General features: G+C 34.0%; 10 protein-coding genes across 16 annotated transcripts; 8 read left to right on the top strand and 2 right to left on the bottom strand.

Annotated features, from left to right (window-relative positions):
* Positions 1 to 24089: 24089 nt before the first annotated feature.
* On the top strand, positions 24090 to 28371 carry LOC132032888 (zinc finger protein 4-like). Of its 3 annotated transcripts, XR_009408620.1 has the most exons (3): positions 24090 to 24300; positions 26847 to 27738; positions 27939 to 28371. XR_009408620.1 is itself a non-coding variant. In XM_059422672.1 (2 exons), the coding sequence occupies exon 2, from the start codon at positions 26939 to 26941 to the stop codon at positions 27668 to 27670; it is 732 nt and encodes a 243-aa protein (XP_059278655.1). In that variant the 5' UTR covers positions 24090 to 24300; positions 26797 to 26938; the 3' UTR covers positions 27671 to 27894. The 3 variants fall into 3 exon arrangements, 2 of the variants coding, with proteins under 2 accessions (XP_059278655.1, XP_059278653.1); XM_059422672.1 differs by lacking the exon at positions 27939 to 28371 and having other exon boundaries at positions 26797 to 27894; XM_059422670.1 differs by lacking the exon at positions 27939 to 28371 and having other exon boundaries at positions 24091 to 24300; positions 26847 to 27894.
* A 15430-nt stretch (positions 28372 to 43801) lies between these two features.
* On the top strand, positions 43802 to 46216 carry LOC132032887 (protein OBERON 3-like). Its single transcript, XM_059422669.1, has one exon. The coding sequence runs from the start codon at positions 43957 to 43959 to the stop codon at positions 45739 to 45741; it is 1785 nt and encodes a 594-aa protein (XP_059278652.1). The 5' UTR covers positions 43802 to 43956; the 3' UTR covers positions 45742 to 46216.
* Positions 46217 to 47183: 967 nt separating this feature from the next.
* Positions 47184 to 48980, top strand: LOC132032885 (zinc finger protein 4-like). 2 transcript variants are annotated; one of them, XM_059422664.1, is made up of 3 exons: positions 47184 to 48392; positions 48580 to 48896; positions 48928 to 48980. In XM_059422664.1, the coding sequence occupies exon 1, from the start codon at positions 47593 to 47595 to the stop codon at positions 48322 to 48324; it is 732 nt and encodes a 243-aa protein (XP_059278647.1). In that variant the 5' UTR covers positions 47184 to 47592; the 3' UTR covers positions 48325 to 48392; positions 48580 to 48896; positions 48928 to 48980. The 2 variants fall into 2 exon arrangements, with proteins under 2 accessions (XP_059278647.1, XP_059278646.1); XM_059422663.1 differs by having other exon boundaries at positions 48580 to 48980.
* A 2852-nt stretch (positions 48981 to 51832) lies between these two features.
* On the top strand, positions 51833 to 56861 carry LOC132032882 (protein OBERON 3-like). Its single transcript, XM_059422660.1, is given in 3 exon segments — positions 51833 to 52768; positions 52770 to 53715; positions 56098 to 56861. Coding segments are annotated over 3 exon segments (2325 nt in total). The 5' UTR covers positions 51833 to 51961; the 3' UTR covers positions 56670 to 56861.
* Positions 56862 to 58366: 1505 nt separating this feature from the next.
* On the bottom strand, positions 58367 to 62166 carry LOC132032880 (probable ascorbate-specific transmembrane electron transporter 1). The gene is made up of 4 exons (XM_059422659.1): positions 61787 to 62166; positions 61237 to 61285; positions 59842 to 60041; positions 58367 to 58996 (listed from the first exon to the last, which is right to left on the bottom strand). Exons 1-4 carry the CDS (start codon positions 61952 to 61954, stop codon positions 58748 to 58750), a joined length of 666 nt encoding a protein of 221 aa, XP_059278642.1. The 5' UTR covers positions 61955 to 62166; the 3' UTR covers positions 58367 to 58747.
* Positions 62167 to 70735: 8569 nt separating this feature from the next.
* LOC132035217 (probable transmembrane ascorbate ferrireductase 3) lies at positions 70736 to 73176 on the bottom strand. Of its 2 annotated transcripts, none has more exons than XM_059425500.1 (4): positions 72890 to 73176; positions 72707 to 72764; positions 71787 to 71986; positions 70736 to 71188 (listed from the first exon to the last, which is right to left on the bottom strand). In XM_059425500.1, the coding sequence occupies exons 1-4, from the start codon at positions 73049 to 73051 to the stop codon at positions 70925 to 70927; spliced, it is 684 nt and encodes a 227-aa protein (XP_059281483.1). In that variant the 5' UTR covers positions 73052 to 73176; the 3' UTR covers positions 70736 to 70924. The 2 variants fall into 2 exon arrangements, with proteins under 2 accessions (XP_059281483.1, XP_059281484.1); XM_059425501.1 differs by having other exon boundaries at positions 72716 to 72764; positions 72890 to 73175.
* A 3640-nt stretch (positions 73177 to 76816) lies between these two features.
* Positions 76817 to 78552, top strand: LOC132035216 (U-box domain-containing protein 21-like). Its single transcript, XM_059425499.1, has one exon. It carries the CDS (start codon positions 76890 to 76892, stop codon positions 78234 to 78236), a length of 1347 nt encoding a protein of 448 aa, XP_059281482.1. The 5' UTR covers positions 76817 to 76889; the 3' UTR covers positions 78237 to 78552.
* A 2003-nt stretch (positions 78553 to 80555) lies between these two features.
* Positions 80556 to 81883, top strand: LOC132034735 (putative clathrin assembly protein At2g25430). The gene has a single exon (XM_059425099.1). It carries the CDS (start codon positions 80630 to 80632, stop codon positions 81881 to 81883), a length of 1254 nt encoding a protein of 417 aa, XP_059281082.1. The 5' UTR covers positions 80556 to 80629.
* A 2337-nt stretch (positions 81884 to 84220) lies between these two features.
* LOC132032879 (zinc finger protein 3-like) lies at positions 84221 to 97704 on the top strand. Of its 3 annotated transcripts, none has more exons than XM_059422657.1 (3): positions 84221 to 84608; positions 88888 to 89067; positions 94690 to 97704. In XM_059422657.1, exon 3 carries the CDS (start codon positions 96397 to 96399, stop codon positions 97300 to 97302), a length of 906 nt encoding a protein of 301 aa, XP_059278640.1. In that variant the 5' UTR covers positions 84221 to 84608; positions 88888 to 89067; positions 94690 to 96396; the 3' UTR covers positions 97303 to 97704. The 3 variants fall into 3 exon arrangements, with proteins under 3 accessions (XP_059278640.1, XP_059278639.1, XP_059278641.1); XM_059422656.1 differs by having other exon boundaries at positions 88885 to 89067; XM_059422658.1 differs by lacking the exon at positions 84221 to 84608 and having other exon boundaries at positions 86459 to 89067; positions 94646 to 97704.
* A 13379-nt stretch (positions 97705 to 111083) lies between these two features.
* Positions 111084 to 116633, top strand: LOC132032878 (alpha,alpha-trehalose-phosphate synthase [UDP-forming] 6-like). Its single transcript, XM_059422655.1, has 4 exons — positions 111084 to 111243; positions 112001 to 114163; positions 114794 to 115067; positions 116178 to 116633. The coding sequence occupies exons 2-4, from the start codon at positions 112155 to 112157 to the stop codon at positions 116466 to 116468; spliced, it is 2574 nt and encodes an 857-aa protein (XP_059278638.1). The 5' UTR covers positions 111084 to 111243; positions 112001 to 112154; the 3' UTR covers positions 116469 to 116633.
* The last annotated feature ends 1171 nt before the right edge of the window (positions 116634 to 117804 follow it).

The following is a 117804-nucleotide window of genomic DNA, read 5'->3' as shown; positions in this document are numbered from 1 at the left end:
TGCCAGATTTTAAGTATAATCTCCTGTCAGTCCACAAATTTTGTGTCCAGTTTCAATATGATGTCCTATTCACAACTGCTGGATGTTTGTTGCAGACCTTTCAATGAAGAGTCCTCAAGCTTTTGGTGAAGTTAGAGAGGGACTCTATCTATCGGAGCCTAATAGTGCCAAATCTAGAAGTATTTTCAATTCCAATGATGTATTTTCAATTCCAAAAGGAAGAAATTCCATTTCACAATCGATTTAAGCCTCTAATCCAAGACATGTTAATGATGTTCCTAATGTAAAGCTTTGGCATGTAAGGTTGGGACACCTTCCATTTTCAAAATGAAACATTTAAGTTTTCTTCCTTGTGATTTCAATTTCGATTTTATTTGTGATGTCTGTCCTAGAGCTAAACAAACTAGACAACCTTTTCCTACTAGTAGCATAAAGTCCACACACATTTTTGATCTCATCCATATAGACACTTGGGGACCCTACAAGTGTAATACTTATAATGGATTCAGGTTCTTTCTCACCATAGTAGATGATTTCGAGAGGAACATGGACATTCTTACTAAGCACTAAGAGTAATGCTTTTCCTGTCTTAAAGAGCTTTCTATCTATGGTAGAGAGACAATTCAATGTGAGAGTTAAAATGATCAGGTCTGATAATGCCTTGGAGTTAGGGAGAGGCACACAAGAATCGGCCTTTTCTAGCCTCACAAGGGATTCGCATCAATCGGTCTTGTGTAGCTACCCCTCAACAAAATGGAATTGTTGAGAGGAAGCATAGACACCTCTTAGAGATTGCTAGAGGATTGATGCTCCAATCCAAATTGCCTATGTCCTACTGGGGAGAGTCTATTCTGACTGCTACACACATCATTAATCGACTGCCATTTAGTGTGCTCAAGGGGCAAACACTTTATGAAGTATTGTTTAGACAAAAGCCTACTTATGATCATTTGAGGAATTTTGGATGTTTGTGCTATGCTTCCACCCTAGGACAAGGAAGGAACAAGTTTGATGAAAGAGCTACTGCTTGTGTTTTATCGGGCTATCCTTTACGGCGAGAAAGGATATAAGTCGCGTCCCTTGATACAAAGAAAGTGTTTGTATCCGGAGATGTGAGATTTCATGAATCACACTTTCCTTTCAACTCATCCGATAACTCGCACACACCTATTTTCCTTAATTCCCCTTCTTCCTTAGATGATCATTCGATTGTCCATTTCGGATACAATCAACACCACCGCTTCATGATCTTTTTCAGCAAGTTACACCCTCAGAACCTCACCATACTACTTCTGATCATTGGAGAAGTTCTGATTCTACACTCTCTCATCTGCCACTAAGTTCCCCTCACCAAATGAATTCTACAGATCAGCCTATATTACCCCAACTTGACCCTGTTTATCCAAGTTCTCCTACACCAACAGCTTCTATTCCTACTTCTACTTCTGTCCCTATAACCAATCCACCAAGGTCTAGCAGGATATCTCATGAACCTGATTATCTAAAAGACTACATTTGCAATAGTGTGATATTCACTGATCTAGGGAAAACTTGTTTTGATCACTCTCCTAAGCCTAGGAGTTATGCTTTCTCTGCCTTATCTCTCAACAATCAGCACCTACTTCATTCCCTTTCTAACATCACTGAGCCTGGTTGCTACAACCAGGCTTCCCAACATCCAGGTTGGAGAGAAGCCATGAACTCAGAAATTAAGGCTTTGGAAAACAATCAAACCTGGGAAGTTGTGCTGTTACCTAAAGGGAAAAGAGCTTTACCTTGCAAATGGGTATACAAGATAAAGCATCTCTCGGATGGGAGTATTGAAAGACTAAAGGCAAGACTAGTGGTGAGGGGGGATATCCAAAGAGAAGGTATAGATTATGGAGAAACTTTTTCACCTGTTGTGAAAATGACCACTATCCGGTGCCTACTTACCATTGCAGCTAAGAAGCAGTGGTCTGTTTCACAACTAGATGTCAACAATGCGTTTCTGCATGGTGATCTCCAAGAAGAGGTTTTTATGAAGTTTCCCGCAGGACTGACACCTCCTAGTCCTAACCATGTCTGTCTTCTGAAAAAGTCCTTATACGGTTTAAAGCAAGCTTCACGGCAGTGGTATGCTCGGCTTGCAGGAGCATTAGCTTTCAAAGGTTATTCATCTTCCTTAAACGATTATTCTCTGTTTTTTAAGCAGAATGGGTCACTAATTTCCATCCTAGCGAGCTACGTGGACGATATTCTCCTCACAGGGGATGATTTGAGTGAGCTCGAGAATATCAAATGTTTTCTCAATACAGAGTTCAAAGTTAAGAACTTGGGAGAAATTCACTACTTTCTTGGCATGGAAATTTTACGAGAAGAGCATGGATTTATTGTCAATCAACGAAAATTTACCTCGGATGCCTTCGAGTTCGATGTTTCTCATTTGCCTACGGTTGGTTCTCCTTTGGATCCCTCCTCCAAACTTCGAGCGGATGATAGTCCTCGTTTGGATAACCCCACGCTTTATCGTCACTTGGTCGGCAAGTTGAATTATTTGACCAACACTCGCCCAGATCTGTCTTTTCTTCGTTTCTTGCTCTAAGTCAATACATGCGGCGACCATGTTTGTCACATTTCTCGGTTTTACGAGTTTTACGATACCTCGGCTTTCGGATCCGGTCAAGGCATATTACTATCTTCCAATCCATCTTTTTTTTTCTCGGCTTTTGCGATGCGGACTGGGCATCGTGTAAAGATTCACGTAAATCGGTTAGTGGATTTTTCGTTACCCTTGGCGGTGCTCCGATTTCTTGGAAATCGAAGAAACAAATCTCGATCTCTTTGTCCTTCCGCGTGCGGAATATCGATCCATGCGCCGTGTTTCTTCCGAACTTACTTGGTTGATTCGTCTCCGAGGATCTTTCTCGCTCCATTTCACTCCCGATTCCGCTCCACTCCGACAATCGTCGCCATCCATATAGCTCGTAATCCGGTCTTCCACGAGCGCACCAAACATGTTGAATTGGACCGTCACTTTGTGCGCCAACGGTTCCTCCGGTCTAATTACTCTTTCGTTTGTTCCCTCTAAAGATCGGGGCTTGCGGATCTCTTTCTAAGCCCTTTCTCGGGGTTTCTCACGAGCGATTTTGACCAAGTTGGGGGTCATGACTCTCCCCTCCAACTTGAGGGGGATGTTGGAGTACGGACCATGGAAACACAAAGAAAACGAGAGAGAGAAAAGAAAGAAAACGAGAGAGAGAAAGAAGAGAGAAACTGACTATGATGTACAAAGAAAACGAGAGAGAGAAAAGAAGAAAACGAGAGAGAGAAAAGAAGAAGACAGCTATGATGTACAAAGAAAACGAGAGAGAGAAAAGAAGAAACAGCTGTGACGTTAGGTGAATTAATGTCTGGCCAGGTGGATTAATCTCACCCATACAACACACACACATGATAGATCAATCTTCCACCCTTAGATTAGAATCATAGCGGATTTAAATATGGTCGTATGACCAACACGAGAAAGAATAAAATTTGTTATACAATGGACAAATTAGAATAGGACGGAGTGTAATTAGTTTTGTCCATTTCCTCTTCTTCTACTTTACATTACGTTTGTATAGTTTTGTGTATAAAGAGAGGTACATACTGATGAATAAAATTTACACAGAGAAAATTCCCAAATATAGTGTCTTCATCTTCAATTTTAACAACAAGATTTGTTAGTGAATTATTGTTGCTTTCTTTTTGTTTGCTACTTTTTGTAGTTTTTCAAGAACTCGCAACTTTAAGTAACAAGAGGATCTATAATATTGAGATCCCAAATGCATTGTAAATGATGCTGATGTTTATGTTAATTCTCGTTTTTATACTGCACACGTGAGGAGTTTGTATGCCCAATGTCAGAAAATGTTTTACTTTATACTTTTACTTCTTTTTATAAAAACTCAGCTGATTAAAATAAAAGGATTCCCTAGAAGTAGAAAGCCTGTACTGGGATATCCCAATGTTAGGGTATAATCCCAAATATAATGATTATTTTATGGGAATATAAAGGAAAAAGGTCCAAAGTACACCTAAACTTTGTGAAATGGTGGTCCAGATTTGTCTTTCATTAATAGTTGAGATCGAATATTTATACCATTATAAGATTGGTCCAAATATGCCTATATTTATTAATGGTGAAAGCTTTCTCGCACATGAGTTTTTTTACAAGGGAACGTAACTATGTTGTTCGGGTGTGGTTCAAATTTGCCCATCAAAATATGCGACATACAAAGAACCTAGCTAATTGATGTCAGTAGCAATCTTCCTAGCTAGACTAAGAGCATTCTAAATTGAAAGTTCTAACAGCATGATGACACATTATAATTTTGCATTAAACTTGAATAATATATATATACTACCAAATGAATATCATAGCAAAAAGAGATTTTTGAAACGAGCTAATTATAATGTATTGCATCACATAACCATTTTCTGTTGCAGAAATTTGAGATTAAGAAATCAGCTGATTGAGACGGCCAAAATTATATGGACACAAGACAGAAGAGAAAAAGGAAAGAAAGTTTAATAATAATCTCATGCATGCATGCATGCCATTTGCAATCTATAAAAGAGTTTTTCATCACCACCTGGAGTGGAGTTCAACAACCTCAATTAAAGTTGAATTGTATTATTACATATTTTCTTTCGACGTCCCACATATACACAAACTCATGCAACAATTATCTGCTTATCTCAAGTTCACAACATCACTCATCAAAGAATGGAGTCCGGAGCCAAAAGGGTATAAAAATACACGGTATAAACTAAAAGTGGTAAAAATTTATATACCAAAAGGGGTATAACGTGGATCGACCCACGTATACCCAACTTTTTTTTTTAATATGTCGTATTCCTTGAAACGAAAAAAAAAATTTTTTTTACTAAAACGTGGAGGGATCCACGTTTTACAAAATATATTTATAAAACGTGGATCCCTCCACGTTTTACGTTTCATTAATTTTTTCCGCACGGTTTTACAAATAGTTTGTAAGACGTTGCCTCTATTTAAATCATATTCGGCTATGTTTTTAATAAAAAAAACTTATTGATTTTTTTAATTTTTAAAGCATATAGTTAATTTTAGTGAATAACTCAAATAAATATTTTAACACATGCAATAATTAAATATGTGTATATATGCGAACAGAAATAAAAAAAAATAAAATATAAGTTAAATAAACGTCATACATTAACTTATTAATAAATGTTAAATTACATGATAACTATTAAACGGCACAAGACATGTTTTATTTTTTAAGATTTTGATTTAAACGTGTTATTTTTTAATCAAGACATAACTTTATTTTGAATATAAATCTAAGTCTAAAAAATATAAGGTGAAAAACTAGTTGTAAAGTGGTCAAACTTTAGATGGTCATAACTTTGCGCTCGGACATCCGTTTTACGCGTTTTTTTTTTAACTTGCGTATTTTTTCGAGATCTATGCGGACAAAATGCCACAAGGCGGTTTGGCCGAGCCGATTTTAAAAAAAAACACCTTTTATCCCATTCAATTTCAATTTTCCCCCAAATTGGCCTGAAATTTTCAGTTTTAGTTACTTATAAGATGATGATATGCAATAGATTTCAATGTAAAAATCCCGGGGTAATGTAGCCGTGAATGTCAATTTCACTTCTCGCGATTTTAATTTTTGAAAATAAAGCCGACTAATTTTCTCGACATATAAAGTTGACTAAAATAACCTTACAGTCAAACACTAAGTTTTTTCAAACAAATTTAATTATTGAAATTAACTATATGCTTTAAAAATTAAAAAAATCAATAATTTTTTTTTATTAAAAACACAGCCGAATATGATTTAAATAGAGGCAACGTCTTACAAACTATTTGTAAAACCGCACGGAAAAAATTAATGAAACGTAAAACGTGGAGGGATCCACGTTTTACAAATATATTTTGTAAAACGTGGATCCCTCCATGTTTTAGTAAATTTTTTTTTTTTCGGTTTCAAGGAATCTAACAGATTAAAAAAAAAAAAAAAGTTGGGGTATAACGTGCCCCTTTTGGTATATAAATTTTTGGCCGCCCCCTTTTAGTTTATACCGTGTATTTTTATACCCTTTTGGCTCCGGACTAGAGTCAAAGAATGTATAATAAAAATTTGATAACAGGTTACAAATTTTATGCTTATAATTTTGATGAGGGTGTTCGAATAAGTAAGTAACATGTTATGGCAAATTTCTTTCTCTCATTTATTTATTAATACATTTATCTTACTCTTGTATTATAAGTTTTCCTCCTCTACATTTTTTTCTAACGATTTCACTTACCAATTTCAACACAACTTTCCTAATTAAATTAGCTATTCTCGTTTGATTAATCCAACATCCATATAGAAAGTAAGCTTTTCCGTCTCATTATTAGTATATGAATTTTATGAAACAACCTCTTATTATATAATCATTTGGTTTTAGGTCACGAATTTTATTGAGTCGTCCCTGTCTACCTTTTGAAAATCGCCAGAATGTTCTCCTCGGGATCAAGGAAATTGACCTCAATATGCCCCTCACAGATGAGGAGTCAGAGCAGTTCAGAGTTGTGAAAGACCACTATGATGATGTTTTCTACCATGGCGTCGAAGGCTGCAAGAATGGAGTTTTCTTCCATTGATTGGAATATAAGTGCACTCAAGTTTTACAGACAAATTGGTGCTAGAGTTTCGGATGATTTTAGGGTTTTGAGTTGGATACTAAAGCTTTTAAAGCTTTCGAAGATTGACAGTACAAATGATACCTTCATGGAAATGAATTAGAAATTACTTTTGCCAGAAATGTTACGGCTTGTAATAGTAAATTAGGACAAACTCCAAACAAACTTATAACGTCTGCTCTAGCAGCTTGGTGGTATGTAATAATATATATTACTAGGATTCTCCAACAATACTATCGTGCACATTCAAAAATATTCGGTCATAGGTTATCCGAGCTTGGGGTGGGTAGGGTTTTTTTTTTTTTTTTTTTTTTTAAACTTTGTAATTTTTTATTTGTTTGAAATTATAATAAGTCTGTAAGTGGACACAAATTTGAGAAGAAGCAGGCTCAAATGAGTCTTTAATTTTATTGATAGATAAATTCGCAAATCTAAATTCAAAGTTTACAAGTTACATGATCATTTTTCTAGTTTCATAAACTAGAATTAGAAAGAGGAGAACTTCAAGGCTTCAGAGGTCTTCAATTGTTTTCGTCAATTCATTCAGATTCCAATTCATCCATATTTACGGTAAGAGGAATTGTGTCACGCCTCAAACTAGGGTCGGACATGACTGACCCCGCACCAAATTAAAGTTATTTGTTGAGCGAACTATAAACTATTTTGTATTGAGTGTGATAATAACTGAATTAACAAGGTCATGATATTATTTATCGAAAAAATTTGGTAGTTACTGCTCTTTTTTCATGCTTGTGTAATATTCTGCCATGGTTTATTCGCGGTTGTTATCTCTTTTGCATATTGTTTTGCACTATTTGTCTTAGGCCGAGGATTTATCGGAAACAACCTCTCTGCTTCCCAAGATAGAGCTAAAGGCTGCGTACACTTACTATCCTCAGACCCTACTTTGTGGGATTTCACAGGATGGATACATTATTGTTGTTACTAAGATAAGTCACAAGTCTCTTTAGAGTACTGATGAGTAAAATTAGAATATAAATTTGTTATGCTTTAATTAGAGTAAATTAACTCTTAATTAAAATTTATTAAAATACGGCGCCTTTTGGTGTACATTTTCTACCGTTAGAAAGATTCTCTTGGGCCGACAACAAAATCTCCAAGAAATGATTATTCATACTAAAGACAACTCAGTAGTTATAAGTTGTCACTTCAAATATATATCAATTGACTAACGATCAACATTTATTTTCTTTTTCCTTTCAACCCAAATAGTATAAGATTTATGTAACATAGAGTATGTTTGGATGGGCTTAAAAAAAAAACAGTTTTTTCAATTTATAAACTAAAAATAATAAGTTGGGGTAGCCCAACTTACCTCAACTTTTTTTTTTTTTTTTGGTTTATAAGCTATTTTCAGCGTATAAGATGTTTTTTTTAAACTAAGCTAAACGTTATTTTTTTGGGCTTATTTTAAGCACAAAATGGCTTATAAGCTGGCCAGCTAAACACTCAAAAAAGCTGAGCCAAACGGGCTCATAGTTTCAGAAATTGAATTCTACAATTGATGAATATATAGCCCATTTACTTTAACTAATTAAAAGTGGCTGATAAAAATTAAATGCTAAAAGATTATATTTAAGTAAAGTTGCTTTTATGAATAAGCAATTACGTATCTGAATATAAATATTGATAATAAACAGTTAGTGTATTTGATTAAAAAAGTGTTAAAAAAGAGTGAAATATCCTTATAGCTATTTACAAAAATACAAATTTACAAATAGTTTTACATAAAAGAAGTACGGATGAAAAAAAAAAAGAATAGAGAGATAATTAAAATTAAAATTTATGAGGAATATTTTAGATATTATAAAAAATACAAAGGACAAACTCATAAAAGACTTGGTCAAACCAAAAAATATTTATAAGGTGTAAAGTCATAAATTGAGAATGACCAACCTAAGCTTTGAATAATTTCAGCTTAGTTTGCTTATAAGCATCTTTTGTTTTATCAAACACATAAATAAATTAGAAAAATACTTATAAATTCAATGAGTATCAACTTCAAATTAAAGGATTAATTAAAAAAATCCACCGAAAAGTGCAATGAACGAGTCTTTTGCTTATGGTGGGGTTCCATTGCCTTTAATTTCACCTACTACAATATTTCTTCATGGTTTTCACAAAATAAAATCTTTTAGTCAATTCTGGGACCCATCAACTTATATATTCCCGACAAATATCAAGTGGCAAGACAATATTTAAATAAACTCATAAAATAATTTTGCCCAAAGAGGAATTGTTGAGTTGGCATAAGCCAGCTAGGATTTCATGAAAATGAAATTGAAAGATGCTTAAATCTCTCCATATATAGTTGTTGACAGTTAAGTTATTGTTGGAGTTATTATAGGGTTTGGAAAAGGGGAAAATTCCACAAATATATGCTTAGAGAAAACACCACGCTAGGTGGGAATATTTTGACATCTTCATTTAGAATCTTATACAAACATTTTGAATTTATGATTGAAATAATTTGCACCCTTTTTATAATTACACGGAAATACTTTCCATGCCAAGGAGATTCATCCGTTAATATATACCAAAATAAATTTGTTTTATTTATTTTCACAGTATAATTTTTCGATGAAAGAGATTAATTGAACCCTTTTCTTGAACCTAGTTTCGTACCTAAATCCCAAATGTGTGTGTGTGTCTAGACACTACAAGAAAGTATAGAAATGGCAACAAAAAATTCAATATTTGGCAACAACTTAGTTTTATTGTTGGAAAATGAATTTTTTGTTGCCAAAGAATTTAATTTTGTTGTCATAGTATTTATTATTATTGCAAAAAGTACTTTTGGCAAAAAAAAAAAAAAAAAAAAACGTTGTTGCACAATGTTGCAATAACTGTCGTTGGGAAAAGTCTATGCAACAAAAAAAAAATTGTTGCCAAAAGTACTTTTTGCAACAATAATCAATCTATGGCAGCAAAAACAATTTTGTTGCCAAATATATTTTTTCTTGTGGTGAGAGGGAGATATTTTTATGGTTTAATACAAAGAAAATCTAAATGCACTTCACATTAAATCCCTGAATCCCTTGTAGAAAAGCCTTTTATTACAGGGGAAAGGGTTACAAAGTAATTAAATTTTATTATTCTTGACATATTGTTGACCAAAAAAAGTTTCCTCCACTAAGCATTTTGGGCATCCCATATGCTTTCGTTGCTCCAATTCTGATTCCTTCTCTATATGTCATTTTCATTTATTTGAATAGGAAAACAAAAGGGCAAATTCACGATAACCTATCAATAGGCATTTAGCTTTTATATTTCCTCCCTTAATACGAGGAATCCTGAGTATGAAAAAAAAAATTGGTAGCTAGGGAGTGCTTCCCCCTTTAATTACTTGTCGAATCTGGATTTGTCATGTACGTCTGACATAAGGCAAGTCTCAAGCTTGAGGATCGAGTTGTGCGCAAGGCGAGGGACTAACATGTTTGTCGCTAACCCGGAGTATGCGCACGGACAAGAATCAGCATATGAAAGGCGACATAGGAGTAAGATAGCAACTAGCAAGTCAAGGCTGAGGCCATGCATGACATCAAACGGGTGGCACAATTGAAACTAAGCCTCTGAGGCAAGCTTCGTCATATGCACAAGATTGTGCCAAGAAATCTTGGATAAGAGAAGGCTGACTTGTAGTCATGTGGAACTATGGGCGTCGCATATGCTATTTGTGTATCCCTGCCGCTAGGGGAAATCGACTCATGTATACTAAGCATATAGAAAATTAGACCAAATACATAAGTCAATTTTTTTTTAATAGTAAATATACATTAAAATTCTGAACATCCTTAGGAAAATTCCTGACATTGTCCATTAATCGAGACCTTAGGCCCCAATAAGAGTACCAAATATCGGGTCAGAAACCAAAAAAAGAAATAATTTTTTCACACTATTGAATTATATAATGAACAAAAAAATGTTTCCCTTCTTTTTTCTTTCAAATCATCATTGTTTCCCTAGTATCATAGTATGTCCTAACACAAATAAAATGCAGGATAAAAGAATTGGAGGAATTGAAAACAGAAATCATTGCAACAAGGCAGAGTAGGTTTCTCTCTCTTTCTCTCCACATCTCAAGTTAAGACTAGAAATCATGGTTCTGATTTTTTTCTATTTTTTATTTTTGTTCTCATGTTTTTGTCATCATTACAGATATTTATTTAAATCTGCGTATATAAATTAAGAAAAGAAGAGGAAATGATCACTATACATATATAGTGGATGGCAGCTAAGGCATATACCATGTATAGTTCTAACCTTTCATAGCATCAAACTTTTTTATAGCAATCATTCATATCCTCAAATTTTCTTCTAAAAAACTCAAAACTTATAAGAAGGGGGAGAGAAGGATATGAAATTTCTCGTGGACCACACAATTATTGATACTGGGTCAATGTAAAACAATTTTGTATTACTAGCTTAGATTTTCTCTAATATATTGTGAATATAATATTTGTAGGTAATTTACATTTACAATTTTAAGATTCAGATGATGAAAGGATAAACAGTTTTGTTAAAAAGTATTCAAATTTAAATGTCTTGTCTTAATAAAAATATTACTCTTCTTTTCGTTGTTCCAAATTGAAAAAAGTAATAGAGATAATTGATTGCTTAAAATTAATTTGGTCTACAATCAATCTCGATTTGTGGAAAGTCTTTGATAGCTTCCTTATGAAAACATAACTTTTTATTTGTCGATAAACGTCATCTCTTTATCAACAATAGTTGGTCTTGCTTATCAAATTTTGGAGTGCAACTGTTATTTGGAAATGAGCAAAAGGAAAGAATCACCAAAAGTTGTGGTGATAAAGTAATTATCAAAGTTTGTGGTGGAGTACTAAATACCTCTCCATGCTTAATTAAAAGTTTCGGGTTCGAGCTTGAATATGATCAGCGTGTTACTCTCAAGATGACGCTTTCCTAAGCTGATTCGAATTAGTCGAGCTTCAAAAATGAATACCGGATGCAGATTGTGAAACCAGAAGAAGGAAAAAAAGTAACATCTAGGGGAAAAAATTCGTCCTTTCTGTGCACTATGTAAATTAAATGACAAACTCTTTTAGACTCCATTACTCTCTTCAAGATCAACAAGTTATGACTGATTTTCACTGGGAGGGTCCAAAGTTCAACGATCACTCATTTTCAAGGTCGTTGGGTGTAATTTCATGAGCTTTCCCAAGAGGAAATGCAAGATAAATGTGGCCCATGGTTGGTCCAATACTCAATCCGGGTCATTGGAGAAGAGAAATGACCCACATCCTCTAATGGGCTTAAGGAGTATTAGGCCCATTTATTTGAATTAGGCCTGTTAGCCCAGTAGGGTAGCCGGGCCTGTTAAATAATGTTGAATGTTTTCTTTCCCAAAATATAAAGGACAATCACGAGAACCAATAGAAGAATGAAAAAAAGTTCTATAAACATTAAACAAAAAAAGGATTTTAATTCCACATAATAAAAACAAAATTAAAAATTATCAAGCGTAAACCTCATTGCAGTTTTTTCTTTATTATTAACTTAATTATAATTATAATTATAATTTATTGATCATTGTCTGAAACCTACAAATCAGATTAATTCATATTCACGCCGTAAAAAGCTTACTATACAGGGGGAGGGGTAATGACTCCAAATTTCCAATAAAAGATGACCATTTGGTGTATCTTTGGCCCTAGAGAAATTGGCAAAAGTTGGAAAAAAGATCAATCTCATCCATTTTCAACCTTTTTCGAAAATTAATATAGTTCACTAGCATAAAATTAAATAATTAGAAGCAAGAAGTCACAAGTATAAGTGATTTGTAGTACATCTTAAATAAAAAAAATAAAAAAATATTAAGAACTTGTTACTTTGCAGTTGCCCTTCACAAGATTAAATTAATTGTTATTCACTGTCATATAAAAAGTTGGTTGAGACAAATTTTGGAAAACGAACAAAGACAAACGTTGGGGACTGGAAATTTCTTTTAGATATCAATCTGTTAAATTTATATAAATTAAAAAGTTTGTTTCCATCACACTTTTCTAACCACTTATATCTTTTAATAATCTATTCTGACATGTATCTATTTTTTTTTAAAGAATTATAGAAGGTCGAAAAAGGAAAAATTCAATTCCTCTACGTAGTGGATGCATCATGCATGGACAACTTATTATAATAATAATTTACCTCAAAAACAATACAAACATACTTAGTACAAAACAGCTGTTTTCAATTTATACTTAGGAAAGCTCGTATTAAATTAAAGGTTGGCGGCTCAAGACAAGTCAATATTCTTCCCAATGAGTGATTAGTTTAAATTAAATTAAAGGACTTTAGAACATCGGATAATGATATCTGAATAAATAAAGTGCAAATGGATTTGACAATTAATAAATAATAGTCATGTGAATTCTCCGAATCTTGATTTTGTCATACTAAATCTTGTGGAAATCCTTTTGTTACTACTTTCATCTTTCTAAAGAAAAAATAAATACAATAGTTGGGTAGTTTAACATAGTGGATGAGGATTTGTAATATTTTATTATTTTGGTTTTTGCTATTATTATAATCATCGTAATGTTCTATAATATAGAAGTATAGCTTATTTTATGCATTACCATCCATACCTAAAAATAAAACATGTTTACTGAAAATTATTATTTGGGGGAGAAAAATGTAATGGAATTGAGAAAATGATAAAAATTAGTCCCTTGAGATTAGGGGTATGTTCAAAGTAGTCCCTTAAATGTAGCATGAACAATTATGGTCCTTTAAGTTTATCTGAAGTAAACAATTTTTTATTTTTGTCAGATATTTAATAAATCATGTTTGTCAAATTTTAAAACATCAATTCCTAGAGATTACAACATAAAAAACTGTACTTACGAAGAAAAGAAAAACAGAAATTGCGCCTTTTGACAAATTTTATCAAATCTAACAGATAGATTGTTATACATTTAACAGATATTAAAAAATGCTCTCTTTTGACAAATTTAAAGAATTAAAACTGCTCACTGAAATATTTAAAAGATTATTTAAAACCAATCCATATATATAATGAGTTTTTTCTTCTTCTTATTTTCTCTAATGGGATACATGAGCACGTGCAAATATAGAAAAGCTCAAGAGGAAGTGTTTTTATGTCTTTCATTGGGTAACATACACCATATGAAGCTGTTGGCAATAAATAATTAATGCTTCTAACTGTAAATCATATTAGTTTGGAAATCTTTGAATAAGCTGCAGGGGAGTGTTCAGTATTTATTGTTACCTTTTATTCAACAACTTTCGATATTCTTAATCAAAAAGCATGAGGGGAAGAATAGTCATTTTCAACAGACTTTAGATGGCAAAGTGGTCATTTGGACATTATCTAGAATAAGGGTTTCATCGAAGGTTGCGAGGTGAAAACAAAATAGGAAAACACAATTGAAGAAGAAAAAACTTAGTCGTGAAAATTACTTTTCTTGAAGAGATATTGTGCTGTATACTTTTTAGGAGAAATACAAGCAATTTTTTTTCTTCAGAATCTAACAAAGCCCTAATATACTACAAGTTGGCTTTCTGTTAGAATTAAACGCTTATCATCATGCCTTCTTAGAGGAAGTACAAGCAATTTCCTTCAAAATTCAACAGAACCCTATAGACGACAAATTACTAACTTTTTGTTAGAAACAACGATTACCATCATGCCAAAAATGATAGCTAATAGCAAAAGCGTAACTTTACCAAATCCATCAAATAAGCGTCATGTTCGATCATGACTCTGATCTGGAGGTCCGGGCCATCACCATGGTCCAAAATCTAAGCCTCGTCATAGGCAGAATTTTGGCGTTACCCAATACTTTCTCTACTTCAAGAGAGCCTTATATTTATAAAAAAAAAAGTCTTTCTCGAACAGATATTCTTCTTTCTATACATAGGGTTAGGGATGGAGTTCTTAATTTTGAGAGTTATTTGACGAATTTGGCCTCCCCAGCTGGTCACTATTGACATAAAACGGTTTTTCCAACTATATTTTTAGAAAAGAAACTTGATTTTTGCTTTTGTTTTAGGGTTTGTAGACCTATTGTATTGGAACTATAAATGGCAGTAGTGGCTCTACTAGTGAACTAAGTACTACATTTCAATTGCCCAAATTTTCAATCGTTTGGTTATTAGGGTAGAATCTTAATTCCATATGTTGCTACTTCTAGCTTAGTGATAGGCACGTGGCTTTAGAATTTTATTCTTCGTTTCTTTTTCTCCGTCCTTATTAATTAATCAAGAGAGATTTTTTATTTTTATTTTTACCTTTGTCCATAAGTAAGTATTTTTCAAACTTATTAAAGTACTAGTAATCAAATTTAAAATTTCAAATCATAATTAATATGTAATAAACACTTAACATGTAATTTCTTAAAAAAGCGCAAAGACAATACTGGACCAATAGAAGAAAACATATAAAACATTTAATTGCACAAATATTAAACTTAATTAACTATTCATTACAAGCGATTAATGTTGCAGAGAGTACGGTGTTTTTCAGTTGTGAATAAACTTCTCGTATTAACAAATAAAGAAGGAAAGAAAAGAAAACAAAAAAACAGTCATTTTCTTTAATTAGAAACGTGGCTCGTTTATTCAGAGTACATAAACAGGAAACTTTCAAAGAGACTTTACCCAGAGGCCAATCTAAAATTTCTAGAATATGGGTTCACTATTAAAAAAAAAAAATGCATTAAGTGCGATTGATCCTTGAACCTCTAGTCTAGATAAATAACTTAACCTTTAACTAAGTACACTATTGAGTCTTTTGTAGCATCTGTTCCCAAAGGTAATACCAGATATATTTTAAGAAATATACATATAATATACCGAGTTTAATCGGATGATCATGTGTTCATGGGACCTTAATTTTTACCCCTAAATTCGCCCCTGGCTTTACCCTTTGTATTACAGGGATTGTGTGTCTATTGTCCCTCATTGATTAAGTAGGCGTTTCGTCATGAAAACCAAATATTTTTCACTTTATTTGGTATTTTGGAGTTAGAGTTGAAGATGGAGTTGTGTTAGGTTATAGTATTTGTAAAGAATACTTGGTTGTTTGAATATATTGAAAGTGAAAAAAGGTGAAACAAGTTTTTTGGTGTTTTTCAAATTTCATATACAACTTCAAATTGTATTTGCAATTTTCATGACCAAAAGTTGATTTTCAAATAAAGTGAAAACGTTTTTCCGAAAAAAGTGAAAAAATTTCATGGCCAAAAGGGCATTTGGTATCAATATTTAAGGCTGCCACTGGGAGGGATAGCATGGTAGAGGGTCAGAAATGGTGTCTTGAATCCAAAAAAGGATAGCAACTGCAATCAACTAAGCTCAAAAAGAAAGAAAAGAATGAGATGCATGCCAACTATGTGACCAACTAACTGGACTAAGTGTCAGCTTGGATCAAAGAAGTTGTGCTAATAACCGTTATCAATGAAGCCGTTGTTTCTCAAACAGGGACGATCGTTATGAGGCAATCATTCGTTAATAGTTGAAAAAAGAAATAATACTCTCTTCGTCCCATATTAAGTGTCACTTTAGTCAAAAATACGCATACTAAAAAATCAATAATGCAATGTGAAGTTTATCAAATTACCCCTATATAATAAAAATAAATTATTTTTCTCTTGATTAGAGCATGCACAGGTAGTGAATCTTTTGACATTGAGAATCCAAAAATACCAATGTTACTTTGACTTGTCTTTTTGTCTAAGGGTAAAATTGAAAAAAAAGATTAGCTAATTTATGTCTTGATTTCTTAAGATAATACTTATTATGAGATATTTTTTTTTTGACTAATGTGACACTTTTTAATTATAAAACGGAGGGAGTAATAAATTTATAGGTTAAAGAATTTTGCTATTAGCTAATAGACGAATCTTTTAGATTAGACTTTCCAATTTAGTCTATAACAACACAAACGATTAATTATGAATGAGTAAACTCTCTGTGATACTAACACGTGGGCTTATAGCCTATGCATACGAAACCTAAGAGGGTCTCCTGCCAAAAGGATTGGGTTCATTATTTTTCTTCTCTCCATTTTTTTTACGTATTCTCTACCTTTTATTAGAGATATAAAATGGATTAGAATTAATGACTAAAATTTAATTGACTAAAACAAGGCTCTAACCATAGTTTATATAATTAATAACTTATCCATAAATATATTAAAATATTTTCTCTCTCTTCCTATTTTAATATTCCATCTTTTTTTTTTCCATCATGACAACTCTTTAATAGTGATATTTTCCATAATATAGACAACTCTTTAAGAAATATACAATTACCAACTGAATAATGGGGTTTATATTATGTGAATTAGTAAGCATCATAACTGAAAAAATAAAAAATATCACCAATTGAATAATGGGTCTATTAGGGAAAAAAAAATTAAGTGGCAAAAAATAATCGGGTAAATCAGAAAAGATATTTTATTGGGTAGGAAAAGTAAAATAGGTAGAGAGAGAAAAATATTCTAATATTTTATGGATAAGTTATTAATTATGTAATCATGGTTAGGGCCTTGTTTTAGTCAATTAAATCTTGGTCATTACTTTTAATTTATGTTATGTGTCTTTAATCCAAGGTAGAACTTGGGGAAAATTGAAATTTGAAAGCATCAGAAAAATTTATTTACGTACATTTTTTTAACAGCACGGAAAAATAGAAGTAATCACGAAAGCTAGTACTACTTGAAACCTACATAAATGCCTGATACAAAAGTACACAAATTAAGAAAACCCAAAAAGAAAAAGGAAGGCAAAATAATATCCTGATCAGGGTTTGCAAATTAAAATATAAGAAATCATATTCTATAGGATTATTATCCTATATGGTGCATAGTATCATAGTACTAACTAAAAAAATTTAAAAAGGTAGCACTAACAACTAACAACGTAACCAGAATAAGGTATTAGGTTTCAGCTCATAGCCCTCAGTCCAAATTAGTTATCATACTTTCGCCTCTCTATAGTCGGAATGTGTAAACTTTGATCAATATTATAAAATGTATTTTTTATTATATTCAAATGAGAAAAATTGTAACTTATAATATTTTTTGTATAATTTTAAATATCTAAATTTTAATTCTAACATATTGAGTTGATCTAATTCAATTTAGTTTCGAAGATTAGTTTATTGACTTTCAAGAAGCGAAACATGACAACTAATTTGAACAAGCCCGAGTATACGATATGCATTACGGACAAAAGTAACAATGAAGCTTAACAAACAGAATATCATGATCATTAATAATTAAGCACCTTTAATAGCAATTTGAATTGTCTAGAAGGACTTGAACAATTATATATATTTTTCTCATTTGTTTTATCCACTCTAGTTTTATTCCACAACTTTAGGTTAATCTAATCCAAATATGACTTGACTATCTAATCCAAATATGACTTGACTTCTTCAACTTGCATTATGGAAGTGGTGGAGCCAATATCAAGGCAATCATGACAAAAAAAAAAAAAAAAAAAAAATTGAAAACCAAACAAAAAAGAAAAAAAATTTGGTGGGGGACAACTTGATAGTCCTCATTGGATGGAACGATCGCTATTAAATGACATACTTTTTTTTTTGTGTTTCGTTTAATAAAGGCTAGTCGATGAAAATAATTAAAGCTTCTAGCTATCTTTTCCATAGTACAGAAGCATAAGATGTTATGAGAAGTATTCTTTTTTGCTATATTATATGTCGATATCATTTGTTTTCAAATCATAGGAATAGGTAGCTAACTACTATTACAATAGCTCCTAGTTATTGTGGTATGACCACTTAAAACTTTATCACAAGAGATATATAAACTTTTAACAAAATTTTTGGTGGAGTGGTAATTAGTATCTCTTCATCCTCATTTAGACTCAGGTCCGAACCTTAGGCATGAAATTATCTTTGTTAGGAAGTGCTTTATACCTAATATGTGAATTTTTTCGACGCGAATTTGAATTTAGTCAATCTTCAATGCTGGTACTAGATGAGAACCCAAAACAAAAACAAAAAAACTTCTAAACCTAGGAATGGAAATGAGCACATTTTGTCGAAAGGAATCTGTGGTCCATGCCTCTTTGTCTGGATGCATTGTGACTTGTTGCCATCAAATGTGCTATGTAAATGAATGTAACTTCACATCTATAAATTGGACGTTGGATGGCCCCCACAAACCCACACCCATTAAAGAAGAAGAAAACGGACCGGGGGGGGGGGGGGCGGACCAGGAATTCTCGAGTACTAAACCCTAGTTCCCTTGAGTTTTCAATTTACGATCCTAATCCCTTTTCTTTTTCCTGTCTAAGATCGATCGTGTATGTCTTTATCTCATAACATAATGTTGTACAAATGATATTCAAACACCATGGGGGCGGGGGGAGGAAGTTGAACTCTAAGATGTGATTTATCGGTATTGAGTGAATATTATGAGAAATCGAAATTCAAATTCCAAATGAAAGTTTAAAATAATAAATGATTTGTCAAATTAGGCATTGGGCCTAACTCACACCCTAAAACCCAGCTCAAAGGGGGGAGGATTGCCCAAGCTTTATAAGGAGCCCAGGGCTCTCATCCCACACCGATGTGGTATATTGTCCGGTCTGGAGCGTGCACATTCATGGATCGGGGGCATTTTCACCCCATCGGTCCGGGACCGACCGATCAAATTGGTCCGAGGGCATTCTGCCCCTCTTTTTGCTGGAGGCCTACATCGGATCGCGCCTGGCTATGGTACCATGTCAAATTAGGCGTTCAACTTACACCCCAAAAGGTATTTCCAAAGGGAAGAGAGATTGTCCTGTGTTCTTATAAGGAGCGTAATCTCATCCCACACCGATGTGGTACATTTGTCCACATGATTTCTTCTTATATGTCAAAATCTTAATCTGTTTCTCTTAAAGAAAAACAATTCTATTACAAAAGTTCTCTTAAATTTGAGTTCACTAGTATATATGAGTTTAATTTCGAAAGGTTGATCTAATAATACGAGGTACTAACCACTAGCCCTAACCTTCCAAATACTAAATAAACAATTTAAAAGTTGGATAATTTGTTCAATTTTCTAAATAGCCATTCTCTCAATTATATAACAAGATTATTAGTGTCACAATCCAAGATTATTGCTCTATAGAGCCCATGATCCACACCTGATTAACCACTCATTGAACGAACAACATAAATGATACTTAAATATTTACAAAGTAAGTTGCAAGCTGATCGTTTTAATCAAAAGTCTGATGATACTGAATAGATAATCAATATGTCCCAACAAGAGAAATATACAATATCAGTTAAACGAAATATCAAACCAAACTAAAAATGGACCCAATCTAAGTAAGTCATGAGCCATCTAGTATACAAAGCTCGAGGTAGGAATAATGAAAAATTGATAAAGGTATTGAGTATCTATTCAGTATCATCAGACTTTTGATTTAAAACGACTAGCTTACAATTTACTTTATAGCTTAATTTGTAAATATTTGCCCAAAAAAGGTAAGCACGCCCTTTTGAGCTGAGTACACCATCACAATATTCAGTAAGTCTCATCAATTACCAACTAAATGGAGGGGTAAGGCTTATTGAGGAAATGAACATGAAATTAATAACAAGATCATAAACATTTCATAACTAAATATGAGAAACTCGAACTGATACTTAAAATAGATACTCATATGAACAATACTGGATCTGAAATATCACATATCTAGTTTATCTGAAAATATGTTTTTGAAACACTGTGAAAACTCATATATGAACAGAAAATTGACAACTAAAGACTTTACGTGGATGCTATTACCTCCGCAATTGAAGCATATCACACATGAGAAATGTCGCTCTCACCTTCCAAAAGGAAAGTTATGGCTCTGCAAGTATGAAGGGTTATAAGTTATAACCTCAACAACCATGACAAAAAAATTTGAGGAACGTCACCCTCAATCTTAACTAGCAGTGTAATCATATTTCTTAACTGAACCGTATACTAGCATTTAATCAAATGTATCATGACATTTAAGTCAGATAATCACAAGAAACAATTCAACACGTTTCACATAGGCCAAGGGGACCATCATTTGGTCATATAATAACCGCAAATTTATAACACATGTCGTACAAGATTACTTGAACCTGCGGAGGTCATGCATGCAAATACATAGGCCCCTACTCTTTTCTTTTGGACGAATGAGGTGGTTTAATTTGAAGGCGCTTACGGATCTACAGTCCCTCAAAGCGAAGGATTAGGCAGATAGTATGGGCCTTTTGACTTCCAGCTATGTGTTGGGCGGTACCACCGAAGCGAATGAAGTTAAGCTCTTCGAGCTTTGGGATGAGCTTACGCTTACTCTCAACCTCTTTGATTGGCCGGTAGGCAGAGTTGTTTGGTCCATGGAATAAGGTGAGATATTTCAAAATTGAGAGAATTGTTGTTTAGAAAATTGAACAAATTATCCAACTTTTATATTATTTACTTAGTATTTGGAAGTTTAGGGCTAGTGGTTAATACCTCGTATATTAGATGAACCTTTCATAATCAAACTCATACTAGTGAACTCAAATTTAAGAGAGAAACCGATCAAAATTTTGACATTAAGAAGAAATTATTTACGATTTTATTTTTGTTGGGATTTGAATTTCGACTTCTCATAATATTCACTCACTTTATTGACCAATAACCATATCTTTGAGTGCAATTTCCCCCCTAATTTCTCGGTATAATTAATCCCAGAATAAATTTATACATTTAACCAAACAAAGTAGAAATCTAATCCCAAACGTAATTCTGGGGTATCCCACCTTGTCCCATCAAATTTGATGTTATTTTATCCATCTGAGAGGTGGAATAAATCAGTCCAAAAATTATGATCCCGAAATAAATTAATCCGCGAACCAAACAAGATTACAGTAGCAACTGGAGTTTATAAACATTTCATAATTCATAGTTAGGTTTCAAATATGGAGAAGTAGATAGTTGCTTGTCCTCCAAGTACTAAACCAAAAAATTATCTTTTAGACATATTAGTCAAATACTTTGTATATGCATGATATAGTTGAAAAATCAATTTAATAAGTTAGCCTTAACTTACCTCAAAAATGCCAAGCTAAAATTCAATTTCTTGTGTTCTTCACAACTCACAATCTATGTAACAATCGTGTCTCATTAAATCAATACGAGCTCATCATACTCGATTTAATGCAACAGTTTAAGGACAGTTTGGCTATAGCCATCCGACAATTCGATTCTATAATTTTACGGGTTAAACCCATCAGTAATAACATCCCAACTTATAATAATCAATACCCAATAAATATATTGTCGTTTTCCCTATTCATCTCTCATGGTCTATAATTTATTTAATTGAGGAAACTCTCTCAAGGTCTATAATTTATTTAATTGAGGAAATTAGAGTTTATGTAAATCACTTTCCAAAGATCAATGCAGTCCACAAACACCATTAATACTCATAAGTCATAAGCATACAACATAAATAGAGTGTGTGGAATTACATTAATATGTTGAACTATTAAAAGTTCCTAATTATGTTTTGAAAAAAATCATTTAAACAAATACTTATTATTTAGAATATTCTTTAAATATTAGAAACATAATTTATGGCCAAAAGGGTGCGTGTCAGTTCAGTTCTCGATGTGGTCTACTTCTCTCTTCTATTTCCCTACTTCCACAATTTCTTGTTCTCTTACAAGTAATAAATAAATAAGGCTTAATATATCGGCAACCTCTTAAACTTGTCACCAAATTTTATTTAGACTTTTGAACTACGCCTTATTTTAATGGCATAATACATAACTAAGCCCTTAAATTTGGCTTCAGCTGGCAAGTATGAGGGTCTGTTTATGTTTTATGCCTATTTTAATTAAGTATTTGAACACATGATAAAGTGTTCGTATCAGACACTTTTGATTTAAATTTTGGCAAAACTTTTGTCTGTGTTCTCAAGTAACTGTTACTTAAAGAAGTTAACCACTTAAAATATATCACCTCCTTTAATTATACGCATTAGCCTCAATAAACCATAAAATCTCAGGCCAGTTCGAATTGAGATTGATGTGTATAGCTAAAAGGGATGATACATCTATAAAGTTAATTTAACTACCTAATAAACATTTGAAAACACGCTCAAAAAAATTTCTAAAATTTAGGAAGTGTCTAATGTAAACACTTCATCTTGTCTTCAGTTACTCAATTGAAATAAACTGTAGTTTGAGTGTTTCAATAAAATTTACCGATAACTTTAATGCCGTGGACGTATTAAGTCGATAAATAAACAGTGTAATAGAGTAGATGAGGACAGAAATGTTATGGGTTTCCATTCAACTGGCTGAAAGGCCAGTAGTTGAATGTTACTAAATGAAAAAGTGAACAGAATCTTATGCTCTAACTTATTGATTGATGTAAGGATTCAGTTTTCTTCTCTCTTTTTCTTGTGGGGACCTTTATTGTTGTACTACACTTAAAACTTATTTTATTATAAACTTTATTTCCCCGCACCCACGCACCTTCACCTCTTTCCTCTGTCTTATTGTTAATGCCTTTTTTGCAGCTATTATTATTTTTTTTAAAAAAAAAAAATTAGTGCAAAGTATAGTACTATGTCATGTTTTTATAGTAACCTAAGTTAATATAGGATACTAACAGTTTGTTTAGATTATTATTACATATTTCATACTTTATTGCATTATACTGTATCATTTGGTGAATATAATGTTTGGGATAGATTTTATTATTTTTTGCTGTTTTATAATGTCGCACACTAACAATTTGAAGAATAAGTTTAAAGAGATAACAAAAAAGTAGGGTACGAGGTAGAATTATTATAAAAGATATAGAGTGAGTTGTAAATTAAAATTATTAAATAATAAGTACGGGCACGATGAAAATAAAAATAAATTAACGATGCAACCACACCAAATCATAATATACTTTTAATGGTTATATACGATAGACTTGATAATATGATGTAGAAAATTTAAGTAATAATCAAAGTAAATATTATATCTTTTAAAATAACAATATATTCTAATACAATATATAACAACCATCCGAACAAGTTATGAGTTTACAATTAAATAGTTATAGATATTTAGTGTGTGTGTATATATATATATATATATATATATATATATATATAACATTTTAACAAAAGCTACAAAATTTCTGGTAAACTCAAACTATGTTTAACTTTAGATCCACGTCTGTTGTATTTCAACCCCCGCTCCCGGGCCACACCCCACCCCCACGCCCCACTCTTTCCTCTGTCATATTGTTAATGCCTTTTTTTCAGCTATGATTGTGAAAGAACAAAAAACTTTCACATAGTTATAGTACTAACTACTACTATGTGTTTTATCTGCTTTCCTTTCTGACTTTCTCTGACATCCCACCACCTTCCTTTTTTTCCTCTCTCTTTCTAAAATGATCTTATCTCCATCTTTTTTTCTGTTATCTCTTCTTATTCTTGTTCCTCACCATATTTAGTAAAAACTAAAAGAAGAACAAAGTCTTGTCATTTCACCTACTCTATAGCTCTCAAACCTGAAAATTTCATCAATTAAAAAGGGTATGTTTCTCCTATTTTTTTTCTTCAAGATTTCTGTTTTAATTTTCATATATGAACTAGTGATCCTTATTTGATATTTCCCTTTTCTTTTCTTGATTTTTATTCTCTTTTTTTGTTGATGATAAAATGATCTAAGAGTTCTTTCTAGCAGTGTCTACTAGTTTTGAGTTTTATATGAATTGGTATTATTTGTTTGTAAATTTTGGAACTTTGTGTTCTTAGTTTTCTTGATGTGTGGCTGTTTCTAGTTTGTATATGGTTCTTGATTATCTGATTTAATCATTTGGGAACTTATATATATTAGTATTAGTTTTTCAGACTTTTAGTAAGTTAATCAAGGTGTATGTGTACAATTCTGTTTTTAGAAATATTTATATAGTAAAAGGAGAAAAATGAACTACACTGAAGGATTGTCTTTTTTCTTCTTTAAGTTCCTTTTTGTGCAAAATTTTGAACTCTGATATAGTTAACTTGAGCTTATTATATGTATTTGATAAGATTAAGATCCCACCAAAGGAAAACAAACTTGGTTGGATTGAAGAAGTCAATTGAGAGAGTAAAGTTTGTGCATCTTAATATTTGGTAAATCCTAGTGTCTTAGGTCACAGGTTCGAGCGTTGCGCCAGGCGAACTAACTCTAGTATTTAAGTGGAGAAGGGTAGAGGGGAAGACCTATCAGACCGAGTTTCGAAGGTTGTGTTTGGCCCAAAGGGCTCGCTCCAGACGGATTTCTTGGTCATCAAAAAAAAAAAAAATCTGCAAAGTCCTAACACTCTGAAGTTTTATAGTCAAGAATAGAAGGTTTTTAGATTCTTTGTTGTATTGTCAATTAGCCAATTGATTTAAGGAAAGTAAGTGTAGTAATTGATTCGTTCTTCTAATTGGATTGAAATTGAGCATAACAAGAGAGAGTGCATTAGTGAAATTATGCTCTTCTTTCCAGTATGTTTGAAATTTTATGAAACATGAAAAGCATAATATAAAAAAGATATATATAGGCAATACCTATTAATTAGGGATATGTTTTAGTCATGTTAATACATTTACATTTGGTCCTATGCTGGTAGGAAATATAGAGAACTATTTCTTTTTTCATTTTGCATTAGAACACAAACTTGACTTTAAGAGGACTAGCAGTTTTTACTCTCTAGTCTCAGCCCCCATGAGAATCCGTAAATCTGAGGAGCATGCCTGATGCCACAAGTAAAGGATATGTTCTCTATGCATTTCATTTTTTCCTTCGGGTAAAAGAACGTAACCCCCCCCCCCCCCCCCAAAAAAAAACAACCAAAACCCCAAAAAATAAAAATAAAAAAAATCATAGTGAACCTCTCCTTGTGACCGGGATGAGGTAGATGCCTAGACAGGGGGATTGGAGTTTCCCTAAGTAGCCACAGACCTACAGTTATCCTCAAACTTCCGTGGAAAGAAGTGTGTCGGTTATTTATACAAATAGGATTTATGTCGAACATAAAACAAACATGGCAAGTACATGTCTTGACATTTTCTCCTGTTAGTTGTTCTTTCTGTGTCTTTCCAATTTGTTTACCGGTTCTTCGAAAAGAAAAACTAGTGAGATTTGCAAACTAAAAGAAAAGAAGATAAAGATCAAGCAATACTACACATATTCTCTGTTCTCTCCTATAACTCACATTTGGTTGGAGTTAATAATTTATTTAGGAGAGAAATTCAAGCAATATGTTTTCTTAAGCTTACAACAGGCACAGGGATACTGACTTTTATTGACTGTTACCTCGAGTTGATTTGAGGAAAATTTGGCCCTAGAGCATTAATTGCAACTCGCAGGCTTTCTGTAATCTTATGTTAGCAACAAGTTGAAGTACATAATAACCTCAATATTGGATACTGAAAGCAGACTGATCTTTTTCTGATATCTAGGCCTCAATCGTCCAGAATGCACCACCTCGGTACTTTTCCGCTTCCATGTGGTGCATTCTGGACGATTTAAAAGAATGTAGTGATCTAACATGTAATCGTTACACATAGTTTGAGTTCTTGTAAATTGTAGTCTAGGGATTGATAAACATTTTGTTGCTAGTAGTCCCGAGGTGAGGATGAAAGAAAAAGACAAGAATCATCAAGTTTTCGGGCTTTCTGAGGCGGTCATTGGAGCACTTTCTAGGTATGGTTTGAAGAGAAATGCGCGTTTCGATTGTCCAAGCATGGAACTTAATCACATTATAATTCATTTATACCTAGCAAATATGGTGAATTGATAATCTAGCAAAGAGATTGAGCTAATCACCTATGAGATCTATGTTCTTCTAGAGGTTATTGAATCAAAATTCTCATTGAGCTGTAGCACATATTGTTATGTTGATTGCATATCTATGTGATTTCATTTTAATCCTATAGATTACTCTAGTCCATGGACTTCTTCAAAGAAATCATATTAATGATAAGCCGGGAAAGAACTTGTTTTGAGATTATCTTGCAAATTTTCATTCTTTTTGAGACCCGTCCTACCCATGGCAGGGGAGATTATTTTGTCATTCAGAGAATCATTTACTCTACTGTACCTGCAGGTCAATCAAGGACCGGAAGTCATCATCGAGTAATTATTACTCGACCTGTTATTACCTAAGTATTAAATCCGTACCCCATTTTTCCGAGCAACATGAAGCCTCGGAATTTCAATCTTGAATCCGAAGATGAGTCCGAAGTCAGCAGCAGCCAAGTTGCCTCCAAAATTTCTGCCCAAGAAATTTCTCCCGATCCGTATAAGGACAGCACCACCAATTCGTCCTGCCTAACCAATTCCCTCAATCTTCAGCAGGAGTCAGAGCCGGTAACTCTTGATTTGACTCTCGGCTTCAATGCCGAGTTGAAGGGCAATCCTGAGAATGGCAGTGAAGTAGTGCCGGATCCTCCAGCTGCACGGGTATCGAGGATATTCTCGTGCAATTTTTGTAGGCGCAAGTTTTATAGCTCGCAGGCGTTGGGAGGGCATCAAAATGCGCATAAGAGGGAGAGGACTCTGGCAAAGAGGGCGATGCGGATGGGAATGTTATCTGAGAGGTATGCCAGCTTGGCATCTCTCCCCCTTCACGGGTCTCCATATCGATCTCTTGGTGTTCAAGCTCATGCTTCCGTGCACCAACGAGTCTCACAACAACAAGAAAGGCATATGCAAATGCATGCTATTAGAGGCGGGGCAAGATTCGAACAAGGCTATTTCGGGGTGCCAGTATACGTGGAGGGTGATGAAGTGGAGATGTTTTGGCCTGGTAGCTTCCGGCAAGTTGACAGGGTCGGTAGAAATGTGGGGCCCAATATAAATTTTGTATCAATGGCTCCACCACCTAGGACAGATCAACCATCATTGCCTGATCTTAATTTGAAACTTTGACACTATTCCCTTCACATTTCTATATCTATTTTGGGTTCCTTCTTTTCCAAAACGCGGTGTATACAATCGTGCTGTATTGTACAGGGAGATTGAATGTCTTAGATTGAATCGAGATTTCAACTGTTATCGCGTTAAACTGTTGTATTCCTGAAATGTGCTTAATTCATTACTTTGTTTATATAACTTGTACAAGATTATAAGGAAATTTTCACATTTTTGGGACACTGTTGATATCATCTATCTTCTTGCATACTTACTTTCTTGTAAGTTGCTGAGGAATGTTCAACTGGACCTTGAGGATAGCAACATCCATAGTAGTGGCTGGTCACTACCAGTTTTTGTAGAAGCCTCGGTGTCTGCAGCCCCCGTGCACGAGTGCACCATCACCGTGCACAATTCCGAGCACCAGTAGATGTGTTTGTGCACTGTGCACCACTATAACGATTCTCACACCAGTGCAGATATTGCAAGAGAAACTACTTAAAATTTGTACTACTTTTAGCCTGGAATCCCTCGTATGACTTAATTATATTTTATAACACTCACCCTTGAGTTGGAGCATATATATTTGTAATGCACAATTTGTTACAAAGGTATACCACTCGAATTTCATATAGTGGTAATGTCTTTATGAAGTGATGTATGATCAACCCCTTTCTTTTACTCAAGTGAAGATTTTTGGTTGTTTGGCACAAATTAAATTTGGACATGTTACACTTATATAAGACCTTGGACGCAAATTTTTATTCTATTCACGTGCTTCATTTGATGGTAAAAAATGTGTCGGATGCATCGATAGAAAGTGAAGTTTTTGCAACGCTTTGGAATAGACAAGCTCACCGCTAAGAAAAAATATGTAAATTACACTAAACTATCCTCATAATATAACGTAGTTGTAGATACATTCTTCATATTTCATAATTATACACTTAATCAGTTAATGCTCTTACACAAATAAAAGTTAGAATAGTATTTTCACTTTACAACCATGTTTAAGTGTTTACTTTTTAAAAGTAGTATATATTCTTAGTGTAATTTACTCTAATTATAATTCTCTAGCTACCTCACCAAAAAATGAAGGCTCAAAAGGTTATCGTTCCCATTAAAAAGATATTTCCCAACCCTAAAGGGTAAAGGAATTTAGGGACATTTACTCATATTATGTTGTTTCTAGTTCTATGCTCTCTTTTGCACTATGCAAGCAACAGTAATCTATGAGAAAGCAACAAAAATGCTCCTTATGTTTGAGAGTAGGTTTAAAGTAGTTCAGTAACTATACTCCTGATCAATTATGATTATTTAAATTTGACAAAAAGTATTGTTCAAAGATTTAACAAATTTTTGAAGTTTCTACTATATATTTTTTTTTTTTTTTGTCTATGATGAAGCTTTTTGAGTTATCCCTTATGCTAATTTTTTTTTTTTTTGTATAGTGCAATTTCTAGGATTTTATAGAATTTTCCTGATCATGTTAATTGTTTTTCTTTCACATTTTCCCTAAAATCTAACAAATATATTTTGTTAAAATATTTGACGAATAGAATTATGTTAAACCAAACTTTAAATTTTTCACATTTTTCCTCAAATCTAATACAACAACAACAACCCAGTGAAATCCCACAACGTGAGGTACGGGAGGGTAGAGTGTACGCAGACCTGAATCCTACCAAGGTAGGACGGCTGTTTTCGAAAGACCCTCGGCTCAATAGAAAGCATAAAAGCATAAAAACATAAAAAGAGGTCAGATAAGGCCAAGAGATTCAAAGCGATATGAAAATGCAAATAACTAAAGCGACTAAGCCATGATGAAGCGAGAAAAGGAAGCGATTAGCTATCACAGATAAAATAAGATAATCAAAATACAGAATAACAAATAGTAGCAGAAATCAAAGCACAAGAACTTATATCGCGATAAAGTGACCACTAATATGAAAGGATAAACGTTACTATCTACTAGCCTTCTACCCTAATCCGAGTCCTCCATACCCTCCTATCTAAGGTCATGTCCTCGGTAAGTCAGAATCGCGCTATATCTGTCTAATCACCTCTCCCCAATACTTCTTGCCTACCCCTACCTCTCTCTTCTGAAACCATCCATGGCCAACCTCTCACACCTCCACACTGAGGCATCTGTGTCTCTCCTCTTCACATGTCCAAACCATCTCAGTCTCGCTTCCCGCATCTTATCTTCCATCGAGGTCACTCCCACTTATCCCTATAGCCTCATTCCTAATCCTGTCACTCCTGGTGTGCCCACACATCCATCTCAACATTCTCATCTCAGCAACTTTCATCTTTTGAACGTGAGAGATCTTAACTGGCCAACTGTCACGCCCCGAACCATGGCCTGGGCGAAACACGGCACTCGGTGCCTTACTGCATGTGACCGAGCGAACCACATGGCTTGCTGAATCATCATGAGGCATAACATGAGCGGAATAGAACGTGAATGCATGATGAGCCTTTATAAAACGTAGTAAGTCATAATACTTAATAAAAATACCTGTTTAAACATGAGTGCGGAAATAACATGAATGAGCCAAAATGGCTATACGATCCGAATGTCGACATAACATAACGACTTATCTAGTCTATGAAACCTCTATCATGAGTCGGCGGAAAACATACTTACGGGACAAGGCCCCGGAATACCTTAGATGCGTAACTAATCATAAAACAAAAGTTGACCAAACCCCGAATGAGATGGGGCTCACGATAAGGCCGATACGAATCTTTGTCCTACGGAAGCGGATGTGTCGTCCGTAATCGATTACTGCGCATCGTGAAATGCGGGCCCCCGGCAATAAAGGGACGTCGACATTGAATGTACTTTGTATGTAAAGCAACCTAATGAAATAACATGGGACATAAAGTAATAAAGATAAGAATCGAACGTGAAACCGAAACCTGGTTATGAGCATGAACATGAATACATATATAATATAAAGCATGAGTAAAAATATCATAAGTAGGAGAGCAATAACTTATAACCGATCCATGGTCTCAGTGCTTGCATCCCGCCCGGACCAGAACACTCGATCCTTGCCGGGAACATGAGATTTAATAAAATATGAAAAGATCCAGTCATTATGAGAATCATCCGGAACATGAGTGGATTAATCCTCATCCTACGGTGGCAACGTAGTTTCAGGCTATCTGAAGCCCTCCTCGATAATTAAGGCAACTCCCAAAAACATGAACATGTAAATAGTGGCACTTGTCGCCATAGTATATCATGAAACATAACTTGCTTGTACATGATTTTCATGAATCATAACTAACTTGTACATGGTTTTCATGAATCATAACTTGTATTTAGCATGTGTGTATCTTGAGTCATGGCATGAACATAGTTATAAAATACAATTACATGAAAACTTGTAGATATGTAGGATATTCATGAAATAAGCATTTTTTTAAAAACATGCATGCAAGAACCCATGGAATGCAAGATATGGGTTTTCATGGATTACGGACGGATTCTCAATAATCATAAAGAAATATTAAGAACTCAATGATGGAATTATAACAATTCATACATAATATAATCATGGACATGGACCTAGGGTTATCATAAGCATGGTATAGAAACCCTAGTTTTAGTATAGAATCATAATTTATGGATTGTGAGGCGCGGGGAAGAAACAATGATGTTCCCACACGTAGATAGTAACTCTACATACCTTAGTCTCTCCAAACTTGAATTAAAGACTTGAGCTTTGAAGAAGATTTTCAAAATCTTGAATTCTTGAACCTTGAGATGGGTTTTCTTGAAAACCTTAGTTTTAGGAATGATGATTTCTTGTTTAGATTACAAGGATATGTATTAGAATTAACTTGGAATAATTAAAGTAGGCTTACCTTGGTGTTCTTGATGATGGAAGAGGGTAGGAGGTCGTTCTAGGGCTTGAAGGAATGAAAAATAATGATTTGAACTGATATGGATGAATATATACTGTTCTGGAAAAATTAGATTTTCGGCCCAGTTAAATACTGGCCGTATTTTGAAATACGGTCCGTATTTTGACATATGGACTACACTGCATCTCTTCAGTAAAATGGCCATAACTCTTTGCACGTATGTCCGTTTGACCCCCGCGTAATATACCGTTGGAAAGGTATTTCAAAGCTCTACAACTTTCATGAAGGAAGTTTTCCCAAATTCCAAATACGTTTTGAAATACGATTCGTAAAACGAAATACGGTCCGTATTTAACCATGTGACATCAAAATGTCAAATTCCAGAATGTTCAGAAATTCTTGGTTTCAGTTTACGATTTGAAATACGGTTCGTAAAACGAAATACGGTCCGTATTTAACCATGTGACATCAAAATGTCAAATTCCAGAATGTCCGTAATGCGTGGTAACGGTTTACGACTTGATTTACGACCCGTAAGGCGAAATACTGATCCTTGTTCATGGGCGTAAACTCCCATCTTACAACCGAACAGAAAATTCCAATCCTCACATCCTTTATCTACTTCTCTAAGTCTAGGATCATGGTCAAAGCTTAGGTTAAAGGTACGAGGTGTTACAATATCTCCTCCCTTGGGATCATTCGTCCTCGAATGATGGGTCATGTTTAAGAACATGGCTGGACATGGCTTGAATACATAAACATGAAAGAAACATGACGTAAAACGTACGAGCTTGACATGGTTACGTGGGAACATGGTAATGGATCATGAGAACTGAATACGTGATTACATGGAAACATGTACATGGGGAACATGAAACTCGAGTAGCACCTACATGAATGAGAATCATGAAACATTTGTCCTCGATTTATGAATAGTGGTTAAGAATCGCTATTGACTCTGGAATCTACAAAATTTATGGCAGGACTTCCTTCATAATTCCGAACCTCACGACATTTCTCAAACGTACGCAACTAACTAAAGTACCAACACACAACTCACATAGCATCTTAATACACATGATGTGACATAACGTGATTATCCCAATCTTGAATGTATCTAACATAAATACCGAGTTGGCCAACACACGGATATTGGCTAAATGATTACATGATTACTATACATGGGGTTTGGAAGAAATGCGTAGGCACGAATGACATGAGTACTGGAAATAGGCACGAACATGAAATGATTACCTGGGCGTGAGACGCATGACGTGGTACATAAATACATGAAACTGGATGACAGGAATACATGAGTGCTAAACTGTCATGAGATACGGATACGTGTAAACATGGATATCGTAACATGGGATCTGAATGTCGAAAACATGATTGTTACAACATGAGGGTTGAATACTAAGCGCGGGTAGGATTTGGATACTTAGAGACTTGATCATAGATGCTCGTTTGTCACCATGGTAATATGAGATAGGAGTACGACTTAGGCTTTGAATGTAAGCGTAACTCGAGGTGAATGCGACAGACTTGAGTCGTATAACAAGAATATGATCCTAACATAGGTGTTCATAAATCTCTAGCATAGGCATGACATGAATAAGTCGAATCTGAGTAGAATACTCCCGAGATAAGTACAATAGGGTACATGAGAAGATATCTATTTGAATATAGGAATGCACCTTACTTCTGATTATCTTGCTAGCTGTTAATCAAGATTATGAATACCTTAGCTCATCTTGCTCATTCGCGTGAGCGAATTATAGAGGACTGAGAGAAAAGGAATTATTGGTACTATTCATATAAGATACTTTACTTTAGAGAACAGACATGACATGGTGCATTGTACATGGAGGACGCAACGTGGATCATGCGTACATGGGAACGTGATTCATATGGCATGAAACGTGAATAGCATGACATGGGGCATGGGACCATGAGCAACTTGACATTTACATGAGTACATCATGGATGCATATCGTGGCGTTGGGACCTAATTTCATGAGTATTGAGCTATTAATAAGACATAAGCGTGATTTGCGTGGAGTACAATTGTAGGCTCACTCTTGGGTACTCATAGACGTACATGGGGATGGATAAGATATCACTTTTGGAACTTAGCTATACTATACGAGTGGGACATGGTTCAACATAGTTTACTCTTATTACTGTAAGTCGACACCCTCATTATAAAATAAGACTCATGAAGGCAAGGATCATAGGCATAAATGCTTTGTCCGTCAAGCACCTAAGGCATAAGTAGAAAGTCATCTTGAACTTAAATATGGCATAAGTACTTCGGAAAAGAAAATGGCATCCTTTGTGCCAAGCTACGAGCTGCTTTAAAACAGTAACCAGAGGAACATAACCATGAGTTACGTAGAATCGTGGGTAGGACATCCATCTTGGCTTACTCTTGTCATTACCTACCAACCCCACCGTTATGCTATTTCTATATGTGGATGCTCAAAGAAGTCGGTCGTGGGCACGAGTACGTGAGAACGTAGGTAGCATATCTTTGGAGTTGAAATAAATCATTTACCTAAGGCATTTTTTTTTCCTTGTTCAAGGACCAGGTGGGCATTTCATAGGATTCTTAATCTTTAAACTATTGTGTTACCTTCTCCTCAATCATTATCAAAATCAACATCATATTCGGAAAGCACTTAGAAGCTAGAACGCGGTCATGGGTATAAAAGCACGATAGATACGTGAGACATGAATGCGGTCTTCAACCTTGGACATGAGTACAACCTTGTGAGAAAAACATGAAAGAACATTCCTTGCATAACTTACTATCGTATGGAGTCTTAATTCTTGTATCTTAAACATGGAGTGTAAAGCTTTAACAAGGGCATAAGATACGTATGCTAGGCATGTGTAGAGTACGTTTGGGCATTGGTACTACATAGTGCATGAATTATTCTGGAATTGGAAACGTTACACTCCTAAACCTTTTATTCGCCCTAAAACTTGATCTCAGCGACATGACAAAAGACGAATTCCACACACTTTATCTTAGCTACATGAAACTATGATCCTCTGACATTATCCTCTGACTTCTATCAACTTACGAAACACAACATCTATATCGACACCTTACCATATTATCTCCCCCTTAGTTCAAAAGCAGACGTCTAAAGCCTGTGGATCCCTTAAGTTAGCGAGTGGTCATCTAGTGGTTCCGCTAATTTCCTCTAAAATACTGACGACTCATTTATTTAGCTTACTTCAAGCAAGTCTTACTCAGTAGGAAAATTGGATTACTTAAATGAACGGGTTTCTAATGTACATAACTGGCATACTAGCTTTGTCAGTCTTGGGGAAAACTCTTTTCTGATAACTCTCAGAGACTCTTCTTCTGTAGCTTGCTCTCTTACTGCTTAGATGGTTTTCTTCTTCCACCAATTTCTATACCTCAAATTTAACTTAAACCCTTTGGGTTCTAACACGCATTCGGTGTATCCAGGCAGTTACCTACTTAGTAGTGCTAACTTGACTAAGTAACTCAAATCGTACTTCTACTAACTCTGCTGAAAATTTTTAATTCACTGTATCTATTCAAACTTACTTACTTACTATGCTTCTGTTAACCACTTGCCAGCATCATATCCTCTAATTCTTCTCTGAGTACTAAAGTGAAGCATAAGGTTATTTCTAACTTTTCCTCCTTATCGACTCTATTAAGGGTTGTATACTATCCTTTCGAACTATGGACATGGATCATACTTAGGAAAATTTCATCCGTTCTCAAACAAGGAATTGGAACAACTAACCCCAAACTCCCTATACACTTTCAAAATTATATCATACTATACACATCGTGATAAATACTTAATCACATAACCTAAGAGGGAATTGTCATATCTTTTATCTCATAGTAATATACGCTTCTTGTAGTAACTCACTAACATCATACTCTCAGGTCGATCTGAATAAGCTTAAATAAATTAAAACTAACCCTACAAAAAAAAAATTCAATATCGTCTGCTCATGGTTTTCTTATCGCATCAGTCCCTTCCTAGTCATATACATAGGTCATATGGCAAAAATATATATATACCCTTGAAAAAAAAATTGACACTTTCTAGTATTACAGGTGGTTGGCTCTTAGGCTATTTCCTGCTTAAAACTACCATGAACAATTTATGCCTGCTGCAGTTAACTTCCTAACATGTTACCTTATAGGGTCTTAAATATGAACTATCAACCACCTGATAACCACATAAGACATAATAGATCTAGGGCATAATATCTCATATGTGACAAGGAGGGAAAATTATTGGCATACCTATGACACATGTGACGGCTGCGTCACTGAGTCCTGCGATCTATCATATCATGATAACGTGCTTGATCCCCACTTAATCCTAATACTCCATCCCTATCAGTGCTTTGGTCTGCTAGTGTCCGAGTACTACGAACACGCGAACGGTGTTGTTAAATTGGCTATGCACTCGGTGGGAACGAATTGCACCACCACTCTTAGTGTTACTATTGTACTTGAGCGGCGGGCATTCTCTTTGCACGTGGCCTTGGAGACCACAATTATAACACACATCCGAACCCATCCTACACACTCCTGCATGTCTTTTTCCACACCTACTGCAAATGGGGTGCGAAAAATCTTTGTTATCCTGTTTCACTTGTGGGCAATCTCTCAGATTGTGACCACACACACCCAAAACATCTATGGGTGCCGTAGCGACACGCCCCTTGATGTCTCTTGTTGCACTTGCGGCAAATAGGATTATGAAAACCCCTGTTCTCACATCGTCCGGTGGTACGGGACATTAGTGGTACTTGAAGCAGGTTTTGATGACCTACAGTCGCAGAATCGAAAAGTTAGAACTCTCGAGTACGAGAGTTCGTCTCTAAATCAATGGTAGCCCTCGGGCTCGAAGTTGCCTTTCTCTTAGTAGACATTTTCTGAAAGAATGCAATGCGCACGAGTCAGAATAACTCCTGATAACTCTATCTGAAAGCAACACATCGATAATGATTAGTTTCACGTCTTCCTCATCCGTTGAGACTAAGCGTATTCGGTAGAATGGGAAACAACACATGAGTTCGAGTGATTTCTGAGAACACAGCTCTATTGCACGATCTAGAGTTGAAAGAAGTGAGACAATCTTAAATGTCTTGGTGGTCGTTTGTTTATATGTATGGCGCGCACACACATATAAAAGTGACCCAGCGGAACGCGGTTTCATAGACTCCTACGACACTTGAACCTAGGCTACGATACCAAGCTTTGTCACGCCACCGAACCATGATGCAGGCGAAACACGGCACTCGGTGCCTTCTTGTATGTGACCGAGCGAACCACGCTGGCTTATTTGAATCATCATGAGGCATAACATGAGCGGAATAGAACGTGAATGCATGATGAGCCTTTATAAAACGTAGTAAGTCATAATACTTAATAAAAATACCTGTTTAAACATGAGTGCGGAAATAACATGAATGAGCCAAAATGGCTATACGACTCCGAATGTCGACATAACATAACCGACTTATCTAGTCTATGAAACCTCTATCATGAGTCGATGGAAAACATACTTGCGGGACAAGGCCCCCGAAGATACCTTAGATGCATAACTAATCATAAAACAAAAGTTGACCAAACCCCGAATGAGATGGGGCTCGCGATAAGCGTACGAATCTTTGTCCTACGGAAGCGGTGTCGTCACGTAAATCGATACTGCGTCGTGAAATGCGGGCCCCGGAACAATAAAGGGACGTCGGCATTGAATGTCTTGTATGTAAAGCAACGGCGAATGAAATAACATGGGACATAAAGTAATAAAGATAAGAATCGAACGTGAACCGAAACCTGGTTATGAGCATGAACATGAATACATATATAATATAAAGCATGAGTAAAAATATCATAAGTAGGAGAGCAATAACTTATAACCGATCCATGGTGCGGTGCTTGCGTCCACGCCGAGGACACACTCGGTCCTTGCCGGGGAACATGAGATTTAATAAAATATGAAAGGATCCGGTCATTATGAGAATCATCCTGAACATGAGTGGATTAATCCTCATCCTACGGTGGCAACGTAGTTTCAGGCTATCTGAAGCCCTCCTCGATAATTAAGGCAACTCCCAAAAACATGAACATGTAAAATAGTGGCACTTGCTGCCCATAGTATATCATGAAACATAACTTGCTTGTACATGGTTTTCATGAATCATAACTTGCTTGTACATGGTTTTCATGAATCATAACTTGTATTTAGCATGTGTGTATCTTGAGTCATGGCATGAACATAGTTATAAAATACAATTACATGAAAACTTGTAGACATGTAGGATATTCTTGAAATAAGCATTTTTATTTAAAAACATGCATGCAAGAACCCATGGAATGCAAGATATGGGTTTTCATGGATTACGGACGATTCTCAATAATCATAAAGAAATATTAAGAACTCAATGATGGAATTATAACAATTCATACATAATAGAATCATGGACATGGACCTAGGGTTATCATGAGCATGGTATAGAAACCCTAGTTTTAGTATAGAATCATAATTTATGGATTATGAGGCGCGGGGAAGAAACAATGATGTTCCCACACGTAGATAGTAACTCTACATACCTTAGTCTCTCCAAACTTGAATTAAAGACTTGAGCTTTGAAGAAGATTTTCAAAATCTTGAACCTTGAGATGGGTTTTCTTGAAAACCCTAGTTTTAGGAATGATGATTTCTTGTTTAGATTACAAGGATATGTATTAGAATTAACTTGGAATAATTAGAGTAGGCTTACCTTGGTGTTCTTGATGGAAGAGGGTAGGAGGTCGTTCTAGGGCTTGAAGGAATGAAAAATAATGATTTGAACTGATATGGATGAATATATACTGTTCTGGAAAAATTAGATTTTCGGCCCAGTTAAATACTAGCCGTATTTTGAAATACGGGCCATATTTTGAAATACGGTCCGTATTTTGACATATGGACTGCTTTGATCTCTTCGATGAAATGGCCATAACTCTTTGCACGGATGTCCGTTTGACCCCCCCATATCCGTTGGAAAGTATTTCAAAGCTCTACAACTTTCATGAAGGAAGTTTTCCCAAATTCCAAATACGTTTTGAAATACGGTTCGTAAAACGAAATACGGTCCGTATTTAACCATGTGACATCAAAATGTCAAATTCCAGAATGTTCAGAAATTCTTGGTTTCAGTTTACGATTTGAAATACGGTTCGTAAAACGAAATACGGTCCGTATTTAACCATGTGACATCAAAATGTCAAATTCCAGAATGTCCAGAAATCTGTGGTAACGGTTTACGACTTGATTTACAACCCGTAAACTGAAATACGGTCACTGTTCATGGGCGTAAACTCCCATCTTACAACTGAACAGGAAAATTCCAATCCTCACATCCTTTATCTACTTCTCTAAGTCTAGGATCATGGTCAAAGCTTAGGTTAAAGGTACGAGGTGTTACACCAACACTCCGCCCCATGCAACATAGTCGGTCTAACCACCACTTTGTAGAATTTGCCCTTAAGTTGTGGTGGCACCTTCTTATCACATAGCACTCGGAAGCGAGCTTCATTTCATCCACCCTGCCACAATACGGTGTGTGACATCATCGTCAATCTCCCAGCTTGCCTTGTATAATAGACCCCGAATACCTAAAACTACTTGTCTTGGATGACACGGGTACCAAGCCTCACTTTCACACCAGCCTCTTGAGGTGCTTCACTGAACTTGCACTCCAAGTACTCTGTCTTGGTCCTACTCAGCTTGAATCCTTTACACTCCAGAGTTTGACGCCAACCCTCCAGCTTAGTGTTAACTCCGCTACGAGTCTCGTCGATTAAGATTATGTCATCCGCGAAAAGAATACACCATGGAACCTCACCTTGAATATGCCGCGTCAATTCATCCATCGCCAAGGCAAATAAAAACGGGCTAAGGGCTGATCCTTGATGCAACCCCATCACAACTGGGAAGTGCTCTGAGTCACCTCCTATTGTCCTTACCTTGGTCTTGGCTCCCTCATACATGTCCTTGATCACCCTAATGTATGCCACAGGTACACCTTTAGCCTCCAAGCATCTCCATAGGATCTCCCTTGGAACTTTGTCGTAAGCCTTTTCCAGGTCGATGAATACCATGTGTAAGTCCCTCTTTCTCTCCTATCTTTTGCTCCACCCGGTCTCCTTACAAGATGGATGGCTTCGTAGTTGAGCGTCCCGGCATGAATCCAAACTGGTTCTCTAAAATAGATACGCCTCTCCTCACCCTCATCTCCACCACCCTTTCCCACACTTTCATAGTATGGCTTAGCAGCTTGATAACTCTATAGTTGTTGCAACTCTGGATATCGCCCTTGTTCTTGTATAGGGGGATCATTACACTCGACCTCCATTCTTCGGGCATCATTGCCGTCTTAAAGATGACATTAAACAACCTAGTCAGCCACTCCAAACCTGCCGAGCCCGCAATCTTCCAAAATTCTCCAGGAATCTCGTCAGGTCCTGTCGCTCTTCCCTTGCGCATCCTACGAACAGCACCCTTAACCTCCTCAACCTTAATACTCCTGCAATACCTAAAATTGCGACGCCTCCCTGTATGTTCTAAATCTCCCAACACAATGTCCCTGTCCTTCTTCATTCAAGAGTTTGTGGAAATATGACTGCCATCTCCGTCTAATGTGAGCCTCTTCTACCAATACTTTGCCATGCTCGTCCTTGATGCACTTCACTTGATCCAAATCACGTGCCCTCCTCTCCCTTGCCTTGGCTAGCCTGAACAATTTCTTATCCCCGCCTTTTTCCTCTAGTTCCGCATAAAGGCGTTCAAAAGCTGCCGTTTTTGCCATCGAAACCGCCAACTTCGCCTCCTTCCTGGCCATCTTATAAAGTTCCCTATTCGTCCACTTCTCCACCTCATCCTCGCTTTCTATCAACTTCGCATCGCCACGCTTCTTTGCTTCCACCTTCCTTTGCACTTCTCCGTTCCTCCACCAATCCTCGATGCCCGCCATGACTACATCGAGACCCACAGCACTTCCTTAGCTACTACCCTAATGCAACTAGACGTTCTATCCGCATACTAGTCGCATCCCCACTACTATCCCGGCCCTATAGTTTGCAATTTCTCTCCCGTCTCCGGGGCACTAGTCATGGTCAAACTCCCCATCGATCTGGGCCGATCACCCACGGCCCTCTTCTTTCTCGTCGTCTTGATCCCTAAATCCATCACCAAGAGCTTATGTCGGGTTGTAAGGTTGTTGCTCGGGATAACCTTACGGTCTTTGCACGGAACCTTTATCATCCTTCCAAGGGAGTAGAAAGTCTATCGAGTCTTAGCCACGCAACTACGGAAGGTTGCAAGTGCTCCTCCTTCTTTGGGAAACTCGAATTGGCTATCACCAACCCAAAAGCTCTTGCGAAATCCAAAAGTGCGATTCCTCCTCCATTCCTGGCTCCGAAGCCAAAACCTCCATGCACATCATCATAACCCCCCGAAATAGGCCCGATGTGCCCATTGGAATCACCTCCCACGAATAGCTTCTCGATGTGGCGGTATGCCTCCCACTACCTCGTCCAAATCCTCCCAAAATCGCCTCTTCTCCTCCTCCTAAGCCTGGCGCGCGCGTGCGCACTAATGATGTTCAAAGTAAGCCCTTCAACGACCACCTTAATCGACATCATCCTATCAGTGACCCTCCTAACCTCTACCACCTGATCCCTCAAATCACTATCCACTAAAATTCCTACCCCATTCCTATAGTTCGACCTACCAGAGAACCAAAGCTTATACCCATCTACTTCCTTAGCTTTAGGGCCTACCCATTTGGTCTCTTGAACACAAGCTATATTAATCTTCCTCTTCTTAAGAATCTTAACTAGCTCTATGGACTTCCCGTTAACGTCCCAATATTCCAAGAACCTACTCTCAGCCTAGACGCTCCTCTCACCCACTTACCACTCCCAACCCTCCCCGGACGAGAACATGATCCTAGTCTACCATCAATAACCAAAGCCACGAAAGCTAGTATGAATGAACTAATAAATTATTGAAAGGACTATAGTCCGCAAAATATAACTACAAGTGTATGGACAAAGAATGGATACGAGCAACCGAAGGTACCAGCTCCAGTTGAACCGAACCTGTTCGCCGTCGAAAAACACTGTTCACCGCCGGAGTTACTGTTCACCGCCGTGGTACTGTTCACCACCGGAGTAACGTTCACAAAGACCTGAAAGGGAGAAGAGAAGAGAGGAGGGGGAAAAGGAAAAAAAGAAAAAAGAAAATGGAGGGAGAAGGAGGAGAGCGGACTGGCCTGAAAAATGACGCCGGAAAAACTCGCCGGCGTCGGATCAGATTACTTTAAAAATTAAAATTGCTCAAGATTATATTTAACAAATTACTTTGAACTTATCCTTACATAACAAACCATTTTTGTCATAAATCAAAAAAAAAAAAAAACAAATTTTGTCATCTTACTAATATCTACCTGTACTACTGTGTAGTTCAGTTTCTAGGATTTGTAGAGTTTTTCTGGTCCTGTTAATTCTTTTTCTTTCACATTTTTCCTCAAATCTAACAGACATATTTCATTAAAATATTTGACGAATTGAATTATTTTAAACCAAACTTTAATTCTTTCACATTTTTTCTCAAATCTAGCCAACTTTAAGAATCAAAACTGCTCAAGATTATATTGAACAAATTACTCTGAACTTATCCTTAGGCATGACAAACCATTTTTGTCATCTTACTAATATCTACTTGTACTGTATAGTTCAGTTTCTAGGATTTATAAAAATTTCCTAGTCCTATTAATTCTTTTTCTTTCACATTTTCGCGCAAATCTAACAAACATATTGTATTAAAATATTTGACGAATAGAATTATATTAAACCAAATTTTAATTCTTTCACATTTTTTCTCAAATCTAATAAATTTTAAGAATCAAAACTGGTCAAGATTATATTTAACAAATTACTTTCAACTTATTCTTACATGATAAATCATTTTTGTCATCTTATTAATATCTACCTGTACTTTATAGTTCAGTTTCTAGAATTTATAAATTTTTCTTGGTCCTATTAATTCTTTTTCTTTCACATTTTTCCTCAAATCTAACAAACATCTTTCATTAAAATATTTGACGAATAGAGTTATATATATTAAACCAAACTTTAATTCTTTCACATTTTTTTCAAATCTAACAAACTTTAAGAATCAAAACTGCTCAAGATTATATTTAACAAATTACTTTCAACTTATTCTTAGACATAACAAATCATTTTTGTCATCTTACTAATATCAACCTGTACTGTATAGTTCAGTTTCTAGGATTTATAGAATTTTCCTGGTCCTATTAATTTTTTATCTTTCACGTTTTTGCTCAAATCTAACAAACATCTTTCATTAAAATATTTGACGAATAGATTTATATATATTAAACCAAAATTTAATTCTTTCACATCTTTCTCAAATCTAACAAACTTTAAGAATCAAAACTATTCAAGATTATATTTAACAAATTACTTTCAACTTATCCTTACATAACAAACCATTTTTGTCATCTTACTAATATCTACCTGTACTGTATAGTTCAATTGCTAGGATTTTATAGAATTTTCCTGTAATATTAATTTTTTTCTCACATTTTCGCTCAAATCTATCAAACATATTTTATTAAAATATTTGACTAATAGAATTATATTAAACAAAACTTTAATTCTTTCACAATTTTCTGAAATATAACAAACTTTAAGAATCAAAACCGCTCAAAATTATTTTTAACAAATTACTTTCAACTTATCCTTAGACATAACAAATCATTTTTGTCATCTTACTAATATCTACCTGTACTGTATAGTTCAATTTTTAGGATTTATAAAATTTTCCTGATCCTGTTAATTTTTTTTCTTTCACATTTTTCCTCAAATTTAACAATTATGTTTTATTAAAATATTTGACGAATAGAATTATATTAAACCAAACTTTAAATTCTTTCACATTTTCGTCAAATCTAACAAACTTTAAAAATCAAAACTGCTCAAGATTTTATTTAACAAATTGCTTTCAACTTATCCTTACATAACAATCATTTTTTGTCATCTTACTAATATGTCTACCTGTACAAACATACATTTAAAAATCAAACCGCGTAAAGACACATACAATTTTTCTTTTTTAGATTCTTTAGCATTAAAAAATAATAAATAAAAGTCTAAAACTTTAGTGGACATATCAAGAAATCAAACCGTTGAACTTTTCCTACAGAGAGAGAAAAGCTATGGAATCCAACCAAAAATTTCTCTGAAAATTCTTCACCTCAAATCTGTAAGTTTTTTTTTTTTTTTTTAATTCTCTCTGCAAATTTTGTTATTCAAATCTGTAATTTCCATAGAATATATAATGGTTAATGAGAAGGAAAATTCAAGTGAAAAAAACATAGAGAACAAGATAAATGAATTTCAAGAAAAGGGTATTCATTTTCTTGAAAAATCTGTATCAGAAGTGGAAAAGATTGAAACTTTTGGTAGTCAAGAGTTAACTTTAAGTTATCTTTGTGAAAATTCAAAGTTGGGTTTTCAAGAAAAGGTGAATCTTGAAAAAAATCTGTTGAATTCTGTTGAAAAAATGAGTAACTATAAAGGGAAAGAAGTAATGGTATCTGAGGATCTAAATGAGGAAAGTGAAAGATGGGTTGAAAGGGATTTTCTTCAGTTGAATGAGAAGAAAGGGAATTTAGGGTTTCCTAAAAGAGAAGCTGAAAAAAATGAGGAAGAAAATAGAGAAAAAAAGCCAAAGATTGAAACTTTTTTGTCATTAGCTTTGCCTGATGTTTCACTCTCTTTAGCCGGTTCGAATCGGGTACAAAATGGTGATCTTCCAGCAAATTTGTGGCCTAGTAGGAGTATAGAACCATCAAATAACAATACAAGGGCTACATGGTCTAATGATTTTACGGCTAATTCGTTGTCGTGCTCGTTTTCCCACAATCCGAGTTGCTCGATTACTCATAATTCGACAGAGAATTACGATTATTCTGTGGGGAGTCGTAGGACGGGAAGTGATAGGATTTGGAATGCCGGGGAAGGAACTAATGGATCGGTTCATAGTAGGTTTAGGCCAATTGGTGATGGGGGTGTTACATTGTCAAATCATGTTGGTGGAAGTTTTAATAGTATTCATAGGACTACAAGCTCGGATAACAATTCGTTTTTTCCATCCGAGTTGCCTGCGAGACCTAGAATTGATGGTCAGTCAAGAGGCTCGGGGAATTTGAGGCGTTTGGAGAATATAGATGGAGGAGGAGGAAGAACACATAAGGTTACTAGGCCGGAGAGAATTCTTAGAGAAATAGTGTCGGAGTCTATTCCTCTTATGGCTCAGATCGTGCAAGAGCTTCCTGATGAAATGGTTGAATCAACGAAAGTATACTTGAGAAGCCTAATTGCAACGCCTGAAAGGAAAGATGAGTTGATTAGCCTTCAGAAAAGACTTGATAGGCGTTCGGATCTTACTAATCAGACTCTCTCAAAGTGTCATAAGATCCAACTCGAACTTTTGGTTGCGATAAAAACGGGTCTCGGCAGCTTCTTATCCCAAAACACCCGCCTTCCAACAGAAGAGTTGGTTGAAGTTTTTTTACTTGAACGGTGTCGAAACGTAAATTGCAAGAGGCTTTTGCCGGTCGAGGACTGCGACTGCAAGATTTGTTCGACGAAGAAAGGATTCTGCAGCGAATGCATGTGTCCGGTGTGTCTGAACTTCGACTGTGCCAGTAATACTTGCAGTTGGGTAGGGTGCGATGCGTGTTCGCATTGGTGCCATGCAGTTTGTGGTATTGGGAGAAATCTTATAAAGCCTGGTCCAAGTTTCAAAGGCCCTTCCGGGACAACGGAGATGCAATTTTACTGTCTCGGATGTGGTCATGCCTCGGAAGTGTTTGGCTTTGTTAAAGACGTGTTCATGTCTTGTGCGGAGCAATGGGGTGAGGAAGCCCTGATGAAAGAGCTCGATTGTGTTCGTAAAATCTTTCAAGGGAGTGAAGATATTAAAGGCAAGGAGTTACATGTTAGGGCTGATGACTTGCGTACGAAGCTAGCTAAAAAGACGATTTCTCCTTCAGATGCCTGCAATTTCATCTTTCAGTTTTTTAGCGGTAAGTATACAACAATTGATTTTATCTGCTAGTTTTTCTTCCCTTTTGGTGGCTATATTCTGTAATTTAGAATGTAGACAGATTGAAAATGCTTAATCTCCATCGTTTATCTATCTTCATAGCTAGGCTTCACGCAATAAGGCCTTAACGATGACAATATACGCTTGCTTGTTATTGGAAGAAAAAAAGATTAAGATTGTGAATGAAATGAATGGTTCTGATTTCAAGTAGAATGAAAAATATAATTAGTTTGTACTAGTCATAAGTTGTGAAATGGAATTTCTTGAGTAAAAAAAAGGTCATATCTGCACAAACCATAGAAGGAAATAAGAAGTTAGAAATAGTAGCTACCCGATTCGTGATATTGCTTTCACTTGAAATGGTTGGAGCCTTAGTTTTTTCTTCTCATTTTCCCTTTGGATCCACGGTTTTGTCCTAAAAAATAGAGACCACTAAGATGTAAACTATATTAAATTTCAAAGCATCCAAAACAAACCTGAAAAACAATACTATCTACACCTCACTCCCAAGCTAGCGGGGCTTGGCTATTTGAATCCTAAGTATCCATTCACTTCATTTGGACTTGCTTCCTCCCAATCTCAATAGTTTGGGCCTCTCTAACACTAAAGATTCTTTATATTTTTTCTTGCATACAATTCTCTAGACGAACTAAAAGAGCTGCTATAAAATACTAGATCTAGTATAGTTCAAAAAAAAAAAAAAAGGGGGTTTTGGAGGTGTTTGGGGTGGGGGGGTGGGTGGGGAGGGGGTGTGTGGACTAAGCTTTAATAACAAATAGTTGCTATCACCAATAAAAGTGATAGCTTCTATTGAGTTCTATTTTTCGTTAAGTCTATCTGGATTCCGAGAGATTGTAGGTCTTCTAAAACAACTCATTTTCATGTAATTTTAGGTCTACTTCGTACCTTTTAGCACCTTTAATCCTCATGCTGTCACACATTGACACCTAAGAACCGGTTTGTTTGGACGTCTTAGAAGTCTATGTTGGACCTGACTAAACCATCTTCTATTACCTTTACATCTAGAACAAATATCACTTATGAACAAAGGGCATGTAAAGCAGACCTTTCTGTCACAATAATAGAAGATAAGTTGCTTATGCAGTGGGAGGATAAAAATTTGGCACTAAAAAGATTGATAATCAACAATGCAAGGCACTATAGCATCAAGTGTATGAAATACAAAATAAATCCAATTGGGGTTTGGTGACTGGACAACAAGTTTTTAAACTCCATTAGTTGAATATGAAGTGTTAGCAACAACAACAACAAACCCGGTGTGATTCACAAGTGGGGTCTGGGGAGGGTAGGATGTACGCAGACCTTACCCCTACCTTTCTGAGGCGGTCATTGGAGCACCTTTCTAGGTATAGTTTGAAGAGAAATGCACGTTTCGATTGTCCAAGCATGGAACTTAATCACATTATAATTCATTTAGACCTAGCAAATATGGTGAATTGATAATCTAACAAAGAGATTGAGCTAATCACCTATGAGATCTATGTTCTTCTAGAGGTTATTGAATCAAAATTCTCATTGAGCTGTAGCACATATTGTTATGTTGATTGCTGATCTATGTGATTTCATTTTAAACCTATAGATTACTATAGTCCATGGACTTTTTCAAGAAAATCATATTAATGATAAGCCGGGAAAGAACTTGTTTTTGAGATTATCTTGCAAATTTTCATTCTTTTTGAGACCCGTCCTACCCATAGCAGGGGAGATTATTTTGCCATTCAGAGAATCATTTACTCTACTGTACCTGCAGGTCAATCAAGGACCGGAAGTCATCATCGAGTAATTATTACTCGACCTGTTATTACCTAAGTATTAAATCCGTACCCCATTTTTCCGAGCAACATGAAGCCCAGGAATTTCAATCTTGAATCCGAAGACGAGTCCGAAGTCAGCAGCAGCCAAGTTGCCTCCAACATTTCTGCCCAAAAAATGTCTCCCGATCCGTATAAGGACAGCACGACCAATTCGTCCTGCCTAACCAACTCCCTCAATCTTCAGCAGGAGTCAGAGCCAGTTACTCTTGACTTGACTCTCGGCTTCAATGCCGAGTTGAAGGGTAATCCCGAGAATGGCAGTGAAGTAGGGCCGGATCCTCCAGCTGCACGGGTATCGAGGATATTCTCGTGCAATTTTTGTAGGCGCAAGTTTTATAGCTCGCAGGCGTTGGGAGGGCATCAAAATGCGCATAAGAGGGAGAGGACTCTGGCAAAGAGGGCGATGCGGATGGGAATGTTATCTGAGAGGTATGCCAGCTTGGCGTCTCTCCCCCTTCATGGGTCTCCATATCGATCTCTTGGTGTTCAAGCTCATGCTTCCGTGCACCACCGAGTCTCACAACAACAAGAAAGGCATATGCAAATGCATGCTATTAGAGGCAGGGCAAGATTCGAACAAGGCTATTTCGGGGTGCCAGTATACGTGGAGGATGATGAAGTGGAGATGTTTTGGCCTGGTAGCTTCCGGCAAGTTGACAGGGTCGGTAGCAATGTGGGGCGCAATATAAATTTTGTATCAATGGCTCCACCACCTAGGACAGATCAACCATCATTGCCTGATCTTAATTTGAAACTTTGACACTATTCCCTTCACATTTCTATATCTATTTTGGGTTCCTTCTTTTCCAAAACGCGGTGTATACAATCGTGCTGTATTGTACAGGGAGATTGAATGGAGATTTCAACTGTTATCGCGTTAAAACTGTTGTATTCCTGAAATGTGCTTAATTCATTACTTTGTTTATAGAACTTGTACAAGATTATAAGGAAATTTTCACATTTTTGGGACACTGTTGATATCATCTATCTTCTTACATACTTACTTTCTTGTAAGTTGCTGAGGAATGTTCAAATGGACCTTGAGGATAGCAACATCCATAGTAGTGGCTGGTCACTACCAGTTTTTGTAGAAGCCTCGGTGTCTGCAGCCCCCGTGCACGAGTGCACCATGCACTGTGCACAATTCGGAGCACCAATGGATGTGTTTGTGCACTGTGCACCACTATAACGATTCTCACACCAGTGCAGATATTGCAAGAGAAACTACTTAAAATTTGTACTACTTTTAGCCTGGAATCCCTCGTATGACTTAATTATATTTTATAACACTCACCCTTGAGTTGGAGCATATATATTTGTAATGCACAATTTGTTACAAAGGTATACCACTCGAATTTCATAGAGTGGTAATGTCTTTATGAAGTGATGTATGATCAACCCCTTTCTTTTACTCAAGTGAAGATTTTTGGTTGTTTGGCACAAATTAAATTTGGACATGTTACACTTATATAAGACCTTGGACGCAAATTTTTATTCTATTCATGTGCTTCATTTGATGGTAAAAAATGTGTCGGATGCATCGATAGAAAGTGGAGTTTTTGCTACGCTTTGGAATAGACAAGCTCACCGCTAAGAAAAAATATGTAAATTACACTAAACAATCCTTATAATATAACGTAGTTGTAGATACATTCTTCATATTTCATAATTATACACTTAATCAGTTAATCCTCTTACACAAATAAAAGTTAGAATAGTATTTTCACTTTACAACCATGTTTAAGTGTTTACTTTTCAAAAGTAGTGTATATTCTTAAGTGTAATTTACTCTAATTATAATTCTCTAGCTACTTCACCAAAAACTGAAGGCTCAAAAAGGTTATCGTTCCCATTAAGAAGATATTTCCCAACCCTAAAGGGTAACGGAATTTAGGGAAATTTACTCATATTATGGTGTTTCTAGTTCTATGCTCTCTTTTGCACTATGCAAGCAACAGTAATCTATGAGAAAGCAACAAAAATGCTCCTTATGTTTGAGAGTAGGTTTAAAGTAGTTCATTAACTATACTCCTGATCAATTATGATTATTTAAATTTGACAAAAAGTATTGTTCAAAGATTTAACAAATTTTTGAAGTTTCTACTATTTTTTTTTTTGGTCTATGATGAAGCTTTTTGAATTATCCCTTATGCTAATTTTTTTTTTCTTTTTTTTTTGTATAGTGCAATTTCTAGGATTTTATAGAATTTTCCTGATCATGTTAATTGTTTTTCTTTCACATTTTCCCTAAAATCTAACAAATATATTTTGTTAAAATATTTGACGAATAGAATTATATTAAACCAAACTTTAAATTTTTCACATTTTTCCTCAAATCTAATAAACTTTAAAAATTAAAATTGCTCAAGATTATATTTAACAAATTACTTTGAACTTATCCTTACATAACAAACCATTTTTGTCATAAACCAAAAAAAAAAAAAAAAAAAAACTATTTTTTTCATCTTACTAATATCTACCTATACTTCTGTGTAGTTCAGTTTCTAGGATTTATAGAGTTTTTCTGGTCCTGTTAATTCTTTTTCTTTCACATTTTTCCTCAAATCTAACATACATATTTCATTAAAATATTTGACGAATTGAATTATTTTAAACCAAACTTTAATTCTTTCACATTTTTTCTCAAATCTAGCCAACTTTAAGAATCAAAACTACTCAAGATTATATTGAACAAATTACTCTGAACTTATCCTTAGGCATGACAAACCATTTTTGTCATCTTACTAATATCTACTAGTACTGTATAGTTCAGTTTCTAGGATTTATAAAATTTTCCTAGTCCTATTAATTCTTTTTCTTTCACGTTTTCGCGCAAATCTAACAAACATATTGTATTAAAATATTTGACGAATAGAATTATATTAAACCAAATTTTAATTCTTTCACATTTTTTCTCAAATCTAATAAATTTTAAGAATCAAAACTGGTCAAGATTATATTTAACAAATTACTTTCAACTTATTCTTACATGACAAATCATTTTTATCATTTTACTAATATCTACCTGTACTGTATAGTTCAGTTTCTAGAATTTATAAAATTTTCTTGGTCCTATTAATTCTTTTTCTTTCACATTTTTCCTCAAATCTAACAAACATCTTTCATTAAAATATTTGACAAATAGAGTTATATATATTAAACCAAACTTTAATTCTTTCACATTTTTTTCAAATCTAACAAACTTTAAGAATCAAAAGCGCTCAAGATTATATTTAACAAATTACTTTCAACTTATTCTTAGACATAACAAATCATTTTTGTCATCTTACTAATATCAACCTGTACTGTATAGTTCAGTTTCTAGGATTTATAGAGTTTTCCTGGTCCTATTAATTTTTTATCTTTCATGTTTTTGCTCAAATCTAACAAACATCTTTCATTAAAATATTTGACGAATAGATTTATATATATTAAACCAAAATTTAATTCTTTCACATCTTTCTCAAATCTAACAAACTTTAAGAATCAAAACTATTCAAGATTATATTTAACAAATTACTTTCAACTTATCCTTACATAACAAACCATTTTTGTCATCTTACTAATATCTACCTGTACTGTATAGTTCAGGTTCTAGGATTTTATAGAATTTTCCTGTAGTATTAATTTTTTTCTTTCACATTTTCGCTCAAATCTATCAAACATATTTTATTAAAATATTTGACTAATAGAATTATATTAAACAAAACTTTAATTCTTTCACAATTTTCCTGAAATATAACAAACTTTAAGAATCAAAACCGCTCAAAATTATTTTTAACAAATTACTTTCAACTTATCCTTAGACATAACAAATCATTTTTGTCATCTTACTAATATCTACCTGTACTGTATAGTTCAATTTTTAGGATTTATAAAATTTTCCTGATCCTGTTAATTTTTTTTCTTTCACATTTTTCCTCAAATTTAACAATTATGTTTTATTAAAATATTTGACGAATAGAATTATATTAAACCAAACTTTAAATTCTTTCACATTTTTCGTCAAATCTAACAAACTTTAAAAATCAAAACTGCTCAAGATTTTATTTAACAAATTGCTTTCAACTTATCCTTACATAACAATCATTTTTGTCATCTTACTAATATGTCTACCTGTACAAACATACATTTAAAAATCAAACCGCGTAAAGACACATACAATTTTTCTTTTTTAGATTCTTTAGCATTAAAAAATAATAAATAAAAGTCTAAAACTTTAGTGGACATATCAAGAAATCAAACCGTTGAACTTTTCCTACAGAGAGAAAAGCTATGGAATCCAACCAAAAATTTCTCTGAAAATTCTTCACCTCAAATCTGTAAGTTTTTTTTTTTTTTTTTAATTCTCTCTGCAAATTTTGTTATTCAAATCTGTAATTTCCATAGAATATATAATGGTTAATGAGAAGGAAAATTCAAGTGAAAAAAACATAGAGAACAAGATAAATGAATTTCAAGAAAAGGGTATTCATTTTCTTGAAAAATCTGTATCAGAAGTGGAAAAGATTGAAACTTTTGGTAGTCAAGAGTTAACTTTAAGTTATCTTTGTGAAAATTCAAAGTTGGGTTTTCAAGAAAAGGTGAATCTTGAAAAAAATCTGTTGAATTCTGTTGAAAAAATGAGTAACTATAAAGGGAAAGAAGTAATGGTATCTGAGGATCTAAATGAGGAAAGTGAAAGATGGGTTGAAAGGGATTTTCTTCAGTTGAATGAGAAGAAAGGGAATTTAGGGTTTCCTAAAAGAGAAGCTGAAAAAAATGAGGAAGAAAATAGAGAAAAAAAGCCAAAGATTGAAACTTTTTTGTCATTAGCTTTGCCTGATGTTTCACTCTCTTTAGCCGGTTCGAATCGGGTACAAAATGGTGATCTTCCAGCAAATTTGTGGCCTAGTAGGAGTATAGAACCATCAAATAACAATACAAGGGCTACATGGTCTAATGATTTTACGGCTAATTCGTTGTCGTGCTCGTTTTCCCACAATCCGAGTTGCTCGATTACTCATAATTCGACAGAGAATTACGATTATTCTGTGGGGAGTCGTAGGACGGGAAGTGATAGGATTTGGAATGCCGGGGAAGGAACTAATGGATCGGTTCATAGTAGGTTTAGGCCAATTGGTGATGGGGGTGTTACATTGTCAAATCATGTTGGTGGAAGTTTTAATAGTATTCATAGGACTACAAGCTCGGATAACAATTCGTTTTTTTCCATCCGAGTTGCCTGCGAGACCTAGAATTGATGGTCAGTCAAGAGGCTCGGGAAATTTGAGGCGTTTGGAGAATATAGATGGAGGAGGAGGAAGAACACATAAGGTTACTAGGCCGGAGAGAATTCTTAGAGAAATAGTGTCGGAGTCTATTCCTCTTATGGCTCAGATCGTGCAAGAGCTTCCTGATGAAATGGTTGAATCAACGAAAGTATACTTGAGAAGCCTAATTGCAACGCCTGAAAGGAAAGATGAGTTGATTAGCCTTCAGAACAGACTTGATAGGCGTTCGGATCTTACTAATCAGACTCTCTCAAAGTGTCATAAGATCCAACTCGAACTTTTGGTTTCGATAAAAACGGGTCTCGGCAGCTTCTTATCCCAAAACACCCGCCTTCCAACAGAAGAGTTGGTTGAAGTTTTTTTACTTGAACGGTGTCGAAACGTAAATTGCAAGAGGCTTTTGCCAGTCGAGGACTGCGACTGCAAGATTTGTTCGACGAAGAAAGGATTCTGCAGCGAATGCATGTGTCCGGTGTGTCTGAACTTCGACTGTGCCAGTAATACTTGCAGTTGGGTAGGGTGCGATGCGTGTTCGCATTGGTGCCATGCAGTTTGTGGTATTGGGAGAAATCTTATAAAGCCTGGTCCAAGTTTCAAAGGCCCTTCCGGGACAACGGAGATGCAATTTTACTGTCTCGGATGTGGTCATGCCTCGGAAATGTTTGGCTTCGTTAAAGACGTGTTCATGTCTTGTGCGGAGCAATGGGGTGAGGAAGCCCTGATGAAAGAGCTCGATTGTGTTCGTAAAATCTTTCAAGGGAGTGAAGATCTTAAAGGCAAGGAGTTACATGTTAGGGCTGATGACTTGCGTACGAAGCTAGCTAAAAAGATGATTTCTCCTTCAGATGCCTGCAATTTCATCTTTCAGTTTTTTAGCGGTAAGTATACAACAATTGATTTTATCTGCTAGTTTTTCTTCCCTTTTGGTGGCTATATTCTGTAATTTAGAATGTAGACAGATTGAAAATGCTTAATCTCCATCGTTTATCTATCTTCATAGCTAGGCTTCACGCAATAAGGCCTTAACGATGACAATATACGCTTGCTTGTTATTGGAAGAAAAAAAGATTAAGATTGTGAATGAAATGAATAGTTCTGATTTCAAGTAGAATGAAAAATATAATTAGTTTGTACTAGTCATAAGTTGTGAAATGGAATTTCTTAAGTGAAAAAAAAGGTCATATCTGCACAAACGATAGAAGGAAATAAGAAGTTAGAAATAGTAGCTACCCGATTCGTGATATTGCTTTCACTTGAAATGGTTGGAGCCTTAGTTTTTTCTTCTCATTTTCCCTTTGGATCCACGGTTTTGTCCTAAAAAATACAGACCACTAAGATGTAAACTATATTAAATTTCAAAGCATCCAAAACAAACCTGAAAAACAATACTATCTACACCTCAATCCCAAGCTAGCGGGGTTTGGCTATTTGAATCCTAAGTATCCATTCACTTCATTTGGACTTGCTTCCTCCCAATCTCAATAGTTTGGGCCTCTCTAACACTAAAGATTCTCTATATTTTTTCTTGCATACAATTCTCTAGACGAACTAAAAGAGCTGCTATAAAATACTAGATCTAGTATAGTTCAAACCCAAAAAAAAAAAAAAAAAAAAAAAAAGGAAGAAAAAAAGAAAGAAAGGGGTTTTGGAGGTGTTTTGGGGGGGGGGGGGGGGGGGGGTGTGTGGACTAAGCTTTAATAACAAATAGTTGCTATCACCAATAAAGATCTTTTGCTTCTATTGAGTTCTATTTTTCGTTAAGTCTGTCTGGATTCCGAGAGATTGCAGGTCTTCTAAAACAACTCATTTTCATGTAATTTTAGGTCTACTTCGTACCTTTTAGCACCTTTAATCCTCATGCTGTCACACATTCGCACCTATGAACTGGTTTGTTTGGACGTCTTAGAAGTCTATGTTGGACCTGACTAAACCATATTCTATTACCTTTACATCTAGAACAAATTATCACTTACGAACAAAGGGCGTGTAAAGCAGACGTTTCTGTCACAATAATAGAAGATAAGTTGCTTGTGCAGTGGGAGAATGAAAATTTGGCACTAAAAAGATTGATAATCAACAATGCAAGGCACTATAGCATCAAGTGTATGAAATACAAAATAAATGCAATTGGGGTTTGGTGGCTGGACAACAAGTTTTTAAACTCCATTAGTTGAATATGAAGTGTTAGCAACAACAACAACAAACCCGGTGTGATTCACAAGTGGGGTCTGGGGAGGGTAGGATGTACGCAGACCTTACCCCTACCTTTGTGAGGTAGGAAGGCTGTTTCCGGGTAGACCCTCGTCTCAGAAAAAGTACCTGTCACAGTAATGTCAGAAATGAGAAAGCAAAATAACGAGATACAAAATACTAGTGGCAATAGATGGTAATTCCTTATTTTCAAGCAACTGCATTTTCTGTCTTGCATCTGCTTCTGTCACTGTATATGGAACATTACTGAAATTTTGGCCTCAATTTCAAGGGTTGATGGACCGGTTTGCATAATAATTCCATATTACTGTTATATGGCTAAATCCACTTGTAACTTGCCTACAACTTGTAGAAACCTATAGTTTATTGGTAAGTTTATTAAATTGTTCATGATATTATATTTAAAGAATGACCTATTTCCTAGTTGTACTTTGTGATAAATGTTCTGTTTTCCTACTTATAAGCCTGTTGAATATTTTTGATTTTCATGTATTGCTCTTTCTTTAACCTTTATGATTCCTTTTTTTTAATTGCTTTCATTAACCCTATGAATTAAGAAGAATCCGAGAGAAGTGGAAACTCTTTTCCCAGTTCGCCTTAGTTCAGCTTCCGCTTCATTTTTCTTCGACACAAAGCAAAACAACAACTATGCTTTGGTCAGAGGTGGCACCAAGATTTGAACTTTATGGGATCTAAATTTTAGGATAGCGACATCAGATGTTTGTAATTGGGTTCTGAATTTAATTTTTCTACATATTTAACTAAAGCTACTGGGTTCGTTCGAACCCATAGCTAAGATTTGAACTTTATGGGATCTAAATTTTAGGATAGCGACATCAGATGTTTGTAATTGGGTTCTGAATTTAATTTTTCTACATATTTAACTAAAGCTACTGGGTTCGTTCGAACCCATAGCTAGCCTTTCTAGCTCCGCCCCTGGCTTCAGTCCCAAACAAGTTGGGTCGGCTCGGCTATATGAATTCCGGTTCTTCATTTAAGCTCATTTCATATCATTATGATATTAAATTTAGATTTTCTTTGGTTAACAGGAAGCGATGGCTTGTCAGACTTTTCTTCTTCTAATTTTCCTTCAACGGACTTTAGTAAAAAGAGTGCAGTTACTGATCTTCCTGCATCTACCTCCCTTATTCCCAAATCTGCCTTCTACAACACGAGCTCTTCAAGCGGACGAAAAGATACGGGGCCCGCCGATCATCGTCCGAACGGCGTTAACGCTTCGTTCGCGCCCGACAAAATGATTGAAGATGAATGGTCCGTGAAACCATTGAAGAAGGACGAACTCGATTGCTTGGAGAGTATTGTACGGATCAAACAAGCAGAGGCACAGATGTTTCAGAGTCGTGCGGATGATGCACGAGGAGAGGCAGGGAGTTTGAGACAGTTGGCTAGGCTGAAGAGCGACAAACTGGAGGAAGAGTATTCTGAAAAACTCAACAAACTGGGCTTGCAGGAAACTGAGGACAGGAGGAGAAAAAAGTTGGAAGAGCTTAAGACTTTGGAGAATTCGCACTGCGATTACTACGAGATGAAAATGAGAATGCATATGGAGATTGCAGGCTTGTTAAACAGAATGGAAGCAGCCAAACAGCTATGGGTATAACCTATCTCTTCCTTGGTGCAAGTATTTTAGTATGCATGTCTTTTACTTAATTTCATTGATGTGAGTAAATGGTTGGTGAACTATTATAAATCTTTGGAATCCCTTGAGGTGCCGTTTGTTGATACAATGTTTGGTTTCAGTTATTCCTTAGACATTAAACTTAGCATTATTCAATGCAATGTTTGGGTTTAATTTTCTTTTCTGCATAACAGATATCCGCATAAGTTACGTGGGAATTTATGAATTATTTTATTCACGATAGAATGTGGAATAAGAATGTTGGGATTAGCAATACATGGTAAAGCCACAAATGAGAGAATAACCTTTCATTACTAATTCCTGCATTATCAATCAATGCATTACTAATCCCCAGCATAACTTGCTTCTAAACCAAGCGATCCTTCAAATAGTTGACTAATTTCCTTTTAGTTCTGTGGCTTATTCTTCTTATGGAATGTGTATTGATGTTCACTTTGGGCTTTGGGAAACCATGTGCTATATTAATATAGCCATGGATATCTTTTTGGCTTAAGTCTTATCTTTAGAACAGTTGTAGACTTGATGTTCAGAAGTGTTTTCAAAACCTAAGCTGGTAGAAACAGGTATTGAACATACCATTTAACACTGCCACATCTTGTAGAAGTTTTTATTGTTACATGTAAGTTTTTCCAAAATATTTCTTTTTCCATCCCATTTATGTAATGCACTTTGACTGAGACAGGAGGTGGAGCTAAGATTTGAGTTTATAGATTCTGGAGTTTATTACATATACATATTCAAAGGAATTTCTCAACAAATATACGGGGTTTGGACCAAAGTTACTATTGCTATCGAACTATACTTCCCATGCTAGCTCCACCCCAGACTACGACAGAGTTTAAGACGGAAAGAAAAACTTTTGAAATTATGGTCTAAAACAAACTATAGATATTTATGGGGTTATAAATCATCTCATTAAAGTTTAAATGAAAAGTTTGAAGTTAAAATTATTTCTAAATATAGAAATGTATCATTTTCTGGGAACAAACTAAAAAGAAAAAAGCACTTGGAAGTTCTTCTATCTTTTGTCTTTTAAGTTTGTGAAGAATCTTAAAAATGTCAATGGAAACTTTAAGAAATTCACATTCAGATTCTCATCAACTCAATATTATATCCTCTTTTTTCCTCCTTTGTATGGCTGTTTCTGGGAATCAGCTACTCTGTGCATTAGATGCATTTATTAATGATTACATTTATGTGAAGAGAAATATATATGCTAAGGTTTTTTTGAAGAAGATTAGTGATAGTGCCAGCATACATTTTCATATTACCATAATAATGTTCTTGGTTCCAGTAATCAAGATCCTGATTCAGAATTTGAACTTTATAGGTTCGAATACCATTGAACTTACTGACTACTTGAGTTACTAGGTCCGAAATCTAAAATTTGTACATTATTAGTGTATTTTTCAACACAAATACATAGTTTAAGCTAAAGTTTGGATTCAACTAGTAGTCCAATTAAACATTGAAACTTGTCCCAAAAATGAACCAATTAAACATTGACACTTGTCAAAATTACGACAAGAGTGACTAACCTCCAAATAGACCAATAAAAGTCTTTTGAAATACTTTGACTACTGATCTTGTCCATGAGATGACTTTGACCAGAGATCAAATTTTCTTCTTTTATTGAAAATATCCAGACAATAAAAAAATACGAAAGAGAGGTCATGGACTTAATATAATCAACTAAGGAAAAAGTCTATTTACATAGCCACTTTAAATACAAGAATTAACACTCGAATACAAAACAAAAAAATGTAATGAAAAAAAGATACAAAACCAAACCAAACATACAAGGACTTAGTAATTCTTTATAGCACACGAGAGAACATAAAAACATTTACAACAAATTTGAATGTTTGACTAATAACCACACCAAGTAGGAGAATAGCGTAAGTCTTCACTAACCACTTTCCGATCCATGAAAAATAGCCACTATCATGGAATTTTAAATTTCACAGGTGAACTCCACGAAAAAATCCGGAAAATTCATCTGAAATTTAAAACTCCATAACAATGGCTATTTATGAATTTTACACCAGAACGGTGACACCAACTGAAATTCCAAAGAGAAGTATCAATAGCCCAATGAAATTAACTATAAGTCCTTCTTGGTTCCTTGTAAGGCTCAAGAATATGAATTTCTGCACCAAGCCTGTCAATGCAACTACGATTGCCATGAAGAAGATGATGATCCCCATTAGGGCATGCCATGGAACCACCCTTGACCTTGTTGACGTTCGCGCCCCGGGGAATAAGAAGGTCAAAAAGGACCATAGCCACTAGCAAAAATAAGAAAAGGTCGTCATGCTGATAGCAAATAGTGATATGATGGATCAGCCACGTATATTGCTATACTAATTGAAAAGTAGAGCATTTAATGATGCTTTACACTCATCAACTTTAAATTCTGAATCTGACTTTGTCTATTATAATAGAACTTTTATGGATGGGGGAGGGTGGAGGTAGAACAGTAACATTGCTTGCTTCCCGCACCCTAATGTTTTATACGAAAAGGTTCAAATATACCCTTAATGTTTGTAACTTGTTTTTATATATATCACTCATTTACTTTTCCGCTAATGGGAAACCCCATTAATATCGGTCGTTCATCTAAAATGCACCTCACCTACATAAAATTTTCCACCCTGGAAGACTTGGTCAAGCCATAAAAGGAGTATAGTTGGCCCTTTTCATCAATTGTTGGATATATTTGAACCTTTTTATTTCGTCATGGGGATAATGCTTCAAATTATTACTAAGTGTAATATTTTTATAAATCAATTAATAGTTTAGGGGTAAATATAGATCTTTATTTGCCTAGATATTTCCATCATAGCAAATGTCAGAACCAAGCTGGACAGTCATTGAAGGGACAAACAAATATGTGACGCAATTGAAGATGTGACGCTTTGATGGACCGATCAAAAGATAAACAAAGGACAAATGTAAGATAAATCAAATCTTTCAAAAGCAAATTTGAGCATTTTCCCTATTTTTAACCATTATATTCTTCTACTTAATATCTCATAGAAAGGGTAATTTTCTACTAATTTTATGTTGTCGCCTACAATGATAGATAAATCAAAAAAATTTCATTCAACTTATTCTTTTAATTGAAATTTACCTGCAAACCAAAGAGACCGATGGTGGAAAGGCCAATCCAAGAGTGAAAGGTATACATATGAGGAATTCCAGATTCATCATGATATTTGAAAACAGCATATACACCAATAATTCCAGCCACAAGAGCAATCAAATGAAGAATCATGTGATACAATTTATGGTTCTTGCTTGATGTTGGAGTTGTGGTGTATGCCATTATAGCTGTTCCAAAATTCGAATTTTAGATTGTTAATTCATCAAATGATAGCAGCTAAAAAGGCATGAATGAAACAAATAAAAAAAAAGTTTAAATTATATATATCACCAGTATAAAAAATATTTGCAGTGGAGGTGTACATAGACCGGATTGGTTCGAATTTTTTAAACACCAAACTAAACCAATTGCGTCGGGTTTTTAAATTTATACACCAAACCAAACCGATAAAATTCGGGCTTTTCAACCTCGGGTTTTCTTGGGTTATTCGATTTTCTCGGATTTTTCAGATTTTTTTCCGGAATAGTCTTGATACAAAACATATAACTTTTACTTTAAATATTTCTTTAGTTCTAGTAAGATACAACTATATAATTAAGGTGTTTCATAAGAAAATAACACAGAATGTGAGAAGAGTGATGACATTGTATTAAAATATTCAACAAAAGATAATAAAATCGGATAAAATAAATATTGCTAATTTATAAGTCATAAAGAAAATGATCATAATCTAATAATACTAAGTCATGCTAAAATAAGTACGATTAATAAGTATTAATTACATGACAAGAAAAGAAAAAAAAAACTTAAGTTATGTATTTTCACTCTCTAAACCAATTATGCAAAACTAAAGAATAGATATCCAACATTATTGTCATTCCTAGTGATAAATTGAATTTCTTTTATTAGTATTAGTGTTGAGTTGATTTTGGTTTAAACTTTATATGAGTTACTAACATTCATAGGATATAAAACTTATTGACATTCAAAATTCTAAGTTCAAGCTTGAATAATATGATACTAATAGATTAAAAAAACTACAAAAAAAATTTAAGAAATATTCATAAATTACATTACAACTAAATATTTTTATGTATAAAATATTTTAAAAATTTGAATCCATGTAATGTTCGGTTAGTTTGATTCGGTTTGACTTTTTTTAGCTAAAACCAAACCAAACCAATTATGGTCGAATTTTTTTTCAACACTAAACCAAATAAAACCAAACCACTAGTCAAATTTTTTTCTCGATTTATCGATTTGATGCAATTTATCGATTTATTTTGTACACCCCTAGTTTACACCATCAATAAGTGAAAGTCCTGTTTTTCCACACTCATATGTGTTTAGTAGTTAAAGAACAAATGGAAAAGTAAAAAAAAAAAAAAAAACGTTTTCTTCATGAGGAGACTAATTTCTTACCTTCTCCAGCTATTAAGAGAAATCCAATAACCATAAGCAATGGATGAATCTGCAAGTACCAAAATAGACAAATTAATTAGTACAAGAGAAACATAACAAATAAGATTAAAAAAACCAAAGAAATCTTGAAAACTACTCTTACTAGTTTGGCGAAAAAAGATGGACAAGTTAGGGAAAATTTTACAAATAGCCACCTTTCTGTCCTTGTAACTCAAAAAAATAGTCATTGTCATAAAGTTTTAAATTAATCAAGTGAAAATCTTAGAAATTATCCTGGAGTTTCAGTTATTGAATTTGAAAATCCATATTAAGTTCCAGAATAGTGGATATTTTTAAAAGACAGGGCCGAAAAGTGACTAGTGAACACTAATTCTATGACAAGTTACGTAACACTATCTTGGGAGTTTCAAGATTCACAAACAGAACTTTAGGAAATTGCCCCAAAGTTTCAGTTCTAAAATTTGAAACTCTATATTAAATCCCAAAACAGTAAATATTTTTAAAGACGGCCGAAAAATGATCAGTAAACACTATTTCTACGATAAGTTACATTGAAAATCTTGGGTTTGTTGCTTGTTCTGAAAGCAAGGCCTTCTCGAAAGTGCAAAAGCCAGACTAACACAAGTGTTGTGATAGCTATGAACAACAAGTGTGCAAATATTGTCACTGCCAATGGAGATATCACTTGGTAGCTTGAACGACTTCTCTTGTTCACCATTTTTTTCTACAAAAAGAAACTACTTCCCTCAAATACTTTAATTTCAACACAAGGAGGACAAGAAGATGATGAAAGAAGAAGAAGAAGAAGAAGTAGAAGTGTAAATGGATAGTTTTGAAAAAGCTAGCTAAAGGATAAATAGGCAAAGCAAGAAGAAGAGTTCGAAAATTGTTGTTTGCTTACTAGTGACAGCCAAGTTTACTAAGAAAATATTAGTATACATATAGGGGACATTTTTTACTTTATATTTTTTCATTTTCCTTTTTTAGTTCTATGTTTTTGTTACTTTGTTGAGACAAAAGGAGGTCTAGCAACTTCTCCATCTGTCTTGTTTTACGTGATACATTTTTTAATAATAATGTATTAAAAAAAGAATGATATTTGTTTTTTATTTAAAAATAATTTTAAATTTCCTTTCGTCCTAATTGACATGATCATATGATTGTTTATTGCATGGTTTTATACCATAAGTTTTAAAAGTCTATCTTTTTTTTTTTTTTAATTTCGTGCCCAATTAAATTAACCGGCATGATAATCAAAAGCTACCAATGAATAAGTTAAAGGGTTTGGGAGAACTTTCTAAATAGAGAAGTTTGATAAAAACTTCCTTATATTCGGTGTTTATATCACGCTCATGAATACGTAACTAAATTACATGAGTACCTAATCATGATATATTAGTAATTAATATGCACGTGATTTGGGGTAAACACCACATAAGGTACTTTTTATATCAATCGTTGCCCTTACGGATTGGCAAAGTTTGTGGTTAATGATAAATAAAGAACATCGAATACGCTAATTAGTTGCTAACGTTTCGTAGGGGAGATGATCTATATATGTAGTTTATAACAATGTCTATACTTGTCAGTATGCTTTAACTTGTATATGTTAGAACTTACAAAACATTGACAGATGTTTTTTGTGAAGTTGATTTGGACAAATTAAAGGGAATAAAGAAGAGATAAGTTTGCCAATATTATATTAAGGGAAAAAAAGAGACTCGAATGATCAAATTTTCAAGATGGGACCAAATTATGGACCCTTGTTGTATTTTTGATAGGACATGTTACCCCCTTTTTACGCCTAACAATAAGGTCCTTATCAAAGAAGTACTTACTAAACAAAACTGGATGATTCTAGGTTGACATATGAAGCTTCTGCTTTGCATAAACCAATAAGTTAGGAGATTTGACAAGTTAAATGAATACAATACAATCAAAGTTCCTCAAAATTTGTCACATTAGTATTTGTTGTTGTTTCTTTTTGTTGGGGGTAAATTTGGGGGATCTTAACCTTGTAAGCCAGACGGTTAAATAAATGCGATAATCGCTTCTGACTGTTGTTGGTGTATACTCATTGTATAGTCACTTTAGTATTTGTTGTTGTTTCTTTTTGTTGGGGGTAAATTTGGGGTATCTTAACATTATTAGCCAGGCGGCTAAATAAATGCGATAATCGCTTCTAACTGTTGTTGGTGTATACTCATTGTATATAATATATATGCATTGATTATACTTAAAACAATTCGCTGGTTGTCTCTTTTTGGAACAACTATTTAATTAATGACTTTTTTTTTTGCAACTTATGAATCTTTCAGAACACGTTTCAACATTGTAAGTTATTGCAAACGTTATATGACAACCTAATATTTTGTCTGGAAGGTTGAATAATATATAAACAATTAGATCTGACTCAAACATTGTTCGGAAGGGTAATATTTAAAGAGATATGCTTACACAACTTTAAAAAATAGGGATAAAATTTAAAGAGATCTTTACACAAATAACTGGTTGAATTTATTTGTTTATTTTTCTAGGCCGACACGGCGACACATAAAGATTATACATATATTATAAATCTGTCGGCTATTTATAGTTTAAGCAGTTGGATTGGCGGCTATTTTGATAATCCTTCAAATTTAAATGGTGGCATAAAATAGATTATTTGCATAAATTATTAGTCGATTATACTAACTAAAATTTGTAAAAAAAAACAAAGATTGTGATTATTTTTATTGCAAACTTTATTGGATTGTATTGTAATCTAAAAGTCATTCAATTTACAAGTCACAATAATGTTAAAGACCTCTAAAGGAGTAGAGGTAAACCCAATGAACAATTGTGCACGATTTGGCACCAAGCAAAGTTAACATGTTTTTATAAAACAAAAATAAAAACAAAATAAAAACAAAAGACAAGCTTAACACATTAGAGAGAAACTTTAGATACATGCAAGTATCTGTCGAGTATATTACCAGACATATAAATATAGTTATTGAAATTAGATTTCCAAAGAGTAAACTTTTATGTGCTTCGAACAGTCGATATTTTTTGTTAATTTACTAGGCTAAAAGAAGTAAAATGAAAGTGAGTTGGGCCGAATACTTTTTTTTGGTTGCCATCGCTCAGGCATTCAGGATCCTCTTTGGGGTCCTCATTAATTCAGATTCACGCGGTATAAGATCATTAAAGAACGAAACGTCTCATATCAAAGAAAAATCTATTCACTTGGCTCGACCCAAAACCTTAATTAAGAATGGAGAGAATCTATACATTCTACCACAACCCTAAACGATGTTGCGCGAAGGAACAATTTATGTTTGAAATGAAGACAAAAGGTGACATTTGTTTTTCGAATGTATCATACGTAATTATCTTGAATATATTAATCGTTTCTTTATTTTCCAGTTGCCTGTAAGAGATCAAAAAAAAAAAAAAATTGTTTCTTCGACAATTTCTGATAACCTTTGTAACTTGAATTTGATGCCTCAATTGCTTAAATATTTTGGGCAATAGAATTGTTCAGTATATATTGATGTCATCATGATGCTTTGCTGTTATAAGCACTACATAAAACAGAGTTTCAATATTTAAATTAAAAGAAAAAGAAATTAAGCAGAATGGGACAAGCCACAAAGTCTAAAATACTTGCAACGTGGGACTCTTTAACCCAAGATTTGTGGTTTTGGTTAACTAGTTAATTAACTTTTAGTAAATTATAAATAAATACTTGAAATGTTTATTTCTAGGCCACTTGGACTTTCTTTATCCTATACTTAGATAATCACGTAAAGCATGACAAGTGACAAGTACTTTATAATATAATCACATGATTTGGCTTTATTTACCAAGAAGATTTGTTTCGAGCTTATATCTCATTGTAACAACCATTTGGGGCTATATGAGCAATAGGACATAAGCAAGTGTTATTTGAATTTAGTTGATTTTAAAAAAGAGACAACTTCATCAATAATGCTATGACCCAGTTTGATAGATGAAAATCTTTTATGAGATATTTTACACACAGATTTGTTTTTGAGGGAACATGGTCAAACCTCGAATATTCAAGAATTTGTTTGTTCTAGTTGATGCTTTGAATGTCATAGCGATCATTTTGGCTATTTTCTCGAATATAGGGCCGTGCGGTGGTTGGAATTAAGTGTAGATAGCCGGCAAAGTGCACACATAGCCGTTGTTAGGACTCATATTTTAAGGATAGCGGATGGCGGCGGAACCAAGATTTCACTAAGGGGATCAAAAATATAAAATAATAAACAAACGAAGAAACTAACAGGGTTCAACATCTACAATATACATAAAAAATAAGTTTTAACTGTTAGGATTTGCTCTTAATTTCCTATCTTATTGGAATTTTACCATAATTATATTTTACTTTAAAAAAATTTCTTTATGGAAAAGGATTCTACCATATATATTCTTTTCTTGGAGGCTAAGTTTTGGACTCCTATAAATAGGAGAACCTTTCTTTTCATGAATAACACAATATCATTCACAATGTAGTCGTTTAGAGAGATCTGTTTAGGGGAAATTTTTATCTCAATAGATTTTATGCTTTTTTATATTAGTTTTTTAATATGTAGGTAACTTGACCAAATCATATTATAATATTATGTCTTTTTAGTATATTTTCTTATCGTCGTTTAAGGTTTGCAATCAATATCTTCCGCACGACGCCCTGATTATTTGGATCCCAACATTAACCTTGTATATACAAGGCAATTCTCGCCGAAGGGGGTGCCATTGCCTGTCTCAGCCCCTGATAGCCGAAATTTATAAAATTCTTAACTGTTTAGCTGCTCATAATCAATATCGGACATGTAGGTCTAATGTTGAAATCGGGGGACTGTAATTGAAAATTCAAATCAGGTCAGAAGTTGGGTTCTACCAAAGTCAAACCTAAAACCTTTGAGGGAAGTTCAAATTAAGATCTTATATCTGAATTTAAGCTCTAACTTCAGATTCAAAAGTCTGAATTTTGAAATATGAGTTATCAAACTTCAGACTTTTCGGGTATAAATTTGGTTTTGGTAGACTAGGAAGAAGAAGATGAAGTAGTATTAATAACAGGTTCAATTTAAAGTTTGTCAAAACTGGCTAACTTGCTAAACATTTTGAAAAACTCGATATGTTTTAAATATATGTGCTAAAAACGGCTAATCAATGTCAGTTTTATGTAGATGGAACCTTCCATGGTTCAAAGTTGCTGATACTAGGATTGAACTTGAGAGATCAATTGAAACAACTGAGTAGGTTGAGGTAAGAAATAGAAAAAGAAGTAATTGCACGGGAAATGACCTAATAATACTACTTAAGATTCTATATTACAAAAATATAAGAGTATTTTTTCTTATTTACAAAACGTACCAGTCAATTTACAAAGCATAACGGATTTGAGTTTTCAACATACCCACAATTTTGGGCTTAACTTAAGGAAGAGAAAAACTTATTTATGAGCCCCACGATTTTTGGAACCTGATTTCAGTTTTCTTCTTCATCAAAACTTTTTTTTTTTTATTTCAAAAGTTTTTCTCTCTACGCTATTGTTTTAAGGTGTAATTTTCATTAATATTTCCATCCCTCACTTAACTTCAACCACAAATTCATCTTCATCAACCCACAAATTTCCTGGTGTATGAACATTACCTATGATTTAATTCAGTTCTCATTCTAGGTGTTTTTAAGAAGTTGAAAATAGAAGAATTAAGTTTTTTTTTTTAAAAAAAAAAAAACTTCATTTGTCTTGAAAATGTTAAAGTTGATACGTGTATGAAATCTGATTTGAATCAATTAAAGAATTTATTATACATATATACTTTCTCATAATCTGTACATACTTTGATCAGATTTTATACGATTTATATGTACTTTATCATAATTAAAATATACGTACAACTTTTATACATATTTCATACGTAAAAATTATAACAAATTTATACAGTTATACATACTGCATTGAAAAATTTATACATATTTATTATCTGGTGTATAAACTTTGTATGGAATCTGGTTTGTATCAATTACAGATTTATTATACATACTTTCTCATAATTTATACATACTTTGATCAGATTTTATATAATTTATATGTACTTTATCATAATCAAAATATACATATCACTTTTATACATATTTCATAGATACAAATTATAATGAATTTATACAATTATTCGCATACAAAATTTATACATATTTGTTTTCTGGTGTATGACAAAACAATGAGAGAGATAAAACCACGTACGATATCCAACCATCTACCGTGCTTGAACTGCTTTCTTCGAGTTGCAAGAAATTCTAACTATATTTGCTAATCATTTTAATAGATGAACTATCATTTGAATAGATGGGCTCTCAACACGATCCTTTAATTTGTAACTTAATGAGAGAACTACCGATTAAAATGGACTTTTTAAGCAATAGTTAGAGAAAATTAGGGAATAATATCTCTTAATTTTGAATGAGGAGAGAAAAATGGCAAAAAATTGCATGGATTGCCCTTCTTTGGAGGTGGTCTTTAAATGTTGCCCCTTATATTTGTGGTCTTTAAGTTTTGCCCTTCGCTTGAAAAGGTGGGAGAATATTGAGGTTTGGGTTCGAACCCCCGTTCAAGCATAAAATTAAAAAATATTTTCGCAATGCAAGGCTTGGGGGCGGCAAGGCAAGGCTTGGGCGCGTGTATGCCGGATCCGACATACATTTCTTAAGGAATAACTAAAGTTATGCCGAACCCAGCATACTTATGCCTTATGGGGCAGACTTTTAGTTAAGACATAACTAAAAGTCTGCCCCATAAGGCAGAACTTTTCCTTAAGGCATAGTTTAGTTATGCGTTATGGGCAGACTTTTAGTTAAGGTATAACTAAAAGTATGGTCCATAAGGCAAAAATTTTCCTCAAGACATAAACTTTTCCTTATAAGGCAAACTTTTAGTTATGCCTTAAGCAAAAGCTCAGCCTTATGGGGCATACTTTTAGTTATACTTTATGGGGCAGACTTTTAGTTAATGCATAACTAAAAGTATGCCCCTAAGGTGGAACTTTTCCTTAAAGCATAAACTTTGCCTTATAAGACGGAACTTATAGTTATGCCGGATCCGGCATAACTTTAGTTATTCCTTAAGAAGTGGATGCCGGATCCGGCATACACGCGCCCAAGCCTTGCATTGTGAAAATATTTTTTTTATTTTATGCCTGAGAGGCGGTTCGAACCCAGAACCTCATGATTTCTACGCGAAGCTGAGGGTTGCAACTCGAAGGGCAAAAATTAAAGACCAGGAATTTGAGGGGCAACAAATAAAGACCATCCCAAAAGAAGGGCAATCCTGCGAATTGCCTGAAAAGTGGATGAAATAACGGAAAAAAATTTGGAGAAAATCATGGAACAATATCTCTAAATTTTGAATGGGGAGAGAAAAGTGGATAAAATAAGGGAAGCAATTTCCTTAGGTTGTTTACTGGGTTTTATTTGCTTCTTTTAATATACCTAATTTGTATAGATTTTGTAAGAAATTTATTGATATATTTTGTAAAAGGCGAAAAATATCGTCATGTTCTGTAAATATACCCTCTTACTATGTACATATACGTTTTTTGCCTTACCTTCAAATGGAATGGTCTTTAATTTTTGCCGTTCAAAATCGAACTTCTGCCTAGCGGGGCATAAGTTCTTTAAGTGTGCTGAAATAACTTATAAATATAAATATTATGATGCGTAAATTAATGACCAATTCATTTGAAGGATAAAAATTAAAAACCAAAGACAAAATAGGGACAAAAGTGCAAATGACCCAAAAAAGAAAGGGCAACTTACATGAATAATGGCCTTTTAAGAGCAATTAATCAGCCATAACTATGAGAAGAAGTTAGGAAAAATACGTAAGAAAAATAATGAGGTTGGCTGGGTTTGTACTTGGGCGGGCAAGGGCAGAGCACACACCCAATAATCACACCAGCCACGGCCGCTTGATGTATTTTGATATAACTGTGAATTCTAATTTACAAAATCACTGTAGCTACTAAATATAAATAAATTAAAAAATAATTAGTATCAATAATTACCTCGTAGAAGTAGCCGTGCCAAGTAATTATTCCAAAAGAAAAGGATTTGGGCCTTGAACAACAGACTTTTGGGCCTAGACATGGGCTGAAGCCCTGGTTGATCTTTCAAACTGTCATGAGTCATGAGTAATGACAAATGTTCAAAGAATGAGGGCAAGAATAAGTGACGTGAGCTTTTACATGGCAATTGTGCCACGTAAGAAAATTCACAAATCGATAATTCGAGTCAAATCAGGAAACAAATTGAGTAGTGGCTTGGTTTGACTTGCTTTGGTATTTAAAAAATAAAAAATCTGATCATAATTAGTTTGGTTTGGTTTTAATTAAAAAAAAAAGTCAAACCGAACTAAATTAACCCAATATTATATGTATACAATTTTTAAAAATATTTTATACATAAGAATATTTATTTGTAATGTAATTTATATATATTTCTTAGACTTTTTCTTAGTTTTTTCTTTTAACATATTATTTCAAGCTTGGACTTAGAATTTCAAGCTCATACATGTTAGTAACTTAAATAAAGTCCAAACCAAGACCAAATCAATACTAATTCTAACAAAAGAAATTCAATTCTAACACTAGGAATGACAATAATGTTAGATATCTATTTCTTAGTTTTGTATTGGTTTAGTAGTGAAAATACATGACTTAATTTTATTTTTTCTTTAATATTTAGTCATGTAATTAATACTTAGTACCCGCACTTATAGTAGCATGACTTACCACTTTTAGATTATGATCATTTTCATATATTAGCTTGACTTACCACTTTTAGATTATGATCATTTTCACTATGACTTATTAATTAACAATATTTATTTTATGCGATGTCATTATTTATTTATTTTTGTTAAATGTTTAAGTACAATGTCATTACTTGTCTCACATTTTGTATTATTTTCTTAATAAGTACTTAATTAGATAGTTGTTTTTTACTAGGACTAAAGAAAATATTTGAAGCATAAGTTATATGTTATGTATGAAGACTTTATCGGAAAAAACCCGAAAATCCTGAGAAAATCGAAAAACCCGAGAAAAACCGAAGTTGAAAAACTCGACTTTTGTTAGTTTAGTTTGGTTTATATATTTAAAAACCCGATATAATTGGTTTGATTTGATATTTGAGAAACCCGAACCAATCCGATCTACATACACCCCTAGTGCCATGGATACAAAGAATTAAGTATACATTTGGCTAAATAAATACAAAGAATAGTCAGTTATGCAAAGAATTAACTGAATTTCTTCATACAAATATAAAGTTTGAGTCAAAACTACTAGATTCTGCCGATTTTCTTGTGGCTTCACCCCTGCGTGCACCACGGTCACTTCACTAGAGAGTAGTTCGCATTTTTTCAGAAAACAACTTATAAATTTGGCTAAATAAATACAGTGCAATTGAAAGTAAAGCTACGGCGAAATAAAATAACGAGAAACATTTCATTAAAACAAACTTCAATTACAATTATCACAATTTGAAAGCAAAATAAAACTCCAAAAAACAAATTATAAAAGAACATCAGCCCATCAATACATCACTCCTCTCTCTGTGCTAAAATTGTTTATTACAATTAATTAATTGACCAATAAATCTTAGAAATAATTATTAATTATGCATAACGTGCAAGAGCAACAGACATATCAACAGTGACTCCAAAAAGGAGTGTGAATATTGCAAGGAAATTAATCAAAAGTGATTCTCCAGAAAATAATGGGAGTTGCATCCATGTGGATTTTTGCATTAATCCAGTTAAAGCTGCAACAATTGTCATGTAGAATATTGCTCTACCACCTGATATGTGCCATGGGAGATTTGCTATCCTTGTTTCTACTCTCGCGTATGGTAACATGTACATACATAGTCCAATTATCCACTGCAAAGTTAAAATTAAGAATCAAGATTAGAAGAAAATTAAAATGAACAAAACCAATTTAGGGATCTTAACATTTTTAGCCAGCCAGTTGAAAAATATTTCGCCTGTTTATTTATAATAGCTTATAGCAGTCGTCAGTTCACTTAGCATAATGTTAGCATGCAATTATACACCAAATATATTAATTACACACTGCATACTAGCTAAAAAAAAAATTAAAAATCAAGATTAGGTTTACTTTTACAGTAGGCTCTGTCAGGCTAATGTATAGTGTAAAAATCCCTAAGTTACTGTATTGCTCAAAATTGATACTCATATCATGCATGGGTTGAAGGGGCTTATAAGGATTGATTTATGCAAATGTCCCTTTTCTAGGTCTCTATTTAAATTTTGTCCTTATTTCTTAAAATTGTGCAAATATAACTTTGCGACTGACTAGATATTAGACTGATTTTGTCTCTATTTTTTAAAATTGTGCAAATATAGCTCTTGCGACTGACAAATTATTAGACTAGCGTCTAACATAACTGTAGACCGAAATTTACCGGACAGGGATACTTCCGCTATATATATATGTGTGTGTGTAATTAATAAATACCTGCAAAATGTATAGGCAAAAGGTGCCAATGCCTATCCAAGAGTGAAAGCTATACATGTCACTTAAATTTCTTCCATCATGATACTTGAATGCAGCATGTATCCCAACGATCCCAAGAATAATTGCAGCTAAATGAAGTAAAAAGTGAATTGATTTCTTCACTTCTCTCTCTCCTCTCACAGTCTTGTATGCCATCAGTGCTGCTCATACAAAACATATCAAAATAAAGGTAAAAACAATTAAAGGCGCGGATTGAGAATTTAAAGTTTATCGGTTTTTGTGACCCCTTGCTTGCTAGTGAACCTGCTAACTCATTTATGTTACTGAGTTCGCATCTTATTACATATACAAATTTAGTGAATTGCTCAATACCCATATCTGAATATGGGCTACAGCTACTGAATTATGCCCAATTTGTTCAATAAACTAGCTAGCAATACATGAATGTTTTGGTGAATACTCCCTCAATTCTAGTTAGTGGCAACATTTCCTTTTTAATATGTTTAAAAGAATGACAACTTTCTAAATTTTTTTAATACCCTTAAGGGAAGCTCATATAGCCACATACATGTACAAATTTCAAAAATCTTATAACCACACAAATGTTATTGCATGTTTATCACTACAAGTTTCAAAAGTCTTTCTTAAAAAAAAATATTCATGCCTATTTAAACTTTGCAACATAAAATTGAAACGGATGGGGAGTAGTTGCAACATAACTGTTCATACACTATTTCGACTTACCTATTCTGAAAACAATTTTATTTTTACACACTTTCAGTGTTTAAATCTTTTACACTATCAGGTTAAGATGACTTATAACAAAAAAAAATTGTTTATAATAATGCTTAGCTAATTTGGTAATATAGAAATTACAGTATTTAATATATAACTTGTTATAACAGGTTAAAAATGTCGACAGTGCATACCTTCGCCAGACAAGAAAATCACTCCTAAGTACATCAAAAGTGGGTGAACCTGCAGAAAGTAACAGTGGCGTTTAACATTAATAAAGTCTAAGACATTTAGCTACTGTTACGTAATCTCTTACAATTAAAATTCGATCAATTAAAGATCAAGGTATATCTATAGTATATACATACATTAAATATCTTATCAGGATCGTATGAATCAAGATCAACGCCTTCACGATAATGTAGCAGCCAAACAAGCATAAGAATCATAGCTATAACACCAAAAATGTGTGCCAAAATTGTTATCCTTGAAGCCGGTCGATAATATCGGTATGTTACCATATTATCCATGGCTTGTAAGAGGCAAAAGTAAAATAAAACGGAATGTGTATGAAGAAGATGAAGAAGAAAGGAGAGAAAATTTGAGTTAGATTTTTGTTGTGTTAATTTTTTGGTTTGACATTTTTGGTGTATGATTTGATAACTATATATATAGAAAGCTAGGATAAATGGGCAAAAATTAAAGAGGAGAGGATATACTTTGTTTAAAGTTGTTTAATTTGCTTCTTATGAAAGTTTGGTATATATTTTCTTTTAACTTTGTGCATTGGCAAAGCATAAAGCCAGCTCTTGCATGTAGGCCTATTGCTTGATAAACAAAGTTATTTTATGAAGGAGGCAAATTTATTTATTTATTTATTTTTTTTTTTTTTTTTTTTTTTTTTTGCATTTATACTTTTTCATGTTTTCAGTTACTTTTGTTTTCTCACTTTTTTCTTCTTCTCATCCTATGTTAACTTTTTGAAATATACATCTTCAATTTCTAACAAAAGGTGTGTGCGAGATTTTTCATAAATGGTGTCAATATTTGAGTAGTTTTTCAAACTTATGACGTTTTTAAGGCTACTTCAGTCTTCACTAATATTACTTCAAAATAGTTTCAGGTAGATAATTTCCTTTATGAAAAAATTCGATAAAAAACACCCAAAATCGGCAAAAGATAAAAAGAAGTATAATACAAAGAAAAAAATTCACGAATATTGATGTTAGAGATATTTTATGTCATTTTTCCTCATAGGGAGATAGATCGCTTCATCAACGAACCAATGGAACCTTTTGTTATACATAATGTCATTTTTTAATATTTATACCTAATATTTTTATTTTGCTTATCATATATTTTTTTAATTTAAAAAAAAAAATATCAAAGGGCAAAGTAAACCCAGCCCTTTTTGTATGGTGAATCTTGCTTAAACATTTATAATTAAAATTCTTTTTATAGATGAGCTGCACAAGCGACTCCAATAGATTGAGTACGAGAGAACAACAGAGAATCAGAAAAGCAAATGCAAAAGAAGAATATGTAAGACAAAAGTATCTGACACATATATATGACATGATAAAAAGTTTTGTTTTGTGCAAACATTTTAGACCCGCCTTGAACTAGAATTCTCAACACAAATACTGAAGTATTATATAATTATTGATAGCCAAATTACAATTGCAACACTTAAACTATTGATTAGAAATAACAAGTAACTACGGATAGAGATAAGAATGGAGATGAGAAGTTAGAACTCAGAGAAAGAGAATGAGAGAATACAGGTACTTCATAAGTCATAACTATTCGCATAATCCTTCTTTCCCTTCTTTCTAACTTCTAGTCCCTTTCAAAGAATTGCTAATTGGGCCTGATCTCAAATAAAAACTTTCAACATTTTACTTGGCCCAATAATCTTAACTGGATCAGTCTTGTTTATCAATTGTAGGCCATAGACCCTTATGGATCCAACTTGGTTCACAACACGCCCCTTGTTAAAAGGGATAAAAATTGGTCAAGTTCACCAACCTCTATGAAGTATTCCCTACAAGGAATAATATATTTGTGATGATATGAATTTACAAGTGCTCCCATATGAAAATTACAACTAACCCCTAGTTTTCTAATGTTTTATCTGTAAGGTTGAGTAGAGTCTAGAATTGTGTAAATTATCATAATGAAAAATTTATAAGAAAAAGTTAGATTACAGTCTAAAAATTTGTAAGTTATTACAAATGTTAGACGATAGTCCTATGTTTTGCCTGTAAGATTGAGCAACATTAAATCTGAGCCTAACGTATTTCCGGAAGAATAATTTCCTAAGAGTTATATTTTCACAATTTTTAAAAATAGGGACAAAATTAAAATAGTTACCTCAAAACGATATTTACATAAATCAACCCCCACAAAAATCTCTTATATGTAGAAATAAAGATCACTTATAAAAAGACATAAAATAGAAAATAATTTATAAAAAGTTACAAAATTTTCAATTAAAAACATGAGCTTAAAACTTTAAAGCCTACGCGTAAGGTTCCTGTACAAGCAGCGTAATTATATTTACCTGAAAAACGAGTCCGTGTAAACAAAATGATAAAGACAAAGAATAACAACACAAAAAAACAAACTAATGAAAACTAGTACAGTTTAGTCCTTTTATCTTTTATGTTTAACAAATAACATCTCTACATTCTGTAGGCTTATGATATAAACCCTTCAAACTTGTGGATTAAGGTGGAACTATTAAGGTTATACGAAAGTTAATTATTTTAACGTATAGCCACTTGAATAATAAGCCTCAAACACTCCTCTTTCATAAGAAGTATTTCATTCTTGAAAAGTGAAACTTGGATTAAATCACAATTGTGGACATATAAAAGGGTTACAAAATCGTTTACGCGAGCAACAAAATTACGTACTACACAGTTGTTTCCTTACAAGATAAGAAATAAGTACTAATTTTTTGGAAAAATTACTACTCTCTGTCTATTGGGAGAAAATATTTACGCCACGTAGCCCATATTTTGAGTTTGTTAGCCGGTTTAGCCCATATTTGTGTATAAACACCTTTTATACACTATTATACACTTTTATACCAGGTTGATACATTATGCATAATGCTTTTCCTAGGTATAATGTTGTATATTGGACTACGTGGGGTAATACTTTATGTTGGATGGAAAACTTGATGATATTACTCTTTAACTCCAAAGTTGCCAAGTTGGAAGGTCATATAAAATTTTGAAATTAAAGGTGGACAGATACATGATAAATAAAACTTATTGGGGGGGGGGGGGGGGGGGGGATGTACTTAGACCAAACAAATAAAAATTGATCAAACAATAAACGTTAGTATTAATCGTCTCCTCAATTAGTCAGGTCAGACCGACCTCGTTTTTTCTCATTCTCTCGTCAAAATCAAACTCATTGATTCTTTTTGTTTGTCTTTTTTTTCCCCATTCAACATCCGATACACGATATCGGGTCTCATCTAATCTAGATTCGTATCATGTAAGGTTGATTAAAAAAATAGTGTTCCTTATAAGAATTTTTTCTATTCATAGGATTTTTTTTTCTATTCATAGGGTTCGAATTTGAGACTTTTGTCAAGGGTGGAGGCAGGGGCGTACAGAGAAAGATCCAATAGTTTATGAGCTTTTACAGTGATTCAAGTCAAAAAATAGTATAATAGTAATTGAGTTCCTACTCCAATATCTATAGATAAATTAGAGAATTTTTTAATGTATAAACAAGATTTGACAAAAACTACAGATTCACATGAACTCGTAACTTATAAGCCTGCTCCACTCTGGGGCGAAAGGGGTTCATCCGGACCTCCTTCGTCGGAGAATCACATTCTATGTACAAGGTTAAAAAAGATCGGTATATATAATAGATGATAAATCGCTAGTAAAAATTTATTCATGTCATTGGATGGAGGAATCCTATCCATCATACTGAAATCTTTAGTAGTGGTTATTTTAATCATTTTTTTGAATTAATTCTTATTCCTAACTCCCCAAGTCTAATAAGCCCCACTTCTTTGTCCCCATATTTTGGGTTCCCTTTTACCAAGTCAAATCTTTCATATTACATGGTCAATATTCAAGTCCTCGTTTTCCCCCTCTATCACTCGAACACGTTCTTGAACGTTTCTTATTTTTACTATTGGACTAATTTAAACATACTTGAAGTTTGAATTGAACCGCGTGACATCAAACAAATATGCTACTAGATCACCACTTATATATACACATACACATACACACTATTTGAGTCCCATTCCTAACCAAAAAAAAAAAAAACTCATAAATTTCTTTTCAAGATTCTACTAAACTTTTTGAGTCTTTTTTCCTTGTGTAGCAAATTATGATTTCAGCATGGAGAAAAAAGAGAACAGAAAAAAGGGTCACAAAGAGAGGATTAATGAAGAAAACAAACACGGAGTTAGTGATTCCAAGCCAATTTACATGTCCAATTTCACTAGACTTAATGAAAGATCCAGTGACTTTATCAACAGGGATCACATATGATCGAGAAAACATCGAAAAATGGATTAATGAATCTGGGAAGAATCAAACATGTCCCATCACAAATCAAGAATTGAAGTGTGACAATATTGAGCCTGTTTTAATTCCAAATCACAACATTAGGAAAATGATCCAACAATGGTGTGTCGAAAACAAGGAACATGGTATCGACAGGATTCCAACTCCAAGAATCCCCGTTTCATCATCCGATGTTACTGAAATGCTCGCGAAAATAACAAATTCGAGCAAATTAGAGATGCAAGACTCTAATATGTGCAAAGAATTAGTCATCAAAGTGAAGAATTTGGTGAATGAAAGTGATCGAAACAAACGTTGTTTTGCCACCAATGGCACAACAAAGGTGTTATCAGCTGCATTTCTTGAATTTTCGGAGGGGAAAAATATGACAAATGCATCAACAGGAGAAGTGATTTTGTCAACTCTGACATTATTTTTGCCTTTGGATGTTAAATCCAAGTCAATTCTTGGGTCGATTTCATCGTTATGTTTCTTAGCATGGTTCTTGAATAATGGGAGTTTATCAAGCAGGAGAAATGCGGTTTTCGTGCTAAGAGAAATCCTGAAAATGGAGGAACATGACAAAGTTGAAACCTTGTTGAAAATTGAAGGTGCTTCAGAAGGTTTAGTGAACTTAGTGAAAGAGCCAATTTGTCCTACTACTACAAAAGCTTCTTTGTTAACAATTTATCACATGGTTAATTCATCATCACAAGCATCAAAATCAAGATTTGTTGATGTGGGGTTAGTTGAATTGTGTCTAGAAGTTCTTGTAGATTGTGACAAGAGCATATGTGAAAAAGCTTTAGGTGTTTTAGATGGGATTTTGAGCTATGAAGAAGGGAGGAAAAGGGCTTATAGTTATGCACTCACTGTGCCTGTTTTGGTCAAGAAATTGTTTAGAGTCTCAGATTTGGCTACTGAGTTTTCAGTTTCAATTTTGTGGAAGATTTGCAAGAATGAAAAAAGGGAAAATAATGAAGGTTGTGTTCTTGTTGAAGCACTTCAAGTTGGTGCTTTTCAAAAGCTTTTGTTGTTGCTACAAGTTGGTTGTAGTGAAACAACAAAAGAGAAAGCTAGTGAGTTGTTGAAGTTGTTGAATGTGCATAGGGATAGAGCAGAATGTGTTGATTCTTCGGACTTCAAGAGTCTCAAAAGGACATTTTGAACCTCAGCTTACCATCGGTGGTGGAGACAGAATTTACACCGAAAGGGTTCAATATCTACTATATATACATAAAAAGAAAGATTGTCTTATATATGTAGTGTGACTATCCGGCGAAGGAGATTCAGATGAACCCCTTTCTGCCCCTGGTTAGATACATGATTCATTTTTTATTGTATAAAAGTAAATCTAAAAATAAGGAAAATGTATAGTTCAGAGAACACTTTTTTACTATCATTCTATACAAATACATACGCTGATATATTAAGATGCAATATAAATTTACTATGTATTAAATGTTTGTATGGAGGGGTCTTCACTCCAAGTATTGTGTAATGGCCATCTGTGTGAGGTTTGTACTTTTGAAACTATAATGATTGTGAATGAATAAGCCCAACTTGGCATCATATTTGTCTCTGAATGATTTGCATAAATAGGATATTTTGGTGTCATCGTTTAAATTTTGACCTCGTTTTGAAATGTTTTACAAAATAAATTCGCAGCCAAAAATCATAAGAAAGTGGGCACCAATTCTTCACGATTCTGATGGATCACCATAAAATTCGTCAAGTTGCCTTGTCATTAATCGTAGAAAAACTGCACCCCCAAATGTGAGCTCTTATTAAATATTTTTTATTTTTCATGTTAAACTTAGCAATATGAGTTTGTTAAGGATTTGACGGAGACCAAAAGTGCTCACATTTGAAAATTTTAAAGGATCATAACTGTTCTGGAGTATATTTAAGTGATCATTTTGAACTTGCCACCAAACAATAAGGGATCTTTTTGTCATTTTCTCTAAATTTTGTCTTTCAAGATAAATCGATTATCTCGTTATGTTAATGTTTTAAAGATTATAACAATTACCAATGAATTATTTTAAAATTTACTTCTAGCGGAAAGTGTTTAATTTCCAGGTAGTACGTAATACAAGTTGTTATGAGTTTGATAAAGAATAGGGACTTGGCAGGAAGAAGAAAAAAATCTAATGAGGTAATCCTCAAAAAGAAAATTAAAAAAAGAAAAAGAAAAAAAGGGAGGATTATAAAGATGACTTGGAAGAAAGTCTTGGGTCAATTTTCTTTACCTACAGCCTTGAATGAATTGAAGTGTCAAATCTCTAGTCTAAGTAAAGATTTGATCAAGAATAAATTTCAACAAGAATACTCTGTTCCCCAAACGGGACCAAATCAATGAAATTAAAAAAAGGTGATGGCTTGCCCTAGTTGACATATTTGGATGACTTACAATTCAATTTACATATCTTTTCACTGTCCAAGAAGTAAATACTCTCTGATCTCATTTTCTGTGACGTTATTTGACTGAGAACGAAGTTTAAGAAAAAAAGATTTTTTAAATTTGTGATTTAAAACAAGTCATAGATTTTAGTGTGGTAATAGATCATTTTATTAAGAAGAAAATGAAGCGCTTACAATCAAATTGTTTATAAATATAGAACGGCGTCACTTTATTAAAATGAAAGTGCATCACATAAATTGGGACAAAAATATGTTTGTCATTTCTGCTGCTGATACAATTTGACATATTTATCACGTAATTCTAACTAAATGATATAATGTAATGTCGAATACGAGTAAATATTTCCCCCACCCACAGCCTCAAAGATATGCTTAAATCTCACAGAAGGATTGGCATCCAACTTATACATTAGTCATATTCCTATTTCAAAGGACAAAAAATAGTATTTCTCCCTTTTCTTTTATTTCGTTTATGATTTTTGTCAAAAACTTTAGTAATTTCATAGTATCGTCTAAATACAGGTGATACAATGAGAATGAACACATTATAATATAATGTATGGGTTGTCATATGGTACCATAAAATAACACAAAGAAAGTTAAAAAGTGCATGGAGAATGTCAATCTACCCTTGAGAATCTTGTAAACGTCGTTTCTCTCAATGATCCAAATGCCATATGCTTCATATTTAAACAAAACCTAAAGCATATACCACAACTCATTTCGTTACTCCTTAGGTTGGCGTACATCTTTCATCGAAAAATCATACTAAATATACAAAAAATTACACTATGTATAGGGTAAAAGATTACTCTTTTATATATTTCTTAAACCTTGAACACCCTTAGTGAAATTTTGGTTTCGTTAGCCGTGGAGCCACCTTTGTCTAAGGGGAGTTAATTAATACCCCTTTGTAAAAATAAAATAAAAAAATACACTGTATAGGGAGGTCATTTATATATATATATATACTATATGTCGAATCCCTTGGCTTCTTTAATTTTTGAATTCCTTTAGTAAAATTCTGGTTCCGCCACTGAGCTTCGTCAGTAAATTTCACAACCTCCAACATAAGTACTCCTTCCTATACCTTCCCCTTATCCCCCTTTTCTTCAAATCCATCTGCAAACAAAGAAAATGCATAGAACAATCAAGAAAGTACTCACCTCCCTTAAGGAACACACATGTGTAAGCTATTCAAAAGTTGCAACCATTGGAGGCTTTTCTGACCTTGATCACATTGTCGTGAAAGCCACTTCCCCTGATGACACACCGTTGCCCGATCACTACGTCCTCGAAATCCTTCAAATTTTCGCCATTTGTCCCTCTTCTTTTGGTTCATTCGCGCTGTCTTTTAGTCGACGTTTTGGTACTACACGGTGCTGGAGAGTCGCATTGAAATGCCTCCTCCTCCTCCACCGGCTCCTTAAAACCTTGCCTTATACTAGCCCTTTTCGCGAAGAACTCTTCTTAGCACGATCAAACGGTTTGGTGTCTCTCTACCCTTGTAAATTCAAGGATCGCTCGTCCACTTCTTCTCAAGATTATACCAATTTCATTTGGTCATACGCGCGTTTGCTCGATGAGTCCCTAGATTGTTGTGCCACTCAGGAAAAAGCAGTTCACACAAGTAGTCATGAGAACTTTATTGACAAAATGGATGAAGTTAGTCTAATGTTAGAATTCTTGCCTCAATTACAAAGCCTAATAGACAGAATCATGGAGTGCCGGCCAACAGGGAAAGCAACACGTAACGTTTTAGTTCAATCGGTCATGAAACATGTAATTCGCGATAGTTTCACGTGTTACACTAATTTCAGGAAAGAGATTGTTGAGGTGCTAGATTGTCTCATACAGTTGCCATACATAAATTGTGCTGCGGCATTTGATATTTACAAGAAGGCAGCAAATCAGGCAAATGAACTTAGTGAATTTTATGATTGGTGCAAGTCTTTGGGGCTATGTGGTATGTATGAGTATCCCTTCATTGACAAAATCCCACAGATACAAATCAGAGCTCTTGAGAACTTCCTCAATGGGATGTGGCAATCGACGGATGATCCGTCCTCTTCAACATCTGTTTCCCCTCTAACATCAACCGAAGATGGCAGCGATTATAAGCAGAAACAGGTTATGTTGCTTGGACCCTCCAAAAATGTTGTCACTCCCTTGTCCGATCACACACCTGATGGTATTTTTGAAAAGTCCGAGCAACATAGGAAACAGGACAGGCAATCAAGATTTGATAGCCAGTATTTTGTTGCTAAAAAGGGAGATAGTGAAATGCAGCCTTTGATACAATTTGAAGATGACAATCAAGATTGGGAGAGCATTTTGGATGCTTCTGTTTCTTTTCAAAGCACAACTTCAAGAACCAATATTTACTTATAAAACAATGCATACCAATATGCAGAGGAATGGAAGGGCCAGCAGAAAAATGGCTGGGAAATACAAGTGTATCAGCCAAATAGTGCTCCTCTTCAAAGTGGAACATATCCATCTAATCCCATCTATCCATGGGGCATATGAGACATTTCTAGTTGAAAAGTAGTACATTTTAGCTTTCATTACAAAGTTTTTCAAATAAGTAGATGATCAATAAGTTTTCATTTACGGTTTGTTGAGTTTCCCTCATCGGCTCCTAAGTAATGGGAATGTCTCTTTATCTTGTTTTTGACAATCCTCGCATCTTGAGCTAGCTTTTGAGATTGAGTAAGACCCAAAGTTCATTTCTTTATCGGGATAAAAAAAAAGTACGGAACTCAATTTTCTTGTACATTACCCTTGTGGCTTCTTGATTAATCATTTGTTATGAGTGGAAATTATTTGTAGTGGCACTAAGGTGGCATTATAAGAGCAAACCATACGTTCACCTATTATTATTTTCAAGTACCAAGTACCCATACGTTCACCTATTATTGTTTTCAAGTACCAAGTTATTTCAAGAAAATCTTGGAACCCCATAAGGCCATTTCATGGATTTTCCCTAATTTTGGGCAGACCACAACACAGTTGATATGTCCAATGATCTTTCTATTGGAGTCGGTGGTACGTACTATGTACATTATTTGTTTTACAGGACAAGTGTAGATAACTGAACACAATGGATATGTAGATGGTGATGGCTCTTTTGGTCCCTATGGTGATGATACTAAGTTCAGGATAGAGAAGAATAACAAAGGAAATGGATATAGGATTGTCCATTGTGCTAACTCAAAAGGTTGCAAGAAATTTGTGGTACATTTTGTCACTAACATTTGTGTGGCGTTAAAACTTTTGAAACTTATGATCTTAAACATATCACAAAATTTGTATAGTAGTAAAGCTTCTAATCAAGAAAACGCAAGTATTAATACCATTTCAATTAATTCAAGGGTGCTAGACCCCACCAAAAATGCCCCCGAACTATTGAAAATAGAACAAAAAGGTCATATATTTGTATTTGGTCCAAAAATGTCCCCGCAGTTCGCAAACTTGTCCAATTATGCCCCTATCACACTAATGAACCTCAAAGTCTAGAGTATCTCCGTTTAAAGCTTCTTTTTTTTTTAAAAATTTTTTATTTTTAAGATGGACTTCACCTTGGAAAAAAGGCTACCTCACTTATTTCTTATAGTTAGGGGTGTACAAAGCAAACCGACAAACCGCACCAAACCGATAAACCGAATCAAACCGAGAAAAAAACCTGACTAATGATTTGGTTTGACTTGGTTTGGTGTTGAAAAAAAAAACCCGACCATAATTGGTTTGGTTTGGTTTTAGCTAAAAAAAGTCAAACCGAACCAAACCGACCCGACATTACGTGTATTCGATTTTTAAAATATTTTATACATAAAAATATTTATTTGTAATGTAATTTGTAAATATTTCTTAAATTTTTTCATAGTTTTTTGTCTTTTATAATATTATTTTAAGCTTGAGCTTAGAATTTTGAATGCCAATAAGTTTTATATCCCATACATTTTAGTAACTCAAATAAAGTCCAAATCAAAACCAATTCAACACTACTGCTAACAAAAGAAATTCAATTCTAACAAATGACAGTAATGTTGGATATCCATTCGTTAGTTTTGCATAATTAGTTTAGAGCGTAAAAATAAATAGCTTATTTTTTTCTGTCATGTAATTAATACTTATTACCCATACTTATTTTAGCATAACTTAGTATTTAGATTAAAGTCATTTTCTTTATGGCTTATTAATTAGCAATACTTATTTTAATCTGTTTTATTATATTTTTGTTGAATATTTTAATACGATGTCATCACCCATCTCACATTTTGTATTATTTTTCTTAAGAAACACCTTAGTTATATAATTGTATCTTACTAGGACTAGAGAAATATTTGAAGTAAAAGTCGTAAGTTTTGTATGAAGACTTTTTAGGGAAAAAACCCGAAAAAAACGAATAACCCGAGAAAACCCAAAGTTGAAAAACCCGAATTTTATTGGTTTGGTTTATAAATTTAAAAACCCGACGCAATTGATTTGGTTTAGTATTTGAAAAATCCGAACCAACCCGATCCATGAACACCCCTTCTTATAGTATGTGTTTTCTTGTTCATTGGAAAGATGCACCCTTTTTTGTTATTGAACTTTTTTATCCGTAGAAAGTCAAAACATATGTGTAATCTAACTATTATTATTACTAATAAAGTGGGATAGGAAATTACAAAAAATCCATATTTAAATCTCAACTTAAGGGGAAAAAGTGATTTCTTTCTAGTTTAGGGGTCTTTATGTATTCTCCTAATTTAATAAGAACCAAACTCTATTTCTTCTTTCAAAATTCATATTCCCAGACGTGACGTGTGCAAATTGATTCAGACACCATAGTTATAAAACCAAAAAAGGATCCCCACAAACTCTTAGTGATTTTTTGAAAATCAAGAACTAATTTAGGGGTCTTTATGTATTTTTCCAACTTAATAAGAACCAAACTCTATTTCTTTTCAAAATTCATATTCCCCTTTTAATAAATTTACCAACTTCTTTTCTTACAAATGTTGACATCAGTATAAAAGCAGTTCCAACCGACAATTAACCGCCACTTCACTAGACACCTTAAGTCCATACGGAGAAACTAACGTTTTGCTTCTTGCTCACGATCTTAACGGTAATGTTTCTATTTTTGAGTTGCTATTCAATTTGTATTATGATGAATATATGTAATTAAGGGATGTATAGTTGTTTCCTCTTCATTTGGAGTATCCTACTTCTTCATTACCAATTTATGATACTACCTCATTTCATTTTATTGCCCTAGTGTGTCCAATATTTGGATGGTTCTTGTTAGTTTAAATACAATGTTTGTTTTTTATTGTTAATTAAATTTTACAGAAGATGGCCAAATATTTATACTTTGGGTCCAAATATAACCTTCGTTGGCATGCCACGGGGTGTCCATCTCACCAAGTTGTTAGTGCCACATCAGACTTGGTGTCCACCTTGGACAATTGTAACGGAGGACGGGTATATTTGGACCCAAAGTATAACGGCAGGGGTATATTTAGACCCAAAGTATAAAGAAGGGTATATTTGACTCTTTTCCGATAGTAAATGGGTATATTTGGCCCTTTGCTATTAATTTTATTATATCGTATCGTTAAATTCATCGTTATGTAAGGATGAAAAGTCCCATTTTATGTAACGGCCGATTCGGTGTGATTGCGTCGTTACCTTTTTTTTGTTTTGTTTTTACCTTCTTATTTTGTCTTTGCTTATCATCTAATAATCGTATTTATCCTTTACCGTACCTTTTTATGATAGCTCTACACTATACCCTACTTTCTTGTAGACTTATCCTTCAAATTGTTGATGTCTAACATTAGGTGATAACCGAAAACGATACAATCTATCCAAACATTGTATTAATCAAAACAATACAATACAATATCATACGATACATTGTGAAACAATATGTAACAACCATCCAAAAAAGGTGTTAGGTTCAAATCTTATCGGAGCTCAAAAAGAGTTACGTGATTTCTTCTTATCAGTCTAAGCCTTGGTGGTAGAATTACTATCTATTTGTGCTGGTAGGAGTTGCCCATTATCCTTGATGGCCGAGTTACTCAATATCAGTGTTGGTTGAGTTAGTAGGTACCCAGTAGAATAGTCTGAGTTACGTGCAAGCTGGCCCGAATGCCACCGTGATAAAAGAAATGGTAGTTTTTAGCGGGCACAAAGCTTATGAAGTTATTTTAACTTATATATTATGTTAGTGATGGTGGAAAAAGTATTGAAGTAATGGTTGAAAAACTAGTTTGATAGAAAAATGAAAACATACTTGAAAGTTATAAAAGTCGTCATCTTTGATTCTATATCATAATATAATTTTTTGTTTTTGTTTTTAATATTCATGTGCTTTCATCAATTTATCAACTATGATAGTCAGATGTAAAAAGATATCTGGTAAAAAATCAGTTATATTTTAAATGCAGCATCAACGACTAAGCCCTAATGTTTGGTACCATGTTATGGATCATTTGCTTCTGTTCTCTGATTTTATCCATCATGTGCTATCTGGTCCGTCTCTCTAATGTCATCATTTCTAATATTGTTGAATCTTGTATGTCCACACATCCATCTAAGCAGCCACATTACTTTAAAACATATTTTTAATGTATTAGTGGTTAAAGGCCTATAATTTACTCCCATATATTATTGTGTTTCACAACCATCTTATAGAACTTGTCTTTCACTGTATTAGGTATTTCCTATTGTACAGCACAATTAGTACTTCTCTATTTCAGTCATCTAGTGCCTTACATTCAAATGCTTTTGAAATTATTAAAAAAAGAAATGAAGATGCACATGGTTTTTTTGGGAGAATTGTGAGATATAAGACGACCATTATGCTTGGCTGTCAAAAAGTTTCTTTAAAAAAATGCATTCCTTCAAGCCTCGATGTTTCGTAAGAATTTTTCTTTTTTGGTTCCGGAACTCCTATAAATGGTTCTAATATTTTTGCTCTATGTATGTGCTTTGATGTAAGCCTCTTATACTTTAGAAAGGTCGTACAATTCTGCATATGTAGGTGAAAATTAGCTATCTTACATCATCACCATGTAATTTTGTACTAAGAGATATTATATCATCCATCTAAGCAAAGCATTCAATAGCTGAGCTGGGCATTTTGTTTTTGATGGGGCGTGAATGGTTCATTGGAATCACTTTCTGTTCCGCCTTTCACGTGTACGAGAATATGGACAAAGAACACTCCCTTGGATCCTTATTTACTTTACACTTGATGAGCTGCTTAATGCCAAAAGATTCTCACGAGAGATGTCACGAGCTATAAATGGCAGTATTAGTGAGAGTTAAGTATTTTAACTACTACCTGGTGCAAAAAGAGTAATTTTAATTAGCTCTTAGTCCTGCATAATGGTAGATTCCGGAAGTGTTCTTTCCCCTCATCATTTTAAAGTCCTTTCTTTTATAATTAGAGTTTAATTCTCTTTCATTTGCTTAATCTGCAACACTAGTGTTCAAGTTTCGCTTCAAGTTCAATTATTCTGTTATCGAATTCCTTCCTTTTCTCTCTGCGAGTATAAGCCTAATGTCAATATAGCTTAAAGCTATGGAATATATTGTGTTCTCAAAATGTCCGTCTTAATTAAGCCAAAATAGTGCGAGCACACTTTCTGATCTTCATTCAATTTCAGCATTTTCTCATCAGCCTTCCACTCCTCCAAAAGGCTGAGCAAATTTTGAATAGTTTATTTGCTGCATACATCACCCTGTTTCCCAACTTATTTCTGGAAAGGTTTTTAATGCGACCATCCTATATTTAATAGTGCTAATCGATGAGAAAATTAGCCTGTAGCTTATCTGTCCGCATTAATTGCTTGTAAAGCTACAAAAAAATAGCATGTTTTGCCCCATAGCTTTGTGTAGATGTCATCTCAAAAGTCTTTCTGCTGTACTACTTGTCACATCTCTTGAATTTTCTTAATTCTTTCTACTGTCTTATTCCTTATGTTCTGCTTAATTGTGCAGATTTTCTATGTCAATATAACAGCAAAAGAATTTTGTTTGCTTTCCTTTCAAAACCATGAATTTTAGAGTATAATAGGTATCTCGTTTTAATCCTTTTGAAACCGAGGTTAACTCCAAGAACATCTAATTTGCACGAAAAAAAATGTTGGGAAATCTAACTTTAGACACATTACTTGTCAAAAAAGAAAGATCTTTAGAGTTCAGACACATTCTTGTTGCTGTTATTTTGCCAAGTCAGCATTCAATTTGAACTGTTACTCTTTTTCTTTGTAGTATCTTTTTTCTCTAAATATTTCAGCTTGTATGTGAATCGAGTGTTCTTCATGTCTTGTCTTAGAAATATAAACAAGTATTTCTTTTACTGTTTCATGAAACATCTCTCTTTTTTTGTTCGAAAGTATGTGTGCTCTTTAATAGATTTTATAGATAAGCTATGCGTCTACTCAGAAAACTTCTTGTTGTATATGTCAATTTCAATGACTAGTATTGAAGCATGCTAAATAATGAACTTCTTGGAGTATTAGCAATTGGTTTCATCCATGCTTTTGGAGTAATGACCGTCTTAATTGGAGGGACATACTCTAATCTTAAAACTAATCTGGCCAATAATATAGTTTCGCATGCTGTAAAAAAGAATGTAGCTTATGTTGGTTAGTTCGCTGTTGATTTTAAATGGTGTTGCCAAGTGACTTTTGAAAGAACTCGTATTGCCTGTATCTCTCTTCTTATGATGAAGTACTTAATTTCTTGTTTTTTCCAGAGAAATCTTAATAGGGAGGGGAAAATTGATCTTTTAAAACTAAGAATATTGAGGGTCAGAAAATAATACATGCTTGTCATTGTTTATTTATTCTACTAGTTATTTCCGAGTAAACTCTAAGCATTGGTTCAGCATAAACTATGGAGTAATAAAGAAACGACTATGGGAATGGACTAATTCATAAACTAACAGCAATAGTTAACCATACAGACCTGAGGTGAGGCCATGACAGTAATATTTCAATGTCTTTGCAACTTTACATAGTATTTCCAAATATTATTTGTTTCAAGCTATCTAAATTTGACGAATTTCCAATGCCAAAATTTTGGTCTCAAACCACTTATCTTAATTTTGGCTGATTCACGACAGCTTCTGTTGGTAATTACTTCCGATTATTATTTTCCCCCATGAAACAAGTGCATATTACAGGATGAAACACTGAAACATAATTTTAGATTACAAACTAAGCCTTTCCAGAAAATGTTTATGGAAGAACTTAAAGATAGATCGGATAAAGAAACTGATCAAATATCAAAAAAGAACTGCACAACAATACCTCATTAACTAATACAGATACGCTTACACTTTATTTATCAGTACTTATTCCTATAAACCATTTTGTTTCATACAGCAGATATCTATTTTGCGACAACACGAGCAGCAGTAATACTTAACAACATTCCATAACCTTGAGCTTGGACCGACACCAGGAAGAAGCATTTGGAATCGCTTCAGCTGCGTGGAGGTGGCTGAGGATTCTTGGGTTTCGATTGATCTGCAGAAGGAGTGGGGCCCAGAGTGAGCTCAAGTTCAGGTAATTGATTAATTCTTGCCGCTGCTAGTCTCTGTTTAAGCTCGGTATACAAAACTTCGTTCTCCTGTCTGAGACGTTGAGCAGTCTTCCTTAGCCTGTCATTCTCCTGCATAATCTGAATATTACGCCAGTAGAGGTCTAAATTCTGTTTCTCCATAACTCAAGTGCTTGATTTTGCCTGAAAATGGACAACCATTAAGAATTATGAAAAGTTATGCAAAGATACATTTTGAAAAGATAGCCTAACAGAGCACTCAAGAGGGTGGCCTAGTGGTCAATGAAGTGGGTTGAAAACCATAAGGTCTCAGGTTCAAATCTCAGTAGAGACAAAAAACGCTAGGTGATTTCTTTCCATCTGTCCTAGCCTTGGTGGACAGAGTTACCTGGTACTTGTTGTTGGTGGGAGGTGGCAGGTATGGAATTAGTCAAGGTGAGCGCAAGCTAGCCCAAACACCACAGTTGTAAAGAAAAAAAAACATAGCCTAACAGAGTATGTAAAAAGAGCATATTATGAAATAGCAAACTTCCTTCTCTTTTTGCATATGCATGACATAAGTTTATACTCAGTATATTGGAGAAAATTGATAAAGAAGTTCAAGAAGATAGAGATGATCAAGTGGTGGTCTTTTATGGGAAAAATAAGATTGAATTGTAAGTGAAAAACAATGAGAGACTAGATTTCAGTATAGCCCTTCTTTGTCTCATGATATATGAGTCATTGAAGGCAAGAGTCCGCTGACATTTTAGAGGGTACTCTTGATACACTAAGCGAGTAAACCAGCTTCAAAGAGGAAAAGCAAATTTGAGACCTAAAGTGCCATTGTTTGATCAAATAAGGGAATGGAATGAAGGAAAACTAGTTTTGCAAGAACACTTGAATTTTTTTGTGTATGACAAATTGACAATTACTTACTGATAGAGAACAGGATCCGAACCTTTAGATTCAAAAGCTATTAGGGGCAACTGTTGTGGTTCGAGTCTCTTTGCTATACGTGCTTATTTATACTACCTATTATATTACCTTTACGGATGGACAAAGAAATACTAAAAGCAGCACACGAGAATGGCACTCTTAGTTCAAGAGGTTCTCGAGAAACCAATTTGTAAAGCTCCCGTTTATTCCTCCTTTATTCTCACATACGAACACGTCACATTTAGTGTCAAGAAGACACTTCATTGATGATTCTCTTAGACGGAACGAAAATTGTTGTTCAAAGTGGTTTTTGCATGTGGATTTTGCTTGTTTAGTTATCTAAAATTTGTTAGAAAGCAGCGTAAAGAATGACATTCCTGAAGAAGGAAATGCCTGAGCAAAGGGAGAAATAGCATGGGAGCCAGCAAGAAGTAAGGGGGGAGTGAATTGTGAGATTTCGGTATTCATGAGAGGAACCTGAATGTGAGTAGGAAAATAATAAGAATTCAGTGAACTTAGCAGAATCAGCTCATGCTTTTTAAAGTGATTTGCCTAAGCCATGAGTAGATAGCCATAATTACAAGGATTAGAATTTTGATATTATTAATCTGGCTGGCCTATGTGGTTTTGGGGAATTAACTAGAGAATCCTCCCTTTTTGGAACATTACTGATTAACTCATTACCTATTAAAGAGAATAATGAAGTGGTTAACAACTTAACATATATGGTGTATGGTAAAATCTACTAGAAGTGGGAAAACAAGAGAAGAAAGAAAATCTTCGGTAGTTAGTATGAATCCAAGTACAGTAAAACCTCTTTATAACGGCGTCGTTTGTCCGGATTTTTTTTGCTACCGTAAAGAAATGTCATTTTATTAAACATATATATAACCAAAGGACTGAGCCAGGATTTTTACTAAGGGGGTTCAAAAATATAAAGAAAGAACCACACCAAGAAGTCAAGAGGTTCAACATCTACTATATATACATAAAAAATAATATTAACCTTGTATATACAATGTAATTTTTCGCCGAACCCCCCTCAGCCCAATCTAGCTCTACCTCACATGAAAAATCAGTTCCAAAGAAAACTTGGCCATTATAGTGAAATGTTGGTATAGAGGATGGTTGTTATAGAGAAATCTGACTGTCCTTATTGTTCTTTTTTAATGTTTTGGAGAGTACTTGAATCCATTAAGTATTGTTTTTCTTTGTTTGTATATTGGAGTACTTGAAAAAACGTTGTAGGAAGTTCTGAGAAATTTGAAGTATAGACTTATCTCTTTGTGATTACAGAAATGTCTAGACTCCAATTTTTTCTTTTGGTTTATTTTCTCCGGTATTTGAAATTGTCTAGCTCGATTAATCCAAATTGGTGTTGGATAGGCTTATTAAGGGGGGTAAAGCGTTCTCTACGAAGAAATTCTCCACTCCTAGAGTTCGAACTTGAGACCTCTAGTTAAGAGTGAATGGTTAATGAGCTTTTTATACGGGTAACAATTTGGCTCCTTCGGTACGATAAAAAGAAAAGTGGAAAACGTCATGATGATTAAATAATATTATAAATTGGATATACTTTTGTAAAAGAGTTGATGATCAAAAACACACCTGAACTATCACTTTTTCGCGAGCTTCACACCCCACCTATCAGTTGTCATCATTAAAACTCACCTATGCCAACTATCAGTTATTCCCTTTTCCTACCTGAACTATCACAATCTACTCAACTAGGTGTGTTTTAATACATAGATGATGATAGTCCAGGTAGGAAAAGGGAACACCTGATAGTCGGGGTGTGAAACTCGCGAAAAAGTGATAGTTCAAGTGTGTTTTGACCATTATCTCTTTGTAAAATTGTGTGTTTGGTAGATAATAGTGAAATGAGGAATATTTGGGTTTTGATGCAACATTTTTGAGGTCTAAAGCGTGGTAATTTTTTCGAAAGAATCTGTGAATTATAATATCACACTATACGAAAGGGACTTCCATCATTTGAATGTCACGTGTTAGGGATTAACAACAATATCATTTCTTCCTTGATATAAGGCCAATCATCAAATACACTTATCGTTTAAGTTTACTATTTGCGCTTTATAATCCTTTTACTGTTCAGTGAAGAAAAAACGTAAAAGTCCTTTTATAAATTCTTTAATAGTTCGTGATCTTTCCAAACCGCGATATGTAATTGCTAACTATGTTTTGACGCGTTATAAGTTGTTGTTATGGTACTCGTTTGATAGAGAGAAAGGGACAGGGTCAAAGGGACAGGGTCTTACTTAAAAAAGGGAAGTTTTTTGTTTTAGCTTCACTTCCTTGAACTGGCTAGCTAGTACCACAACGTACCCTTGCTTGGGGGGTCACATCACTCTCTTCAGGAGGTTGGCCGCCTATCCTTAAATCTTTCCGTTTCCAAGAAGATCCTGAGCTCAATCTGGTTTAGGTTGTTAACTAGTCTTAAGTAGAACTTTTATTTGCTTTCATAGAGAAATGATAGAAACTTATTTACTATGACCAAACTTGTAATTAGATGTCAAATTATATTCCCCAATTTTTTCGTAACTAAGCCGTGGCTAAAACTTTGGATGCAAAGGTGCATTCAGATTGTGACAAACCCATATTGTATTGATCAGAAAAATGAAGTTAGAGACCAGTTGAGCAAAGTTCTTTCATTAACAATCAAAAACTTAAAGCTTCAAAGGGAAAAATTACAAAATGGAAAAAGGAGGTTCCAGAGAAAGGGAAAGGTCAATAAAACTAAACTACGGAAATAAGATAAGTTCACAGCATATCCTAACCACTAGAGACTGCTACTTATAACCATCATACTCCCTTTAGCTTACAAGTATCGGATAGCTTCTGTCAACCTGGACTCACATCATACGTTGGTTTTTCCTCATTTTAACAACTGGCCTGAATACCTTTTCTGAATTAGCGTCTTGCTAACCCAATGTTGTAATTGTATGGGCGTGTTCACAACATCATCCCGCCCTCAATGAGAACTTTGTCCTCAAGGTTCATGTCCGCAAACAAAGGCATTGGTAAACTAGCAGTAGCTACATGGAATTCAACAAAGGCAAAGTCCAATGGTTGAGACTTTTTTGTGGTGAGCTCATCTCTTTTACAAATAGAAAGGAGAACATGAACTTTGTTAATCACTATATCAAGCCTTCCTATTGTTTCCACTAGCTTAACACAATTTTCAATAGATTTTTGATAAACCTTCAAATGTAGCTGTAGAGAAATTATTGAAAGCTTTTATGCAAGCTGATTCCATTATCTGTTTTCAACATTCAACCAACAAAAGCTCACGAAAATGACCAAAAGGCAACAGATGATCAAGGAATACAACCATAGCACAAGTCAATCTTTTTTTGGCTCTCCACTTGGTGTCCGATATCTATATTGGAACCTGACTAAATCTAGATTTTTGCCGGGAAAGTCCCACATTGGGGGGGGGGAGATAAAGTGCACCCTGACAAAGGTGACTTCACACCACTTACAACTTCACGACAATCTTGATGGTGAATGACATTATCTTTAAGTCTCTAAGTAGAGAAGCGAGTTAACACTGACCTTCTCATTCTGAGCAAAGACCCAAGCTTCTTATAGCTCCTCTTCCAAAAACAATTTTTATTGAATTGTAAACGATGTGCCTGATGTAGCTTTTTGTGTGTGTGTGTGTGTATATATATATATATATTTATATATTAACTAGCCTTTATAAAATATGACCCTTCTCCTCAGGCAATGTAACTTCATTGTAAATGAGAGGAGTCCTCTCAATAATAGAGTTACACAATCGATAGGTGACATAATACAAAATCATAGGAAGTTAACACTAACCTTTTGTTAAGAATTGGGCACGTCTATTTCTCATTGGTAATTTTAGTGTTAAAAAAGGAGTCAACTTAATTAGAGTGATGCAACTAAACTTCTTGACATGTAGGCCACTAATCCGTTTTTCTTAGTTGAATAGTGAAATAAGAAAGTCGTAATTTCAAACTTGATTTAGGACCAACAACTCGAGTTTCAATATAAGGAAATTTTTGCAGAACATCATCTCAGATGAGCCGGTGATACACAGGAAATTTCTAGATTTCTGTTGCTTATAAACTGCTAAGAGGTGATGTAGAAGATGTCAGGTGGAAGAATCTTGTATCCCTTCATGGAAGACCTAGAACTAAAGACAAGCTATTGAACTGAAGAATTATTGTGGATAGTCTAGGATTAGGGTATAAGGTTAGTAGGTAGTTGAGTGTTGTCTCCTTGCATATCAGTAGCATTAGTACTAGTCTCGTAGTTCCTTGCCATTCAATTTTCTGTTGCTACTTGTTGTTCCTTTGCTTTGGTTATTGCATTGTTCTGCTGTTGTCACTGTTCCACTTTTGTGTATGCTATGTAGTGATTTCTCTATGGTATGCCCGCTTTACTTCTGTATATTATCTTTTTAAAATTGCTTTGATATGCGTTACTTGAGCCGAGGGTCTTGCGGAAATAGCCTCTCTACCTTCACTAGGTAGACGTAAGGTTTGCGCACGCTCTACCCTCCCCAGACCCCACCTTGTGGGATTACACTGAGTATGTTATTGTTGTTGGGCTATGCCCTTTCTGTCAGCTGGAGGAAGAAACTGCTTGCAATCTCTTCTTTATTTGACCATTCACAAGGGCTATCTGGTACGACTTCCTTACATGGACAACATACTATTCAGGATTCGGAGTTGGAGTGGACATCGGTGAACCAGCAAGCTAGGAGACTGAGAACTAGAGGCCCTATCATGAAGGCAGGGCTTGCTGCTGTGGTCTACAACATTTGAAATGAAACAAATACCAGCATTTTTCAAAACAAACATCGTCCTAAGGAGACCATTCTACAACAACAACATACTCAGTGTAATACCACAAGTGGGGTCTGGGGAGGGTAGTGTGTACGCAGACCTTACTCCTACCTTTTTGGTAGAGATGTTTCCGATATACTCTCGGCTCAAGAAAAAGCATATCAAACCAGTACAGGAAAGAAGTAACGGAATTGAAAGGAGGCCACTGTACATGGTGTGAAACAGGACACTGCATTCGGCTTAGAAACAACAGTAGGTTGTTTGGTTTTCTTTGTTCTATTTAGATACTCTGGGTTGTGGCTGTTTCTTTGTATTAAGGTATGCGTAGGGTTTACTTGAGAAGGGCAGGTGGTTGGCTTCTCCCTTTGCTTTGTAATTATTACTTGGTAATTAATAAATTTGGTTTAATTGCCAAAAAAAAAAAAACATCCACATATGGAATAAGCTTACACGAGGTACCATGAATGAAGACTAAAACTTATGTTATACGAAAAGATAGACAAGATAGCTAGGCCGTATATAGCATGAAATCCTACAGATTGTCATGGCTTGCATGCCGCAGTTATTGCGATCGGTTTACCACCTCTACCGCTCAATTTAAGGATATTTTAGTCTTGAATTTTTTCATTAAACTTAAACAAGCCATTTATGAACCGCGCGTTATCAAAACCAGGGACAATTTTTAAATACTGGTGCGAAAATAGCTTATTTGTGCAAATCACCTTCAGCTATTAAAAGATTTAACCACTTTATCTGTGGAAATATCTTTATAGGGTCATATATCATGTGGCTGTAGTTATTTATGTGCTTAAATATTTAATGTTTATAGTGTGAGAGAAAGATATTTGCTTAATGCTCGATCTCATGGTATTATCAAGTGGTTCAAAATTTAAAATCAGATGTATTAATATTTCAAAGTCAGAATGATCACCTTAAAAAGGAAATGCAATTAATGAATGTGGAAACTGTATCGTAACATAATATATGGCAGAGCAATTTCACTCTACTTTTAGTAGCTCTTAATATATAAGCAATCAAAAGTTTCACTTCTTCTAATAAATTTAATATGTAATTATATACAGCTAAAAATAATTAAAATGCAAGATATAGAGTATCCCATCTGACTAGAGATTCCTTTTTGAGAAAAAACAGTAACGCATCACTACATGTATCTAGGATTATGCACAAAGCTTATTTTCGCTAATAAATTTATTTATATCCATATAAAATGAATCATATCAAACTCAAAGAAGAACTCAATAAACGTGTGAGAATAAGACACTTAATCTCCATATTACCATTTTTGTATAATAAGAGTGGCATTTAATTAAAGCAAAGATATGATGGTTTGAAATATATTGATGGAATCAGCATTTCTAGCAAGTTGATTTGATCCTCTAGTAGAACTACCATTAACTATGAGTTGGTTGTTTGAATTTGTATATTTGTAACGCCATGCAATCATTAATTTCCCATATTTGGAGGATTTTGTATTTACAACATTTTCTATATAAAAGATCTATTCTCTTCATTCTTTCATCAAGTTAATTTCAAGAACATAAACATTAGTATAGAGATCAAATGGATGTTTTTTCTATGAAAAAACCATGTTCTTCTGAGGCTTCTAGCATATCGGCAACCTCAGAAGAATCTCATGAAGTCGTTACAAACACGAAGAAGATGAAAGAAAAAGCTATGGAAGGCTCTCAATTGAAGCCACATGAATTATCATCTGCTGGTGTACTTCTTGATCTCAAAGTCCATAATGGTTACACCAATAACAAAAATATTAATGGTTCAAATCTTGAACTCAATCTTTTCAATTCAACTTCGGCTCACGCTAGTGAGTCTTCTAATGAGGCAACGCCTAAACAAAGGCGTTCCTCAGAAAATAGGGTTTTCTCTTGCAGCTTCTGCAAGAGAGAATTCTCCACTTCCCAAGCCCTAGGGGGACATCAAAATGCTCATAAACAAGAGAGGGCATTGGCTAAAAGGAGAAACGGACTTGTTGATGTTGTTTCACCTTTTGGCCCTCCCAATTATCATCCCTACTATAATCCCTACTCAAATTTCAACTCACACATGCCATTTCATGGTTCTTTTACTAGTCGATCATCGCTTGGTGTTCAAGGAGATTCTTCCGCGATTCTTAAGCCTAGTTCCTATCAGACATGGCCATTTTTGTCAGGCTACAATTATCGATATAACCCCGAGAAGTGGTCATCATCATCATTTTTTAGGACAGAAAATCTCCAAGGAAATAACAAGATAGATTTGATTGGAATTGGAGGTGCTTCTTTGGAGGATTCCCTTAATATTGAGAACAAAAATAATGCAAAGGGTTTCAATTTAATGGATTTACCAGTCAATGTTGGTGATAATCTTGGTGGAAAAAAAAATATGAAGATGGGATTGGGAGAGGAGAACGCAGAAAAGAATAATGAAGAACAAGAAGAATCAGAGCTTGATTTGAATCTAAAGCTTTAATTTAGTTTGTTGCTTTGTATTATTTTGTTATTTCATGGAGGTTTAATTCTATTTTGCATTGCTTTTATTAGAACGTGTGGTATCCAATATTTTCTCTTGTACTTTGATTTGAGTCCATTAAGTCATTCTCTTTACTAAGCTTCATGTTGGAACAAAGAGGTGTCACTTTTATAGTTTTGCGTCTGTTCTCGTAAGTAGACTTTTATAAGCCTAGTAAATAGTCATTTCCATTTGTGTTGAAGACAAAATCTTTAAATTCACACCCATGACTGTTAAAAACATACATACATGATTCAAAAAGGAAAGTCAAGATTTCAGACAGTATAAGTGAGTGATGACGATTTGGAACTGAAGCATAGTTATTGTTGTTGTTGTGCTGAGCCATGACGTGCACAACCTCGTTCTGAAATATGGCTTTAATTCTTCCTTGAGGGTTCTAAAAGTTGACTTTATTTACTTTCCTTCAAAAGTGTCGTGGCGTCCAAGATTACGGTTGTTGTACGATTCTTCCGCAGGGACGGAGCTAGGATACGCAAGGGAGTTCATCCCACTTTCCTCCATAGGAAAATTACATTGTATATTTACTATAGATCAAAATTATATATATATAAAATAGATGTAGAGTTTCTTAGCTTTTTCATGTATTTACTTCTTTATATTTTGAATCTCTTTGGTAAAAATTCTGATTCCACCACTGCTCTTCCCATTAGAAATTCTTCACTGGACATTTGAAACCTCCAACAATTGAATCATTTTCTAGTGAAAATATTGAGTTGGTCATAAAAATTTGCATGGCGGACTAAGCTTTGAACCATATTATTATTACTACTAATCAGCTTACTTGGAAAACGCATGGTGGGAAACAGGCACCTATTGAAACGTTGAGAAACTTCCTAATTTTTCATGTGAAAACATTACAAATTTGATTTTTCCCACCGACATTCAATGAGAAATAGCTATTGAACACTTTTTATTGGGAATTCCGTGGGAAAATAGAGATATTTTAGTAATAGTTTACGATCATATTTATACTTTGGTTGAAGCTATAAATTTATGTTGGGACTGTTATACCTTCAACAAAAAAAGTATAAATTTAATCTCAAACTTAATTAATCTGGGAGTATCTCACCTTATCCCATGAACCAAATAACCCCTTAGATGCTCCATTTGACTCTATGGTTGAGTTAGACTTAATCTCAGATATTATACCCTGCATTCAGTTATGTTCTGTCGATACATTTGGGCTACCGTATGATTATGGAATTTGTATTTTTCGTGGATTATCTTATTGTGTTTTTGTTTAAAAATTGCAATGCAGCTAGTGAAACAAAGTCGTTTAGGTTCTTAAGACTTTTTTTTTTTTTTAAGCGAAATTCTCCTTTGACTCAATCTTTTTTCTTTAAAGGTAATTGATTTTTAAGGGAATTGTTATGTAAGACAATCTGTTAGGATTTGATATTCCTTCTGTTCCTCAATTTTCTTTAAAGGAAATGGAGATGGGATCAAGGTGGGGGAATCGAAACTTCACTAAATTAACTGAACTACTAACTTTTCCATGCTACTCTACTTATGTTGGTGTTTCTATAATATAGTTACTATTAATTAGTAATTTATTTCAAATTATTCTGCTTGCGAGTAATACCTACCTACCACCGGTCATGACCCTAGATAGGGTTGCGACACATATACACACTCTTTTTCACACACGGTGCTTTAAAATGCGGGGGCGTGAGGCTCATAGCAAACAAAATTTCTACTAACATGATTTTACAAGTTTTAAGTAATGCAATGCTTTAAAAACTATATGAGATGCAAATCAACTCTAATATCTTAAATTTCATAGAATAAAAGAATCACAGTATCGTAAAATATATTAACCTCCCTAAAACATCTATAAAATTTATCGGTATTATAATTAAAATATCATGCTTTCATGCGTAAAAGATAAAATTACTTTCAAATAGTGAAATAATAAAATAAGATAATTTTTAGACATAGGACAAAAAACATGAAGACCAATGAAGTGAAGAAGTAAAATTCGGCTATGTATATTTAAAAAAATGTTAAGTGATATTCACCCCCCACGGTGTTATCAAACAGTAAATATGCATTATTACGGCTTGTTATTTGAGTTACTCTCAGTCTTCTTATTTCTATAGATGAAAAAGCTATCAAATATCATCCATTATTAAAGAATTATGAGGGTAAAATGTGTTAGCTAAGAATTTTTACGCATAATTCTGTAAGAATTGTTAGGCTAGTCCCGAGCGTTGGACGTTGGGCATGTTTAGAGCGTATAGTTGAGCGTAAGCAGTGCAGCCTCGTAATCCCAAGCTCATACGTGTAAGTTCTGGCGTTTCACCAGTCTTTCCACCCCCGGAGCAAAGCCCTGAGGCGAGTCCCAACTCTACCTTTTAAAACACCTTTCACACACATATAAAGTTAAAAATAATAATTCGTGGGACCATGAATGAGAAAAGCTTCTCACGTGAGACTCTATTGGGGATTATAAAACTTTTGTTATCCAAAGTGAATTAAATAGTAGGGCTTCATCATGGGCCATCACTCTTTTAGAGTGGAAATATACTAAGATGCCTTTCTCTGTCTTCATGTGGAAATAACATCTCTTATCTGTCTATGGCTATATGGTTTTGCTCTTATCTAAAATTGAAAGTTGCTTTGGGATTCCACATTAGTTGTTTCACACCGTATTTTTACGTCTAACAAAGTATAAAGGGATAATACCACTTTTAATTCCTTAAATTGATAAATTTTAATTTTGGTACTTGTGATATCTGAATAAGTACGAGCTTTCAATTAAACGAAGTGATGCACTTATATTCCTTTTGGTTACAACTCTTTACAATTTTATTGAATTAGCAACCGTTACATCTTTTAATTATTCATGTGTAATGTTAACTTTGTGTTGTTACTTAGTATTTGAAAGCAAAATAGTTTAAGTCTACATATTTTCTACGTAAAGGAAATAGAAATGCACATTGTTCTTGATTGAACGTTAAATATACTTATAAATTAGATATCACAATGATCAAAATTATAATTTGCGAATAATCGAGGGGCCAAAAGTGATATTATCCTAAGTATAAAATAGATCATTGTCCAAAGTGGGAATAACTTTGGGTTAATTTATCAACTTCCCCAATAGTTTTAAAAGTTACACAAAACTCTTTTCTTAGTGTCTTTGTAACTTAAAATGGGTTTACACATCTTGTATGGTTTTGCTTTTGGCGTCCTAAATTTGATAATTATCATAATATAGTGCATTTACTTTAGTATGATGTTATATGACCTCATTTCATAATTTCATCAAGAGAAGGAGCATTGTCAATCCGAAAATTAATGTCAAGGGCAATCGGGATTTAATAAGTAAAGGAAGGACATTTATTACTTGAAAATTAACATTAATTGGAGTCCAATAGTGGAAGGAGGCTACTTTAAGTCATTTCCAACATGTGTATGAGCGTCTTGAGCCTTTTCTGAACGGACTATAAGTGATCGATTTATTGAGTTAAAAAAAGGGTAGGAAGGGGAAGAAAGAGAGAGAACTTTGACCAAAAAGAGGGAACAAATTGAAAAAAAGCAAGGGTTAGAAATATATTGTGGTTTGATCTCGAGAATATGAGTACACCACCAATCTAAGTGCCAATAAAGCCAGGTCTAGCGCTATTGGGAGATAAGAATCCCAACAACTTGCAAATTGAAAGTGTCATTGACTTTATTTTAGTGTTGAAGATGTTTATTTAATGATTAATTTAATCAATATAGGAAAAGAAAGAGAGAATAGTATAAATTGTTCTTTCATGGAAAAGAGTTGACTGCCATAAAGGGTTGCGGTAGGGTGAATATGATCCTTCTCCTTGTAATAAGAGATTTCGAGTTTAAATTCTAAGAATGAAAAAAAAAATCAAATGTAGAGCACTTTCCTGTTTAATAGACCATGCAACAAAATTTAGATTAATTAGAATCTCAAAGCGAATATTAGACATCGGGTGGGAAGAAAATTAACTAGTATAGTGAAAAATGTTTAATTGGTTTTGCAAAGTCAAACCATTTAGTAGAAGGGACAGGGAATATTATAAATTGCTCTATCATGAAAGAGTTGACTTCTGGTGAAAAGTGTTCGTTCTTTTTTTTCTTGGTTTGAAAAATAACGTGCTCAATGGTTTTACAACGTCAAACTAATTTCTCATTTTTTCTTGGTTTGAAAAATAATGCGCTCATTGGTTTTACAACGTCAAACTAATTTCTCATGTAGTCATGTTGGACCATTTCCATCTATCTGGGGCCCAAATTTAATTTTATTGTATTTTAGCGAAAGAATGTGTTATTTTATTGGTGGGGAAAGTAACTTTGAAGGCATCATATACCAAAAGTTGCGATGGGGGTGATTGGTATTTCGTCATTCGGGTTTAAGTCCTAAAAATAAAATCGCTTTGGTAGAAATGTTTTAACCTTTAAGTAAAATTTGCGTGAATTCGAATTAATCCAGCTCAAATTATCTATTAATTCCGATTCAACCTTAGAGCGATTAGATAAATCGATTCCACTACATAATTTCATATTCCCTCCGTTTCTATTTAGTTATAAGGATAAGCTTTGACATACTCTTCAAGAAAATATTACTCTAATAAGAAGAGTTATTTGACTAGCGTATCCTTAATAATTTCTTAATACCTGACCACATTAATCGTACTTTCAATCAATAAGTGAACTTTATTTTTGTGCCTCCTAATTTTAAAATAACTAATGTTAAGGGTAAAGTTGTAAAAAATTAATTAATTTCTTCTTAATTTTCTAAAATGATAAATATTTGAATCTTATTAAATAAACATGACAACTAAATAGGAACTAAGGGAGCATTATGTATATTAAGCTTGGTTAGTATGTCATTTTCAATATACTACACACGATATCAAAAAACTTATACACGATATATTGACAATAACAACATATTCGGTGTAATCCAACAAATGGAATCCGGCGTTATAGGGTGGAGTGGGGTGGGGGGGGGGGGGGGAAGAGTTAGAACGTACACATATCTTATCCTTACTTCGTGGAGGTAGTTCTAAAAGACTTTCGACTTAAATAACATATACCAAATGAATTAGAAGAAAAAAATATAAATTAAAAAGGATAGAGCAAATAATAGAGAAAGCATTAAGATATCAACAATTTATGTGTTAATAAATCTTAAGCAATCATTCTTCCTTTATAATTTATGTATCTCTTTTATAGCATAAGCCTGTAGGGAACCAAGATTCATCTCAATTGGTTAAATTTATCTCTTTCATACACAAAGAAAGGCCCACCTAGTTAAAGCTGGCAAGTTCTTGTATACTTCTTATCGAGAATCACCAATAAATTCTAAAGAGCTGGTGGACAGGTGTCGAGAGGAGAATGGTAATCAAAATTAAGAAACTAATTAAATATAGGGAAAATACATGACAGCATCTTCAATCTTGTCTCGAATTTTCAGAAACACACTTATTCTCTATGAACGTTCTATTACCCTCTTGAACCATTTTAAAATGGAATAAACATCACCCTAAATGTTAATGTGGCATGAGAATTTTACACTACACGACTTACTACAAAATTCACAATAAAAAGATAACTCTAATATTTATTTTTTACTTTTTTAATCATATGTTGTTTCCAATTATTGTATTACTAGTTTCATGCGGCCCGTGCTAAGCCCAGGCCCAAACTCAAAATATAAAAATTTGTATCAAATTTTTTTACCGCACTTTTTTCAGTAGACCTTTTTGGGGATTATTAAACATACCCAAATTGTATCACTTATGTCACCGAAGGAAGAATTATAAGAAGAGGTTAAAGTAGTGAAGCTATCTAATCACAATCTAATTCAAACCAAAAAGTAGATTATATTTACATTGCATTTTTGAACAAGCAGTTTAGATTATAGTTACAGGACTCCTAAGTTGTGCTATTTGACAAAAACACATTTTCACAGTGGGCAAAACTAAGAGTAAAAGCTATAAGCACGAATAGTCCTGTATATTTTAACTGCTGATTTATGACCGTCTGGGCCATCAAAAGTTTGGTATGTACAAGCCACCAAAAGACCTAAGTACAAGCTCGCCACAGTCATATCTTTTGGAAAAAAATACGTTATCCTTTGAATGAAGTTAATGAAAGTAAGTTAGAGTTTCACCATTTAAAATTATCAAGCCAATAAAAAGTTTTATCGCTGAATTAAGTGAAAGTAGAAAATAAATTATAGTTCTTCAAGTCTAGGCTTTGAGTTACTCCATGTTTTTTCTCCATTCTTTTGAGTTTGACTTAGATGGTCTGGTCTAATTTTTTTTTAAAGAAAAAAAAGTTAAACTCTTCTCTAATAATTAAAGAACAGATTATATACACAAATGATATATATTATATACAAAAATGATACATACCTTAGTGATTCATATTTTATATAGTTTCTATACATTACAGATAGGTACTGATATATATTTTTATATACAAATGATACATATTATATACAAAAACGCCTCAGTGTTTTTTGGGATATTTCTTATTAAATATACACATATTATACATGTTTTGGGATGGTTAACCTTTAGTGACGACTTTTTTAATTGCCACTAGAAAGCCTGATTTTATCTTTCTTTGAGAAAAGAGATTTTTCAAACTATCCTCAAATCTTTAAGCGATATAGTGAATTTTGTTCTGTAGGCATAAAGAGCACACAAGTACAAATGTAAGTGGCATGATAGAAAGAAGAATAGTAGGATAACTTATCCCAGGATAAAACAGTGAAATTGACTAAAATAGCCCTGATGTTCTCAAAACTCTTTTTCTACTACGTAAGGTGGAGGGTATTTTTGTAAACAAACAACTTTTTCTTAAAAGTTACGCAATGCATGTTACTTTTAATATAACAAACCAAACAATCAATAAGAAATAATATCAAAGATAACTAATTCCAACATAAATAATCTCAGTATAACTTATCTCAACATAATTAATCCCATCATAATTTGTGTTTAAACCAAACAACCCCTTATGTATTTGTAAATTGTAATACATCATAGAATTTCAAAAGTGATGGATAAAATTGTCCACAAATCATCTAACAAGTGGACCGTGCTTCCTGGAATTCCAAACAGTTTAATCCACCAAATCCAGCCTATCTTTAAAATACCAACTATATATCCTTTCCTCTTCTTTTTTTTTCTTTGCTTGTCTAAAAGTAACACTGCCGCACATAACTTTACCCGGAGTAGAACTTTTGCTCAGCAAAGCCACGTGTAGGCTTCCTATAGGACCTTTAAGGGCTGTGAGGACGACAAACATTTAGGATTAGCGCTTATATATAATAGTAATATTTGTGCATAATCAATGAGCTATATTTTTATATACTTGTTAAACATAGAGTATACATCAACAACTACACATGTATTATGCACTTCTTATATATTTGTTATATATTAAATGTATCGACGACTATATAGCGACGTAAATAATTCACATCACACTCTAGTTGAATACTATTATTTAACTTATACCTATTTTTAAAAAAACTATGTTTATCCACTTTAGACAACTTAAGATATGCGGTGTCTGAAATTGGCTTTGACAAATCTAAATCCAGTCAATTACTACATGAAGTTCAATAAAATGACTAAACTTCAGACATATGTGTATGAACTTTAGACAAAAATGTCTAACTGTCTAAATATCATACAAAAATAGTTGAATTTCAAGCGAAATGACTAACCAAGACGCATATAACTAAAATGAAACAAAAATACTTGAACCTTAGACTAAAATGACTGAAGTTCATGTAAAAATAACTCAAAAAAATCACATACGACTCAACTACAATCATATGTGCATGAAGTTTAGGTAAAAATAACTAGACTCCATATATATATATTTAAACTTCAGCCATATATAATTTCCTTAAATTTTTCCTAAGTGGAAAATTTGTAAACTTTTAAGCACTACTAATATGAGTTAAATGATTATCCCAAATCGGAAAAGAGGCAATTATCCAATAAAAGCTGGACTAAAAGTTGAAATTCTTACTTTATTTAGACATGTTTATCTTTATAATATTATACACCGAAATGGCCAAACCCCAACCTGGTGATAGTGGTCCACAAGCTAATACCTCATGTGGGACACACCCCTTAAGGATAAGGTTGCGGTGGGCTTTGGAGATAGGAAATTACCATGTTGTTTTGCTGTTTGGTTTTGGAATTTGGCACACTGAGCAATCTGATTTTTTTTTTTTTAATTTCTTTAAGAAATTATTTTTAATTTTATATGAATTATGCCAAGTTTGGCACACCTGGGATGGTAATTGAACTGAGGATTGTGCCTTAATTGCTGCAAGGTTCTGTGGAGATACACCATAGCCAAGACAAACAAATATGGAGACATAGAATCACCAGTTCATGTGCTATAATAACATTATCCAATATGTCTAAAAATAAACAAAAGAATTGCTTTAAAGCGCATGTAACATACATCATTATAGACTTTTGAACTAAATTATTGGTTTGAGGTGAAAATAAAATCTCTAAATTACCAAAGTTAAGGGTTCAACTTAGAAGTAGTAAATGATTTTAAGGAAAGACAAAATTAATATTGGAGTGGCACAGCCTTTTTTGGCGGTTTTGTTGTCGGATTAATAGAAGAAAAAATCATTTGTTTTTTAACCCCCCCCAAAAAAAAAAAAAAAACATTTGTTTGGTCAAAATAGTTCAAGCTGTTGGCTTTGTTACTACTGGCACAGTCTGCAAGATGTCCGTCTAATCCGCTTGAAACACTAATGACAATTTTTAATCATATAATAATGTTTATATTAAATCAAATTATTTAATTTTAAATTTTAGTACAATTACATGTAGTAATATTTAAGGAAATTAGTAAACATAACTTTTCACTAGTTGAATAAAAAGAATTAATCCAACTGACATAATTTGTAAAGGACTTCAATCAATTGGTCGTTCGACTTTGCCAAAGTATAGCAGCAAGTCACAAAACAATTTTCTTTGTAATAAAGTTAAATGACTTATTGTGAATTTTGTCCTACTTAAATAAAGTTAAGTAACTGTTTTGTTATAATAAATAACTTAGTAACTTGATACAATAAAGTGAAGATTGAGTGATCATTTATGAAACGCTCTTGATACTTGGTACTTTAGTGCTAATCCAAGGGCAAATGGGACTATTTGAGCAGTGCGTAAAATCGTTAGTATTGAATCATATTGCAGTTAAATAATCTTTCATTTGGGAAATATATAATTATCTTATGTCAAATACACTTTACAAAAAAATAATAGGTGTAGTAACATGGCAAGTACTTACCCCGAATCAATTTAGGTTATCATGATTAAGTGATTTAATGAAGTGAAATAATATAGTAATTAATTATAATTATGTATATTTACACTTGTGTCATGCATCTATTGATTTGATGTAATATCCGATGCAGATAGGTTTTTAAGTTGTAGCATGCCATAATCAGAAAAGATTCTTCAAGTGTGCCGGATTCTAGAAGTGCATGACAAAAGCCGTTAAAGTCCAATACTACAGAAAAAATTAAATGAAGCACTCCAGATACAAAGTATGAAAAGGTGTGGGAAGATGTCTGTAACTTCTCCCCAGGGGGATGAATTTTTCCCCAACAGTCTCAGGCCATGGTCTGGTCAATGAAATAGTCTCGTCCCCCAAACCTAGCAGTTCTGATTTTGACTAGCCGAAAATAGGTCTTCTAGATGCCTTATAACCATCATTTTTGCCCATTTCCACTAATCCGTACTTCATAGCTGAAAGGCTTACAGACGCTTGAGGCCCCGGAATAGCCTTGCTTTCACATTTCCTTTCTTTCCTTCGATCAGGTTAGCACTTATGACGATGGTCCGAAATAGAAAGAGTAAATACGATTTTCAATACTTTGCTTAAATACAATTACAAAGTACCAAACATTCTAAACGAATGAACCTTCAACTTCAAATTCCTATTTGAATAATATTTTATTGTTTATTGATCCGTAAATATCTGAACTGATTGTTTGTTGTTTACAATTTCTTGTTTAGTCAATTAATACCATTCATACGTAGTGTTGGTCTAAATAAACGCACCATGTCCTTATCTATGTATTTCTAATAACATAGACTAAATATGGAGAGTTTAGCAGGCGATAAATCAAAATCAAAAGGTGGAATTACCTTCAAGAAAAAACTTTGCCAGGATCAATACTGAAACCAAATTGTGTTAATTACTATGATTAAGTGATAAGTTAAAATAATAAAATATATAATTCAATCACGATTAGGTTATAAAACTTTTATGTACACTCACATTTTATGTACTCATTGTTTGGATACATGCACAGCAAGTACATAGTACTTTTTTTTTGACAAAACTCTTTGATAACAATAAATATAACAATAGGATGTACCGCAAGTACATACTCTCTTTTGGGGGGTTCTGTTTTCGATAAGCCCTCGGCTCAATGTACACAGGATTGTAACGGCAAAACTTTTTTATCAAATGACCAAATCGGTCAGTTTAAGCAAAGTAATGTGTAATCTGAGATCAGTACAATAAAATGTTGGATCAATGCTAGATTAAGCTAAGTTTCAAGAATGAAAGTGCAACTTCCTTGTGCAAATGGATGGCCATAATTTGTAATTTGAATCAAACACGAGAGCTATTTTGTAAGAACGTTAAGTGGACCCCACATGACCTGCGGGCACACCTCGTTCTTCTCAAATTCAACGAGCGAAGTTGCCTTGTGGATAAACTCGAAGAGATATGATCCCATGTGTCTCAGCTGTACCTCCATTGCGTCACTGTCTCTCTCTCTCTCTCTTTTTTTATTTTAATTATTATTATTATTATTATTATTATTATTTTATTTTTTTTGCTTTTGGTAATAACTAAATACTCCCTTGATTTCAATTTACGTAATATATTTTGACTACACAGTCAAACCTCTCTATAACATCATCGTTAGGTTTGAAAATTTTCAGCTGTTATACACCTATAACAGTATTGACAATTAAATAATATTTCGCTGTTATAGGCAAAAAAGATGTATAAAATCTAATTTTCATTTTTAATTGTTAAATTCTAAGCTCAATTACAATTTGTATAACGAAGAAAAATCATTTAATGATGAATATATATATATATATATATATATATATATATATATATATATATATATATATATAGTCTAATATTTTTTATTGTAATAATTTATTAAATGATCAAATATTTGGTCAAAATCTCTCGCACTTATTATTGGTAATCATAGATATTTCATTTTTATAAAGATGGCTAATTATTATATTACTATAAAAAGAAAACGACTGTTAAATAGGTAGTAATATTACAAAGAGCGTATTATTATAAATTTGGTTGTTGCTGTTATAAGTAAAATGCTGTTATAGAGAGGTAAAATATAACATAAAAAATCGGTTCCGAAAAATACTGGCTATTCTAGAGAGGTGCTGCTATATGCAGGTGCCATTATAGAGACGTCTGACTGTACACGATTTATAAAAGAAATGATTTTTTTTTTTTTTTTTTTTTTTGTAATTTGTGATTTAAAACAAGGCATATATATTTGTGTGACTATAAATCATCCCATTAAGAGTAAAAGGGAAAGTTTTTAGTTAAATTATTTTTAAATACATAAATTCTTTTCTAGACAGACTAAAACGAAAAGTGTCTCACGTAAATTGTGATAGAGGGAGGAATAATTATCTCGTATTTAAAATTTATGATTCGATTAGTTTAGATTTGTGGAGGGTCAATTTTAATAAAAGGAAAAAGATTTTTCTATTAATTTTTTTCTATTTATAGAGTTCAAAATCGAAACTTTTAGGGGTTGTTTGGTAGCTGGTTTGGAGATGAATTATGTAGATTTTAAATTTTACATAAGTAATAATCTATCATATTTGATAGCTAGTTAGGAAGTAAATTATTCATATATAAATTAACACGGTGTTTGATTTCCAAATTAAAAAATATCATAACTAATATATGTATAAAATATGAGAAAATCTATGTATTATTTGATGCCGGATAGAAGATAAAATAACTAAATCTTGCGTAAATAACCCCCTTACGAAAAAATGATACATATATTTCTTCATAATTAATCTCTATATTACTAATTTCTCCATAACTCTAATTATTTATTTTACCAAATTGTGTAGCGTGTCCTCTTTGTCTTTGTACTTATAAAAGTAAGGACAAAAGTTAGGCCAAATGGATAAACATAGTGATCCCCTAAAATAAAAGAGTTTTGTGCCTAGATATTTTAGGAAATAGTACCCAAAAAATGTAAACAGTTCCATCTGAAAGAAGTTTCAAAGCTACGAATAATCCAAGATATTTTAAATCTTCAAGAATAGATCATATACATTTTATGAAAGAGACCCTTTATGAAATGATTAGTTCTTGCAAAATTAATATGTAATCTCTTCTCAGAGAAAGTATCCTATATAAGATCTTTTCATTATTTTCCTTGTCCTACATTAACAAAAAAATAAAGACACATACCACTACTTTAATTAACTATCAATAATTTTCTTTCTGTGATAGTGAAGGATAAACCAAAAACTCCCAATCTGTACGATTAACATGTTTTATTCGAGTATGAAATTCAATCTTGAAAATATATTATTTCATTTTCTTTTACTATTCAAGATTTCGATATATTTTAATAATCTAGAAATCTCTACTCGACACGAGTGCTAATAAGTTCAATAATATATCCTGCATTAGCGTAAATAAATAATTCCATCAAAATTGTCCATTTCATTGTTTCAACTTTAAGAGGAAGAAAGTGACATATTAACAAGATAATTCTATAAAAAATTATTAGCAAAGTAACATTTATGTTGCAAAACACGTATATACACATTTATAATGTTGGTGCACCCACACTCTCATGAGTCATGTTTGGCAAAATTATTGACAATGTCATAATAACATTCTGCATTATCTGACATATTAACAAGATAATTCTATAAAAAATTATTAGCAAAGTAACATTTATGTTGCAAAACACGTATATACACATTTATAATGTTGGTGCACCCACACTCTCATGAGTCATGTTTGTCAAAATTATTGACAATGTCATAATAACATTCTGCATTATCTGAACATTAATTAATCCAATTCAAAAACCTTTGATTGCAATTAATATAATCAAACTCTCCATAACAGTTATTCTTTAGTATAACATTTTATTATAAATATTTGTTTATGCGATCAATCTTTCATGTTATGAGATATTATATATTTTTTATGATAGCATTTGGTTATAGCAATAAAAATTATGCAATAAACAACGTTGTTACAAAATTATTGGCAATGTCACAATAATAACATTCTACATTAGCTAAACATTAATTAATCCAATTTAAAAACCTTTGTTTACAACTTATATCACATAAAGAGCCACAATAACATATGCTATTATATTTTTTACTATAGCTCTTTATTATAACAACAAGAAAATATGCAATAATCAAAGCTGTTATAAAGAGGTTTGACTGTATCACAAAATTATTGACAATGTTACAATAACATTCTACATTATCTAAACATTAACTAATCCAATTTAAAAACCTTTGTTTACAACTTAATTATTATTATCACATACAGAGCCACAATAACAGATATTCAATATTATATTACATAGTCCACATCTATAACAGTGTGCAGTGTATATAATAAGCTTTTGAGACAAAGCTCCCAAGTCCCACCACAATAAAGATAACAAAAACAAAGAAAAACACCATTGTTGCAGTATAGCTTTAGCTGTCTATTTTTCTCTTCAGTCTTCACACTTTCCTTAATTTTTATTTTTATTTTCACTTTAGGTTTCCACTTTTAGTAATGCAAAGTGTTCAATGACTGGTAAATAATTCCTCAGATTACTATTTTTGTTTGTAATTGTTGATGTGTTATGTTATGTGCTTACTGTCTAAATTATTCCAAGAAAATATTTTTATGTCTGAGCTGTTTTTGTTATTTTGAATATATTCTTATTCTTTACCATAAAGTTTATCTATTTGAGCTGATATATACATCATGTATTGTGTCCACCCCATAACTGTGATTTACTTGTGAAAATGAAATCTTGATGTTATTTTCTTGTACCATTTTGAGTTTTTTGGGTTTTTTTTTGCTTCACATAATTTTAAAAACTTGTATTTACTTGTCAAAATGAAATCTTGATGTTATTCCATTTTGGGTTTTTTCTTGGTTCAAACAATCTAGAAAAATTATATTCACTTGTCAAATTGAAATCTTGATGTTATTTTGTTATACCCTCTTTAGTTTTTTGGGTTTATTCTTGGTTCACCCAATCTAGAATAATTGTATTCACTTGTCAAAATGAAATCTTGATGTTATTTTCTTTACACCTTTTGAGTTTTTTTGGGATTTTTGCTTGGTTTCACTCAATCTAATTTTGTTTTCAACCATAGCTGTGATTCACTTCTCAAAATGAAATCTTGATGTTATTTTCTTGTACACCTTTTGGTTCACAAAATCTAAAAGGGTGATTCACTTGTCAAAATGGAATCTTGATGCTATTTTCTTGTACCCTTTTGAGTCATTTGGGGTTTTTCTTTGTTCACACAAGCTAAAAAAATCTGTTTTTGGGTTGCAGGAAAGAGCAAAAAGCTGAAGTTGTAACTTATAGCTAGTTGATTTGGGGGGAGTTTTCTGAAGTGGGGTTGTGTTTATTTCTTTCTATGTTAGGAGCTTACTATATCGAGAGTGTGTTTTGGTTTTGTGGGCTTGGTGTTGTTAGTTAAGAAAAAATGGTGTCAAGATCCTATTCCAATCTTTTAGAGCTAGCTTCAGGCGAGGCTCCTTCGCCGTCTTTCACGCGAATGAGCCGGAGGATTCCACGTATTATGACCGTTGCCGGGATAATGTCTGATCTGGATGATGATGGATCGGAGAGCGTTTGCTCGGATCCATCATCGTCCTCAGCTCAGAAAGATAGGATAATTGTTGTAGCTAATCAGCTGCCAATTAGAGTACAAAGAAAAACTGATGGTAGTAAAGGATGGTTATTCAGCTGGGACGAGAATTCGCTTCTCCTCCAGCTGAAAGATGGTTTAGGTGATGATGAAATTGAGGTTATATATGTTGGTTGTCTTAAGGAAGAAATCCACCCGAATGAGCAAGATGAAGTGTCACAAATACTCCTTGAGACATTTAAGTGTGTTCCCACTTTTGTTCCACCTGATTTGTTTACCAAGTACTATCATGGATTTTGTAAACAACAACTTTGGCCTTTGTTCCACTATATGTTGCCACTTTCGCCCGATCTTGGTGGTCGATTCAATCGATTACTATGGCAGGCTTATGTTTCTGTAAACAAAATTTTTGCTGATAGAATCATGGAAGTGATTAATCCAGAAGACGACTTTGTGTGGGTTCATGATTATCATCTCATGGTATTACCTACTTTCTTGAGGAAGAGATTTAATAGAGTGAAGCTAGGATTTTTCCTGCATAGCCCGTTTCCGTCTTCGGAGATATATAAAACTTTGCCTATTCGCGAAGAGATCTTACGAGCTTTATTGAATTCGGATTTGATTGGGTTCCACACTTTTGACTACGCGAGGCACTTCCTCTCGTGCTGTAGTCGGATGTTAGGTATTTCTTATGAGTCGAAAAGGGGTTACATAGGCCTCGAGTACTATGGCAGGACTGTAAGTATTAAAATTCTGCCGGTCGGTATTCACATGGGGCAGCTTCAGCAAGTCTTGAGTCTCCCTGAGACGGAAGCGAAAGTCGCCGAGCTCGTGGAACAGTTTAATCATCAGGGAAGGACGTTGTTGCTCGGAGTTGACGACATGGACATATTTAAAGGAATTAGTTTGAAGTTATTGGCAATGGAGCAACTTCTATTGCAGCACCCGGAGAAGCAAGGGAAAGTTGTTTTAGTGCAGATAGCGAATCCCGCTAGAGGCAAAGGAAAAGATGTCGAAGAAGTTCGGGAAGAAACGAATTCAACGGTGAAGCGAATCAACGAAGTTTACGGAAGACCCGGGTATCAACCAGTTATCTTGATTGATAAGCCACTAAAGTTTTACGAAAGGATTGCTTATTATGTTGTTGCGGAATGTTGCCTGGTGACAGCTGTCAGGGACGGGATGAACCTTATACCGTACGAGTATATAATTAGTCGACAAGGAAATGAGAAGCTGGATAAGGTTCTGAAGCTCGACTCATCTACACAGAAGAAGAGCATGTTAGTCGTGTCCGAGTTTATCGGGTGTTCTCCCTCGTTGAGCGGAGCAATCCGAGTAAATCCGTGGAACATCGACGTAGTTGCCGATGCAATGGACTCTGCTTTAGTAATGCCTGAGCCAGAGAAGCAACTTAGGCACGAGAAACATTACAGGTACGTTAGTACCCATGATGTTGGATATTGGGCTCGTAGTTTCTTGCAAGATTTGGGGAGAACATGCAAGGATCACGTAAGACGAAGATGCTGGGGTATTGGATTTGGTTTAAGTTTCAGGGTGGTTGCGCTCGATCCGAATTTTAGGAAGCTTTCGATGGAGCATATAGTTTCAGCATATAAAAGGACAACAACCAGGGCGATCCTTCTGGACTACGACGGAACTTTGATGCCTCAAAATGCAATCGATAAGAAGCCAAGTGCTAAAACCATTGAAATCATCAAAACTTTGTGCAGAGACAAGAGCAATATGGTGTTCATCGTCAGTGCTAGAAGCCGAAAGACGTTAGCTGACTGGTTTCCAACTTGTGAGAAACTTGGTATTGCAGCCGAGCATGGCTATTTCTTGAGGTATTGCTTGATGTTCTAACTTGTTTCCTTTTGATAGAGAAAATGACAAAAATGGTTCCTTAAGTATGCATTCACAGTTTTAGTCCCATAAGTTGCTCAAAAGTTAAATTTGACGGGAACTATGAGAAAAAAGAAAATTAGCGGGAACTCGTAATTAGAGGTACAATTTATGTAGTTTCTACTATTTTAGACTTATTTCCAGAATCAGGTGCAGCTTTTTGAGGAGTAATTACTGCTACTCTTTTTGTTATCATTTTAGTTTCTAGTGCAGTTTCTTATGTTGCATATTTTAGGTTTTGCTGGGACTTTCTTGGTGTTTATGGTTAAATCTTCACACACAGAACCCCCCCCCCCCCCTCCCGCAAAAACAAACACACACAAAAAAAACTATTTTCATCAAATCTAACGAGCATTAAATGTTAACTATTTGAGGGACCAAAACTGTTAAATGCATACTGGAGGGACTATTTTGAACCTACCCTCAAACATAAGGACCATTTTTTTCGATCTCCCTTGAAGAGACAAATTCACAATTAACGCTCAGGTTCAAATTTCAAATGGTTCCCTTGAAGAGATGAATTCACAATTAACGGTCAGATTCAAAATTCAAATGGTTCTTTGAATTTACAGGATGAATCAAGATGAAGAATGGGAAACATGCATACCAGAAGTAGAATGTTGTTGGAAAGAAATCGCCGAGCCTGTTATGCAACTTTACACCGAGACTACTGATGGATCGGTTATTGAAGACAAGGAAACATCGATGGTCTGGTCTTACGAGGATGCGGATCCTGATTTCGGATCGTGTCAGGCTAAAGAACTTCTTGATCACCTAGAAAGTGTGCTGGCTAATGAACCTGTCACTGTCAAGAGTGGACAGAATATAGTGGAAGTTAAGCCCCAGGTATGTGTTTTAGCTTTGCTGTAGAAATGGAGGGCATTTGCAGGAGTGAAAACGCTTCTGCCGCTTGTTTGAGGACTGCAAATTAATATTTGTTTTTTTGGAAGATAGTTGCTATTGCATATATGTCGGTTTGTTTGTTAGAGACGTGGCAGTGCATTTATGACGTGAAAGACTAGTTGTCAATTTTAATTCTCGATTCTCAGTGTATGAAACTGGTTGCGTCTGATCAATAGTAAAATTAATGTAAGATTCTAAATCATAAAAGTTGGTGATAGAGCAACCGTTCCATAATAACGCCAGCATCTCTACTTGTAGGTATGTGACTCATTTAAAATGAAATCTATATTGTTGAGTTGTAATTTTGTTGACAGAAGCCAGACCCTAGTATCGACTTTGCGTATATTAGGTTCACTGTAGATACAAATTCTCTTTAGGGGAAAAAGTAATTAGTTTGAATCCGCGTTATTTTCTGTATTCTTCAGGAAAAACCTTTTGCGAAAAAGAAAAAAAGAGAGGAGGACTTGAGATGTATAACTGTGGGACCTCATATGTGAAACATTCTTTTATCTTTGTTTGTGCTTTCTCTTTTGTTTCGTGTTTGGTATTCCCTCTGTTTCAAATTGTGTCTTACGCTATCTTTCCTTTTTAGTCTGTTTAATAAAATTGTCACTTTCTATATTTAAGTAACTCTTCAATTTCAACATCATACATGACATGTTTAATGACATGTCTCAGACCACAAGATTCAGGGGTATTTTGGTACAATACACATCTGTAGTTTTTTTTTTTTTTTTTTTTTTTTTGATGAAGTAATTTATACATATATCTATGGTTTAAGGGTTAAGACCACAAGATTCAAAAGTTTCGTTTATTTAAACTTTGTGCCCAGTCAAACTAAGACGCATAAATTGAAATGAATTGAGTATGATTTATATGCTGGGAAAGGGGCGAACTGCAGGATGTTGTATAGCAACTCTATATTGTGGCACAGTCCTAAACCTCACAATTGCAAACTCAAATCTGCCCTCTAAACATTTTTTTAGTCCTTGAGATGTGCTAAATTTCTGGTAATGTGAATGTATGTCCTCAAAAACATGCTCCTTCCTGCAGGGTGTATCCAAAGGGCTTGTTGCCAAGCGGCTCCTTACCACAATGCAAGAGAAAGGAATGTCACCAGATTTTGTCCTTTGCATAGGAGATGACCGATCGGATGAAGACATGTTCGAGGTGATTATGAGCTCGGTGTCTGGGCCGTCCATGGCTCCATCAGCTGAAGTCTTTGCTTGCACTGTCGGGCGGAAGCCAAGCAAAGCAAAATACTATCTCGATGACACGACCGAGATAGTCAGACTCATGCAGGGATTGGCCTCTGTTGCTGAACAAATGTTACCTCAGATGTAAAGGCCAAATGAGGTTTTTCTAAGTTTTCTTGTTTCTTGATGATTTGTAAATTATAATGGAACTATAGGGAAGCTGCATTACTAGTTCTTGAATGTCTTTTTGTTTTGTTGTGTTTCGATGAGTTGTAAATTACTAATGGACTATAGTGAAGCTGCATTAGAAGTACTTGACTTAATGTTCTATTTTTTCTGTTTTACCCCCTTTCGGTATTTGATCTCTTTCTAGTAAATTGTACATAAGTGTTTTAAGTTGCTATGATGTTGTCTCTTTTGTTGTTTTATGGTCTTCCATCCTAACCAAAGTCAAATTCCTATTTTAGACATTATAACAATACCAGTATATGAAATTGCTTTTTTAAGCAGTAGCTGGTAAGTTTTTACTTACTGTTCTCTTTGCTTTTGCAGCATTCTGGTTTTAATGTCTGCTAAATATGACAAACTATTTAATTATTAGTTTCTGCATCTGTATTGTACACTACAATTAATCCATTTATTTATTTAGTTTCTACATCTGCTCCACCTTTTTCAAGCTCCATAATCTTGCTCCTCAATTAAGGGGCTCAGTTTATCTGCTGTTTAAAAATTGAAATCACAGTAATATAATTCATTTGTTATTCATTTTTTCAATTTCAAACTTTATCAAAGAAAAGGACCGAGAATTATTTACTTTTTTCCGGAATTTTTCCTCACTTTGAACTTCATTAGCCCCCTGCAGAACAATTCTTGAACTACTAAGAAGGGTGCAATGAGAGGTGGTCCTTTAATGCAAAAAATCCTTTATACCTATGAGCTTTCCTAGACATTTTAAGTATACCAATCCTCTCTACAATTGAGCTTTATCTGTATAAGAATAACCTCACTATGTACATTTATTCTCTTGAAAATCCTCCAGTTTCTAGCTCTCCGTGTATGATAAATTACTGCACCCCAGATAGCTGCAACCACCTTCTTAAATTGAGGCCGATGCTTCCTTTTGATTCTAGCCAAAGTTTGTTGTACACCTCCAAGTTGTAGTTGGGCACCAGCCCACTTGCATCGTGAGTCCAAAAGCAGTCCACAAATAGGTGCTGAGCAGTTTCTACAGCCTGAGTATACACAAGCAGCAGTGTCAATACTAGAAACAGAGGTTTTCCCACCGATATTCAGTAGAAAATTTATGTTATAAAATATGATTTCCCCACCTCATTTTCACTGAACCAGCTCACAGGAAACACATGGTGGGAAAGAGTCAAACTGGGTCTCATTGAAATGCTGGGAAACTTCTATTTTTTTCGTGTGAAAATACCACTATTAAGGTTTTGCCCACCGCATTCAATATAAAATAATCACTGAACATA

This window comes from Lycium ferocissimum, chromosome 10, assembly GCF_029784015.1.
Source record: "Lycium ferocissimum isolate CSIRO_LF1 chromosome 10, AGI_CSIRO_Lferr_CH_V1, whole genome shotgun sequence".
NCBI lineage: Eukaryota > Viridiplantae > Streptophyta > Magnoliopsida > Solanales > Solanaceae > Lycium > Lycium ferocissimum.
The sequence above is the reverse complement of the archived record's forward strand: the minus strand, read 5'-3'. Positions and strand labels throughout refer to the sequence as shown.

Excerpts from the sequence above, each read along its gene's own strand:
- LOC132032879 (XM_059422657.1), top strand. The coding sequence starts at position 96,397 with ATGGATGTTTTTTCTATGAAAAAACCATGTTCTTCTGAGGCTTCTAGC.
- LOC132035217 (XM_059425500.1), bottom strand. The coding sequence starts at position 73,051 with ATGGATAATATGGTAACATACCGATATTATCGACCGGCTTCAAGGATA. Across the intron at positions 71,987-72,706 it reads GTCTGGCGAAGGTATGCACT|CACTGATGGCATACAAGACT; the intron begins GTCGACATTTTT and ends TTGTATGAGCAG. Across the intron at positions 71,189-71,786 it reads TTTGCCTATACATTTTGCAG|TGGATAATTGGACTATGTAT; the intron begins GTATTTATTAAT and ends TTAACTTTGCAG.
- LOC132032880 (XM_059422659.1), bottom strand. The coding sequence starts at position 61,954 with ATGGTGAACAAGAGAAGTCGTTCAAGCTACCAAGTGATATCTCCATTG. Across the intron at positions 61,286-61,786 it reads ACAAACCCAAGATTTTCAAT|ATTCATCCATTGCTTATGGT; the intron begins GTAACTTATCGT and ends TGGTACTTGCAG. Across the intron at positions 58,997-59,841 it reads TCGGTCTCTTTGGTTTGCAG|TGGCTATGGTCCTTTTTGAC; the intron begins GTAAATTTCAAT and ends TATTTTTGCTAG.
- LOC132032885 (XM_059422664.1), top strand. The coding sequence starts at position 47,593 with ATGAAGCCCAGGAATTTCAATCTTGAATCCGAAGACGAGTCCGAAGTC.
- LOC132035216 (XM_059425499.1), top strand. The coding sequence starts at position 76,890 with ATGATTTCAGCATGGAGAAAAAAGAGAACAGAAAAAAGGGTCACAAAG.
- LOC132032878 (XM_059422655.1), top strand. The coding sequence starts at position 112,155 with ATGGTGTCAAGATCCTATTCCAATCTTTTAGAGCTAGCTTCAGGCGAG. Across the intron at positions 114,164-114,793 it reads GAGCATGGCTATTTCTTGAG|GATGAATCAAGATGAAGAAT; the intron begins GTATTGCTTGAT and ends TTGAATTTACAG. Across the intron at positions 115,068-116,177 it reads TAGTGGAAGTTAAGCCCCAG|GGTGTATCCAAAGGGCTTGT; the intron begins GTATGTGTTTTA and ends TCCTTCCTGCAG.
- LOC132032887 (XM_059422669.1), top strand. The coding sequence starts at position 43,957 with ATGGTTAATGAGAAGGAAAATTCAAGTGAAAAAAACATAGAGAACAAG.
- LOC132032888 (XM_059422672.1), top strand. The coding sequence starts at position 26,939 with ATGAAGCCTCGGAATTTCAATCTTGAATCCGAAGATGAGTCCGAAGTC.
- LOC132034735 (XM_059425099.1), top strand. The coding sequence starts at position 80,630 with ATGCATAGAACAATCAAGAAAGTACTCACCTCCCTTAAGGAACACACA.